This window comes from Mastigoproctus giganteus, chromosome 1, assembly GCF_048544385.1.
Source record: "Mastigoproctus giganteus isolate SK-2022 chromosome 1, ASM4854438v1, whole genome shotgun sequence".
In the NCBI taxonomy this organism is placed as follows: domain Eukaryota; kingdom Metazoa; phylum Arthropoda; class Arachnida; order Uropygi; family Thelyphonidae; genus Mastigoproctus; species Mastigoproctus giganteus.
Window position 1 is genome coordinate 35,517,934 of NC_143575.1, and position 144,179 is coordinate 35,662,112.

Below are 144,179 nucleotides of genomic sequence, written 5' to 3' on the forward strand. Positions count from 1 at the left end.
AATTTCAAATTTTTAATCATTAATTAACTGTTAATGTGGGATTGTTATTTTGGAAAGGCACCTGCCAAGAATGAGAATACACTGCACTTATTGTGTAGTGTATTTTCATCAGTGAAACTAGTTGGAATTTGTAGCCAATGAAAGGCAGTTAATATATCATTAGAAAAGAAAAGAAAAAAAAAAAAAAAGGTAAAACAGAATGTTGAAGTTATTCCAACATATGAAGAAGCTGAAGATGATCATCCATCATGATGTTCCTAAAGTTTTCTATAATAAACCTGATTAAAATATTTGAAAAATTGGATGAGTTCTTCCAGTATTTTCCATGGAATTTGTTGATGTAGGTACCAAAAGAATCCTCTAATTTTGTGGATCTACAGTGACAGAATCCGTATTAGCAATAATTAATCAGAAGTTGGCTGTTAGATTTCTCCATGATGCTAGTAAGTGTTGTAGAATGGTGATAGAATAATAATTAAATTTCAGAATGTGTTTCCCTTTTGGAAAAGAATGGAACGTTCTATGCAACAGAGGTAACTCTGGAATACAAGGTTTTTAGGACAACCATAAAAATACCTTTGGGCCAGAAGAAATGCTGATATTATTCAAGATTCTTCTGATCATTTTCTGGAAGAAAAAAAATCAAAAAAGGGACTTTGAATGAGGTGTTTGTTAAGAGGATATTTTCCAAGATTGTCAATATTAAGAGTTTGTTTTGTTATTTGGTTTTTAAGAGCATTAGCAACTAAGGCCATATTGCTCTGGGGACGTGCGGTGGTCATTCCTTGACCTTTCCGCATCCTCCGTATTTGGTGGTCACGGGCTCGAACCCCAGTCTAATCAAGAAGCGTGTGCTACGCACTGCTGCCCCTTCCCATCTGGCTACAGAGGCGCATTAAGAGTTGGCAAAAAAAAAAAAAAAAAAAAAAGTATTATGGTAGTGGTTGACTTTTTTTCTTTAGGTGACATGGCAGTATAGTTGTTTGGATGAAAAAGAGGTGAATCAAGACTGGACAGGAGCTATAAACAGTGGCTTTAGTAAATTAGATTGAATCTTTTGAAAGCCTGAAAATTTTGTTAATAGAAGTAAAATTGAAACTTTATAGAAAGGACACCTACTAATGAGAAGAACCATTCCAAACCTCTGCCAAAATTAGCTAATTCAGTTCTGCTTGAAGATACCTCAGCAAATGCCTCTTGTTGACTTGACTCAAATTGACACTTTTCCAAATGGGTGGTAGGCGAGAAAAATCTACAGTGGTACATTTTGGTTAGGGGGGGAATGGGGGGATAGCTATTATTTCTACAATTTTATGTGTCAGCATATTTGTTTCTATTATGTTATTCCTATTTAATTATTCTTTATTCTGTCCTGTTTCTTTCTGTATTTTAAAATATTTCAGATATCCATACTCAATATATTCATTCAAATTGTATTTATTTATTTTTTTTTTTGAGTGAATACTAGTTGAAATAAGGAAAATTAAAAGAATGTTTTCTATATGCTTCTCATTAGCAAGTGTTAGTTAGCTATCAGTCTTAATAGCTACTTGTTTTAATACTGTAATATATTTAAAGTAATTATTCTCTATAAATTATGTTTTATTATATTAGCTAATTTAAGTAACTATTTTTCAGTTGGTTAAGCATCGTTTTGGACCAATGTTTGTGGTGTTTGTCCTATCTGCCATTGTTCATGAATACATCTTAACATTTGCCTTCCGATTTTTCTACCCTATTCTCTTCTTCATGTTTGGGGGTCTAGGAGGTAAGTTAAGTTGCTTTAATAATTAGTTCTTAAAATTGAGATTATATATAGCAGGGGTGGCTAACTTAATTTGTGATGCGATCTACTTTTTTTCTTCAAAATGTGCCACGATCTACCATCTCAAGAATTTCATTGCACATGGTTAAAAAAGTTAATCAACACATATTGAAAAACGTTGTCTTTAAATTTAAATACAATTCAGAATTCTTATTTTAAATCCATACGTATTTAAATTTTTAATTTATGCAAAGTTTGTCTTCACGTCATCCGCCAAGCTTTCAAAATCGGGGATATACTGTGATAAGGCCAACCGTAAAGAATCTTCTGTATGCAAGCCCATAAGAATAGAGCGTTTCTCCCTTTTTTTTTTTCTTTCAAAAACGAAAAGGCCGATTCACTTAGATATGTGGAAAAAAACAGGAATTTAAAAGTTCACTGCATTTTTTTACATTTGGGTACTTTTCTCAGCAAACATACAGTCAGGCCTCGTATAACACGATAGATGTGTTCCTAGAAACCCTCGTGCAATGCAAAATTGTGCAATATGAACAACAGGCCCTATGGGAAAAATAGGGTTAGGTGCCGACCACCCAAGATTGAACACATAAATAATCGTAATAAAATACGTATTTTTCAGTAAAATATTGCTAATGCTTTTGCTTCTATCGTAAGCAAATTTGTTCTTTGTTTGATTTTATATCCAAACAGATGACAGCCATTCCATCTCTTCCAATTCTTTGTGTCTTGATCCAATAGATTTTAATTACACTTTGAGTTGTTCCTGCTATGAAAGTTGTTTTTATTTTCTTTGCATTCTTTCTAATTCTCGGCGTTGCCTCATTTTCATTTCGCTCAAAGCGTTTCACAATTTCATATTTTTTCTCTATCAACAGAGGCGGACTGGCCATAAGCCTTACCGGGGAAGCCCCGGTGGGCCGGAGGCCAGTGTGATTTTGGCCATAAACGCTAGTATGAGGCCGCTACAAATTTTCCCGGGTAAGAATTTTTGATCCAGTCTGCCTCTGTGTATCGATATTGCTTTTCTTTTTCTCTCTGAATCTGTAGTGTCTTCACCAGGATGCTTCCTGTTCACACCTTTTAAGAATTTTACTCATTTTTAGGGAATAAAGCACAATTACAAAATGAGGAGGCACGCTTGATACACATAAACAAAGCTGCGCATGTGTAGCAACTGAATAAACAACACTGTAAAGGCAGAGACACATTATTAACAGCTCACTAGCTCACATTTTTGGGGGTCACTACCATAAAACAATAAAAACAATTTCCAGTTGCATTTCTGCTAGTGGAATCTGTTATAAACTGGTAGTAAACTCAATCTAATTGCATTTGTGATAATACCGATAGCTGGAATTGTGTGGGTTTTTACATTATTATGGTGTTTCCCCTTCACTGATACTGTATAAAAACAAATACTGTACATTTTTAGAATCTTCTCTTCATTCCTATGTTGCATTCATTTGGGGTGATTCCGCGTTCTACTGCCGTTTCTTGTAAACACAAAGGCGAATTCGGTTCGTGTTATGTACGATATCTTTCCCCTATTTATAAATCGTGTCTGATCGAATTTGTATAGTATAAACACGTGTTATACAAGGACTGACTGCATTTTCAAAAGTCTTCTTCTGCTGATCTGGCTTTTAGGAAGATATCGTTTCGCAATGTAATAATTTTGTTTTTGAGTAATATTTTCTCCATGTAAAAAAATCTCAGCGTGTTTTTTTTTTTTTTTTTTTTTTCCCTTCTTCAATTTGTTTCGTGTCTAAGTCGACATTAAATGGATAAGAAATATATTGAACAATGTCTTCAATTGTTTCAAAGTCATCCACAACTTTCTCAATTTCAGAAACATTTCTCACTATTAAATTCAAAAACAGGATATTTTTGCAAATGAACTTGCATATTCGCAATATGATAAAATTTTTTTTTCTTTGAGATCCTTCGCCATTGCCAAAAATTGATATTTATAAGCAGAAATATTACTAATCATGCCACCCACATTTTTATTTTTTCCTTGTACTGTAATTCCAAATTCAGATCACTTAATTTACTGGTAAAATCTGCCAAAAAAGCCAGACCATAATACCACTCTGTATCTTGTAGATGCTGATAATCATATCCCCTTTAACAATTTTATTTTTTTTAATTTCATTCAGCAAATTTCGAAATCTCTGTAGAAACTTACTCCGAATCAACCACCTCACATTTGTGTGTAATATCAGATCCGTTTCATTTTCATCGAGTTGCATTTTGAAAAGTCTCCTTTGAAGAGATTGTCCTCTGATGGAATTCACGATTTTGAAAGCTATGTCCATAACAGTTAGAATTTAATCTTTTGTTGGCTAACACTTGTTGGTGGATGATACAGTGGTAACTCAAAAAATCTGGGAATTCACCATCCTTTTGGCACAATGCGATGAATCCATTAAGATGCCCTGTCATTGCTTTGGCTCCATTTGTTGTTATTGATACAAGCTTAAATAGTGGTAATTTATTTTTTTCAATAAAATTTTTGAATGCGTTAAATATATCAAGACCTCTAGTTCTTTCTTTTAACGAAACCATACCCAGCATTTCTTCTCTAGTGGCAGAATCATCGAAAACCATTTGAATAAAATCGAGCTGTATCACTGACATCTGTAGATTCATCCAGTTGTAAAGAAAAGGACACACCACTAGCAATATGAGCACGCAATTTGTTCGCTCACATCTTCAGTAATTTTTTCGATGCTTCGCATCACAGTATTTCGAGATAATTGCAGATCTTGAAGAGCACTTTTAATTTCATTTTTGTTCTTAAAATTTTCAAAAAGAGAATCTGTTATTTTTAAAAATGCGTCTTTGATGAATTGACCATCAGAAAATAGTTTGCATTTTTTTGCAAGGAGATGACTCACTTTAAATGATGCTACAGTTACTTTAGATTTAGATTGTACTACAGTTGCTTTAGATTGTAAATTAGGTGTCATGAAGAAATTTTGTTGCACAAGTAATCTGGATTTAAGTTCTTTTAATTTATTTTTTCTAGGGTCACTATTAGGCGGAAAATCCGATTGGTATTTACCACAAAGATATTAATATCGTTAATAAATATTGAAAGCGGTAAGGGAGCCCAACATGGAGTGTGTCGAAGTGCCTTTCTAAATTTCCTTTTTGAGTCTAGCCACGGAAGCATTGCAAATCAAACAACATTTTTCTTTTATCATTACAAAAAAGTGTTCTAGTTCCCACTCTTGATGAAAACAATACGTTTTACTCTTTTTCGTAGTATTCATTTTAAATCAAGGGATATTAAATTAATGTATAAGTACTGTCCAGTTATTAATATTAAGTAAGCTAAATAAGAATTCGACACATATACTATGCTCTCCACAACATAACTGCGTGAATTTTCACTGGACCACAGAGTAGTACTCTGCACTAGAAGAGCCTAGCTGCTGTGCGGCGATAAGAGTAGTCATGTGGTTCAACGGATTTGTAATAAGCGTATGCAATGAGGTGCATAATAATAATAACATATAGATTTTGACTAATCTATTTTTTATATATATTTAAAATTTATCGTGATCGACCGAAATTAAAGCCGCGATCGACTTGTTGGGCACCCCTGATGTATAGTATGTAAATATAGACGAAAAATTAAGATTTATTAATATAAGAAAGCTTTTCTTTTTTTTTTTAAATTAAACAGTAAAAAAGTTTTTTTTTTAATCTGTTTTCCAATGTTTGCCATGAGAACAAGTTTTGCATATACAGTGCAATTTCAATCCAGTAGACTGTCGAAATAACGCCACATTCAGATCAGATGTTTTTAAAATACAGACAGATGTCTTGCAGTGCCAAAAAAAGAAAACACGTCACATGATTACTGTATTTGTTTACGTTTGCCATTTTGAAAGTGAATTCTGCACCGATATCAGAGATCTATTTTTTTTTTTTTTTTTTTTTTTTTTTTAATGAAAACCCCAAACACGAGAGGTATTAGTACTTAGTACTGTGCTTGGGTTGGAGGTTGAGAAGATGAAAGAAGATATACCGCTGTTTTACATTTATTTTAAATTAAAAACCCCTCACTGTTGGCTTCTAAAGTCAATAAACCTCATACAGAGAAGAAAAACATTAAAGCTTAGTGACAAACTTAATATGATCCAAACTATTACATTAGGGTCACCTGGAAAGTTAATTCATCTACCCATGTGTATCGTGTCTGTAAACTGCGTGTGTTCTTTGGTCGATTTGTCTGTTTTGCTGGACGAAAAACCCCAGTTTTTGGGGGGGAAAATTGCTATCTATGCCTCAGACCGACTAACTCAGCCACCAAGTGAAAAAGGCCCATTAGAGTTCTTTGCGTCATCAATGGGATTCGAACCCAGGCCTTTTCCACCCTTTGTGGGGAGGACGGTGATGATACCACTGTGCTACCGCACAGACTAAACTTGATCTAATAAAGAAAATAGAACTGGGCATAAGCAGGAGTGTATTAGTGGCAGAATATAACATTGGATCGTCAACATGTATGTTTTTTGTTTGCAGTTAATAAAATTGCATTCTTAGTCTCTCTATTACTTATTTAGCCTCGTTATTTCTGCATTAAATATATTAAAAACAAAACTTTCTAGATAATGGAAAAATCGAAATAACGGCACCTTGAATCCCTGAAGGTACTGTTATTCTGAAAGTCCACACCTCTTCATATCTCAATTTCAGATATATCATGGGTATCATCATGTCCCCCAAAATGAATTATGTAAAAAAAGTAGTGTGTTCAAAGAACTAACAGTTTCATACTGAGAACCAGAAAAAGTGAATAGAGTAGAGCCTCAGTAATCCGAACTAATTGGGACCGGAGGGAGTTCAGACTTCCGATTTGTTTTACTTACGTATTTTTATTCATAGGTAACAAAATAAATGGAATTTTCAGCCACAATAACACATATGTATAGGCCTTTAACAAAAATAATTACTTATTTTTTGCTCACCATTTTCGAACTTGTTTCATTATTGCCAGCTCTCTCACTCTTTTCAGTTTTGAATTGGACAGCATTCAGTTTGTTGTTTTGATTCATCATTCAGTTTATTTGTAGATTTTCACGTATCATTTAATTTTGTTAATTGGTAAGGTAATAAAAATATAAATTGGTGCTTTATATCTTCATTTTTATAGTCTGTGTTTAATATTTCTCCAATTTTCGCTTATTAGAATTGCTGTTTCATAAAATTAAATTCGCAAACGTGATCACAATAACTGGCGCTTACTGTAATTATCTTTGGCACCAGCATAAAAGAAAATAAATGCTGGCTCGTTCAGATTTTTGATACTCTACTGCACTGTATATACTTGTATTTACTGTACATCCTACCAGTGTTGCCAATTTAGCGGAATTGCTTCAGGTTTTGTGGATTAAAATATGTAATAGCGGTTTTTTTAGCGGAATGAGTTTAAATGTAAAAATTTAAAATATGTTTAGCATTTTATATATTTTGGCAATGTAACATTTAAATTAAGAAATATTTATTTAACAATATAAATATTTCATAATTGAAATGTTTTATTGATATACATCGTAAACATAGTAAGGATATCTTATTTAATAGTTTTTTTTATAAAGCGAAGAATCGGTTTTATATTATTCAGGGATCCCCTGAGGGGAACCACAACAATTTCAATACGTAGTTACACTCGCGGTCAAACGATATGACTGTTGGTTCATAGCTTTAAATTGTTGAATCAAATCTAAAAATGTGGAAAAAATTCTAACGAATTAGCCCCACCTTTTTTTTGAAACCGCGAAGGAATGCCATTGGATTATTTTTCTTCGTCGTAATTGAATCATTGGAGAAACAAAAATAGCAATGAATAACCTCATCATGGGTATAATTAATGTCTCGATAGAGATCTTTACATGCAGGCCATCCATCACTGATGATTCTTGTACCTGACAATATTCTCTTTTTTATAATTGATAATAGAGTTGTTTTATCTCTATTTTCTACCAGAACTAAAAAAACATAGTTTGGTAATTCTTTCGAATGCACCAAAAACCCATTTGCGTTCCTATTAGTCGTCCTCTATTATTTTATTATTAGCTATATAGTGCAAGGAAGCCTGAAGCTTATGCTGCACCAGCTGAAAAAAAAAAAAATATATATCTGAATTATTGAGAGAGAAGTAGAAGGGAATCACCAAGAAAGAGAAGAACGATGATGATATCCAGCTCAGGACCCTGGGTATCTCAAGCCCATACTCACCAGATGTGAGTCCCTGGGGTTATTATATATTTTCTTTTGAAAAATGCTGATTCGTCGATTTCAACTTTGATAGGTATTCCATTTTCTGAAATCCCCCTAGTTTACTATCTTAATCAATTATTGATATCGTGCAGATCTCCCTCAGATCTTTGCATTTTCCAATAACAGTGGTTTTTTTTTTTTTTTTTTCTATTGATATTTAAATGAAAAGCAATGCAATCTTGAGACCAATCTGAGGACCAGAAGTATAGAAATAATAAATTTTGAGATAACACTAATGTACTATCATCAAAAAATGATTTATATCTAATACGCTTGGTTTTACGGCAAGGTTTCTTACAACCCCATCTAAACATATCAGTTTTACATTTACTTTTTGTTAGCCGCATTTCAAGTTTGCAAACTTCACCAAAAAGCTGTACTTTGCAAAATGTGATTTTTTGCCAACCAAGAAATCAAGTGATTAATATTGCCACTGCATAAATTCATCAATTCCGTTAAACAGTAGTTGTTATTTTTGACTTCTTCCTCAGAATAAACTGCATTTGATATGCAATTTGGAGGTTTTTTCTGGACATAATGTAAGGTCTTAAAATTTTTTATGGCACCCATTAATAGGATTTAACCCAAATGAAAATTTAAAAAGTTGGCGGGTTAAGTGTTAAAAATAGCGGATTTTGAGCATGCGGCTAATGGGAAGTATTATCAAGAGTTGGCAACACTGCATCCTACTACCATATTTCGAAGAGGGGAAATAAGCTAAAAACTGGCTTTATATTCACTTCGATGTATTCAGTTGCAGAGTAATTTTTGTAGACAACAGGACTTGTCAGAGACTGATTACTATAAACACCCAGTTTCTCCCTTCAGCTAGAAATGCAATAAAAGAGTATATCCGTGGAATGCTAATTACAAATGACTACCTTTTGCAGGGGAATATGGCTATTGTTCATCAAGTGTGTTACATTAGTTACAAAGTAAATTTTTGTAAACAACAGCAGATGACATCGTTTCTTTGACTAGAATTTACACTTACACGAACCGGCAAGTGATTTATGGAGAAATCACATGATTTCGCTTTGGTACTGTGATAGGATGGACAGTTTTTTTGTTTATTTAGTTTTCTCAAAACGCAGTAAGTCAAAGAAATAAATACATGGCAAAATTAGAAAATCAGGACTGAGTTAATGGCAACCAAAAGAAAAAATTATACATTTGAAAAAAGTTAAAGATTATTGAGAGTTAAGATTGGCAAAACAAATTACAGTATATATTTCACAAGTTTGGAACTTCAGAAGGAATGATCCATGGTTGGATGAAACAGAAAGAAAAATTGCATTCATTCATAACTTTGTTAAAGATGAAGTAGGCCTCCGATGAAAGAAAACTAGACTTTGAAAACGATGTGGACCAATGCTTATACAAGTGGTTTCTATGGAAGCGTAGTGCAGGAATACAACTGAATGGGGTAATTTTGAAAGCACAGGCACTTAATTTCATAAGCTGCTTGGTAGAGATGATAACACATCGAAAGCTTCTGAAGGGTGGCTTTGGAGATAGAAGACTTGTTACAGGATATCCTAGGTTAGTCTTGTAGGCGAATCAGCATTTAGTGACATTACACCAGCAAAAGCATTTCCTGAATTTCTGCGTAATGTGATTCAAGATGGCGAATTCACAGATGAACAGCACTGTACTATAAACTTCTTCCCAACAAGTCACCAGATATTAAAAAGGCACCCAACCAAGCAGGCATGAAAACTAACAAAGAGAGAATTACTATGTTACTATGCACAAACAAGACTGGAAATCACAAGCTAAAGCTGTTGTGCATCAGTAAAAGTCGAAGTCCCCCAGTGTTTTAAGCACGCCAACATAAAATCTTTACCTGTAATTTATAAAAATAGCTCTAACGCTTGTTGGAGTGATATTTTTGCTTCATAGTTTGAAAGCAAGTTTGTACCATCAGTGAGATGCCACTTGCTTTCCAAAAAACTTGAAGCAAAGGCTCTGTTACTGTTGGATCACTGCCCAGCTCATCCTTTGGCTGATGTTTTTTTTTTTTTTTTTTTTTTTTTTATATATGTAAACCCCAAACACGAGAGGTATTAGAACCTATAGTACTTAGTACCATGCTTGGGTTGGAGGTTGAGAAGACGAAAGAAGATATTTGTGGACATTGGACTTGAACTTCTGTATGAAGTTGGACAGTAAATGGATGTTGGCTGGTGGCGGCATGTGTTCGGACTGTTTTGAAAGAGAGAGCGGGAATTACAGAAGCCAATTCAGAAGAACAGTGCCCATGGAAGTATCTGTAGAAGCGGTTCTGATATCAAGAGATGACAAGATCAGAGTCGCATTTCTTCCAAAGAACACAACTGCACCTAATTCAGCCCATGGATCAGGGCATTATTTTAGCCTTCAAAGCTTACTATCATGGTGAGCTACTTGCTGGTGTTGTTAACTCAGAAATTTAAGTTCTAGAATTTCTGAAAACATTAATACTAAAAGATGTTGCATACAATATTGGATTAGTGTGGGAAAAAGTAAATTGAACAGCCATTGAAAACTGCTGGAAAAAAGTATCGGTAAAGATGAGATCACTAATGAATTAGTGATCTCACCTTGAATTAGCAGCATTTCAGAACAAGAAGCAAGGCTGCTTGTAATGTACTTGGTGCCAGTCTTGGAGCAAATGACTTGGCTGCTTGGTTTGAGGTGGATGCGGAAGCTCCAGTTTCACATTACCTGAGTGAGGAAGAAATTGCAGCTTCTGTGAAGGGAAGAAAATCGACAAACAGAAGGCCAGTGACATAGGCACTCAGAAGAAAATAATGTGGATGACTCGTGCAAGGAAAAAGCACCAGAAATTAACAGTGCTTGAAAACATTAATGAGGTGATGGCATGGTTAGAATGCCAGAATGATAGTGAACATCATCATTTATTGCATCTGACCACTATTAAGAATCATGTACTGAAAAACCACTGATCAGTTTCAGCAAACTTACATGACTATTTCAGAATGGATCCATAAAATGTAAGTCCATAACAGCATTGTGTATTAGTATAATGATATAACTTTTAATACTTTGTCTTTTAGTCTGTATACTCATAAAACATTAGTAAATAAAGTGTTTATGTTTAAAAAAAATGGCAAATTTTTGGCTATAATGCAGGTATTAAAGTTGTTGTGTGACACCTGCATTATATTAAGGTTGCACTGTATTTGAAACTTGTAACAGTATATCATTGCTCAAAAATTGACTGTTCATTATCATAGCAACTTTTGGAAACTTTTTTTTGTGTGCAGCAGCAGCATGGAAAGCTTTCCTGAAATCCAAGTATATGATTATCAGAATTATTTTTTGCATCCAGTTCCTTTGTAACCACATTGTTAGTATCCAATCAAATTGGTCAAACGATATATCCCCTTAAGAAACCCATGCTGTGTCTGAAGTATAATTGTGGCCTTGTTTAGATAATCCCGTATTACTTCTTTTAGTAGTGACTCAATTATTTTCTCTGGAAGAGAAGTTAACTAAGTTTAACAGGTCTGTGATTACTTGTGTCACCCTTTGTGAATATACTTGCACAGTCCACAGGGACCTTCCCTGAATCCAAGGATGCTCTCATAATTATGGCTCATAGCTTGCTTGCTTCCTTTGCTGCCTCCTTAATATAATTGGATAGATTCCATTCACCCCAGGTGCCTTTCTTATGTTTAACTTCAACAATTTCTCTTTCACTTTCCTCTCAGTTATTACAAAATAATTTAGCTCCCTGTTCGAGTTTGATAGACTTGTGGTATCCCTTTCCCTAAAGAATTTCTCATGTGTGAATGTAATGCTTGCTTGACACTTTAGAGGAAGATCTTGGTCTTTCTCTAAGTCAGACCTTCCTCTATGTTTATTACCATTTAATTCTGCTTGGAATATCTGTGTAGCATATCTCTCTTCTCCCATGTCCATACCATTGGAAGTGATGCAAACTTGCCTGTAATTTAATATTTATCAGTTTCCCAAACTTTTCTTTCTTCCCATTTCAAAATTTTGGTATTGTTTCCATCTGTTCCATTTATTTTTCTTAATACTCTCTTTTCTGGAGGTTCTAATTTTTGATAAGTCCTTTATTCTTACCCAGCTTTCAGCACCATGTTAAAACAGGCTTACAAACTCTGTCATAAACAGCTAATTTTGTCTTTTTAATTTCTCTATTGCTCCAAATCATCTCCCACACTAAACTTTTATTAACTTTCATTCTTTATTAAGTGTCCTATAAAAAGTATTGGAATAGCCCAGCTCTGCTTCAGAGGCTTAACTTTAAACCATTTTCTAATGCTTCTTTCAATTCTCACTGCCAATTTGCTATTTTTATACAAACTTTTTATTTCCCTTAAAGGATAATCCTTGTTGCCATATTTTTGTAAACTTTGAAAAATCTATAATTTATCCTAGTGCAAGATAAATTATGGGAGTATATTTTGCTCTAATTTATTTTAATGCAAGCCATTCATTGTATGGCCTGAAAATCACGACTATTCTACCTCAAGAAATTATATTCAACAACTGTAATTGCTCTTCTCTAAGATACTTGAATTAGTGAAGTTCCTCTAATTGCCACATTTAGCTTTATTGTCCCTCCAGCTTTCAGCATTTCTGGTCTAATTTCATCTGCACTTGCTACCTTTATATATTTGATACTTTTCATAAGCTTTTCTATTTTAATAATAGAGTATCAAAAATTTCCCCATTTCCATCTTTTCCTCTTCTTCAGTGATGCCCTCAGCTCCTTCATTTAGCAAATCATCAGAGTATTTACTCCATACTTATCTTCTGTTTTAACTTTAGCCTTATCATTTCTAGTTACCTTAGTTATGGCTTTTCCTCCTCCTTTCAGATTCTTAACTAAAATGATAAGAACCATTTCTGCTTTCCTGATGCTTGTTTTTGACATATTTCTCATAATCTTTCCAAGCTTTTTCTTTAGTTTCTTTTATACATATCTTAGCCCTCTTATACTTTCCTTTATTTTCTAATAAGGATTTAGTAGTTTCATTTGGCAAATTTTAAAATTAATATAAAAATTTCTTCTCTAACTACTCGAGTTCTCCATGGCATTCTTAATTTTCCTGACTTTACAAACCTTCTTCCCATGGGCGCCTCCGTAGCCAGGTGGGAAGGAGCAGCAGTGCGTAGCACACGCTTCTTGATTAGACCGGGGTTCGAGCCCATCACCACCAAATACGGAGGATGCAGAAAGGTCAGGGAATAACCACCGCATATTCCTGGAGCAATATGGCCTTAGTTGCTAATGCTCCTAAAAACCAAACAGCAACAACAGCTTCCTTCTTCCCATATACCTGTATTTACTAAAAATGTTTTCATTTGCTAAAGTTGTCTTAAACCTTTTCCATTTTTCATCTAAAGACATAGTATCATAAATGTCATAATTTTTGAACTCAACTTTTGAACAAGGTGGTTTCTATATTTAATAAGTTTCTATATAAAATTGAGGAGCTCTCAATTCTATATAGAAACACTTTTATACTCCTTACTTTTGACACATTGCCATTTTTAATTTGCTCAGTACCGAGGTGCATTCAAGTTATAAGGTCTCCAAATTTATTTCCCATAAAGTACACAAGATACAGAGGTGACACTTTTCAACATAGTCTAGAAGCTGCATACATTATTCACACCTGTTCGGCGCCTCCGTAGCCAGGTGGGAAGGAGCAGCAGTGCGTAGCACACGCTTCTTGATTAGACCGGGGTTCGAGCCCGTCACCACCAAATATGGAGAATGCGGAAAGGTCATGGAATGACCACCGTATATCCCGGAGCAATATGGCCTTAGTTGCTAATGCTCCTAAAAACCAAATAACAAACAAACATCACACCTGTTCTTCCAAGCTGCAAAGGCCATGGCAAAGCGTTCTTTGGATGTATAGGCATATTCAGCCCACTAGTAAATGGCAGAAGCAGCAGCTTGTTGCTTTTCATAAGCAACAAGCAGCTGTTGCTTATGGTTGTTGCCAAGTTGAAGGATGCCCTTCATTGTTGGCAACAACCAGAAGTCAATATGTGCAAGTTCAGGCAAGTATGGAGGATGTGGAATAACCTCAATATTGTTTTCTTTAAAAAAAAATTTTGCACTCTTTCCAGAACGATGGGATGAAGTGTTTTCCTGATGAAAACAAATGTGATTCAGTCTGTGTGGATGTTTTTTCTGAAGTGCCAAGAATTTTTTTCTTCAGAACTTCTTCATATGAGTTTCTTGTACTTGGAATAATCCTTATACATTGTGTACCCAAGGGTACACAATATATAAGGATTATTCCATCAATATCCCAGAAAACAGCAACCATCATTTTCTCTACACTTGCAGAAATACAGAACCTTTTGGACAATGGTGAATCTGTGTGCTTCCATTGGGCAGACTGACATTTCCAGATTAAAGAGTAGAATCCGTATCTCATCTATTATAAGTCGTGGAAAAGAAAGGTCCATTCACTGCAGCATCTCGAGTGAGCATTGCTTCACACAAGTTGACACAATTGTCTTTTTGTGTGTGTGCCTTCTTAATGAGTGAAGGATGCCATTTTAAGTTTTATAAACATAGTATACTGTTTAGGGTGCTGCATCAATGTGACACTGCATTGTGTGCCATCTGAAAATATTCAGAACATATACTTTGATTATTTTGTGAGAAATAAACTTGGAGACCTTATAAGTTGAATGCACCTCATACAAGATGTTGTTCATTTCCAACTTGAATCCTGTAATTTACCTCAGATCTTTACTGTTTGTTAATAATCTTTTTTTTTTTTTTTTTTTTCACTCTGATACAGTTTGTTATGCCAGGTTCTCTCTGCATAAATGTCTGTCTTTATGCTGAAGTAGTGTTTGTAATTAAGAGTGCATGATTAGCAGAAAATTTTAATAGCTTTTACCATAATTGTTATGTTTACATTTATCTCCAAATTTCCCTAAAATGTTTGTAGATGTAATCTTCATTTCTTATCCTGTCCTTTAAATCACTGACCATTAGTGATCTTTGTGATTGGTTTCTATTGCTTTTTCTAAGATATTGAGGAACTCTTATATTTAATCTGTTTTTTGAGCTAGTATACACAGGCAGATTTCTTTACTTAAATGTTCCACTTTAAAGAAATTCCTACTGGTAATGCACTTTCTTACCAGTCTGTATGCACACCACCTGTATGCAGCATGGTTTAATAACCCTGCTACACAAGCCACACTTATCCATCCATGTGGTGCAATTGGAATGCAGCTCATTGAGCCATGCCACCCACTTCTAGTTATCCACTGCCCAGTGGCTCTACTTTCATGTCTACTGTAGGTGCATTTGCATGAGCTGTCAGCTGAAGTATTCGGGAGATCCGTCAGTTGCAAAGAGTTTAACTGTGTTAATGTCCAGTGCTCTGCACATTGAAATGGGTTGTGTTATCCATGTTATTTTGTGTGGTCAGTCATCTACCACCTACTAGGTGGTAGATGACTCTCATCAACCGGTGCAATACCACCACTTTGCTTATTGGAGGCTTGAGGTGGTGGAACCCATGTTTAGTCTCCAGAGCAAAGTTCTGGTCAATCCTCCCCCATCTCTTCCATCATGCAGTATGATTGATGTCTTTTGAGGTTATGACGAACACCATGCCGAGATCCAAACTTCCTTACATTTTGAGGGTACAGCTCTAAAACGGTGTTAGCAGGCTGGCCGCTAGTTAGTACACTGGACTGAACCTATTGGTAACTTTAGGAGGCTTCCAGATCAGCTAGTGTATAATCTTGCTGCCTCTACTCTGCCAGATAGTGACTGGAGGGAGTCCGAGTAGCATGTATGCAGGGGACATTGTCGAGGCCACATTATGTCAAGGATCTAGGTATATTCTCACCATCTGTATGCCATATCCAAAAATTTCATTACTTCATACAGCATGTACCCTCCCCCCACTTTTTCTTACTATTGAATACACCATGAATTGTCAAACTAATAGAGCAAACTTATCTGTGAAAAGACTAAACCTCCCTAACACTTCCTAGTTCATTTCACAAATATATGTTGTCTCAGTAATGTCCATTTCCAGTTAGTCTGCCAAACCCCATGTACTTTTTTTGACAGGATTTCGGTTATCGGGTGATTCAACCACTGCTCATCTCAGTTGCCCAACTTATTCGCTGTAGATTCCTTTTGCCTCAAATGTGGTACTTGTGCATATGTCTGTTCCGACATTCCCTGTCAGACTTGGTAATTTGGAATCTCCTGTTTTCAGTGTTCTCTGGCTTAAAATTTCTCTACCTCATTCTGTCAAATTCATCTGTTGTCTCTACCGTTTTCTTCCAACTCCACTAATCACTCGGAACTCTTTGACTTCCTCTCTTTGCAACTTGATTTTCTCCAGTCCAACTTTCCTAACAACGAGGTAATTTTCCTTAGTGATTTTAATGTTTACAACTCCAGCTGGCTTCCGTTTTCTAGTCACGCAGACCCAGCTGGTCAAGATGCTGAGGCTTTTGCAATTACTAATGACCTTGCACAGATTGTTCATTTACCTACCAGAATACTGGACAATCCTAACCATACAGCCAACACCCTTAATCTTTTTCTCACAAACAACCCTTCTAAGTACACGGTCGAGGTAAGTGGTCCTTTAGGCACCTCAGATCACAACTTTGTGATTCTCTTCTCCAATGGAGCGGAGCCTTTATCTCATGGCTATTCCCAATGTTGTGTTGTTTGGCATTACAAGGATGCAAAATGAGATGACCTGCGAGATTTCTTTTCCTTGGTCGGAATACTGTTTAAGAACTCCTGATGCCAACATTTGCTCAGATCGTGTCAGTGAAATTATTCTTGTAGGATTGGAATCCTTTATTCCACACTACACTTTAAAATCTCGTCCTTTATCTAAACCTTTTTTTTTCCAAAAATGTGATAAGGCTGTTCAAGAAAAGAATGTTGCATATCGTATTTGGCTTGTTTCCAATTCTTCAATTTCATTTTCTGCCTACACTAGAGCTCGTAAGAATTGTAAAGCACTATTAATCAGTCCAAACTTGATCTTGAACAGGCTAAGAGTAGCAAACTTGCTTCTTGCCCTAATGGCAGCCGAGCATTCTGGTCTCTTGCCAAAGCTATTGGCCACAACTTTTGCCCATCTCTGCTCCCACCTCTGTCAAAACCAGGTGGTTCTGGTGTCACTTCAGCCAAGGATAAAGCTGACCTGCTGGCATCCCATTTTTCTTCCAACTAATGTATTAATGATCTTGGTAAAACACCTCCCACCATTCCCAACACACTCCATTCAATGCCTCCTATGGTATTCCGTCAAAAGTATGTCAGAAGGATTTTGGTGAATCTTAATGCTCAGAAAGCTCCAGGTCCTGATGGTATTTCTCCACTTGTTCTCAAAACCTGTGATCCTGAACTTACTCCTGTTCTTTGCCACCTTTTTTCACTTTCTTATTCCAAAGGTGTTTTTCCTTCTGCTTGGAAATTTGCTCGTATCCAGCCAGTTCCTAAAAAGGGTAACTAATCACTTCCATCCAATTATCGTCCCATTGCAATTACTTCTACTCATTCTAAAGTAATGGAGAAATTGATTAAGCGCCAACTCTTAAAACTATCTAGGAACCTTCCTTCTGATCAACGATCGCAAATATGAATTCCATCAGTGTCGATGCACTGGTGATATTCTGGCTTATGTTACCCATCTATAGACAAATTCAATGGAAAAGTTCGATAAAACACAATCAGTTGCTCTTGACATCTCAAAGGCTTTCAATTGTGTTTGGCATAAAGGTCTTTTAATCAAGCTTCCATCTTATAATTTGCCAACTGTTTTTTGCAATTGGTTATCCAGTTTTCTCTCTGATTGCTCACTGAGGGTGATGGTACACAGTTCTATCTTCTAACTTCTCCACTAATGCTGCTGTCCCCCAAGGTTCAGTTCTTTCCTCCACTCTTTTCCTCTTGTATATTAATGACTTTCTTTTTCCATTGACCGGAAATCCTGTGCATATTTTTGCTGATGATAGCATATTGCATTCCCTACTCAATCAGCATCAACTTCTCCAATATTATCATCTACCAATTTCTTAAATGCTGATCTCCAGTTGGGCAAAGACAACCTAGTTGATTTCAATCCTTCTAAAACTCTTCTGCTCCTGTGCTTATCTTTGGTGACACTCCGATTTCTAGGCAAGATGATATATCTCTTTTGAGATTACCTTGACTTTTAATCTCTCTTGGCACAAGCACATTTCAAATATTGCTTCCTCTGCATCTAATAAACTTGGTTTTCTCTTTCGCTGTTGGTGTTACTTTTCTTCCAAACAGCTGTTCACTTTGTACAAATCGCAAATTCACCCTGCCGTGGAATATTGTTCCAACATTTGGGGTGATGCCCCCAAAATCTCTCAGGCTTCTAGATTCCATTCAGAAGAGGGCAGACAGGTTAATTAATGACTCATCTCTAACGGAGTCTCTCCATTCTCTGTCTCATAGACGTTCTGTTTCTGCTGCATGCATTTTCTTCAGATACTTCCATGGGCACTGTTCTTCTGAATTGGCTTCTATAATTCCTGCTCTCTCTTTCAAAACAGTCCAAACACGTGCCAACACCCATTTACTGTCCAACTTCAAACTCACAGAAACAACTTTTCTTCTTCCTCGTTTATTCATTTAACTGTCGTTTTCTGGAACAATCTTCCTTCATATGTATTTCCTGAAAATTACAGTATACAGAAGTTCAAGTCTAATGTCAACAAATATCTTCTTTCATCTTCTCAACCTTCAACCCATGCACGGTACTAAGTAATATCGGTTCTAATACCTCTTGTTTGGAATTTTCAAAAAAAAAAAAAGTTGCACCACTGTGGCATACTGCTTCACTGGACATGTTGGATTCTCCTCTCGTCCCTTTATTCAGCAATGTAGTGGGCCCGTATGGTTCACTCTTTATGCATATGAGACATGTTGCTGTACAGCAACACAAGACAAAGGTGTTCATGTCAGAGATACTGACATCTGCTGATCTGACCCCAACGATCCTCTCCTGTTGAAACTTTCTTAGGTTGAATCTCTGACCTATTCTTTGCATGAAACACTGGCTGAATGTTGTGCTGAGCTCTGGTATAGAGACCATGTGGTAGTGGTAAGGGGTTTTCAAAAAAAAAAAAAAAAATGAAGCCCATGCATGAAGTTAGTGTATGGGGGGGATGTTTCTATATCTTATATCTGTCAGTGTATAATACACTGCTGTGTTGTAATTATGTATAGCGGTATAAAATAATGAACTTAGAAAAACAGTAGTTAGTTATTTAGAGGAAATCAACAACAGTATAATAATTTAAAAGTTTGTCTAAGAAAGTTAAAAATGTATAGTTTTAATTTGGAATTCTGGCAAATAAAAAATCATTTGCATTTTCACAATTGCAGTATGACCTAGAATAAAATACCTTGAGCTACTTTTCCTTTATCTTGATACCATAATTACAGTACACTATATTTCATTGGATAAGATGTATTCAAGGTTTGAATACATCTTTCAAATGGTCTCTACTAATATGCTATATAGGCCGTTTTCTCACAGATCTTGTAGAGTTCTTGGCAGATCAGAAAAATACTTCTCTTGACAAGCCCCCATAATTAAACATTTGGTGTTATTAGATCAGGTGAGTCAACTGAATACATTCAATTCATTGGTTATGAGATGCTGCCTGATGTGTTGCCACACTTAAGTCCAGGAACAACCTTCCCACATGTTGTGCTATTCTGTTGAAACCACTGCCTTTTGAAAGCTTTGTTTTTGTAATGTGACAAAATCATCTTAGGCCATTAACAATTGTAATGATATGATAATTCTCTGGTTGACAGTGACAATATTGCTGATCCTTAATCTCAATAAAGTATGGACTGGTGACCTCCATCTGGAATACAGTGAATGTTTTTTTTTTTTTTTTTTTTTTAAATCTAAACAGCTACATAGGATATTCAAAGAAAACCAAAGGTGATAGGACAGTTTTGTTTATTTCCTGTCATTTGCATAACTCAGAACCAATGTGAAAAGTGCTTAAGGTGTTGAGGACATTGTGTAATTGTTGATAATGAATTACATGTTGAATAATACTAATTAAAAATCATTTTTGCTTTATTTACTTAGGCTATAAACAGTTAGTTGAACCCAGGAGTTTACAAACCCAAGACTAAAATTTTTTGTGTGAAGAGTTGAAAACCTTAGATTAAAATTTGATATTTTTTTCTTTATTGGGTTTATTTTATTTCTTACTTTTTTTACTTAACTTACTTTTTCTTAAAAATTACTTTTCTTTTTGTAGTATTTTTTATCTTTTTGACAAGAAAGGGTACATCACAGTACTGGAATATATTTTTCTGGACAGCAATTTTTATTGGCACAGGTCTTTTAATGAGCCTTTATAGCATGGAGTGGTATGCCCGATTAAACTGTCCTCCTCTTAAAGTAAGTACAAATGCTTCTATTTTATTTTTTGATTAATTTTTCTTTTTTTTTTCACTATAATATAAGACCTTATGTTGCTAATTTTTTATTAACTCAGACTTCCTTTTTATTTTGATAAAATTTGGATAATGACATTGATTTTTGGATATGTTGGACTATTTCTATGAGAAAATCTATTAAATAGAAGGTTATTTCCAAAAGTAATGCACACTGTGCATGTGCAGGAAGTTCGGTGTGACATAAGCATTGGGAGATCAAAATTGAGAGTAGGAGTGTGCTATAGGCCTAATGACTCTGATGAGTATAATAAGAAACTGTACAGGGAAATAGAGTGGGCCAGTAAATCAGAGACTTCCTGCACATGCACAGTGTGCATCACGTTAGATCTCTGGTGAGAAAATTCTGCCACAATTTTCATTTGTTGTATGAACCATAAAGTTTTTCAACAGAATGAAAATATTTTAGCTTGAATAATGCATCAAGTTCAGTGGTCCTACTTTAAAATTGAAATGCCACATGGTTATACCTATAAAGAAAATTTCTGCAGAGCAAAGCCATAATCACATATTGGGTTCTCCTCTTCCATGAAGGTCACAGAAATATTGCAGATGATATAAGTACTGGTGTTTTACTGATTGCACACTTAACAGTATTGTGAAAACCGCTGTCTACTTTGGGATTTTCTGTGGTCCATGTTGTCCTTTCAATGCTTAAGATGGTTATCTAATTACGATATTATTTTGCAAAAGCATTGTTAGGTCATAGCTGAAGTTTGTACATTAGGATCATTATTATAACATTTCATAGTGTTAAATCCTTCACAATGAGTAGGCTTCCTCCTGTACTTCAAATGAAGTAACATATCACCATTAGAGAAGTCTATGTTACTTATTCTCAAAACATGAGTTATTGCTTTGGCTTATTTATTAATTAGCTTTTGCACTGATTGATGTCTTAGAATATCTAAATATGTTGAATGGAAAACTTTTAGGAAATAAAAATGATTACAGATTCATATGTATTTATCCATCTGTAGTGTTTACTCAGCATGTGTTCATTATTGTGCCCTGCTCTCCCTCAAACAGCACTATTCATTCCAAATGCCTTGGGAAGAGTTACCATTTAGCAGGTGTTTCGGTGCCTGAGCGATCACTGTTGAAAAATTTTTTTCTACTTTTTAATCTGATTTTCCAATCAACTAATTCACAGTTGATTGGAAATTAATGGGAAAATGGCTGATTGCCAGCAAAGCTGGAAATACTGCAAAGCATTTACAATTAATGACAGGGAGTAACTTTGAATGTCTGTCTGTTTATTGCTCCAAAAGTTAAATTTGTGATGTCAGTAATAGCATGTTACCAGTGTCCATGGCTATAAAACATTAGTCAGTAAATGTTATAAGGGGGAAAATATATTGAAGTGGGTGTACCATTTCTTGCATACAATTTAACATTGTCACTACCAAGTGTTGTGGGAAAGAGAGCACCCATTTAGTGGTTTTGATTAACTGAAGTGTTATTTACGAAATTTCTCTTTAGGAACTACTGTGGTGTGCTTGACAGGGAGTTACTTTTATTTTCCAGTCACTTCCTGGTTTACATATTTGAGTGTTTTGTATCTGCACTTGATTTTAATTTACCATGTAGATAATTTCAACTTTGCTTTGAAGCCATTAAAAAAAAAAAAAAATCAAGTGAGCAAGTGCTAATAATACAGAGGGTGAAAAACCATCAGAAAAACTTGTCATTAGTTTTCAGAGAGTGCCAGACTGACCTGTGCAGATTTTTATTTAGCAGGGTCCACTATCAGAACCATAATAAACAATAAGGGAAAAAAGCTTGGAATGTGTCAAAGTAGAAACTCTAAGTGCAACGAAATTAAATTGATCTAGACCCACCAATCATGATTGAGATGGAAGGACTGTTAAATTTTAATTATGTTTATAGAGGACAAAGAAAAATTTCCAGAAGGATCCAATTCTAGTAATTTCTGCCCATCTTCAAGTTTCCTTGTACCATATTTCGTGGTTTTGAGCAATCTGAAAATTAACAGTATTACAATTGTAAATAATATAAAGTTCCATAATTTTTAAGTAAATTTCTTAGATTTTCTTGACTATATAATTTTGTTTTATTATATATGAAGTTTATATTTAATGGTTTAGGTGTTACTGCTACATTTCATATTTTTATATAGAGAAATACTAGTTAAAATTATTTACATTATATTCTATGGACAAATCTCCCATCACTTAATGCTGATTCACTTAGCACTCTGTTTTTATGGCCCCGGTTAAGAACATTAAGTGGGGATGCCTGTATTGGAAAATGAACTTAGAAGGTAATCAGATGTTTCTGTTTCATGGGAATAAGTATTAAAAAACAAAAACATTCATATTAACTGAAAACATAATCGCATTTCAGAGTCAGATTTGAAGAAATAATAAAGTAGTAGTAGTGGCATATGATGCAAGAAAGCAGTGTATGAGCTTATGCAGCATCAGCCAAAAAAAAAAAAATCACAGCATTCCCTCCAAATGCTTGTCCAGTTCCTCCTTAAATTTATTTAACCTATCAACTTCCACAACGACAGATGGAAGTTTGTTCCAGCAATTAACCACCGGCTGGCTAAAGGCAAATTTCCACACATCTCTTCTGCATCTGTCTTTTCTTAATTTGAATTTATGCCCCCTGAACAAATCTGAACAAATGGAAGGATCCCATTCAAGGCCTTATACACCTCAATCAGATCACCGTGCAGGTACCTAGTCTCCAGCCACTGCAATTTGCAGAACTTAAGCCTCTCTTGGTAAGAGGATCCCTTCATTCCCCTCACCAATCTTGTTGCCCTTCTCTATACATGCTCAAGCAAGTCTACATCCTTCCTAAAATGAGGTCTCCAGACCTGTACGCAGTACTCAAGGCGTGGCCTGACCAGAAGGGACAATCACCTCCTTTTCCCTGCTAGCAAATTCCTATATATCATTGACAAAACCCATGACATGCCCTGGCAGCCTGTCTGCATTGCTCAGAAAACTTCATATCTGACTCCACAATTACTCCGAGGTCTATTTCATTTTCTACCACCTTAAGTGTAGTACCATACAGTTGGTATGTTTCTCTGGGGTTACTTCTACCCATATGCAGTACTTTGCATTTGTCAAGGTTAAACTTCAGTTCCTACTTCTTAGCCCATCTCCCTAAATTTTCTAGATCCTGTTGCAGTAGCACACCGCCATTACTGTCATTAACAACCCTGCCAACCTTTGTATCATCTGCAAACTTCGACACTAAGCCTGATATACCTTCATCAATATCATTGATAAATATACAAAACAACAGTGGACCCAACACCAAACCCTGTGGGACTCCCTAATAACATGGAGGCACTGGTTAAAGAAGCACTGCAGGATCATCTAGACAAGACTTCAGTTATAGCTCAGATACAGCATGGTTTTGTTAAGGGGAAGTCTTGCCTGACCAATTTGATTGGATACTATGATGCAGTCACAAAAGAACTGGATGCAGGGAATAACTGATATTATATACTTAAATCTTAGAAAGGCTTTTGATACTGTTGCACATGGAAGACTGCTGCACAAATTGGAGCAGTGTGGCATTGGATGCAAATTGCTGCTATGGATAAAGGGGTGGTTGAGGGGGAGAAGACAGAGAGTGGTAATCAAGTGACACTGCTCATCGTGGACTAATGTTATTAGTGGAGTCCCTCAGGGTTCAGTATTGGGTCCATTATTGTTTTCTGTATTTATAAATGATATTGATAATGGTAGATCAAGCTTAATGTCCAAGTTTGCAGACGATACGAAGGTTGGCAGGATTGTCAAGGACACTACTGACACTATGCTACTGCAACAGGATCTTGGAAGGGTTGAGCAGATGGGCTGAGAGATGGCAAATGAAGTTTAACATTGACAAATGTAGTGTACTACATACGGGAAACAGCAACCCCAGAGCAACGTATCAACTCTGTGGTACTACACTGACAGTGGTAGAGAATGAAAGGGACCTGGCGGTGGTTGTGCAGGCAGATATGAAGTTTTCTGACCAGTGCAGACAGGCTGCAAGAGTAGCTCATGGTGTATTGTCGATGATATATAGGAATTTTTCTAGCAGGGATAAGGAGGTGATTATTCCCTTGTATAAGGCAATGTTCAGGCCACACCTAGAGTACTGTATACAGGTCTGGAGGCCTCATTTCAAGAAGGATGTAGAGATGCTGGAACGAGTACAGAGAAGGACAACAAGATTAGTGAATGGAACAAAGGGGTGCTCTTACGAAGAAAGGCTTAAGTTTTGTAAATTACGGTGCCTGGAGACTAGGCACCAGCGAGGTGATCTGATAGAGGTGTATAAAGCCTTGAATGGTTTGAGCATGCATCAATGCTGATGGGATTCTTCCTCTTGCTCAGAATAATCACCTAAGAGGGCATAAATTCAAATTGAGGAAAGATAAACGTGAGTAAATTTGCCTTTAGCCAGCGGGTGGTTGGTTGATGGAACAGGTATTTCGAACGAACAGAGGGGTGAAGTGGAAGTGGTTATTTTTTATTTATTTATTTATTTATTTATTTTTTTTTTTTGGCTGATGCTGCATAAGCTTGCTTTCTTGCATCAAATGCCTCTACTAATGCTAATGCTAATTATTCCACGAACAGCAGCACCCATTGATTATCACCCTCTGTCTTCTCCCACTCAACCATCCTTTTATCCATTGCAGCAACTTACCCTTAATACCATTCTGCTCCAATTTGTACAATAGTCTTCCATGCGAAACAGTGTCAGAAAGCTTTCCTGAAATCCAAATATATATCAAAATAATTTTTTGCATCCAGTTCCTTTGTAACCACATCATAATATCCTATTAAATTTGTCAGACAAGACTTTCCGTTAACAAACCCATGCTGTGTCTGAATTATTGCTGCAGTCTTGTCTAGATGATCCTGCAATGCATCTTTAACCAGTGACTCCATTAATTTACCTGGAACAGAAGTTAAACTGACTGGTCTGTAATTACTCATGTCACCCTTTGATCCCCCTTTGTGAATTGGGGGATCGAAGGGTTTGCACACCTCCAGTCTGTGGGGACTTCCATTGAGTCCAAGGATGCTCTCACAATTATGGCTAAGGGTTTCCTTACTTCATTTGCTGCCTCTAACATAACTGGATAGATTCCATCCACTCAAGGTGCCTTTCTTATGTTTAACTTCAACAATTTCTCCTCCACTTTGTTCTCAGTTATTACAAAATCATTAAGCACCCTGCTACAATTTGATAACCTTCTGGCATTTTCAAACCTTAATAACTCCTCATGTGAATGTAGATGCAAAATACTCATTTAGTTTGTTTGCTATCTGAGCAGGATCATCAACAGTCGAACCATTCAGATTCATCCCCTTCCTTTTAGAGTTTATATAAGTAAAGAAATCCTTGCTGTTTTTCTTAGCATCTTTTGCCAAAGATTTCTTGTAATCTGCCTTCGCCTGCCTAACCTCCTTTGTGACCTGATTACAGACTAGCTTATATCTGCCATAGGCTTCTGAGTCGCTTGATAATTTATATGCATCCCATGCATTTTTCTTCTTTGCCACGAGTCTCATTAGTTTGACAACCATTCAGGCCTAAACCTTGAACAATATTTCTTAATAGGTATGAATCTTTTAGTAGCTTCCATGATTAATTCTTTGAATGCTTCCCACTTAGAATTTGTTGTTGGTAACATCATCAGTTGATCCCACTGTACAGAATTTAAAAACTGTCTGAGACCACTGTACTTACCTTTACAGAAGCAAAAACCCTTTCCTTTACCCTGATGGTAATTATATCTTTAAGTAAATCCCACATCAGTACACTGTGATCACTGCCACCTAGTGGTTCCTTTATCTGCAAATTCTTAATACACGAATGATCACTGCTGATAACCAGATCAAGAGTATTACCCTCTCTGGTTGCCTCTCGAACATGCTGCTGCAGAAAACAATCATCCAATAAACCCACAAAAATCTTACTAGTGTGCAAGTGACCAATCCACAAGTTCCAGTCAATATCTGGGAAGTTAAAATCCCCCATTATAAGACATTCTGATTTACTAGCCCACTATTTCTCTGTACAATTGTTCATTGTACTCATTAGGCCTATAACACACTCCTACTCTTATTTTTGCTTTCGCAGTGCTTATGTCACAACAAACTGACTCAACAGTGCACTGTTCATCTATATCAACTGGATGCACTTCTTTTGATTTTGTTTTTCTTAATTAACAGCATGACACCTCCCTTCCTATCCTGTCTATCCTTTCTGTACACATTGTAATCCCCAAATTCCAATTCTGCATTCCTAATATCAGTGTGACACCACATCTTTGATATACCAACAATATCCGCCTTTGATGTCTTGACCAACACGTCAAATTCACCAAATTTATTTACTATACTTCTAGCATTGGTATATATGCAAGCATACATGCACCTATTCCTAGTTACCCTGACACATCCCATATACCTACCTGTTTCATGATGACTGCCATCAGTCCCTGAAACCCCAAACACCCCTTGCTTCAGGTCGCTACTTATTCTAATAGAAGTTGTGCAAGAATCACCTTCACCTCTGCCTGCAGCTACGTTTAACCTTTTAGTCTGTGAATCCCCCCTCCCAAGCTAGCAGTTTTCCAACCCACCTAACACTGCCTCGATAGCATCAGCAAATATTCTTGCACCCTTTCTATTTAAGTGTATCCCATCCCTGTAGAAGCAGTCTCTCCTGTTAACAAACACAGACCATGCTGAAAAAAATTCTACCCCTTGAGCCTTGCACATTCCTTCCAGGGCCGAATTAATTGGCAAGGCTCTCATCATGTACTCCCTCCTATCGTGTCTGGGCAGAATTGCAGACACTTTCAAATTTAACAACAAGGTAATAGAAATTTGTTGCCATTTGCTATTAGTGCAAGCATTACCAGCACAATTGGAGCTGGTAATTTACAGTGCATTGCCAAATTAAAATTAACTGCTGAGAAAACAAACACCTGATGTCAGAAAACCTGTCCCACCCTAAAAGTGTAGACTGATTTATCTGCGCTTGGTGTACAAAAAGGTAGGGGTAAAAGCAAAAATCAAAACAAAAGATCTTTACTTAATGCTGCTATGTCTTGATATAGAGGAAGAAAGGTACCTGATATCACCTTGAAAAATATCCCTTTTAATTACTTTAAAAATTAACCATTTTATTTGTTTTAGCATTAGCAAGGGCACATGATGCAAGAAAGCAAGCTTATATAGCATCAGCCAAAAAAAAAAAAAAAAAACACACACACATCCACTTGCTCCAAATGTTTGTCTAGTTCCGCCTTGAATTTGTTTAAGCTATCAACTTCTACAACGACAGATGGAAGTTAGTTCCCACAATCAACTACCCACTGGCTAAAGGCAAACTTCTGCACATCTATCCTACAACTGTCTTTCCTCAATTTGAATTTATGCCCTCTCAGGTGATTATTCTGAGCAAGAGGAAGAATCCCATCAGCACTGAGCATGCTCAAACCATTCAAGGTTTTATGCACCTCAATCAGATCACCTTGCAGGTGTCTAGTCTCTAGACACTGTAATCTGCAAAATTTAAGCCTTTCTTCATAAGAGCAACCCTTTGTTCCATTCACTAATCTTTTTGCCCTTCTCTGCTCATTCTAACAGATCTACATCCTTCTTAAAATGAGGCCTGCAGACCTCTATACAGTACCAGTAAAGCAATGGCTAGGCCCAAGGTTTGGCCTTATACAAGGGGATAATCATCTCCTTATCCCTGCTAGAAAAATTCCTGTATATTATTGAGAAGACACCATGAGCTACTCTTGCAGACCATTTGCACTGCTGAGAAAACTTTACATCTGACTGCACAATTAGCTCCAGGTCCTTTTCATTCTCTATCACCTTGAGTGTAAACCACTCAATTGATATGTTACTCTGGGGTTACTGCTTGCTATATGCAGTACTGTACATTTATCAATGTAAAATCTGTTGCCACCTTTCTGCTCAACTTTTCTAGATCCTGTTGCAGCGGCGTACTGTCATTAGTGTCCTTAACAACCCTGCCAACCTTCGTATCATCTGCAAACTTGGACATTAAGCCTGACATACCATCATCAATATCATTAATGAATACAGAAAACAACAATGGACCCAACAATGAACCCTGGGGGACTCCACTAATAACATTAGTCCATGAAGAGCTGTGCCCATTGATTACCACTGTCTTCTCCCACTCAACCATCCCTTTATCCATAGCAGCAATTTGCCTCCAATGCCACACTGCTCCAATTTGTGCAGCAGTCTTCCATGTGCAACAGTATCAAAAGCCTTTCTAAGCTCCAAATATATGATATCAAAATTAAAAGCCTTGAATGGTTTGAGCATGCTCAATGCCGATGGGATTCTTCCTATTGCTCAGAATAATCACCTGAGAGGGCATAAATTCAAATTGAGGAAAGACAGATGTAGGATAGATGTGCAGAAATTTGCCTTTAGCCAGCGGGTAGTTGGTTGGTGGAACAGACTTCCATCCCTTGTTGCGGAAGTTGAAAGCCTAAATAAATTTAAGGCTCAGCTGGACAGGTATTTCAAACGAATGGAGGGGTGAGATGGGAGGTTTTTTTTTTTTTTTTTTGGCTGATGCTGCATAAGCTTGCATTATATGCTAATGCTATTCTTTGCATCCAGTTCCTTTGTGACTACATCATAGTATCCAATCAGATTGGTCAGACAAGACTTCCCCTGAACAAACCCATGCTGTGTCCGAGCTATAACTGAAGTCTTGTCTAGATGATCCTGTAATTACCTGTCTCCCCCTTTGATCCTCCTTTGTGAATTGGGACATTTGCACATTTCCAGTCCATGGGTACCTCCCCTGAGTCCAAAGAAGCTCTCATAATTATGGCTAAGGATTTGCTTACTTTCTTTGCTGCCTCCTTTAATATAACTGGATAGATTTCATCCACCCCCAGGTGCATTTCTTATGTTTATCTTCAACAATTTCTCCTCCACTTTACTCTGTTATTAAAAGATTCTCTAGCTTACTGCCAGAGTTTAATACACCTCTGGCATTCCCCTCCCTGAATAAATCATGTGTGAATGTAGATGCAAAATATTCATTTAGTTTGTTAGCTACCTGAGCAGGATCATCAACAGTTGAACCATCGATATCCAGTGGACCAATCTGATTCATCTCCTTCCTTTACATAAGTAAAGAGAACTCTTTGTTGTTTTTCTTTACATCCTTTGCCAAAGATTTCTCATAGTCTGCCTAACCTCCTTTGTGACTTGGTTACAGACCAGCTTATATCTATCATAGGCTTCTGTGTCAACCTGTTAATTTATGTATCCAATGCGTTTTTATTCTCTGCCACATGTCCAATTAGTTCATCTGACATCCACTTAGTCCTAAATCTTGAACAATATTTCTTATTTGGTATGAAAAGCCTATAGCTTCCAAGATGATTTCTTTGAATGCTTCCCATTTTGAATTTGGTGTTGGTAACATCAGTTGGTCCCACCGTATAGATAATTTAAATACTGTCTCAGACCACCATAGTCACCTTTACGAAAGCAAAAACTCTTCCCTTTACCCCTGATGATGATTAGCTTTGAGTAAATCCCACTTCAGCACACTGTGATCACTGCCACCTAGTGGTTCCTTTATCTGCAGATTCTTAATGCATGAAGAATCACTACTTGATAACCTTTATACAAGTAAAACCTACTTGTTTTTTGTGCAAATTTTTTTTACATGGAAATGCTTTTTATCCTCCTCCAAAAAAAATGTTAAAATAAAATGATGCAAAATGTCACACATCTGAATAATGATTTTATAACATTTTAGCCTGTGTAATAAATGCAATAATTTATTTTGATAATCTTTATAACACAATTTATTTATTTATTTTTTTTTTTGCAGCACCATCCTTATTTAGATTATGTTGTTCCCAGGTCCTGGACTTGTGGTGCTTTTACCAAAACTAAGTGTTGAGATTACCAAAGATAAAAATATCTTTAACTTGCCATATCTGAAAATTATAAAGGTTGAATGATAAAACCTTCCTGTTTTCTACAAAACAATGTACCCCAAAGAACTCTTAAACTTAATCTGAAATACAGCACAGGTTAACCAAAGAGATTCCATCCAAATGCAGATTAACATTTTTATATTGAAGGGATGAGTAAATGCAATAATCAAAGGATATTTTTTTTCCTACGTACTTAATGCCAATTGACTTGACATTAATTCTAAGATAGCATTAATAATTTACTGCCAGTTAAAATATTGTGCCAAAAGAATGATAAAAGGTGATTTTTATATCCAAAGAAAATATCAGTAATGAATATTTTTATACATATTTCTTATTTTAAATGATATTTATAGAATATTTACAATTGTATAGTATTTACTGTTGTAACTAGTCAGTGCCGATGTTGTAAATGTCCTCTGCATTGCCATACTGAGGAAACATCCTCTTCTATACCCAAGCTTAGTTTATTTTTCACTAAGCAAGCGATTTCTACATCTTTATTTATTTAATAATTTTGTCAAATAGCAAAAATAGTTTTTGATAAAATTATTTTATAGAGTAATATATGGAATTTGGAAACATGGAATTTGTACAGCCTTTTAGTTTATAGCACATGATAGGAAGTTTCAATTCAACTTTAATCATCAAAATAATTTTAAACTATTGTATCAACTATTAATAATAATTATCCATCATATACATAATTAGATTCTTAATAGTTTTCAATTAATATCCCCTTTCTGTTTCTGTCATTTATTGATCCAAAAGAATACCTTTATTTGATATATATATATATATATATATATGTATATGTTTCTACTCATTTTTCTCTTTAGGTATAGTCTATGTAATGATCCATATTTAAAATAGACCATTTAAACATGATGAAATGAACTTTTCATTTTATATGATAAAAGGGAACGTGTTGTTATAAATTAAAATATTAATATATCATTTTACTTTCAAAATTGTTACTTTTTAGAAAAAAAAAAAGGTTTTTTGCATGGTTTCCAATATATTTCTGTTTGATATGCATATTAAATAGTTAACTGCAAGGAGCTGTGCATCTCTTGTTCCTTTTCCCCAACCAATTTTTGCATTATTTATGCCTAATGTGATATTTCTGTTTTGTGCTATGAGCCCAAAGGGTACTTATTTGTAAAAAAAAAAGAAAAGAGTGGATTTGAATATGTTCCCTAACGCGGTACATGTGTTCCTAAAAGTCTCTGCGTTATGGTATTTTGCACATTAAAAACAACAGGGCTTATGGGGAAAATAGGGATAGGGGCAGAGCACTCAAAAAAAAAAAACTTCAGTCTGGTAAGTAAAACACTAAAAAAAGTTATAAACCCAATAAAATTGCTAACACAGGTTTAAACATCTTAAATTTCTAATAAATAAATAAATATTACAGTAAATATAGCACTTTTACCTTGCCAAGATATGTTTTGCATAATTGATATTTCTGTTCACTGACTTTTTTTTTTTTATTGTAAAATTTAAAACAGTAAAAAAGATAAGCAATCAATAACGACGAACATGGGATGCACAAGTGAGACAAGTTTACAAAGCAAAGACTGAAAATTTATGTTTTTTGTACGATTGAAGATTTCATGAAAGGAGAAACACATTTCACCATAATATCTTAAAACCCCACACAATTCCAGCTTAATAAATAAAACTATCTTATTGCATTGCAAATGCAGTAAGATAGTTTACTACCCTTTTATAATTAGATTGCAGTAACTGAAAAGCCCAATACACCAGGTACTGCAAATCGTTTTTGTTTTATTGGTAGTGACCTCCAGAAATGCGATCCTCCACTCACACTATCTCGTCTCAAGAAATTTCTGTTTGAACAGAAAAATGTGAGCTCCTGAAAACATGAGTCTGCCTACAAAATCGCCTGTTATCTTGTGAATACAGCAAATGACAACAGTGTGTCTCCAACCAATACAACTACAGTAAATGGGAAATATAGCTCTCACACATTTGCCATTTTTAAGCTTTGTAAACTTATGTATTGCACTTAGGTCCCTACTTTCAGCTTTCACCTGGTGGTACTCACAAACGAAATTGCACATAAGCCAATGCAGGCGCCTCCGTAGCCAGGTGGGAAGGAGCAGCAGTGCGTAGCACACGCTTCTTGATTAGACCGGGGTTCAAACCCATCACCACCAAATACGGAGGATGCGGAAAGGTCAGGGAATGACCACCGCATATTCCGGAGCAATATGGCCTTAGTTGCTAATGCTCCTAAAAAAAAAAAAAAAAAACATAAGCCAATGCAAAAATCGCGTTATAGCAGAACTGACTGTATTAATTAAGTGACTTCTATAAGTATTTTCCATTCCTTTTGTTTTTTTGTTTTAGTATTTTCCATTCCTATTTAACAAAAGAGATTACTATTTAAGTTAGTAGCATTTGATATTTTTGATGTTTTGGTTAAATTTTGTTGATAAATATAAATAAAAAATCTTTGCAACAATAATAATAGTTTGAAAGCTTTAGCAGGCTATACACAAAGTTTAAACTTGTTTCTTTAATCATCTCATACTGAGCAAGTAAATCTCACTACATTGAAGATTCATCTTGAATAGAGTGAAATTTAGTGCTATATTATGCTTATAGAGCAAAAAGAAATAATCGGTGCTTTAATTTATAAGCAGTTTACGTAATTACCCATTTTTTTTTTTTTTTTTTTTTTTGTATAAAATTTTCACCAAAGTGTAAATATTCTTATTCAATTTCAGTCTAAGTTGTTTAATTAAAAAAAAAAAAAAAAATCATCATAAAAAATAGTCCAAAAAAATGTTATAGTGTGGAATAATTTTGGCAGACATAAATGTGACGTATAAGGAAACATTACAAGTGTGAAAAATTTTCTTCCTGTCTTCATTCAATGACTGATTTAAGTAGGTGTCAAAATTATCCCATACTAGAAATTCAGATCCCTGACTGCAGAGCTCTGTTATGTAATAATAAAAAAAAAAAAAAGTCTGTACAGCCATTTCATGTTATTTTTGAAGGGATGTAGCAACAAATTTTCCTGGTATAATAAAGCAAAATTTTATAAAAAAAAATTTGGTGTATTTGAAAAATCTTCAGGATTCCTTGTCTGAAAGGAGAAGCTCATTACATATATTTCATGAAATGGATAACTACACACTAAATGTAAGAAAATGTGCTTTTAATAATAGAGGAATTAGCTGCTGGAAAACTCCTTTCTAATCTGGTGTAGTTGGAAAGCTTATGTAAATTTAATGACATTGGATAAATAGTTATATAGAATAATTAATAAGGGACATGTGGGTTAAAATTAGTAGAGAATTTATGGATGCTACTGCTGCAGAAAACATTGCTCCTTTACATACATCATTTTGCAGTACTAAATCCTTGTGTGAATTAGCTTATTTAAAAACAGGATATTTACATCAATATTACCATTCTGTTCTTGCTTTTGTTTGTTTACCACATTTTCTTCTAATGATTAACAATCTTGGCAAAGAAACAAAAACATAAATAAAAATGCTAAATTTTGGTGTTTTTTATATATTAAAATTAATGGTTACAAAAATTATTTTAAATTATGCATTAAATATTTAGAACTGGTTTGGTCACAGATACATAAACTTAAGTTTTTTTGCTGTTTTTGTTAATATTCTTACTATTACAACTTTTTTTGAAATAACAAATTTTATAGGTTTTTCTTTGTTTCCTAGGGCCCTATTTTATAAATCTTGCTACCAGATAATAAGCACCATAAGTAATCTGGTAGTGAGATAAAATCCTATTTGCATATTTATTTATAATTTTATGTTACATGTTGATTAAACTAATGATTCCTTTGTGAACTGATATTAAAAGTTGGTACATTCTGGGTGGGACTGAATCACTTCCTCGGTGATTCAATCCCACTCAGAATGCACCAGTTTTTAAGTGATTATATTCAGTGATTGAATGATGTCATCGAGAAAAGGAAACATCAAGGTTTCAATATCTGTAGGCTGCTCAGTGATGCATTTTTGATTCAAGCCTCAGGAGAAAACAAAAATGCAAATTTCTGTGGTTTAAAAGGATGTCATTTCATTGGAGGACCTTATTATAAGGGAAATGGGTTAACAACAAATGTAAAGATCAGATATAATAAAAATAAAATATATATAATGTAATAAAAATGTAAAGACTATAATACAGAGGTGGTGCAAGGATATTTGCTGATGTTATTGAAGGGACATTAAAGGTTCAGGGAAACTGCTAGTGAGATGGGGGAAAAGGTGCCCAAGTAAAACAAAAAAAAAAAAGTTAAATGCACATACAGATATATGTTCTGCTGATGATGGACATGATGTGCGATGCTACATAAGCTCAAGAAGCTTCTGATATTGGAAGGATAGTAACAATACAAGAATAATTAGTCTTTCTGGCAATGTTAAGAGTGTTACTAATAAAATGGAGTTTGGACTTTTGGAAAGATAACTAATGCTAACAGAAAGTTGGTGTTTTCAGAACTAGGGAATGTTGAATTTCTTTATGGCATGCACAACATATTAAGGAAAGACAAGGGAGAGAAATGGGGAAGGTGAATCATGCTACTTGCCAAAAGTAGCATATGTGCGACATCATTCTCGTGTGGTATTGGGATAGTAGGAAGCAAAAGAAAAATGAGTTTGGTATGGTATAGATCAGAAGATGGTGAAGAGTACGAATGGGTAGGTAAGTGGGATATTTAAATCTGCAGATAATGCATTCACACTGCACTTACTGATTACAGCAATTGGGAGGAAAATTGATTTCAAACTAGAAGATTGTTATCTATATTAGGAAAAGTACTAGGGGCAAGAATATTCTGGACCTGATCAACACCTTTGATCCAGATGGTACCATAGGGTTTGAAGTACAAGGTACCCTTAGCAAGAAGTGATCACATTATGCAAAAGTCAATAATGATTTAACAATTTAGAATAAATGGCCGGCATGCATAGTTGAAGCTAATGCCTGAAAAATTGAAAGGCAAGCTTTAGCAGGAAGAGAAGAAACAGTTAATCTTTATCATCAAACATATATCTTTGGTATAAAGTTGTATTTACCTATGTCTAAATTCTAAGACAAGCAGAAGGAAATGGATGCTTAAAGCACACTTAAATTTGTTTTAATTTTCTGTAAATCAAAAAACATCAATCAAAAAAGAATATTTCTTGATTTACAGAAACTTGAAACTGCTGTTGGTGTACTGTTACTTATAGTAAACAAGCATCTAATTTCAAAGAACAGTGTTAGTATTAGCTATGTAGTGCAAGTAAGCTTTTGCTGCACTGCCCTCTAAAAAATAAATAACCTATTTGTTTCCTTCTCCTTCTCACATAGGCAACTATCCAACTAACCTTTCAGGAGGTCTTTCTGTACAAGATTTCTCAGTGCACCTTAAAAAACACCGGTTGGCATTGTGTAATAATACTATTCCACAAAATATTTTGGTATACCAGAAAGTTCATACAAAGCGGAGTAATAAATCCTGTACTGTTGCGGCAAAAAGAACACAAAGTGAAGGAGCTCAAAAATGGTTTTATTTTTATTCAAAGTAATCATCACTACCTGATCGAATGCAATTATTACATCACTCTAAAAGTTTCTGAAAAGAGTCAGTGAAGGCATCGAAAGATATGTTCAGTTTGGCAGTTATGTTTTTTTTTTTGTCTTTAACATCCTGAAATCTTTCCTTTGAGGGCAGTTTTCACCTTGTGAAAGAGAACTCTGCTGGTGGTAGATTGGGAGATTAGGATGGAGGGTTTATCTGTTCAATGCTGTGTTTCATCAGAAATGTCTTCACAACAAGTGCAGAATGGGTGGGGACATTGTCATGCAACATAAACCAGCTGAATTTTTCTGGAAATTGTGGCTTTATGTGGGAAATGCACTTAAGTAGTTTTTGAAGCACCTGTATGCAGAACACAACATTGACTCTTCCCCCCCCCCCATCCCTTCAGGTACAAATTCCCTGTGAATCATAGTCTTCAAAAAGCATGATCAGCATAGTCTTGATCCTGCATGTCTGTAAATGAAACTTTTTTGGCCTTGGTGATGATTTGAAAGTCCATTTTTGGGTCTTAGTGAAACACTCAAAACATCTCCAGTGACAATACAGTCGAGGAAATTAGGATTATCTTGACAAGTCTAGATGAAGTCTTTGCATGATGATACTCTTTATTGCTTCTGCTCATCCATGAGGCTGTGCAGCATAAATTTTGCACAGACCTTCCTTTTCACTAAATCTTCAAATCTAACTCATCTGCCTTCATTCTGAGGGTCAAACAACAATCTCTTGCCACAGTTTCCCAAACTTTTGCAGCTCTGTCCTCATTTTGAGAAGTTGACAGATGCCCACCTCTTGGGTAATTGTGGACATCCTCACATCCATCTGAACCATTGATACCATTCAAATACAATGGTACAACTTAACTTTCATCACTATTAATAGTTTTTAACATTTCATACGTTTCTGTTAGTTTTTTCCAGTAACTAAGTTTAAGGACTCCTTATGTGCTGTATTATAATGACTAAGTATTTTAAAGTATATTAAATTAAGCGGTGCTACTTTAATATACAGTCAGTCCTCGTATAGCACGATAGTTGCGTTCCTAGAAACCCTCGTGCAATGCAAAATCTTGCAATATAAACTCATGTAACAGGCCCTATGGGAAAAATGGGGTTAGGTGTCGACCACCCAAGATTGAACACACATTTGTAACCAAAACATTACCAAACACAATAAATAATTGTAATAAAATACTTACGCATTTTATTACGACTATTACGTAATAAAATATTGCTAATGCTTTTGCTTATATCGTAAGCAAACTTGTTTTTTGTTTTATTTTCTATCCAAACAGATGACAGGCGTTCCATCTCTTCCAATTCTTTGTGTCTTAATCAAATGGATTTTAATTACACTTTGAGTTGTTCTTGCTATGAAAGTTGTTTTTGTTTTCTCTGCATTCTTTCTAATTCTCGGCGTTGCCTCATTTAGGTCTGTAGCACGTGAAATATCACATGGTCTTTCATTTCGCTCAAAGCGTTTCACAATTTCATATTTTTTCTCAATCGACAGAGGCGGACGGCCATAAGCCTTACCGGGGAAACCCCGGTGGGCTGGAGGCCCGTGTGATTTTGGCCATAAACCAGAGTATGAGGCCACTATAAATTTTCCCGGGTAAGAATTTTTGACCCAGTCCGCCTCTGTTTATCGATATCGCTTTTCTTTTTCTCTCCGAATCTGTAGTGTCATCACCAGGACGCTTCCTTTTCACACCTTTTAAGTATTTTACTCATTTTTAGGGAATAAAGCACAATTACAAAATGAGGAGGCATGCTTGATACACGTAAACAAAGCTGCGCGCGTATAGCAACTGAATAAACTACACCGTAAAGGCAGAGACACTCTATTAACACCTCACTGGCTCACATTTTACTAAAGCACATTTCTGGGGGTTACTACTATAAAGCAATAAAAACAATTTCCAGTTGCGCTCCCGCCAGTGGAATCTATTATAAACTGGTAGTAAACTCGATCTAATTGAATTTGCGATTATACCGATAGCTGGAGTTGTGTTGGTTTTTACGTTATTATGGTGAAATGTGTTTCCCCTTCACTGATATAAAAAACATAAATACATTTTCAGAATCTTCTCTTCATTGCTATCGTGTTGCGTTCGGTTGGGGTGATTGCCATTTCTTGTAAACAAAGGCGAATCGTGTATAAGCGAATTCAGTTCATGTTATATAAGATATTGTTCCCCTATTTATAAATCGTGTATGATCGAATTTGTGTAGTGTAAACACGTGTTATACGAGGACTGACTGTACTTAGATTTTCAGTTTAATGCAAAATTTGATATTTGTTCATTGCTCCATAGCAAAATCATGACATAGAATATTAATACTACTAATGAAACTAATTGTTACTTGCAACCTGTCAACCTACTGGACAATCTCTATACTGCTATCTGCTGAAGGAAATCTGAACTACAACATACCATGTCCGTTTATTTTCAAGCTCATCAAACATTACCAGAACAATGTCAGTATGGGAACTTTATACATACAGGGTTGTTAAAAATTAAAGTATCCCTATGTAGAGGGCTCTGGAGTGAGTTCTAAGGCTCGTACTGAAGAGAAATTTGGACAACAGGTACAATAAAGAATGCATTTGCCATTTATTGGAGGAAAAAACATTAGTTATAAAATTTGTCACTGTATGACACTGTGACAATACAAATCACTTGAACAGCACTACAATTGTTCAAAGTGTCCTCCATTTTGATCAACAACAGTTTCTATTCAAAGAACAGAATTTTCTACAGCAGAACGTAACATGTCAACTGGAATAGCCAGCACATGACGTCCAATGCTGTCTTTCACATCTGTCAATTTGACATCCTTCCCAATACACCTGGTTCTTCAAAAAACCCCCACAACCAGAAGTCACATGGGGTGAGGTCCAGTGATCAGGGTGGCCAAGATGTCTGGAAACAGTGGCTGATGACCCGTTAGTTTATAAAGTGTTTGCCTTAGCAATCTTTGGACACAACGGTGGATGTGGGGTGGCACACCATCTTGCATGAATATGGTTGTTGTTATTATTTATTTTTTAGGAGCATTAGCAACTTAGGTCATATTGCTTCGGGGATATGTGGTGGTCATTCCCTGGCCTTTCTGCATCCTCCATATTTGGTGGTCATGGGCTCGAATCCCGGTCTAATAAAGAAGCGCGTGCTATGCACTGCTGCTCCTACCCATGGAGGTGCCCATGAATATGGTATCCTGGAAACACCCACATTGTTGCAGCTCTGGTATTGCAAAATTTGTCAACATTTCATAATATCACTGTACAGTGATGGAACAGGTGTGGAGTCCAGTCGGTGTTACCTGTTCAAAAAAAAAAAAAAAAAAAGGCCTAATCATGAACGTGGCCATACATCCACACTGTCATTTTTGAAGAATGCAATGGGACCTCTTGGATAACTCAAAGGTTTTCTGTTGCCCAAATGCCACAGTTGTGCATATTCACTTGTCCATTTGAGCAGAAGTAGGTTTCATCACTCCAAAGGATGTTCCATGGCCAAGTGATATCCACTGTCATTTGCGCCAGAAACTGAAGTGTGTATGTGAAACGAATACTGTATCTGCATCACTATGCTTTAGCTGCTGTAGCATGTGCATCTTGTAAGAATAGTACCGCAACACCTGACGCATTACTAGCCTTACAGGGGAATACGGCATGTCCACTTCACGAGAAACAGCTGACACACTTGCGCTACCACATGGAGATTGACTTGATAAATCCACAACAGCCATAGCCACATCTTCAACCTCTACCTGGTTGAACACCAAGATGTCCTATCGCTTCAAATTTTGCAATCATTTTGCAGGCAGCACAAACAGTCATAGGTCCACGTCTTATGCACTTCTGATGCCGGAATTCTCTGATAGCCGTAGCTGCATTGTTGCTGTTCTGATAGTACAGCTTCACTAATAGCACCTTTTCCTGCAACATTGTTGGCATTGCTGCTGTAGTGCAAGCAAACGTCTACTGTATGATTTTGAAGAGACTGCTTTGCTTTTATACAGTACAGCAGAGCTGAGTAGTGGTGCTGTGGCAATAACTTACATTATTTGCATAATCGTAACTAAGATAGTTACATGCCATACAGTGACAAATTTTTTAACTAATTTTTTTCCCCCAATAAATGGTGGGCGTATTTTTTTGTACCTGTTGTCCAAATTTCTCTTCAATACGAGACTTAGAACTTGCTCCAGAGCTCTCTACATAGGGATACTTTAATTTTAACAACCCTGTAGATCAGAGGTGGGCAACAGCCGGCCCGCAACGATGTTGAATCTGACCCCCTCTGTAAATGCATAAATATAGAAAATCTATACCTGACAACACTCGCTGTAAACCGTAAATGTTCGGCTTAATTAGGTTCAATCGGGAATCACGGCCAGTGCAGTGTACAGCAGTAAACAGTGTGCAGTTAACCAGGTGATTCTACACAACGTCCGAGAGTATTATTGTAGCATCGATCAAACGAAGTTCCTTTGGGTTTGACTTCTTATTGAAAAAAATAATATTGGTGCAAGATATTTTACAAGTCAGTTTATGCCTTTTCTAATTATTACAATTTTTCATTTAATATAATTTATAGCCCATAAAATGAACCAATTAAAAAAAAGAAAAATTGATGCCGAATGCCACATTTTCAATGATAATTGGACATTCAAATATTTAATTGCAAATATAGACAATAAAGCTGTTTGTTTGGTTTGTAACGAAACTATTTCCGTTTTTAAAGAATATAATCTAAAAAGGCATTTTTCAACAAAACATTTCGTAAAATATAAGCTATTTTCACTGGAACAAATGAAAATTGAAGCAGAAAATTTTAAATGTGGTTTGCGTAAGCAACAAAATACTTGAAAATTTTGTCAAATACAGATAGAGCTCTGACAAAAGCTAGTTACATTGTTGCACAACAATGTAAATCATTTTCTGACAGGGAATTTGTGAAGGAATGTTGGATAGATATTGCTGATTTATTATGCCCTGATAAAAAAAAACTTGACGTTTGAAAAAATTTCTCTGTCACGAAGAACTCTTGTGAGACTAATTGATAATATTTCAAGTAATTTATGTGATAAATTAAAATTGGAAGACTGTACTTACCATGCACTGGCTTTAGATGAGTCATGTGACATTACCGATATGAGTCAACTTTTAATCTTTATTCGAGGTATAAATCATAGATTTGAAATTACGGAGGAATTACTTTCTGCATATCCTATGAAAGACACAACGACTGGCGAAGATTTTTTTATAGCTCTTCAAGAAGCTTTGCAAAAACATAATATAAAGTGGGACAAAATTGTCAACATCACAACCGATGGGTGTCCTAGTTTGACAGGAAAAAACATTGGATTATTAAAAAGAATAAGCGACGAAATAAAGCATATTCCAGGAAAAGAAATAATTTTCTTACATTGTATAATTCATCAAGAAACCCTTTGCAAAAGAGTTCTAAAACTGAAGCATGTTATATCGGTTGTAACAAAAGTAGTTAATTTTCTTCGTGGAAGAGCTTTAAACCACCAGCAATTCATAACATTTTTGAAAGAAATTGAATGTGATTTTACTGATATTCCTTACCATATGGACAAAAGATGGCTTAGTCTTGCAAAAGTGTTAAAACGATTTCATGATTTGTTGGATGAAATTGTAAACTTCTTAAATGCTAAGGACAAGCTGAATGAATTTTGTGAATTAAAAGATGAACAATGGCTGAATGACTTTTTCTTCTCCATTGATATGTTTTCGAATCAAAATGAATTAAATTTATTATTACAAGGGAAAGGACTATTTATTTTTGATATGTATATAAATGTCATCATTTACGAGAAAACTCAAGTTATTTTCGAAACAATTCCAAAATAAACAGTTAACTCACTTTCCAATCTTACAAAAAAGAGAGAAAAACTTGAAATGTGCTGATTTTAAGAAATATGAGGCTATAATAGGTGACTTATTTAATGAATTTACAAAAAAAATTTGATGATTTTCAGAAAATTTCTAAAGATCTATCTTAGTAAGCCTACCATTTAATTTTAATGTCAATGATGCACCACCTTGTATCCAGTTAGAACTGATAAATTTACAATCAAATTTAATATTAAAGAATCAATTTCCTGAAAAAACAATAACGGATTTTTATGCCTTGTTAAATCCAGAAATGTTTAAAAATATTCTGGATAATGCACAGAAATATTTGGCATTCTTTGGATCGACATACCTATGTGAAACTACATTTTCTTTAATGAAAAATACAAAGAGCAAAATTAGATCAAGAATAATGGATGAAAATTTAGGAGCAGTTCTACGAATTGAATTGAATCCCAATTTTGATGAAATCATAAATCAGGAGCATTCCAAATGTAATCCCTCACATTAAAGTTTTTGTTTTCTGCATTTACTTTGTTATCATAACAATAAAAATGTTTATTCCAAATTGTAGTTCTTATCTGTACCTATCTATAATCGACTCCTATTTAAATATTGTATTTACTTTTTTTTTTTAAAATACATTAATAATTTGGTAATTCAAGTAATATAACATTTTTTAGGTTCTGTTTTTGTTAAATCGTTCAATCTATTCCGGCCCACATCATGATACAAAAATTTCATTCAGCCCACTGACAAAAAAAGTTGCCCACCCCTGCTGTAGATGTATGCTTTCTAATTGGGGGGGGGGGGGGAATCTTATCTTTAACAAACCATATAGATAATCTAATATAGACTAGAACCTTTAAAAAATGTAATTCCCTATTACTAATGTTTACAAAAGTAAAACTCTTGTGGAGATAAACTTCTACTATTAAATTGCAATAAATTTATGATTGATATAAAATTTACTTTAAGAAACTCAAATCATGTTGAATACTTCATATGTAGAAATAAACAAGAAGCCTATTCCATTAGTTTTGCTTAATTTATTCAATATCAGAATATTAATAAGTAAAAATCGTATCGCATTCATATCGCACAGTAAACTCTATAAAATCCATCATTAATAACAATGAGCACATTTTTCATTAAAAGGAAAATGGTGATATTCCTTTAGAAGTTTAAGACTATTTTGGCCTTTTGTATGTTTTTTCAGACAGGATTTAAACTACATAGATAATGTACTCATCTTTATTTTCAGCAGAACAAACTGTCCTTTGAAATAAATTGTCCTAGTAATTGCACTACTTTCAAACAGATGAGCTTGCCAAAAGGTTAACATTTGTTTAAAAGATAACTGTTTTAATGGCCTGTTTCACGACTAGCTGATCCCTCATCTAATAAAAGGTGATCTCTAGTTGCAATACACAGGAAAAACTGTTGTTCAATGTGAGCCACAATGCAGTATACAAAATCAGTGTTGTCACTAGAGATCACCTGATATGTTATGAGCGATGAATTAGCACTGAAACAGGCTGTCGTAGTAGTGTCCCTTCTTTTAAAGAAATGGCTGTTTATTTTATTTTAAGGCTATCTGTTTAAATGTTGTGCAGTGCTAGGGAAACTCATTAAAAAGGCAAGTTTGTTCTGCTGTAGAATTAACCATTACATTATCCATGCAGTTTAAATCCTGCTGGCTGAAAAAAATATATGAAAGAGGCCATATACTTTTAGTTGCATTATAAATTAAAATTTCTCTCTTTTAATGCGCTATCTCTTATTTAGTAAGTTTGCAGAGCAGTTCATGCTATAACTTAGCATGAACTGCTCTGCAAATTACAGCTATGTGGCTGGCCATACAGTGCTTAGTGACAAGTCTGATGTCACTTGAGAACACACAGAGAGGGAGAGAGTACAGTTTTAAAAAAAGGTATGCATAAACAGTTAATTTCATTCCACACAAGAAGATTTTTTGCTACCATTATAAATAACATCAGTCATTCATCTGACAGCTTATCAAATAAACCAGTTAAAGTAGAGAGAAAAACAAGACGTCTCGAGGTCACTCATTTGACTTTCCACTCCGTGCTAACACTACAGAAAAGAAATCCTAATGAGTGACCTTCAACCGTGGAACTAATGCAATAAATTAGGTTATAAGTGGCAAGGTGCCATTCTACTACCTGCATTCCAAGATACCCAAACAATAAAACTGTAAAAAAAAAAAAAATCTTTTAATTTGATTGTTAGGGTATCTTGGAATTCACGTAGCAAAACTACACCATGTAAAGTATAACCTTAATTGTATTAATTTTCTGCATTTAGTTCTGCAGTATAATTAGTGTTCTTATTTCTATAATAGCCACTTTAATTTCTTGTGTATTCAATCTGTGCTTACTTTTTAACTAAACCATTTTCTAATTTATTTTACTGTATTCAATGAGAATGTAAGAGTAAATAAAATAGAACAATTTGTGTGTAACTAATGCCTCGTGTCAGAAAATGTCCCCAAGGTTAGCTTACTAACCTACTACATTGTTAGACAATGTCTACATCTGTCGCTATTTGCCAGCAGTCAGTCTGTTTTATAGCCAAGGTATAATCATGTCAGCTCTGTTTTTCTGGTGCACCATTAGTGAACAATGTGCCACAATCAGAAGGGGGCCAGGTCCTCTCAGATTTACAGAAGAATGCTAGCAAAATATGTAGAAAAATGTATTAATCAAAAAAAAGGTGAACAAATGAGTGGAAAGGTTTAGAATAAGGGTCATTCAGGCTGTCTGACAATTTCAACAATGCTGATCAAGTTAATGCTGTCATTCAAGAAAGAGACAGATGTCTATTTCTGTTGTTGCCAGGTTTGTGCAAATTCATAGACACTGGCTATGGGTTTGAATTTTTGACCATACATGATACCCTCAAATATTGCAGTGTACAGGGAAAGTTGCCAAACTTTTCATGGATTGGCATAAGTGGAAGTCTCTTCAGATTTTCACAAATTTTGCAGAAGTATTGCAATGATGAAGAGGCATTTCTACAACAAATTCTTATGGCTTGTAATAATGCACTCATTCTTACGAGTGCATTATTACAAACCTGAGAGCCAGCAGCAAAGCAGTGACTGAAAACACATATCATCCCAAACAAATTCAAGTGAGCGTTCTCTAGCAAAGTCATTGACACCATTTTGAGATTTTAAAATGCCTATTCTGGAATAATGACAGCCTCTTCATATTCCTGATAATGGTGCAAAACAGGCTATGTTGGAAGAAAAACTAAACCTGCTCTTTGTAGCAAATGCAGAGGTTTATGTCAATAACTGCAACCACTGAAATGATTCAAAACTTCATTTTGAACTTCTCCCTCATCCCATTACCTTTTTTTTTTGCCCTTTGCAATGCAAAAAAAAAAAAAAAAAATTGTGCAAGTTGATTTTCAAATGACAGTGAAGTCAAAGACTTGGTGCACTAACACCTGAAACTCATCAAGTATAACCTTTAGATGTGGAAAGAATGTGAAAAAGTAATAAAATTTTTTAATATTTTCTTTTTCTTGATTTAATAAAAAAAAATTGCTTTTGGTTTTTTAATTATCCCCAGTATCTCTCAAAATATGCTTTCCTGATTTCTGGAGGGTCGAAAAGAAAAATACTTTAAAAAATTTAGCTTTTCTAGTAGGAAAAAGTAATTAAATATGATGTAACATAAGGACTAGACCCCACTTGAACCGATTCTAATATGTGCCAATGTATTTTAGAAATACAACTAAAAGTATAAACAAATATAAACCATTTAATACTGGAAATATGAGTACCTGAAAATCAAGTTCAAGTTTTTATTTGTTCAATTAATATTCATATCTATGTATTACAATCATGTATTATTACTTCTGTAAAAACAATATACACATTTTATAATTATAGAAATTCAGTAACATACACACGTGCAATAGATGTTTTTATAGGCAACCAATAGTTTAGTGTCAAACCTGTTCCTGTCCTGATTTCACTTCTGTCTTCAAAGATGCTAGTTTTTCTAGAATAAAGGCAGTAAACAAATGTATATTACTTATGTTAAGAACTACCTTTTAAAAATCAGTTGTGTTAAATCTAGTGACAAGAGTTAATATGAAAATGAAAGTTTATTATTAAGCAAATAATTAACCAGCATAAAATTCCAAATTGAGCACTGGCATGATGTTAAAAAAAACATCTTAAATTTCTGTTTTGAATATTTTTCATTGAAACTTTTTTTCCTAGTCAATGCAGTGTTTTGCTCTGTAACATGAAAATATTATAATAAAAAAAAAATGGTACCAGTCTTTTTTATTTTGAAATCTAAGCACTGATTTCAAGTGAGGCACCATCCTCAGAAGTTTATGATGCTGTATGTAAATATTTCTGAATGAAATCCTCCCCTACTCAAAGTTGTTAAAATTAAGATTACTTTAAAAATAAATTGTCTTGTTCAAACAGAGTTAAGATATGTGACAAAAATGAGTTAGTTGATAACATCTATTCATTTGCACATTTTGTTCTTCCTTGCATACTACTGGTTTCTGAAGTTTGTTATTGATATTCTTTTGGTGATGCTTAAACTGTGACAAAAATAAAACTAAAACATAAAAATATGAGTACAAGTCTAAAATGCTGATAAAGCTAACATATAAAGCAATGCAAATTTCAGCAAAGTCCAATCATTGCACCTTCACATGGGGCTGTTAGTAACTCTGGATATATAACCCCCATTTCAGAGGTCCAAAAATACTAAATTACTTTAAATACTACTTTTGACCCAGTCCCACATGAACATCTTTTGCATAGGTTGGTAAGTGTGACACCTAGCTTGGTCTACACTGTTTGCTTTGCATTAGCAAAACCTGCTTAATGCATTGTGGGGCCACCTGTTGCCAATAATAAAGCCTGTATATGTCTTGGTGTTGCAGGGTGTCCTGCTGTAGTGCTATCCATGCACTGCATGTGTCCAGTAATACCCACACATTGTCAAGTGGATAGTCATAGCATCAAATGTCCTTTTTTCCAGCAGATCCCACACATGCTCAAATGGGTTGAGGTCATGAGTTAGTTGACCATGGGAGGATAGAGAATTCATTGTCACTTTCCTGAAACCAGTTTGGCATGTCTCATTGATAGATGCTGGAGTTGTCTGGATACACTGTCATCATGAAGGGGTGTACTTGGTCAGCAAAGAGAGAAAAGTAGACATTCCCATGGAGCCATAGGTTAATGATGGTGAGGACCCCAAGACATGCCACGAAAGCAGTCCCAAAATCATAACATCATTGTCTTGAACCTGCTGAATACCAACAGTGCATCCATGTGCCATGGCCTCATGATGCTTTCTCCAAATGCAGATACACCTATCAGCACAATAGAGTTGGAAATAGGATTCATCAAATCAGGCTGACATGCCCATGCAAGGTGCAGTTTCTTTTGTCTTACAGTGAGCATGGTACCTGTGATGGCTGTTGACTGCCACAGTCTATACAAGCTAATGTACATTGCATGATCCATGTGGATACTGGTCTTTCTATTTGTGTGCTGCATTGCTGCTATGTTACAAGATGAGGCATATGATGCTCACCATGGACATCAACTACATGTATCTATCCCACACGTGACCTTTGGTTGTTCAATTGCTGTTGAGCTAGTCAGGGTAGAAGTGTGACACCACGGAATGGGAGTGTTTAACCATGTAGGCTGTTGTTGAAATACTGTACATCTTGATACCAAAATCATTCCACATTTGAAGTCTTAAAGATCCAAACACTGACCCATTCTGAGCCTACACAAGGGAGTGTTGCTAATGCAAAGCCAACTCATTGCTCTGTAATAGAAGAGAAAATTTAACATAATGAAATATGAGTTGAAAATGAAATGCTCAGAATTTTCAGGAGACAAATTCTGAGCATTTTAGTGCTGGGAAGAGACTTTATGACCCAACTAACTGTAATGGATGCAACCATAGTTCATCTATCTTCTTATCGTGATTAGGTTTACTTTTGCTGTCATTTGCAGCATATCTTCAAAAGCAAGAAAGGCATGTTATGAAGCAATCGCATTCAAAGAAATATTGATATATATCCAAATATTTTTGTGTACAGCATTTGATACATTTCCCTGATATGGGCAAGAATCACGCATTATGCAACCAGTCCTTGGACAGTGAGATGACAATATAACAAATGCTTGCATAGAGATTTTTCCAATTAATATGCACAAAGCCAATGAACATTTCCAGTAACTTTTCCTGAACATTTTTTCATGTGCAGATTAATCATTTGGGTGTTTCAGTTTGGTATGGCAACATTGCATAACAATCATTTGTACCTCTGAAAACTATGCGCATTTTGATGGGATTTACCTCAAAAAATTTCCAAGTTCTACAATTCACTGGGAAGGATTTTTATATGTATGGCAGATTTGCCAGATTTTTTTTTTTGGCTAGGGGCCTTTAGTCAATAAATGAAGGGAAAAAAAATCCACTGGTTGAAAAAAAATCCACTGGGTAGGATTGCACTACCTCCAGTGGGTGTGGGATTTTGTGCGAACAAGCACGTATAGGATAGTAGACCCAGTCTGGGCTCATTGAGCCTGGGATGGGTGCCAGGTACCCAGGTGTTGACTGCTCCCTGGTGGCAAAGTGGCCTAAAGTTTCTGCACCATCACAGAAAACAAAGGTGGAGATGGGCTATTGCCTTGGAGCCATCACAATACAGGTACACACACACACGCGCGCCCTGGATGATGAGAATGAAAATGTACAGTGGCAGACAAAAAAACTGCATCACTTGTGAATTTTGCAAATAATGTGTTTTGCGCTGCACTGTGGGTTGCAGAAATGTTCAAAATGCATTTGTTAGATGGGATATATATTTCTGCAAATAAAATCCAATAAAGACTCCACCTGACATACCTAATTGTCAAATATCTTGTTTAGGGTAAAATACGTAATTAATGGAAATGACAAATCACGACAACCAAACATACATTTTATTGCATTTATGTGTACAAACTGAAATGACAAGTTAATGTAATAGTATTATGTACTGTAAATCAGCAAATTAACTCCTCAATATTTTATTGTTCCTCCTCAAGCTGCAATTACAGCCTTGCAACGATCTGGCATAGAGTTAATCAAATGCTGGATATACGGTTGCCCAATTTCGTGGTACCATACCCTTACAAATATCATACAAAGGGTACTAGGAAAGTTTTGCAATACAGCTTTGTTTATTTAATTTTTTCAAAGTAATTTCCTCTACATTCAATACACCTCTCCATCCTCCGAAACCAATCTTTAAACCAGTTCTGCCAAGTTTCACTAGGGAGTAAAGCACACTCGTTGTCCCAAGCCCGTAGAAGGTCCTCATCACTGGAAAACCGCCTCCCTTTTAGCTTCATTTTCACATGCGGGAACAGTGCAAAGTCGCAGGGAGCAAGGTCTAGACTGTAGGGAGGGTGCTCGAGAAGTTTCAGTCCTGTCGTGGTCAAATATTCGGTGCAGGCTTTGGCGCAGTGAGCTGGAGCATTTCCGTGATGGAGGTACCAGGTGTCCATTCTTGACTTTGGCCGCAGGTTCTTCATAGATCCAATTACTTTAGGCAGGCATTGTTCAGTATACCACTTAGCTGTGACTGTCTTCTGCGTATCCAAAATGACACGTTCCACAATTTCACTCGATTTGAAAAATACAGCTATCATTTTCTTCTTTACAGATCGGGATTTTCTGACAATTACGGGTGTGTCGTCATCATCAAAGACCCAAACTTTGTTTTGAGCCTTGGTCGGCAGATCGTAATAGTACAGCCAAGTCTCGTCACCTGTCACGATGTTGTTCACATACCGAGATTGTCCCTTATCAAACTTTTTTAACATCTCCCGGCACCAAGTCACACGTCGTGTCATCTGCTCTTCAGTCAGTTGATGCGGCACCCAGAGAGAACAAAGTTTCTTCACGTGCAAATGATCTTGCAGAATCGAACGAATTGCTGGAGCATTTAGGCCCAAAGTATCCTCTATCTGTTGGTAGGTCACTCGCCTGTTTTCGTCAAGTATTTTCCTCACAGCAGTAACGTTTTCCTCCGTAACTGACGTTCGTGGCCTTCCCGGCCTCTCAGAATCCTCCAGAGTGAAATTTCCCCTTTGGAATTCTCTATACCAAGTGAATATCGTTGTACGATGTGGACAATCATCATCTAGTGCAAGAGTCATTTCTTCTAAGCACTGGTCTATGGTTAAACCACGCACGAAATTATACCGCAAAACTGTCCTTATCTCATTTCGTGACCACGATGCCATCGCAAGCACTTTACACTCTCACTACTAATGAATAACTGAGCCCATCGACTTGGCGCGGCGGCTACTATGCACGTATGAACATGTCTCAACATGCAGCAACAAGCAGCTTCCTGTGATTCATTGTTGCGTCATATTGCAAAACTTTCCTAGTACCCTTTGTACCTCTCCTGCAGCTATTTTTACTTGTTGGCTTCTTCTGAGCAATTTTAGATGACATTATGCCAGCAATTTTCAATAGGGTTCAAATCTGTACTGTTGCCAGGCCAGTCCAACACTGTAATGCCAGCATTTTTTCTGAGGTATGACTGTACCTTAAGGGAGAAAAACAAGGGAAAACATTGGTGTAAGTATGTTTTAAGCCTTGTGAGACAAGAAGACAAACTCATCATTAAATCTAAATAGCATAAAACTTACCAATTTTGCTGTGCGGCAAGGTGCTAGTCCTGTTGAAAAATGCAGTTTTCGAAGTCTGTGTGGTGATCTCTAATAACGGGTTTCAGGCACTCCTCCAAGATAGCAGTGTAGGCTTCTGCATTCACCATTCCATTAATAAACTTAATTCGCCCCACGCCATTGCTTATTATGTATCCCCAGACCATCTGACCAGTGGGGAACTTTACAGTCAGTGTGCAGTCAGGATGGTATGCCTCTGATTTTCATATTCTGAAATTATCGCTTCCCATCCAAGCCGTGCAGGTTGAATTTTGATTCGTCAGAAAAGATGGTGTCCCACTGCCCTTTTGTCCATGAAACATGCGTTTTAGCCCAAGCAAGTCACTTGTTCCTCATTTGTTGGGTCACAAAGGTTTCTTCTTAGGCCGATAGGCATGCAGACCACATTCCGAAAGCAGTCTTTGGATAGTTCGTGCACTTGTTTCAACACCAGAGGCCATCTCAAAGTCCAGTTTTAGATTAGGAGCACTAGCATGGCGATTACGAAGGCACAGCCATTTCAAATATCAATCTTGAGAAGGCGTAGTCACTCTCTTATGGTCTGATCCAGGTCTTCTCTTCACATCACAGGCTTCACACTTTAATTTCAGCACCCAGGATACTGTTGAATGGTGGCAGCCTATTTTATCAGTGATAGCACGCGTAGAATGCCCTTCCTGGGACAGAGCACAGAGCAACAGCTACACTTTTTTTTTCTTGGTGTCAAGTGAATATATGGAGCCATGCTTACACCTCTGCAAAACAGGATACTAATGAGTGTGTATACCCTTCCAACGCCGTATTTATAGAAACGGCTGATGCAACACCTTGCAATTACTGTCTGATGGAATACCTTTGCTTTGAGACAAACAAAATGACTGTAATCAAACATCTTATACGTTTCACTACAAATGTTACTTATTTTTAAGGTGATGCAGTTTTTTTGTCTGCCACTGTATATAAATTGTATATAAATCTAAGTTTTGTATATATATGAATGTATTTAAATTGTGTGTACTAATAAATGGGAAAATCCACTGGAAAAAATGTTATGGAATTTATTAAATCATAAATGTAATAATGATTTTATTGTATTCATAGCACAGAAACTGCCCTGCCTAGTAATGTTATTAGATCATCTTGAGCGATGTGTACAGAAAGACTATATAAAATCAACAAAGAAAATGGTAAAATGAGGAAAAAAGACAAGAAAGGGTCACCTGCATAAAATTCAGTTCTCTGGAATCTTCATATTCTCAATTCTTCCTTGTTTCAACATTTTAAAGCACATGAAGTGCTATTATCAAATGGATTGCAGGCTAAACTTCAATGAATTTGATCCAGTTTAAATTACAATAAAAAAAATTTTTACAAGTTTGGAAGTAATCAGACATAAACCAATCTACTTATAATAATTCCCTTAGGAATACGACCTTCCTGAAAGAAATTTGTGCAGTGTTCAAAAGTTCAACTTTTACATTTTCATCCTTCAGTTAGTTTCTACAGTAACCGAAGGACAAACATATAATAAATAATTAAAAATAACACTTACTTTTTACTTCACTTTTAACTGAAGTAATATCATCTAAAAAGCATAGCTGACTGTTTCCCTCTTGCTTATAAATTCTCTAAAATAAAAAATAACAACATATTTATAACTCGAAAGTACATTTTCAGTAAAATTCATGAACACAGAAGACAACATTTACAAGATTTTAACCAGCATGACACATTAATATCAGTATCTGTTTCCTTGAAATCATTTCAAAATTGCATCAAAATCAATTTTTTTTTTTTTTTTTGGTGATAGCTAATCATTAAGCTTGCTAATGAGGCAATAATGCAAAGAACAATTTATTGCAAGCCTCACACATGCAAAAAACAGTGGTAGCATTTCGGTCCAGATCCAAAAATATAAGTATTTGTGATACAGTAATATGAACCATAATACCATTTAATGGACCATTCTGCATATTATTATTGCAGCTAAAAGTAAACAAGACTCTTGGTGCTGATGAAATTTATCCAATTATGTTAACAGCAGCTGATGAAATTTATCCAATTATGTTAACAGCAACAGAAAAAGAAATAAGCAAACTTTCAGCGATAGTTAATGACAGCACTCTTGGATTCAGGATAGGTCCCTACAAACTGGAGATGTTCAAATATCTATCTCTTTACTCTTATTTGCAAAGGAAGGGGGATGAGAGAATCAAAGGGTGAAGTGACCATTTAGATCTATTGGAACAGGTGCAGAGGGGAGCAACAAGATTGCTCAGGGGACAAAAGGGTGTTCTTACCAAGAAAGAGTTCTGTACACTACAGTATCTAGAAACCAGGCATCTGTGAGGAGACTAGACTGAACAGTTTAAGGCTTTAAAATGAGTTGATTAAACTAAATGCAGATGGCTTTGCATTCTTTCCCATATGACACATACATAAGTGGACAAACTGGAAAATGATGGTTTTGGGACAGATGTGAAAAAATTTGCTTTCAGTCAGAGTGTGATGGATGTCATCTGGAGTGGTGAAAATTAGTAGTCTGAATAAATCTAAAGGATTGGACAAATTATTAGAAGTGATGGGTAAATGTAGTATATTTTTTTTTTTTTCTTTTTGTTGATGCTGTATAAACTTGATTCAGGATTGTGTTAATTTGGCGCATGACAGTTCAGCATATGAGACAATTTTTGTGCAAGACATTTTGTTGTATGTGATAATTTTGTCCGTAAAAGGTTTGGGAAACCAAGAGAAATTTTGGTCAGTTAGAAAGAATACAAAAATTTTGAAAATAAAAGAAAAATTTTTTTTTTCTAACAATTTATTTTGTATAAACGTGTTCAACAAGATTCTACTTATAGACAGGTTGGAAAGTAGGTATGTGCCTATTATCTTCAGCATTACATTGTAAATTTTTACAATATAGGTTGAGTATGAAATAATAATAGGCACATAATCAACCAGTGCATATCCCAGCCATATGTAAAAACAATTGGCGAGGGGCAGGTGCATGATGGTTTTGGGAGGTTAGTACATATAGAAGGACAAAGAAATAATAATTGCTAATGGTCTGATTTTAATGAAATTTGGGAGGGGCCAACAAATCTTTCTGAAAGAACCAAACATAATTTTATGAAAATCCAATAGGAATCAAGTTATCATATGCAGATGGATAAGTTAAGACAATAGGCATTTTAAGCATATGTGTTAATGCACCTGAAAACGAAGGTGGTTAGTGCACTCTGTCAAAAATATAAACCATACTGTGATTGCTACATGCCGTGTTAAGAGTCTGCATTTTCAGCCTTGTCTTGTTGTAGCCAACAATAGTCTTTCACAAAATTGCCGCATGCAGCAAAATTTTATGCACAAAACTCATACAGTGAACTGTTTCATACAGAGAATGTTGCTGCACTGAATTGACAAGAATCCGCTTGCTACCTTGCATCATTTTGTCACTACTAATACTAATTATATGCTGAATATATAACTGCTATGTTTATGCACAACTATCAGAATGCATGCTTAGCAATTTGTCCAGAAAATCCTAATTGGAAGAAAGCCATGCCCACACAAATCATATCTCATGGCTACCCACTAGGTGAACATCACATGAAGTTTTCATAAACATTTCTTTAGTATGGTATAGAACTTTTCGGTTCTGCTTCTCTGATACAGGTCTGGAGGCCTCATTTTAGGAACGATGTAGAGCTGCTGGAACGAGTACAGAGAAGGGCAACGAGATTGGTGAGAGGAACAAAGGGTTGGTGTTACTTAAGTTCTGCAAATTGCAGCTTCTGGAGACTAGGCACCTGCGAGATGATCTAATTGAGGTGTATAAGGTTTTGAATGGATTGAACAAGCTCAATGCTAATGGGATTCTTCCTCTTGCTCAAATTATGCACCTGAGGGAGCATAAATTCAAATTGAGGAAAGACAATTGTAGAACAGATGTGCGGAAATTTTCCTTTAGCCAGCAGCTGGTTGATAGTGGGAACAAACTTCCATCTGTTGTAGTGGAGGTAAGGAACTTAAATAAGTTCAAGGTAGAACTAAACAAACATTTAGAATGAATGGATTTTTTTTTTTTTTTTGGCTGATCTATATAAACTCGCTTTCTTGCACCATATGCCCTACTAATGCTAATGCTAAGTTCTTTACAGAAAATTTAATTCTGACCGTTATCATGGTGCCGACTAAGAGAATAAGTGACAGCGCGGTACTAGTAAATCTACCAAGAAAAGTAAAGCGACCGATTTGGATCAGAAAATAAAAATAATAAGGATATATGAAAATGGTCAAACATTAACAAGTATCGCACGAAATTTAGATTTGTCAGTCAACAGTGAACACAATAATAAATGACAAAGACAGAATATGAGAAGAAGTGAAGAGATCAGCATCAACAATGTCAACTATAATAACTAAGGCTATGAAATACATTATCAGTTTTTACAGTACAACACGCATGTTTTCTTTTCTTATGTGCCACTCCAATTACTTTACTGCTGTCCCCAGATAAAGTTTTTAATTGAACTAATTAAAAATATATATAACTAATTGAAAAATATATAACTATTTTTCTTCATTCTTCCAAGGATATGCAGTTTTTGTAATTTTGGTATATCATGGATATAGTATAAATATTTTTTTAGTCATTCCCAAGTTACATAAAACTCAACTTACGTAAGAAGTTCTAGAACGTATCTCTTATGTATGTCGCAGACTTATTGTATTTTTGGATTAACCAGAAATCGATTATCTGGGATTTTTTTTTTTTGCCATCTATCCCGGAAAATTGAGTCAACTGTAAACTTAAAATTGAAAGCAGAACAGATAATAGGCATCATAGAGGATTCTGATTCCAATTTTTAAAAATTCATTTTTAAAATGAATTTTTCAAACAGGATTAGTTTAGGTATGTTTAGTAATTGTATTTATTCATATTCATTTTTAAAAAAATCAAGTTAACCATCAGTCTTAAGGAACATAATTTCATATGAGTTTATAGCTGAATTTAATGTTCAGTTAATGTATCATTTCCAAGAACACACTGGGTATGTTAATCAAGCATTAGGTGTATACAGTAAAACCTGCTCATACATATTAATGGCATATAGTGCCGTTTACTTAGTGCATAACAAATCTCAAAAAAAAAATAATAATAAAATAAATAAATAATAATAATGATTAAAAGAATTTAAAATAATCTAAGGTCATAAAACCGGGACCAGACTGTCAGTGTGCTTAAATAGACCCAGTACTGTGTGATGGAAAATTACTATGGAAAGTCTCCATTGTATCCAAAAAAAGGCATTTCATTACTGCATGATTCTCTTTTGCAAAATTATTGGATTCGGTGGACATAACTTGTTTTAAACATGAAAAAATAAATGTAATATTTAAGATATTACTCTAAAAAACTGAATTACATAAATTTACATTTAATATTATTTTATAATAATGAAATATATGGTAACCCAGAAACTTTTAAAATAACCCTTATATATGTGATATGTTACTGAATTTAATATAATACACTGATAAAAGATGTCGCAGTCTATTATGTACTTACTGCAGTCTTGGATACATTGTCAAGCTCACTTCTTAAAACTTCTAGTTCATGAATCTGAAATACAGAAGCATTATTTTAATTTCAATGAAGGTGCTAATGATACCAAAAAAAATCTGTATTAAAATTTCCTATTTAAATATACAAAAGTTAGAGGTCACATAGAAAACTTTAAAAAAAAAAAAAACAGGTTAAGTATTGTTCTTTTTATGGCTAAGCTTACATATCATAAATTTATCTCATTAAAATTTAGTATGCAATCTTGAAGTTAAAACTAATACTATAATTTAGAACAGCTTATTTTTATTTTAATTACGTGTAAGTATAGGGTCAAAACGGCCTCTGTAGCTGAGTTGTCAGGAGTGGGAGTGCAGTAGCACATGCTCTAGTAGACCAGGGTTCAAGCCACTGACTGCTGAATACAGTCAATCTGTCAACCTGCACTGGACCATCGTGGCAGGTTATGGTCCATTTTCCTCTGCGTGAATTGTTGAGGAGGCTTCCATCCTGCATGGGTTGATAATGGCTGCAGTTTACCTTTTTTTTTTTTTTTTTTTTTTTCAGAGGATTCTATACCTACATTCTTCTAAGAATTTTATGGTTACCAAGCATAACTTTATATATATCAACTTTTGTTATCAGTATTAAAACTGGCAAGTAATGCAAGAAGCAAAACTTATGCTATATTAGCTGTTTAGAAAAACACTGTTAATTTGTAATTTGTATCCCTTATTTATTTCATCTAAGTATTTATTTAACCGTTTTAAGCTTATGTAAGCTTTCCAGATCCACAAGAGAAGATAGGCATTTTGGCTAATTGCACTTTTGCTAGAAGCAAATATTTTTATATATATCTATCTAGCCTACAGTCATTATTTAGTAGTTTGTACCTCTTTGTCTGTATTAAGAAAAATAGAGCAAGAGATACCTTAGTGTTCTGTCGCTAAAATCTTGAGCATATCAATCATTTCATCATACAGATGCTTTATTTACAGGCATTACATCTTACAGAACTGGAATTCCTTCTTGTAAGAAGAATCTTTTGTGCCAATTACTAAAATCTTCCCTTCTCTTCATGATCTCCTGAAAATGTAGCTTCTAATAAAAAAAGGAAATGTTTCTAAAAAAAACCTGGATGTCTTCACTGCCTAAATTCCTCTTTAACAGTGTTTCTCAACCTGTGTGCCACGGCACATTGGTGTGCTGCAGAAAATGCAAATTAATAAATCCAAGTTTTATAATAAAAATTAATTAAAACAAAAAATTCATTTATTTACACTGCACCGATCTGAGTGCCTTCCAGCAGTCAATGACGCCACGTTTTGATTCCTAGTACTGTACTATATTTGTTCATCTATACTACACAAATAATAAGTATATTATTAAATATACCCAACAGAAATAACTTCCCATTTATGAATATATGAGTATAGTGGTGATTGTAGTGTGCCGCAAAATTTTAGCATCTTTAAAAATGTGCCACAGCAACGAAAATGTTTGAGAAACACTGCTCTATAATAACTCCCCCCTGTGGCCTGCCCTAACATTTTGTCTGCATTGAAGAGAAACTTCATATCAAATTGTATCCTTACTCCTAAATCTCTTTTGCACCTTCAATTATATTGAGTATTTTGCTTCCAAAGTAATAATAATATAACCTTGTAAAATTTATGATGCAGTAAGTGTCTCCATAAATTTAAGAAAAACTGTAGTGTATGTGGAAATGAATTTATTTTAAATTTTGTAACTTATTTTAGCATAAAAGATTTTTTTCAATATGTCAGAAATAATCCAAAAGTTATTTCCTTCTAACATTTACAGAGCTGTAGATACTTTTTTCCTCTCTAACTCAATATGTTCCTTCCACACATCAAGACTGACCATCACTTACTGAACATTGCAATAAACTGATGTGGAAAGCATTGAGCAAAATGCAGCCCTTCAGTATGACAATGATACAAAACAACTTCAGATATATACACATTTGCTGTTTTTAATATTCTTTGTAAATAAAATTATTTATTCCCAAAAAGTTTTTTTTTTTTTTTGGGCGAGTCAAATTTTACATGCAGTGTTTTTAGGGTTAATTAAAGGGATACTGTATTTCCAATATACAGGAGAACTTGATGGGTTCGGGGTAACTCCCATTTTTAAAGATTTAATGGCCTTTTCTGTGGCTTCTCTTAATATAACTGGATAGATCCAATCACTTCTATTGTCTTATTCAATTTTATACAATTTCTTTTCAAGTGCCTTTTCAGCAATCAGAAATTGCTCAATTCCTAGTAAATATTTCCTCAACCCTTGAAGTTAAAAAGTTGCTTACAGGTTAGAATATTGAGTCAGAGGAAAAAAATAAAAAAAAAAAAGCATTGAGCAAAAAAAAGCTATCTATTTAGGATCGTCAATAATACCAGCATTATTCAGCCATTCTTTTTTAAGGTCCACATATGCTGAAACTTGGACTCTATTACTTGTGATCAGTTTATTTATAATTTTTTGTCTAAAATAAAAGAGAAAAGGAAAATTTAGCATAATGCTAAATTGCATAAAATTATTAGTAGTAGCTTCAGTGGCAAATTATGCAAGAAAACAAACTTATATAGCATCAGCCAAAAAGCCAACACCTTCCCATTTCACCTGTCCATACCCTATAAGAATTTATCTAGTTCTTCATTGAATTTATTCAAATTGCCCACCTCTACAACAGCAGATGGGAGTTTGTGCCAACAATCAACCAAAGTCGATTTTGGAACAAAATTCCTGCATATTCTGACCTGCAATCATCCTTCTCCAACTTGAATTTATGTCCCTTCATGTAATCCTTCCTCTTGCTCAGTCGGTGCAAAAGAAAGGATTACTCAATCCTTAAATGCCCCAATCAGATCTCCTCACAGGTGCCTAACTTCCGGACGTTGCAATTTGCAAACCTAAAGCCTTTTCTGGTAAGAGCACCCTTTTGCTCCTCTCAATAAGCTTGTTGCTCTTCTCTGAACCCATTCCAACATCCTTCTAAAATAAGGCTTCCAGACCTGTACGCAGTACTCAAGATGTGGCCTAATCATTTCCTTATAAATAATGGGATAATCACCTCCTTATCCTTGATAGAAAAATTCCTGTATATCATTGACAAAACTCTATGAGCTGTTCTAGAAGCCTGTCTGCACTACTGAGAGAACTTCATATCTGACTGCACAATTATCTCCACTGCTCCAAGTGTAGTACCACACAGCTGGTACACTAATCTGGGATTACTGCTCCCTGTATGAAGTAACTTGCATTTATCGATATTAAACTTCAACTGCCGCTTCTCAGTCTATCTGCCTAATTTGTTTATATATTGCTGCAGCATACCCTGATTACTGTGATTAGCTACCCTGCCAACCTTCATATGATGAAGGCATATCATTAAGCCTGATATGCCTTCATCAATATCATTAATAAATAGAGAAAACAGAAATGGGGTCTCCTCTAATAACATTAATAGAAAAAGAGCATGCCCAATGATAACTACACTCTCTTCTCCCACTCAACCATCCCTTTATCCATAGCAGTAACCTGCCCTTAATGGCACTGCTCCAATTTGTAGACCAGTCTTTTTTGTGCAACAGCATCAAAAGCTTTTCCGAAATCTAAAATATATGATGTAAAAATTATTTTTTTTTGCATCCAGTTCCTTTGCTACTGTGTCATAGAATTCAATCAGACTGGTCAGACAACATTGCCCCTTAACAAATGCATGCTGTGACTCCAGTATAACTGCATTCCTGTCTGGATGGTCCAACATTACTCTTTTAACCAGTTGTTTTCTCAGGAACAGAATTGACTTCTGTTCCTGTTCCAAAAAGAGACATGATTTACTCATGTCTCTTTTTGGACCCTCTCTGTGAATGTTTTATTTATTAAATATTGGATTTTTGAAAATATAAAATAATCATTATTGTTATTATGTAAAGACTAACTGCTTATAATGCATTCTAGAAATTATGGTTAAGATTATACAATTTTTATTCTTTTTTTACAATCTCGGGGAAATTTGCTTTCCTAAATCTGGACAGGTGAATTAGCAACATTCAGATATTTACCCTCTTTCATGTTGGTAAAAACAATAGGGATATTTGGACAATATCCCTTTAACCAATCCTGACCTTTTACTACACTGATTAAAAGATGACAATATTAATACCATACTGAAGCAACTCATTATGAAAAATATACATGTCATTCTGTTTAGTATTAGTAGTGTCAAATGATGAAAGAAAGTAAGCTTATGCAGCATTAGCCAAAAAAAAAAAAATAATCTCATTTCACTTATCCATTACCTCCAATTGTTTGTCTAGTTCTTCCTTGAGTTTATTTACCCAATTAATGCACATAAAATGATGGCCCTATCTTACACACTAATCAAGTAACACAAATTTGGAAATAAAGAGTGACTTTCCAATCATCCTGTTGTTTCTCTTAAAATGGCTACATAAAGTCAGGTTATCTTGCTGTTAATAACCTTAAGTAATGTAATCTAACTAGAAATATAATTATGGTTTGCAGAAAGCAGTTTTAGACAATATCCCTTTAAGATGAAGATTAACATCTTAAAGGGATATTGAGTAATCTTCATCTATTGAGATAATCTTCATCTTAAATTAAGATGAAGATTAACATAACCCAATCTCTTTTGTCATTATAGGGTGTTTCAAAATTGTACAGAACAAATGTTGGAGCTTATTCTGTTTTATATGAACTACCTGCTGCTTAAAAAAAAAAAAAAAAAAAAAAGGTAAAGTGCAGCCATTATCAACCCACTGCAGGATGGAAGCCTCCTCAACAATTCATGCTGAGGGAAATGGACCATAATCTGCCACGCTGGTCCAGTGTGGGTTGGCAGATCGACCATATTCAGCAGTCAGGGACTTGAACCCCTGTCTACTCAAAGAGCGTGTGCTAGTGCACTCCCGCTCCTGACCACTCGGCTACAGAGACCTGCTGCTTACCTAACTTTAATTACTGATATTCATAACAGTGGCAAATACTAAGATTGATTTTGTCTGTCGTTCAACATGAAATTCTGTAAATTCTGCTAACTGAGTGTTGGGAATGGTGGTGGTAAAAATCCATCCCATCATTATAGGCAGATTGAATATTTTAAATTTTGTTTTCCTGATGAATACGGTACTTTACTGTGCAATATTGAAATATTTCTGTCATAATAATAGTTTTTTTTTTTTGGTTTTTTTTGTAACCTTAAGTGATGATTTTCAATGACATCCAAATTTTAACATGATGTAATTCAGAAGATTAAGATTAAAACACTATCATATGAATATTTTTTAATTTTTTTTGGTAACTAACATAACTACTTTAAATATAAAAAAGCTACCATGTTAACAGTTCAACAGTTATATTTTTAAAAACAGTTGTTTGTAACCACTGTCATTTTTACTTCTCTAATCACTTTTTTAAGTAGCTTTCAAAAAAAAAAAAAAAAAATTTTTCTAACAAAAGTCAAAAGAAAATTAAACTGCATTAGTTGCAAAGTTTTGGTTCAATGCTGCAATAAATCAGAAACCTCCATGGTTTTATGTCTTTTCATCCCTAAAGGTGACCCCTGTTGCTGCAAGAATTTTAGCATTCTGAGTGAACTTGATAACAGAATCCCAAAATAAGTTTAGTAGCTATTTCTCAATAAGCATGCTTGCTTTCAAAACAAGGAGAAATGTTACTCATGTAAGTTAAAATTTTTCATGTGATTAAAATGTATATTTTTCATTTGCTACTGCCTTGTAATATACTTAAATTTTTGTTCTGATTTTTTTTTATTTTTACCGAATTTGTATCAATCATTTGATCAACTATGCAATAAATTTTATATTAAAAAAATGTTGCAAAAAAAAAAAAAAAGTTACTGTTTTCCTTTCTCATTTATACATTCTGGTTTTTGCTAATTCAAATCTAGTTTTCATTCCTGTGCTGTTCTCATAAATTCAAATCTTGACACCTATACCTAGTAGTACTTTTCACATAATTTTTACTCACCAAGCTATTTTGTAATCATTTAAAAATAATTGTAATGAATAAATTAATTACAGTCAGTTAGGATAAGTGAGAATGTATTTCTACAAAGTCAGCTATAAATCCATTTAATTTGAAACTGGTATAAATAAACAAATCTTGAACTTGTTACATCCTTTCGGATATACGAGCATAAATACCATAATTTATAAGGACCTCACCAACAATTTGAGGTTTTCAGGATAATTGTGAATGTTTCTTGAAAAACCTCTGAAACTCTATTTACAAAAACTAGTCAAATATGAATGTAACATGGATCAAGTTCCATGTTACATTCAGTTTATTGTGTAACAAGAGTTTTTGCAAGTGTTCTGCTTTCTTCAATGATAAATCTGGATTCCTTTTCATAAATCCATAACACCAATCATGTCCAGAATGCCCATCTTTAAAGAGGTCTTATCTTCAACAGATGTTATTATCCTTAACATAGTATTTTACCAAATTTAAAAATTCTTCCTTATCTCAGGGATTGACCATCTCTGACCTTGTAACTAAGTGTTTAGACACCTTGGCCTTAATACTGCTAAGAATAGCAGTTGACCAGCCAGTTCTAAGTGTATTTCTTTTCACAACCTGACAACTCTCATATAGAAAACAAATTGGAACACCATATTTTCCTGATGCTTGTTTGTATGCAAGTCTTATTTTTAACATCGTCACAGCACTTTGCATGTCTTCTACACTGTATTTAGGCACTCTCTTTTTTACATAAGCTTGTGGCATGGTCTTTAAGAATCTAAACAATTTATTTAATCACTATTCTTCACTTCACTGTAAAGTTTTGCCTGAAACATACAGTAACAATACAATTAATAGTTTTAAAAAATGTTAGAAAAACATTAAAAAAAAACATATGAATAAAACATGAAAAATTTATAGTAGCCACACATTTAGGGAAATTGTGAATACCACTTACAAGTTCACAATTACTTAAAATGCCAAAATTTTCTAAGATAATTGTGAATTTGTTTTGTTTTATCCATCATTTAACATAAACTTAAGCAAGAAAAAAATTATTGTTCAAATTCGTCTCAATTCATATCTAGTTTTCATTCATGTGCTGTTCTCATAAATTCAGATCTTCACACCTATACCTATTGCAGTCACTCAAATGAACCCTTAAAAATAATTGGATATGGATTTCAAAAAGAAAACTAAATTTTTTTTTAAAAAAAATTAGGCATTTCCCCGGAATTTACCGCTTTAATATACCAAAAATATTTAAGTACAATTTTAAAGTAGTCCAAAAAGTATTAAAAAATCTGGTAAATAACTTCAAACTTTGTTTCAACATTGTACATGAGTTGCACTACCATCTGTATCCTTCAAAAATTTTCGATTTACCTTCTTCATCTATTATCAAAAATGCATTCACAATTACTCTAACCAAACCTAACGGAGTACATTTGATACCTGCTTCTCAATTTCCTTAATATTAGTTCTAAATTCTTCTGCCATATTCGTATTATTTCACAGAAATTCTGAAGACGATTTTAACTGTTATTTGATATTACTCGTTTCTTTTCATTACGAAACAATAATTCCATTTACATTACAATCGTACAAATGTTCTCTTGACCAACGATAATCTTTGCAAAATTAATCACCAGGCAAAAGATGAAGAAAATAACAGTACAGTAACTGTTTTTTATCTTTTAGTTCAGTATTCCCAAATCGAAATGCCTAAAGCCTACGGATATCTAAATTCGCCAGACCCTTGTTAACAGATGGCCTTAAAAGTCTGCATTCTGTCAATACCTCCCCACCACTAAACACCTTTCAGAGAAGCACAGATGTTACTTCTCTGAAACCCCGAGTAGATTCAACAAATAATACAAGTCACAGAAACCTTATACTGAGAGTGAAAGATTTAGAATAATGGAGAATTCAGCACCCCCACCCTGAAGTTGTGTCAACACAGAGTAGTAAGATCTTATTATAAGTGTTGCCAACTCTTAATAATACTTCCCGCTAGCCGCATGCTCAAAATCCACTATTTTTAACACTTAACCCGCCAAGTTTTTAAAATTTCATTTGGGTTAAATCCTATTAATGGGCACCATAAAAAATTTTAAGACCCTACATTATGTCCAGACAAAAACCTCCAAATTGCATATCAAATGCAGTTTATTCTGAGAAAGAAGTCAAAAATAATAACTACCGTTTAACGGAGTTGATAAATTTATGCAGTGATTAATATGGCAATATTAATAAATTAATTTATTAATATTTATTAATTTATTATTATTAATAAATTAATTTATTAATATTGTCATATTAATCACTGCATGGGTTTTTGGTGCATTCGAAAATGCACCAAAAACCTATGCAACAAATGGGTTTTTGGTGCATTCGAAAGAATTACCAAACGATGTTTTTTTAGTTCCGCTGGAAAATAGAGATAAAACAACTCTATTATCAATTATAAGAAAGAGAATATTGTCAGGTACAAGAATCATCAGTCTGCATATAAAGATCTCTACCGAGACATTAATTATACCCATGATGAGGTTATTCGTCGCTATAATTTTTGTTTCTCCAGATGATTCAATTACGACGAAGAAAAATAATCCAATGGCGTTCCTTCGCGGTTTCAAAAAAGGTGGGGCTATTTCATTAGAATTTTTTCCACATTTTTAGATTTGATTCAACAATTTAAGGCTATGAACCAACATATCGTTTTACCGCGAGTGTAACTACATGTTGAAATTGTTGTGGTTCCCCTCAGGGGATCCCTGAATAATATAAAACCGATTCTTCGCTTTATAAAAAAAACTATTAAATAAGATATCCTTACTATGTTTACGATGTATATCAATAAAACATTTCAATTATGAAATATTCATATTGTTAAATAAATATTTCTTAATTTTAATGTTGCATTGCCAAAATATGTAAATTGCTAAACATATTTTAAATTTTTACATTTAAACTCATTCCGCTAAAAAAACCGCTATCCACTATTACATATTTTAATCCGCCAAATCTGAAGCAATTTCGCTAAATCTAGCGGGAAAACCGCTAGTGAACAGAGGCCTAAATATAACTGAACTTAAAATTGTTATTATTAAATAATTATTATCAAAATCAATTACTATAAAATCTCCTTTATATCAAAGTACCATCCTATGCATGATAATTTAATAATTATTTGTATAATTAAATTAATATAATTCAAAAATATTATTTGTTATATATAATTATAATTTAATTTAATTTATGAAACAAATTAAATTAAATTAACAAAAAAACATTTTTGTTTGTTGTTATTACTGAAGGTTTGGTACAAGGCCTGCAACGGCCATATTATGCCTTCCGAATTAAAATAAGTTTCAAAAAAAGTTTAGAGGTGAGAGAGCATTCTTATCTTCTCTTTTTTTTTTTTTTTTTTTTTTTTGGGCATAAACGTCAAAATTCCTATTCACGTTTCTGAGAAAATTAAATTACACAGTCGAACCTCAAAAATTTGACAATCACGAGACAAGTTATTATTATTATTAGCTATATGGCGCAAGGAAGCCGGAGGCTCATGCTGCAGCAGCCAAAAAAAAAAAAAAAATCTTTAATACCCTGAGAGAGAGAGAGAGAGAGAGAGAGAGAGAGAGAGAGAGAGAGAGAGAGAGAGAGAGGAATCGCCAAGAAAGAGAAGAATGATGATATCCAGCTGAGGACCCTAGGTGTGCCAAGCCCATACTCACCAGATGTGAGCCCCTGGGGTTAAATTGATATGGATCTTAGTGCAATGGATGCTGATTCCCCTGTACTGTGGTTTCGTATTGATCCAGAGATGCAGTTGCTAAGACAAGTCATAATAGAACAGCCTGACTTTCAGTTGCAGTATGAAAGAGATGTAACTGCTCAGGTTGAAGCTGTTGATGCACTCGAAAAATACCCCATTCCTGATACCATAGAAAATGAACACTGCTTTTATCAAGTTCGTTGTGCTGCAGCAAACTGCTTAAGGAAAGTAGCCAACGCTATGGTAGCCACATGGGCGGGTCCACCTGCAATGTTGACTATATTCCTGAAAATGTTTGGCTCTTATTCTTGCCTTCATATAATAAGGCAAAATAATTTTTCCAATTTTTAGCATTATTTTTTACAGAAGACTGTTCCAGTAGCAGTGGCAGGATTAAAGACAGTTCATGGCATATGTCCTCCAGATGTCCTTAAATTTTTCTTAGATCTGTTCAAATACAATGATAATAGTAAGAATAAATTTTCAGATAATTATTATAGAGCAGCCCTGGTAGAAGCAATAGGAGAAACAGTGACTCCTGTGGTGTCTGTTGTTATTCAGACAGGGCAACCGATTACAACAGATTCTATATCGGAAGATACCGAATTAATACCGGAAGAGATAACTAGATGTCTAAACATGCCACATCATGGTTCCACAATATGATAGATGCAAAATGGTGTACACTACCAAGGTAAATGAAATGGCATCATTTTTTTTTATATCTCATATTGTGAATACCTTCAGAACGCGTTGCCATGATATTTCACTAACTCGAATAAGTAACGCTTCACCAATGAAGAAGACTATTGTTACTTATTCTCGGCGGATACTACCACCCAGACGGCACCTTTTCAAGGCTTATTGGCCTTTCATCGGTGGGTGGGCAGGTACCACCCACCAAAAAAAAAAAAAAAACCTATTATATTTAGGTCACCCGAATAATTAAATTCATCTACCGTGCTGTGTCTTATGTCTGTTAATTGCGTGTGTTCTATGGTCGATTTGTCTGTTTGCTGGACTTCGAAAAACCCCAGTTTCTGGGGAATAAACCTTGCTATCTACACCTGAGACCGACTAACTCAGCCACGTAGTGAAAAAAGCCCATTACAGTTCCTCGCATCATCGACGGGATTAGAACCTGAGCCTTTTCCACCCGGTGTGTGGGGGAGGGTCGGTGATGATACCACTGTGCTACATGCGCAGACTAGGTACCACCCACCGATGAAAGGTCAATTCATAAATCCATAAATATTAAAGCCGACCGGGCTAGCCGGGTGGGTAAAGTGCCTGCCTGGCAACCCAAAAGTCGCGGGTTCGGATCCCGCTTCGGGCTTGGATCAAAGTACTGCAAAAACCTTGGGAGGTGCATTATGGCCACAGAAACCGATGCGCCAACAACTACCAAAAAAAAAAATAATAAAAAATAAATATTAAAAATGGATTATTATTTTTTTCAATGTGCGAACCAGAATTTAAACCGCATGGTGGCATCGTAGTAGTTTGTTGCATTTGATACCATGGTAGAATTGTTTTGCGGAAGCTCTGTGTGTTTATGTTTTAATCATGAATTGTGGTACCGTAACCATTGATCGCCAATGTTGATGTGTGTGCCAAAAGTTTGTAAAGGTCGTGTTTATGTAAATCTGATGAAGAGGATAGCTGAATTTGTCTTAAATCATGAAGAAAGGGGAAAAATCAACAGATGCCCAGATCCGTCCATTTAAATTGTCTCATCAAGTTTTGTGCATTACTAATGTAAATTTTCAGCGGCAATCTCTAATTGGGTTTGTAGAATTAACAGTGATATGTTTAAAAAATGAGTTGCGAAGAATAAAATTAAACTGTAAGCAATGTCGCATATATCGCGCATCAGTGAATGACACTTATGAAGCGTCTTTTACTTATAATGATCCTACGATAGAGATATGTCAAGGGGAAACTAAACAACGGAATTTAGATTTCTTTAGTTCATGTCATTTATCTGCTGTTAATTCTGTGGATTCGGATCATGGGAATGGAGAAATAAACATACGTATACCCAATGAAGCTTTGCATTTAGTAGCTGAAGGGAAACAGCTTCGTATTGGTTTGGAGTTTTCTTTGGAAAAGCCTCAAGGGGGTATTCATTTTGTTGTCCCCGACACAGAAGGAACCCTCGCAGAAAGAGGTGCTCATATGTTTACATATGGTTATGAAAATTCTTCAAGAATGTGGTTTCCTTGTATTGATTCTTATTCAGAACCATGCACATGGAAGATGGAATTCACTGTTGATGCAACAATGACAGCAGTGTCCTGTGGTGATCTCCTAGAAACAGTTTATACACCAGATATGAGGAAAAAAACATTTCATTACCAACTTTCAGCCCCAACTTGTGCTCCCAATATTGCTTTAGTTGTTGGACCATTTGAAATTTTAGTAGATCCCTATATGCATGAAATAACACATTTCTGTTTACCACAACTTTTGCCTTTGTTAAAGCATTCAACTAATTTTTTACATGAAGCATTTGAATTTTATGAAGAACTATTATCCAGTCAGTATCCATTTTCATGCTACAAACAAGTATTTGTTGATGAAGCGTATGAGGATGCAACACCATATGCAACAATGACTATACTTAGCACAAATCTCCTTCATACTCGTCAAATTATTGACCAAACATACTTCTCAAGAAAAATAATGGCTCATGCTGTTGCCGAGCAGTTTTTTGGTTGTTTTATAAGCATGTATTCGTGGTCCGATGTATGGTTACCAAAAGGCATATCCACATATTTGGGAGGACTTTATTATAAAAAGGCATGTGGAAATAATGAATACCGTTTCTGGATTCACAAAGATCTTCATTCAATAACTGATTATGAACAAAAATATGGGAGTCTTATTCTTGATTGCAGTGCAACCACAGTAAATAGCATGAATACTATACAAGGGAAAGATGGAAATTTTTATTTCCCTACTAAACATCTTCATACAACATCACCGATTTATAACAAGGTTCTTCGGAAAAAATCTCACTTAGTAATACGGATGCTAGAAGACAGGATTGGAAGGGTTCTGCTGCTTCAGGTTTTTAATAAATTATTGTCATTGGCAAGTTCAGCAGCTCAGCAAAAGGTAACAAGTAATGTTTGGTTTAATATGCTATTATCAACCAGTAGCTTTCAGAAGGCTATTTTTACTGTGACAGGCAAGGATATCAAAACATTTTTGGAACAGTGGGTTCGCCAGGGCGGCCATCCAAAATTTTTTGGTACCTTTGTATTTAATCGAAAGAGAAATACAGTAGAACTTGAAATTAAGCAGACAGATACACAAGCAAGAGGCATACGAAGATATGTTGGTCCACTAACTGTAACTGTCCAAGAACTAGATGGTACTTTCAAGCATAACCTCCAAATAGAAGAAAATGCTACAAAGCATGATATTACTTGTCATTCTAAGAGTCGGAGAAATAAAAAAAAGAAAATCCCTTTATGTACTGGAGAAGAAGTTGATATGGATCTTAGTGCAATGGATGCTGATTCTCCTGTATTGTGGATTCGTATTGATCCAGAGATGCAGTTGCTAAGGCAAGTTATTATAGAACAGCCTGACTATCAGTGGCAATATCAGTTGCGGTATGAAAGAGATGTAACTGCTCAGGTTGAAGCTATTAATGCACTGGAAAAATATCCCACACCTGCATCTAGATTGGCTTTAACTGATACTATAGAAAATGAACACTGCTTTTATCAAGTTCGTTGTGCTGCAGCAAACTGCTTAAGGAAAGTAGCAAACGCCATGGTAGCCACATGGGCGGGTCCACCTGCAATGTTGACTATATTCCTGAAAATGTTTGGCTCTCATTCTTGCCTTCATATAATAAGGCAAAATAATTTTTCCAATTTTCAGCATTATTTTTTACAGAAGACTATTCCAGTAGCAATGGCAGGATTAAGGACAGTTCATGGCATATGTCCTCCAGATGTGCTTAAATTTCTCTTAGATCTGTTCAAATACAATGATAATAGTAAGAATAAATTTTCAGATAATTATTATAGAGCAGCCCTGGTAGAAGCATTAGGAGAAACAGTGACTCCTGTGGTGTCTGTTGTTACTCAGACAGGGCAACCGATTACAACAGATTCTATATCAGAAGATACCAAATTAATATTGGAAGAGATAACTAGATGTCTTAACATGGAAAAACTCTTACCTTGTTATAAATTTAGCATTACTGTTAGCTGTTTAAAAACTATCAGAAAACTTCAAAAAATGGGCCATCTTCCAAGTAATCCTTCATTATTTCAAGAGTATGCAGCCTATGGTTTATTTATAGATGTTCGGCTTGCTGCTATAGAAGCACTGGTCGATTATACCAAGGCTGATGGAAAGATAGAAGATTTAAACTTTCTTTTAAATATTGCTGAAAATGATCCAGTTCCCTTAGTGCGGTACTACGTATTGAAGATGCTAACTGAAAATCCACCATTTACTAGGACAGATCAAAGTCCAATGAATACTGAAGACCTTGTTGAAAGGCTCTGGAAGATAATGAGCACACAGTTTTGTGATTCTCGTTTACGTTGTGCTGCTGTAGATTTTTATTACACATTGTATGGTCGTAATAGGCCATCTTGTCTTCCAGTGCCTGAATTGGCAGTTGTTTTAAACTTAAAAGAGAAAAAGGCACGTCTAAATACAAATCTTGTAGATGATGTGAAACTGGAAATTAAAACTGAACCTGTTGTTAAAGATGAACATATGGCATCCATAATAGTAGAAGAAATTCCAGTAGGAGAACAGGTTATTATAGAAGAAAAGGAAGATATTATAATTACTTGTGGGGAGAAAAGAAAGGCAAGTCCTCTAAGTCTGGTAGATGAACCATTGTCATCTGCAGATGTGAAAATAGAGTTTGTTTCAGAAAAAGAAGGAACTAGTAAAGTCAGAGTTAAAGAAGTTCCATCATCACAAATAGCTCCTTTGTGTCCATCTGCATTACCACCCACAGCATCCACAGCTACTACACTGGAAGGGACAAGTAGCAGCCTTGACTCTTTATCAGCACCTGCATCAACATGCCCACTGTTCCGTTCATTTGATGTATTTTCTGATGATTCTTTGTCTAAATCTTTACCTGGAATTCAAGGTTCCTCTGCACATCAGCCTACTGGATTTGATTCCAGTATGTTCAAGAAATTATCTCCTGACACCCCTGATACAAGAACTATGCCATCAGATGAAATAGATTTGAACCAGTTAATTAGGCTGCACAAAGATAAAAAGAAGAAGAAGAAGAAGAATAAGCATAAACATAAGCATAAACATTAGCACTGTCCGAACATAATTTTCCACATTAACTTTCATTTGGTATTAAGGACAATTTTGTATATATGTAATATATTGTTAAATATTATGTTGTTAAAATGTTTTGTACATTTCATTGTGGACATTGATCATATGTAAATATATATATATATATTGCATTATATATATACAATTGTGTTGAAATTTAAAAAAAGGTAAATCCTGTAAATAGTTTTAAATATAATGAGTTTACGAGTAAACTTTATAACTGAATAAATATCTAAGGAGATATATAGAAAATGAGGTTGTTTTTTTGTTATTTTTTTATTAATAATGCAGCAGGTAATTTTACAAGTCCGGTTCAAAGTTGAATAGAGAAATTCCTGATAAGTTAAAGCACTGGTGTGCTTGGGAGGTGTTCCCAAAGTGAAAAACTGTTTTTATTTTTAATTGTGAAACAAAACGATAGTACTGGATGGATCCCAATGTAATTGAGCTATTTGCACGAACATAAACAATATGACATGGCCCACATGTTTGCAGGAATTTGGGAGACAGATGTGATTGCATTGTGGGTGTCAACCGTATATGACAGTTGAGCTTGAGAGAGTTGATATTTGTTTAAGGTCAAACTAATAGGATTAGTGCATTGAAATAGGGCAGAATCAGGTACTTGAATGCTATTGTGTATAAGTAAAGGTTGTGTGTGTGTGTGTGAGATCATGCCTATCCAAATTCTCACTGCATGTTTATTGCTCATTTATACTTAAATAAAATATCAATTTTTTTTTTTTTTTTTTTTTTTATGTGAACCCCAAACACGACAGGTATTAGAACCTATAGTACTTAGTACTGTGCTTGGGTTGGAGGTTGAGAAGACGAAAGATATTTGTTGACATTGAACTTGAACTTCTGTAGATTATAATTTTCAGGAAATACGTATGAAGGAAGGTTGTTCCAGAAAATGGCAGTTGAATGAATAAATGAGGAAGATGAAAAGTTGGTTCTGTGGGTTTGAAGTTGAAGAGTAAATGGATGCTGGCTGGTGGCGGCACGTGTTCGGATTGTTTTAAAAGAGAGAGTGGGAATTATAGAAGCCAATTCAGAAGAATAGTGCCCATGGAAGTATCTGGAGAAGAGGCATGCAGCAGAAACAGTACGTCTATGAGAAAGCGAGTGGAGAGATAAATCATTAATTAACCTAACTGCCCTCTTCTGAATGGAATCAAGAAGCCTGAGAGAGGTTTTGGGGGCACCACCCCAGATGTGGGAACAATATTCCATGGCAGGGCGGATTTGCAACTTATAAGCAGCTGTTTGGAAGAAAAGTAATGCCGAGAGCGAAAGAGAAAACCAAGTTTTTTAGATGCAGAGGAAGCAATATTTGTAATGTGCTTGTGCCAAGAGAGATTAGAAGTCAGGGTGATCCCCAAAAGAGATATATCATTTTGCCTAGAAATCGGAGTGTCACTAAAGATAAGCATAGGAGCAGAAGAATCCTTTTTGCGAGATATAAGACAAGACTGAGTTTTAGAAGGGTTGAAATCAACTAAGTTGTCTTTGCCCACTGGAGAATTACCTGAAGATCAGCATTTAAGGAATTGGTAGCAGATTTTTGAGAAGTTGAAGCTGATTGAGCAGGACAAGGTTTCTCCAAATGGAAAGTGGAATGCAATGTGCTATCATCGGCAAAACTATGGATAGGATTTCCAGTCAATGGAAGAAGGTCATTAATATACAAGAGGAAAAGAGTGGGGGAAAGAACTGAACCTTGGGGGACACCGGCATCCATCTACCATCACCCTCAGTGAGCGATCAGAGAGAAAACTGGATAACCAATTACTAAAAACAATTGGCAAACCATAAGATTGTTTAGAAGACCTTTATGCCAAACACGATCAAAATCCTTTGAGATGTCAAGAGCAACTCAACTACTTGTGTTTCGCCGAACCTTTCCATTGAATTAGTCTACAAATGGGTAACATAAGCCAGAATATCACCAGTGGATCGACACTGACGGAATCCATACTGGCGATCGTTGATCAGACAGAAGGTTTCTAGGTAGTTTAAGAGTTGGCGGTTAGAAAGAGTAGAAGTAATTGCAATGGGACGATAATTGGATGGGAGGGATTTGTCAGCCTTTTTAGGAAATGGCTGGATATGAGCAAATTTCCAAGCAGAAGGAAAAACACCTTTGGAATAAAAAAGTGAAAAAAGGCGGCAAAGAATAGGAGTAAGTTCAGGAGCACAGGTTTTGAGAACAAGTGGAGAAATACCATCAGGACCTGGAGCTTTCTTAGCATCAAGATTCATCAAAATCCTTCTGATATCCTTTTGATGGAAGACCACAGGAGGCATTGAATGGAGTGTGTTGGAAATGGTGGGAGATGTTTTACCAAGATCAATAATACATGAGCTGGAAGGGAAAAGGGATGCTAGCAGGTCAGCTTTATCCTTGGCTGAAGTGACAACAGAACCATCTGGTTTGGACAGAGGTTGGGAGCAGAGATGGGCAAAAGTTGCGGCCAATAGCTTTGGCAAGAGACCAGAATGCTTGGCTACCATTAGGGCAAGTTTTCTACTCTTAGCCTGTTCAAACTCTAGTTTGGACTGATTAATAACTGCTTTACAATTGTTGCGAGCTTTGGTGTAGGCTGAAAATGAAACTGAAGAATTAGCAAGAAGCCAATTACGATATGTAACATTCTTCTCTTGGACAGCCTTAGCACATTTATTGGAAAACCAAGGTTTAGATAAAGGACGAGATTTTAAAGTGGAGTGTGGGATAAAGGATTCCATTCCTGCAAGAATAATTTCACTGACACGATCTGAGCAAACGTTGACATCAGAAGTTTTGAAACAGTAATCCGACCAAGGAAAAGAAGTCTCGCAGGTCATCCCATTTTGCATTCTTGTAATGCCAAACAACACGAGGTTGGGAATAGCCATGAGATAAAGGTTCCATTGGAGAAGAGACAATCACCAAGTTGTAATCTGAAGTGCCTAAAGGACCTCTCACTTCGACCGTGTACTTAGAAGGGTTGTTTGTGAGAAAAATTCAAGCGTATTGGCTGTATGATTAGGATTGTCCCGTATTTTTGTAGGTAAATGAACAATCTGTGCTAGGTCATTAGTAATTGCAAAAGCCTCAGCATCTCGACCTGCTGGGTCAGTGTGACTAGAAAAACAGAAGCCAGCTGGAGTTGTGAACATTAAAATCACCAAGGAAAATTACCTCATTGTTAGGAAAGTTGGACTGGAGAAAATCAAGTTGCAAAGAGAGGAAGTCAAAGAGCTCCAAGTGATTAGTGGAGTTGGGAGAACGATAGAGACAACAGATGAATTTGAAACAATGAGGTAGAGAGATTTTGAGCCAGATAAGATCAAAGAGAGGAGATTCCAAATTGCCAAGTCTCTGACAGGGAATATCAGAACAGACATATGCACAAGTACCACCTTTGAGGTGAACGGAATCATACAGCGAATAATTTGGGCATCTGAGATGAGTAGTAGTTGAATCAACCGATAACTGAGATTCTGTCAGAAAAAGTACATGGGGTTTGGCAGACTGCAAGTGGAAATGGACGTCGCTGAGATTAGAATTGAGACCACGTATATTTGTGAAATGAATTAGGAAGTGCTTGGGAGGTTTAGATCTTTTCGCAGAAAAGCTTGCTCTATTAGTTTGACAATTCATGGTGTATTCAATAGTAAGAAAGAGTGGGTGGTGCATGCTGTATGAAGTAATAAAATTTTTGGATATGGCGTACACGTGGTAAGAATATACCCAGATCCTTGACTTAACATGGCCTCGACAATGCTCCCCGCATACACACTACTCGGACTCTCTCCAGTCACTATCTGGCAGAGTATAGGTAGCAAGATTATACACTAGCTGATCTGGAAGCCTCCTAGAGAGTTACCAATAGGTTCGGTCCGGTGTATTAACTAGTGGCTGGCCTGCGAATACCGTTTTAGAGCTGTACCCGCAAAATGTAAGGAATATTGGATCTCACCAAGATGTTCATCATAACCTCAAAAGTCATCAATCATACTGCATGATGAAAGAGATGGGGAAGGGTTGACCGGAACTTAGCTCTAGAGACTAAACATGGGTTTCACCACTTCAAGCCTCCAATAAGCAAAGTGGTGGTATTTCATCGGTTGATGAGAGTCATCTACCACCTAGTACTGCCTGGTAACATAGAGGGGTGCCGTTCCTCCACGTGGTGTGGGTGCCACACCTTGACTCCCTGCTTTCGTTGGTTCACACCTGGGTTGTCACCCACCATGTACTTGTGCATGGAAGTTATACCCAGGATTACTAACAGTCCCACCATCGTGAAGTTGCAAGCAGAAGATTTGGCTGTCACAGACCGTCCGGACTTCGGCGAAATTGGGTCCACTTGACTTGAGTGTCACCCAAATATCAAAATTCTCAAGGCATAATATGTTATGAGTTTTAAATACACTATAAAATATCGGTGTAAATACACCATAATGAACTCCTAATGAAAAACTACATAAGTAGTGTAAAGTGCATTGATTTAATTGTATCTCATATTATGACTACCTTCACAACGATTTACCATGTATTGCACTACTTCGAATTACATTATTAACTCACCTTGATACATTTTTGACAACTGAGGAACACTAAAATCTTAATTTCCTCTATAGAAAATGGCTACTAACAACCATTAATTTAAGCACAACATATAAAATCATATATTCTTATAACTTCCATTACTCAACAAATGTTTACCTTTCAAATGCATTTCTCTCACCTGATAGCAGCTCTCTCGCTCTCTGTGTGAGTCATGAGATTTATCTTCTGATTTCAGAAGCAGCACTGAGAAAAAATATAGATGACCTGTGTATAACATGGGTAAAATTTATCCATTGACAACATAATATGATTGAGGTTTGGCAAACCTTTCTTTACAAGAGAAATATGAAGGGCTCAGTGTTGGGTCCATTATTGTTTTCTGTATTCATAAATGATATTGATGATGGTATATCAAGCTTAATGTCGAAGTTTGCAGACGATACAAAGGTAGGCAGGGTTGTCAAGGACACTACTGACACTATGCTGCTGCAACAGGATCTGGAAAGGTTGAGCAGATGGACTGAGAGGTGGCAAATGAAGTTTAACGTTGACAAATGTAAAGTACTACACATGGGAAACAGCAACCCCAGAGCAACGTATCAACTCTGTGGTACTACACTGACAGTGGTAGAGAATGAAAGGGACCTGGGGGTGGTTGTGCAGGCAGATATGAAGTTCTCTGAGCAGTGCAGACGGGCTGCAAGAGTAGCTCATGGTGTATTGTCGATGATATATAGGAATTTTTCTAGCAGGGATAAGGAGGTGATTATTCCCTTGTATGAGGCAATGGTCAGGCCACACCTAGAGTACTGTATACAGGTCTGGAGGCCTCATTTCAAGAAGGATGTAGAGCTGCTGGAACGAGTACAGAGAAGGGCAACAAGATTAGTGAATAGAACAAAGGGGTGCTCTTACGAAGAAAGGCTTAAGTTTTGCAAATTACAGTGTCTGGAGACTAGGCACCAGCGAGGTGGTCTGATAGAGGTGTATAAAGCCTTGAATGGTTTGAGCATGCTCAATGCTGATGGGATTCTTCTTCTCGCTCAGAATAATCACCTGAGAGGGCATAAATTCAAATTGAGGAAAGACAGATGTAGGATAGACGTGCGGAAATTTGCCTTTAGCCAGCGGGTGGTTGGTTGGTGGAACAGACTTCCATCCCTTGTCGTGGAAGTTGATAGCCTAAATAAGTTTAAGGCTCAGCTGGACAGGTATTTTGAACGAACAAAGGGGTGAAGTGGAAGTGGTTTTTTTTTTTTTTTTTTTTTTTTTTGCTGATGCTGCATAAGCTTGCTTTCTTGCATCAAATGCCTCTACTAATGCTAATGAAAGGAACATCCTCTAAATAAAAGCGAGTACAATTTTATTATTGACCAAGCTGCTTTGCTAGTTTTCCTTAAAAGACAGTAATTTCTACTGTTCAGCAAAACTGAACTTGACTTATTTTATAATATATATATATATACACACACTAGTAGTTTGTATATATATCAATTTTATCTCTGCTTGTTGCAAGCTACAAGCAGAGAAAAAATTAATTCTTGTGCTGTGAATGTGCAGCAACCTGGAAAACAAGGTGTGAGCAGGTTATGGGGCCTACTGGGAGCTCTCATTGAACAAAGAAATATATGGGCTGTGTTGGGATTACAAAGAACAAAGTCATGCACAACATACACCAATAAGCCAAAACATTATGACCAGCGAGTCGATATGCAAATCGAAGCAACTGCAGGTGAACTACGACGCGTGCGTGGGGTCAGGACATAGTATAAAAAACATCTGATACTGAGCTCCATTAATCAGTGTTACCCTTGTTCTTCAGATGGGAAAGGCCTTAAGCGAGTTTGACAAAGGCCAAATTATAATGGCCAGACGACTGTGTCAAAGCATATCCGAAACTGCACAGCTGGTGGGGTTCTCATGGTCAGCTGTGATTAGTATCTACCAAAAGTGGTCTGAGGAGGGGGAACCCACAAACCGCTGGCAAGGTGTTGGACAACCACGGCTCATCGATGCTCGAGGTGAGCAAAGGCTTTCTCGGATGGTACGTGGCAACAGAAGGGCGACTGTTGTGCAACTCACTGGTAATTGGAATGCTGGTGATGGGAGTAATGTGTCACAACACACAGTACATTGAACCCTGCTGAAAATGGGGCTGCATAGCTGCAGGCCACTCCAAGTGCCCATGCTAACCACCGTTCACCGGCGGCAGCGCCCACAATGGGCATGCGAGCATCGAAACTGGACCTTGAGTCATTGGAAGAAGGTTGTCTGGTCCGATGAATCACGTTCCTGTTGCACCATTCGGATGGCCGGGTACATGTGCATTGCTTGCCTGGGGAAGTGATGGCACCTTGATGCACCGTGGGATGAAAACAAGCTGGTGTCGTGCTGTGGGCAATGTTCTGCCAACAGTTGGTAGGGTAGTTAGGCTGTTATACCCTTGGTCCAGTCATCCATGTGCCAGGCACTCTGATGTCTACCACCTACCTAAACATCATTGCTGACCGGTAGACCCTTTCGTGGCAATGGTCTTCCCCTCTGGTGATGCCGTCTTTCAGCAGGATAATGCACCATGCCACAGCCCCGGATTGTTCGAGACTGGTTCGCAGAACATGAGGAAGACTTCCAGGTCTTCCTCATGATGTCTGCTGAATTTGGAGGCCAGGGCCTCCAAATTTGCCAGACATCAATCCCATCGAACGTCTGTGTTTTGTGTTGGAACAGCAACTCCGATCTGCGGTGTCTCAACCATGGACCTTACAGGAGTTAAAGGATCTGCTGGTTACGTGTTGGCACCAGATACCACAAGACACATATAGAAATCTTGTAGCATCTATTCCTTGCCGGATACAGGCTGTTTTGGCTGCACAGGGAAGACCAACATCATATTAGGTAGGTAGTCATAATGTTTTGGCTCATCGGTGTATATATGCATTATACACTAATCCTAAGAGTATAATAAAGAAATTTGATAAATGTGAGGTATTCGATAAGTCATCAAATGCAGACATTGTAGGGATATTGAGAAACATGATGCCACTCCACCATAGGAGATGCAAAATTTCAATACGTATACAAGGCAGTTCACCCAAGTGATGTGAGCAAACCCAGAGATGTCTTTTGGTGTTTACAGGTGCCAGGTACTTTTTGTTTTGAGGCTTCACTACATCATATCAACATATCAAAATGCCTTAAATTAAATCTAATTTTTTATCTTTAAAGAAATTCCAGTGTTTCTATAAATTTGAAGTTATTCTGTCACTAACTTCCTCACAATACAATCTTTGACGATGTTAATGATTTTGCTAACAGAAAAAAGTTGAAGAAAGAATTTATCTTAGATCTGTGTTTAATAATTTATAGAATTTTTTTGTTGAATTACAATCATTGAATATATATTTTTTTTTGAGTCCTTGTTTTAGAAATTTTGTAGGTCCTGTGCACAGGTATGACATAAGCACTAGAAAACAAAAATGAGAGTAGGAGTGTGTTATAGGCCAAATGACTGTGATGAATATAATGAACAACTATACAAACAGAATAGGCCAGTAAATCAAAATGTCCTATAATTTGGGATTTTAACTTTCCAATTATTGACTAGAACTTGAGGGTTGGACACACACACACACACAGTAGCAAAGCTTCTTGGGATGTATTGGATGATTGTTTTCCGCACTGTTAGAGAGATGATGAGAGAAAGCAATCTTCTGGATCTAATTATTTATCAGCAGTGACTCCTGCATGCATTAAGAATTTTCAGATAAAGGAATCTAAGGTATTGAAGTGGAATTTACTTAAGAATAAAACTACTGTTAATATGAATTATATAATTTCAGGGCCCTATTTTTTCTTCTTAGGCCCTAGGCACAGTACCTAATGAGAAAAAACAGTCCTCAGCCCTGTGGTGGCTAATGCAATATTGAGTAAATCTGATGTGACATAAATACTGGGAAAACAGATATGAAGGTAGGACTATGTTATAGGCCAAATGCTGTGATGAGTATAGGGAACAGCTATACAAAGGGAGAGGATTTTGCTTTTGTAAAAGTGATGATGTTACCAACTTCAAATTCTAAATGGGAAGAATTTTGGGAAGTAACCATAGAAACTACTAAGCTTTTTATACCAACTAAGAGATATTGTTGAAAGTTCAGACCCAAATGGATGTCAGGTGAACTAATGAGACCAGTGGAAGTGAAAAAAAATGCTTGAGATGCTTATAAATTATCAGGGGACACAGAAACTATAGTAAGTAAAAACTAGTCTGCAATCAAGTTACAAATGGAGCTAGAGAAACTAAGGCTGTTTATAAGGAGTATTTGGCTAAGAATGCAAAGAATTATTTTCTTATGTCAACAGTAGAAGGAAAGGGATGAACCACATTGGCACTGTGGATGTGAATGGCATAATTATTGATGATCCTGTTCCAGTTGCTGGTGGCTCACATCTGGTGAGTATGGGCTTGGCAAACCCAGGGTCCTGAGCTGGATATCATCATTCTTCTCTTTCTTGGTGGTTCCTTTTTACTTCTCTCTCTCTCTCTCTCTCTCTCTCAGGGTAACTCAGGAATTTTTTTTTTTTTGGCTGGTGCAGCATAAGCCTCAGGCTTCCTTGTACCATGTGGCTAATAATAATAATAATAATAACTCAATAAATATTTTGCATATACATTCATGCATAAAGTCTTTGGAGATGGGAATTCATTTAGCTCCCAGTTATACCAAATTATAACTGGGAGTTAAATGATTTTGTGATAACTGAGAAGTTAGTGGAAGAAAAATTATTAAAGCTAAAATTAAATAAGGCACTGACAAAATCTTTCCAATAATATTTTTAATTTATTAAAAGAAACAGAAGAACTGTAAGCAAACCTTTGGCCATAATTATGAGAACATCCTTGGATTCATGGGAGGTTCTTATTAATTGGAGGTATGCAATTGTGTCTCCTATTTGATACCTGAAGCTTGAATGCTATTCCAGGGAAAATATTCAAGTTATGCAGTAACCAAAGAAATGGATGTGAAAAATTATTTTGCCATCATATACTTAGATTTCAATAATGTTTTTGACACTGTTCTACATGAAAGGCTGCTCTGTGAATTGGTGAAGTGTGCCATTAGGGGTAAGTTACTATCAATGCTAAAGGGATGATGGAGCAGTAGAAGACAATACAGGCACTGCTCTTCTTGGATTAATGTTATTAGTGGAATCCGTCGGGGGTTCAGTGCTGTGATCCCCTTACTGTTTTCAATATTTAATAATGATATTGAAGAAGATATATCAAGCTTATTGTCTAAGTTTATAGATGATAGAACAGTTGGTAGGGTAGTTAATGACAAGAATCAGGGTAAGATACTGAATGAAGGTACTGTAACAAGACTGAATAAAATTTGGTAGATAGTCTGAGATTGGCATTTGATGTAAGGTACTGCATATGGGTAACATTAATCCCAGAATAACATCCATTCAGGGGGTTACTGTACAGCCAGACATGAAGTTCAATGAGCAATGCAGACAGGCTGCTAGGACAGCTCACAGCGCTCTCTCAATGATATACAATTGGGTCTTCATATTTGCAGATTCGTGTTTTTGCGTTAAGGGTCGCAAAATTTATTGTACTAAAAATTTCACTGCTGCTCACTGCATTCACTCAGTGAGTGACATCGGAGTAGGATGGCTTGTGGCCTTTGTGTATGTCTGTGTTAGGCTACTTGTGCTTAAAATATTACTGTGATTATGTGAATATCCATGGGTTCTAAATGAAGTGTATCTAGTGACAGACAAAAGCCTAAAAGGGCCAAGAAAATGATGACTCCGAATGAGAAAGTGCAGTTTCTACATAAATGTCGAGAAGGGCTCACATATGTGGCCATAGGCCACAGGTTTGGTATCAACGAAAATACCGTACAATCATAAGGAAACAAGAAAATGAGATCAGAGAGGCAGTGCAAAGTGATGGAATTCTTACTGCTAAATACACAGTTATATGTGTGATAAAGTGATGTTAAAAATGGAGAATGCACTGTTCATTTGGATCGAAGACCAGCACAAGAAAAACAATTTGCCTGTGAACATTGGTATGATTTCCGTTAAGGCTCTAGTTCTTTACAACAGACTTAAATCGCTGTACCAGCAGCACCACGGAAACCACTTTCTTTGCCAGCAAAGGCTGGTTCCAGAAATTCAAGAAGCGTTATTCATTCCGTAATGTTAAAGACTGCGGGCGAGTCTGCTTCAGCTGATCACAAGGTTGCCAATGCCTACCCTGCACAACTCAAGAAGCTAACTGAGGAGAAGGGATGTAAACCTGAGCAGTTTTTCAATGCCAATGAGACAGAATTATCCTGGAAGAAGATGCCTCAGCACACCTATATAGTCATTGAAGAGAAGAAGGCCCAGGATTCAAGACAGAAGTCTCAACATCTACCAACCCTGCTTCTTCTCCAGCCTCTGAGACCCCTACTACTGAGGAATACTGAATCCTATGGTGAATACTGTGGTACATGCCTTGTTCTTAAATATGTAATAAAGTTTTGATACAGTATTTTCGAAACATGGGTCTAAAATGTTATTTGTTATTGTAAAACATTTTTTTATTAAACATTTTTCTGTTAATTGTAAATGGTTGCATAAGTGTTTAGGCATACATAGAAAACATCTGGGGCTATTTGGGTGCAAGTACAGATTTTCACGTTTTCGTGGTAAGTGTTGACATGTAACCCTGCAAATATGGAGACCCGATTGTATAGCAATTTTTCCAGTGGGGAGAAGAGGTGGTTATTTCATTGTATTAGATAATGGTTACTCCACATCTTAAAACTAAATGCAGGTCTGGAAGCCCCATTTTAGGAAAGATGTATATATTTTAGAATGGGTACAGAGAAGAGCAACAAGATTAGTGAGGGACACAGAAAAGTACTCTTACAAAAAAAAGGCTGCACCTTTGAAAATTGCAGTGCTTGGAAAGTTGGCACCTGCAAACAGAAGACATGATTGAAGTGCTTAAGCTTTCAAATGGATTGAGTAACTAAACACCAATGGCATCTTTACTCCTTCTCAAACAATGCACATAAGGGAACATAAATTTAAATTGAAAAATGATGGTTGAAGGATAGATGTGAGAAAAATTTATTTGAGCAAGTGAGTAATTCATTATTGGAACAAATTTACGAGGGGTTTCCGAAAAGTAAATTAACGCAATTTTTCTCTTGATGATGTTTAATAATATGAAGTTGAAATTACACACTAAGAAATAAGTGAACATGCACTACTTCTCCACAAAGTCTCCAGTTTTATTGATGCACATGTCCCAACGATGGATCAGTTTATCAATACCAGTACTGAAGAAGTCTGTGCCCACATGCAGTAACCAACATCGCACCGCCTGATGAACTTCCTCATCCGTGGTGAAATGCTTTCCTGAAAGGTGTTTTTTCAGAGGGCCGAACAAATGGAAGTCTGAAGGCGCTAAGTCTGGGCTGTAGGGGGGGGGAGAGTCACAGAGTTTCCCAATGATTATGGCGCAACCACTCACAAGTGGTGTGCAACAAAATCACGCTGCTTGTCAGGAGGCCTGGTCATTTGTGTGTGTCAAATGTTGGCTTTCAGTTTTTCCAATGTTGCACAGTAAAGCTGTGCATTGATTGTTCCTTCCTTCGGCAAGAAATCCACCAACAGAATGCCTTGGCGATCCCAGAACACTGTAGCCAACACTTTTCAGACACTGGGAACAGTTTTGAATTTTTTGCCGCACTGGAGATTGTGGATGTTTCTAGGTCATGGAATCTTGTTTGCTCTCCGGGGTAAATTGATGAACCCACATTTTGTCTGCTGTGACTATGCGAATGAGAAAATCCTCTCCTTCGTTGCTGTATCGCAACAGGTTTTCTAGACACATCCCCATGTGTTTTGCTTTGTCCGGGCATTGTCAGGGCACCCAGCAGCAGCACACCTTTTGAAAGCCAAGGACATTGTTAACAGTTGACTTACTCATGTTCACTATTTGTGCAATTTCACGCAGTTTCACTTGCCTGTTTTCAAGAACGATGCCCTTAATGTGCGAAATGTTCTTTTGTCTTGCTTGATGAAGGCCCGCCCAATGTCAATCTTCAATGTCAACATAGCCCGCTTTAAATTCATCGCACCAAAAACACAACTGCTTTTTTGTCACCGCCTTTTCGCCATACACAGCAACCAGTTCACAGTGAATGTCGCTTGGTGAAGACCTTTTGCTTGTAAAAAGCGAATAACTTCACAAACACCTGTTTTGGACCACACTCGCATGGTAGCCGCCATTTTGCAACTGGAATCTGCTGTGAAGCCACAGTACCGCAACACTACACTGGCGGTCTTTTTTGAACGTTATTAACGGGTCTATCTGTCCACTGCATTTCATCTCATTCCCTTTCACCATTATTAAGAAAAAAAAATGTGTTACCTTACTTTTTGGAAACTTCTCGTATATCTGATGTAATGGAAGTGGATAACTTGATTAAATATAAGGAAGAATTAGACTATTTGTTGGGGGGGGGGGGTTTGCTAATACTAAGTACCCTACAATCAATCGTTGGATCTACCTGGACAAACATTTGTTTGTCCAGGTAGATCCTTATATACTGACTCAGACCAGTATATAAGAATAGCATATGAGCCACACAAATTAATTAGTCTCACCGAGGCTCATAGAACAAAGTTGGCTGATTTGGTTGGAGTGTTGATTTACAATGTCACATTGCTGGCTTTTAAATTCATGCAGTCACTTACAGCCGACATCAGTGGTTTTCAACCTTTTTTTAATAACGGCACCCCTAAGTAATTTATTTTATTTTGTGGCACCCCTACTCAATTTTCTCTCTCTCTCTCTCTCTACATATCTATATATATAATATTAAAATATATATATGTTATATGATATTTATATTATAATAATATAATTATAAAAATTACATTTCTTACATATACTGATATAATAATAATATTCTTTATATAGAGGTACTAAGTAAACATCAATTATAGATCACCACAAAATTAAAAAGATACCATATACCTTTTTATAATGAAATAAACGTATAAATCAAAAAATAATAATAAGTTTAAGTAACTTAAACCCAAATTACGTGGCACCTCTGGAATGTTGTGGTGGCACCCCAGTTGAAAACCACTGGCTTACACCATCCAAAATCTATTGTCAGTAATGTCATCAGGAAATGGAAGTGCGATTGAACCACTATTGTCCCCAATGCACATGAAGGTTTCAAGCTCACTCCATGAGCACAGGAGATACTCAAAAGGGTAATATTAGCCAAAATCCACTGCTTGACCATCCAAAAAAAAAAAAACAATAATATATAAAAATAAAAAACTAAAAACTGCCTAAGTACTTTCTCATGTAGATAACTATCTAGCTGACCTTTGTGTTTATTACCAAGCCCCAACAACCCACAGAGGTAACTAATTCCAAAAATTAACAACTTGCTACTGAAAAGAAAACTTCCTACAATCCTGTCTAAATCTCTTTCCTTGTAATTTGAATCTATGGCTCCTAGTTCTGGAATCTTTTATAACAGCAAAAATTAACTTTCCACTGCTAGCATGGGCATCTGACAGAATGTACACGTTATTTTTTTTTAGATGAAATCAAATCCTCCCATGTACCTCTACCCACCAATATTCTCTGATTGGTTTTATAACATTTTTTGCTTTCATTTTGATGTACTATGGATTATGAGACATAACTTTTGTTTGGTGTTTAACAAACACCAAGTGATCAAAACAAAAACATCTTTCTTCTAGTTATCCCATTCTCAAGTGGCATCTGTGAGATGCCACCAACAAGTATCTATCCTTGCCATAGAACTTTGGTTTTCCTGACTAAATATTAACAGTTGACAAAATTACAGATCATGTTGCATCTGTCAGACTCCATGTAAGTATTGTGTTTCAATCTAGAAGATAAATGACCTTAAATTCTAAAAAATATGATAAAATTTTATTATTATTATTATTAGTTTCTCTTGTTTATTTTTATTCAATAGTTTTTAATTGGGTGAAGTAGATCATAATTAATAGATAATCATTTTCAGTTCAGTAAAAAAGCATAAAATTATATTTTATAATCAAAACAAAAAAGTGTCTCTCACAGATTCCACATGAGGGCCTTTGTTAAATTGAGGGCACAAGTCACAGAAAGTTAATCATAGCCATCTGCTTCCTTCGCTGTAATTCATCTTAGACTCTTACTTACGATTTCAACATGTTCTAGCTTATACAGTAACTTCTAATGAGGGACTGAGTTGAAAATTTTGCTAAAATCCAAATAACATTGAAATTAATCCAATATCCAGCTGATGAGTATGTCAAAATAGCTAACCAGGTGAGTTAAACATGATTTTTCCTTAACAAACCATGGTGTATATTCTTCATAATTCCATTTCTGTCTAAATGTCCTGCCTAAAGATATACATACCATAGTGCCTATTTCTTATTTCATATTATTGTCCCTATTTCTGGGATAACAGAAAATGTGGTGACACCACATTTCTGTTATCCAAAGTTGTCCAAAGCTAGCATTAGTTGTCTAAAGCAGGAGTTGAAATTAAGTAATGTTATTAACATTGCTCCTGATATTACTACAGAAACAGTTAAGACTAAGTGTTTTTGTATAGTTTACTGCCTGGACGTATCCCTCAAAGTTATTAGACTTATTTTCCCTAGCATTAGCTTCTGTTTGTTTGAAGCAACACTATCCTTGGCACATCTTGCCAACATTGGTTTTTGCAGCCACAAACAAGAAATCTTGAGTTGTGCAAGAGTGTTACTTTGACCCATATAAGTTAAATGCATGTCTGTATAACCTCCCATCCCTCAAACAGCAGTTTTCCCCTCACAGATATTGACAAAGGCTCTTGCACTACCCTTTTTCAAATGTATTCCATCTCCACAAAGCAGATTCATTCTACCTACTAGGGCAGGCCATTCTGATAAAAATTTCCCCCAAAAGCCTAACAGATTCCCTAAGATCTTGAGTTACTTGGAGAATAACAACTACAAAATAACTTTTATACACTTGGTGAAGTTGAATTAAAAACAATAGAGGAAGAAAGGGATCAGGGAGATAAGATATGGCCAGGAAGTTTTCTAAGCATTGTAAGGAGGCAGCCAGAAAAGCCAATGGTGTACTATCAATGATTTATTGAACAGTATCTTGTAGAGGTAGGGAGGTTATAATCCCACTGCATAAGGCAATTGTGAGACTGCATCTGGAATACTGTGTCCAAGTATGGAGACCTCATCTGAAAAAAGACACTGATCTTGAAAGGGTCCAAAGGCAGACAACTTGCAAGGTGAGATCGGCAAAAGGATGACTGTATGAGGACTGATTATGTGGGTTACACAGCTTGGCAACCAGGCACCTTAAAGGGGCCTCTGATTGAGGGTTATAAGACTCTGAGAGGGGTTAGTAAAATGAATGAAGTTAGAATTTTCACTGTCATAACGAATTCCAGCACTAGAGGCCATAAATTCAAATTACAAGGGAAGAGGTTTAGATTAATTGTAAGAAGTTTTCTTTTAGCCAGTGAGTTGTTGTGTTACTGAAACAATTTCCTTCCATGGGTAGTTGAAGTTAACAGTTTGAAGAAATCGAAGGCCAACTGGATAGTTAAATATGTGGGGAGGGAAGTGCATAATTTGTATTTTTTATCTGTTTCCCCCCCCAGTACAGCAAAAGCCTGTGGCTTCCTTGCACTACATGGCTAATACTAATACATTTATATATAATCCCTCCTATCAAGCCTATGCATAATTGCAGACATATACATTTTGAGCTAAGCTCTGGAATTGTTTCTGTGTGATCCTATATTTATCCAACAAATTGTTAGTTTGTGTGCCTTTTAATGAATAATCTTCATGAATACTAATGCTGTTCCCTTCATCTCCCCCCCTCCCAAATCATCTCATAATCTCTTGGTAAGATCATCAATTAATGCTTCTGGCAGACTCACCCTGGTTCTAGTCCACCTGTCTTTATTACATCAAATGTCACCCATTTCCCTGATAATCGAGTTTCATTAAAACTATTTTCTGCTTGAACCAGCATAACATGTAATTGTCTATTCTGTTCAGCAGCCTGAATCAGGAGAGTTCGGCAGATCACTGCTAATAAAAATTCTGGGGCTCTTTCTGAATAAAAATAAACCTGGAGACAGCAGGAATTTGAGTTCCTGAATAAACCTCAGGTTTATTTGTCCCAAGAGCAATCACTTATTTTTTCAGTGATTCAAATTCACATGGTAATGCACCAAGATTTAATTTGAGGTTGGTGGACTCCTTACATTTGAACAGAAAAGAATCATCAGTTCAGCTAGGCTTGTCTGCTAGACCAGTCTTTGAACGTGTGCCACAGGCCACACAAGTAAACTTATAACATATAGGAATTGTCTATGGCAATTTCCATTTATTATGATATTCTTAGATGAATTATTTAAAGTGAATCTTTTACAACTATTATTAAGGTAAGAATTAAACTGAAAAAATATTACAGAATTCAAATTTAAAAAATATTAAGCAATTACCAAAACTTTCTCTCCTACTGATCTTAAAAATTTAAGCTTCCAAGATACTGAAAACAATGTGACAGCAGAATTTGCTTTAGAAAATGCTAAGAATGAAATTTACCAAATAATATACAAAATATCTTCACAAAATTACCAAAATTAAATTTATAAAATTACAGAAATGAAATTTACAAGATATTTAAACAAATTAAGAGAGAACAAAATTTTCCCAATCTTCCTTCCATTCCTCTTGACCAGGGGTGGTCCCAGATAGGGGCTATAGCTCTCCCCCTTATGTTCAAAGTAATGTGGATTTTTGAATTGCTGCATGATAACTAAAGCTTAATGATTCCCTGGAACACTGCTTTAGCCCCCCCCAACTGTTGATTATAATCTAACAGCTAACTCATGCATGTCTGTTCTGTGCCTGCATTTCTTAAAAGGATGTCTGATGAGGTGATATGACAGTCTTATCAAACATTCCTGCAAAACATCAACCAGGTGTTAAGACACCAACAGTGGACAAGGTATGAAACACTATATATGGAGCTCCACAGCCTTGGTTTTCATGGGAGAGAGTAGTGGCACATAAGCCATATATCACAACTGCAACCAGTGTATGCCTTAGTGGAGCCACACATTAGTGTAAATTAGTTCCATGGAAGGAAGAATCTCACTACACCCTTTTCTGATCAGTGGTGGGTATGGATGATGTGTGGAGAATGCCTACTGCCAGAGTATGTTGTGCCAACAATAAAGTTCAGAGGAAGTAGGATTACGGTGTGGTGCTGCTCATAGTATCAAGTAGAACCTTTGGTGGTTGTGTAGGGTACTATGATCACCATCCTTAACATTTTTGACAATTCCATGCCCCTTATGATTTAGTATTGCTTTGGTACAAACCTGTTTGTTTCAACAGAATAGCACCTCATTAGCACAGTATTACTGTTCAAGTTCATGAATATATACCCCCTTATGTTCACTTTGAACATAAGGGGGAAAGCTATAGCCCCTACCTGGGACCACCCCTGGTCAAGAGGAACAGAAGAAAGATTGGGAAAATTTTTGTTCTCTCTTAATTTGTTTAAATATCTTGTAAATTTCATTTCTGTAATTTTATAAATTAAATTTTGTTATATGCAAATGTTAGAAGGGCCAACACATGAAATGAACTGGGAATTTTTGGTGGGGGCCAGACCAATATATTCCACATCAGTAACTCAACTAGCCACTTCTGCAGGATTTTTCTTTTAATTTTTTCTGCAGTGTACTTACTCACTGCAGAAAAAATTAGAGGAAACCTACCCAGGAGGGAGTGGTGTGTCATAGGACCAAAGATACATTATTAGCAGTTAATGTGACACCTGTGTTTGGATACCTTTGGCGGTTAGTGTATATACAGTAAATCCTCAACAAATCATGCTGACAGTAATTCCTCCCAACTAAGATAATGCAGTTTTATATTTCTATACTAAAGTTTTACAATCTGCTTTTTTTTTTAATGTACACATGGTTTAGCCTGGTCATCATCATCATCCATTTTCAATCCACTGCAGGATGAAGGCCTTTCCAGCAACTTTCCGGTTCCTTCTGTTTTGAGCACTGGCCATCCATTTACTACCGACAAACTCATGAATTTCATCTATCCATCCATCTCCGCCTTTGTCTTCCAGGTTTTCTTCTAGCTCCTCTTGGGTACCATTTTGTTATTTTCTTAGTCCATCTATCATCATGTCTTCGCGCTATGTGTCCTGCGCAAGACCATTTTAGTTCTTTAGTTTTGATAAGAATGTCCTTTACTTGAGTTTGCTGCCTAATCCATGTGTTTCTCTTCTTATCTAACAGTCTGATTCCCAATATAATTCGTTCCATTCTTCGCTGTGTAGTTCTCAGCTTCTCTTCCATTCTTTTGGTGAGTGCCCAAATTTCACTTCCATAAGTCATGGTGGGGAGTATACATTGGTTAATTATTTTATGTTTCAGACAAACTGGGATATTGCTCTTCAGTATGTGACTATATTTCCTGAATGCTATCCATCCAAAATTTATTCTTCTCTTGACTTCCAGCCATTTATCATTATTACAGCTAATAACTTGCCCCAGATAAGTATATGACTCCACCTTTTCAATTACTGCTAACTTCAATCATTATTTCCCTTTCTGTGGCATACTTGTTCATCATTACTTTTGTTTTAGCCATATTCATCTTTAGTCCAAAATCCTTACTAACTGTGCATAACTGATTTAAGATTTTCTTCTAATTCTTTGGGATCATGGCTTATGACCACAATGTCATCTGCAAATCGTAAATAGTTTAGGTACTCTCCATTTACATTGACTCCTTTCTGTAACCAGTCTATTCTTCTGGAAGCTTTCGCAAGGGCAGCAGTAAACAGCTTCAGAGATATTGTGTCTCCTTGTCGAACTCCTTTCTCGATTTTAAATTTCCTACTGTCTTTGTCTAGTCTAATAAAGGAGGTAGCATTCTCATATATTATCTTCAAAATCATATGTTGGGTGTCTATGCCTTGTCTTTCCAGTGCCCGAAACATTGCCTTATGCTGTAGGGAGTCAAATGCCTTTTCATAATCCACAAATGCCAGGCATAATGGTGTTTTATATTCATTTGCTTTCTCCATTATCTGTGATATTACGTGAAGGTGATCCATAGTTGAGCATCCTGTCCTAAAGCCAGCTTGCTCTTTCGGTTGATTCTCATCAAGTATTCTTTCTAATCTGTTAGTAATGACCCTTGTGAACAACTTGTAGATGTGGGATAACAAGCTAATTGGTCTATAATTTGCAATTTCTGATTTATCTCCTTTCTTATGCAGCAAAACTATGATTGCATTATTCCACTGCTTAGGTGTAACACCTTTTCTAATGCACTTTGTGAAGAGCCTTGCCAGTTTTTGTGTTATGTCTCTTCCTCCCAATTTTAAAAACTCTACAATAACTTCATCTTCCCCCGGGGCTTTCTGATTCTTCATTTTCTTCAATGCATGTTCTACCTCATCAGGAAGAATATTGGGTATGTTGCATGTGTTGCTAATTTGCAATCCATCTTACCCACTGCCGGCATCATTCTCTCGCTCCTTGTATAATTCTCTATAGTAGTCTTCTGCTATTTGAATTATGCCTTCTCTGCTGTTTGTAAGTACACCATCGCTATTCTTCAGTTTCAGTATCATTTGTCTTTCTGTATTACTGCTCATGACTGTTGATTTAAATCCTTTGTTTTCCCTTAATGCTTGTTCTACTTTTCTTGTGTTAAATCTTCTTATGTCCTCTCTGAGTCTCTTTCTAATGGCTTTGCATAACTCAGTATACACAATTTTCTCCTTGCAATGTTTATCTTTCTCTTCATTTTTTGCCTTCAGTTCATCATAACAAGTGTTTCTTGACTAATTTTTTCTTCTTTGGATTTCTATTTCCCTATTAGGTTTCTTGGGCTTTATCACTTTTAGAAACTTGTAATATCCCTCGTCGATATCTTGGTCCTGAGCAGTCTGCAGAAGCTCAAACTTGTTCTTAAGTTCCAGTACATACTGCTTTTTCTCCTCTTATGTTATCTCAAAGACCTTTGTATTATTTACTCGAGTCAGTTTTTTCCTTTCCTTTTCTACATCTATATCAAGTGTACATCTTACCATTCTGTAATCACTTCCAACATTTACCTTATTCAGGATGGTAACATCATTCACAATATATCTTCAGTTAGTGAGGACGAAGTTGATTTCATTAGTTGTTAATCCATTTGGACTCTTCCATGTCCACTTTCTGTTCACCCTTTTCTTGAAAAAATGTTCATTACTGACAATCCTTGAGATTCTGCAAATTCCACAAGTCTTTCGCCTCTTTCATTTCTTTCACTAATTCCAAAATTTCCTATAGTTCCCCTTTCTGCACTGTTTTGTCTTTTTCTAACCTTAGCATTGAAGTCCCCCATAATAATAGTGTAGTGGGTTTTCTGCTCATCTAGAAGACTCTCAATTTCGGTGTACATTTCTTCAACCTCTTCTTCATCATGGCTCGATGTTGGTGCATAAATCATTATAACCTTTAACTTGTATCTCTTAGAAATCTTGAGTATTAGTCTTGACACCCTTGGTGATGTGCTTTATAATTCCAAAATGTTGTTTTTAAAATCTTTATGGACCAGAAAGCCAACTCCACCTTCACTCCTTTCACTGTTTCCATTGGTGCACAGCAGATTTCCACTTGATAAACTTATAAGTGATTCATTTTCAGGTGGTAGATGACTTTCATCAACCGGTGAAATACCACCACTTTGCTTATTGGAGGCTTGAAGTGGTGAAACCCATGTTTAGTCTCTAGAGCAAAGTTTCTGGCATTCCCCTCCCCCCGTACTTCTCCTTCAACCCATGCACGGTACTAAGTACTATAGGTTTTGATACCTTTCGTGTTTGGGGTTTTCATGAAAAAAAAAAAAAATTTTCTTCTTGTTTCAGCCAAACCGATGATATTCCAATTCACATTTTCTAATTCCATTTCCAGCTCTAATATCCTGTCTTCACCGATGAGTGATCTTACGTTGTAACAGGCCAAGTTCAGTTTCTGTGCATTGCAGCCTGGTCATATCCAGAGATTCTTAGCATCCTCTGCTTCCACTCTGAGCCTCTCGCTGCCATAAGAGGGAGAGTGAAAGCCCCTGGGGACTGAGGGCCATTTGTTTTGTCGTGCTGTCATATGCTGGAGGGTTTGGTCTTTTCCTCTTCATGCTGACCAGGTGTCTTGAAGAGAACCACTCTACACGTTCGTTGCCACCTAAGTGACGTAACAGGGCTTACCATCGAGAAGGTGTGCATGAGTGGATTTTAGGGAGGTAGGCCAACCGGACTTCTCCTAAATCTTTTGTAATAGAAAGATATTGGATCCATCAGTGTTTTAGACTGAGTGTCTGATAACACACAGGATACCTGTTCCCCTCTAAGCCTCTTAGCCTAGTAATTCATAACAATAATAATGTCCTCAGGGAACAAAAACACAATTATTGCTTCTGCCCTATGTAGATTATGGGAGGGGGAGCAGATTTAGCAAGTAGTGCAAGGGACATAATTTGTTTACAGTATATCCTAATGGATTTTTGCTAAGTTACACTCGGATTTCAAAAGACTATACAGGAGTACCTTGCATAGAGCAGTTAATTTGTGCCAAAAAAGTAGGCGCTGATCGAGGTATTATTAGTATGTATTTTAATGTAATGCGTTCCGACAATTTGATTATATGGGTCGAGTTGCAAAAATATATGTTTGTTTACTATAAATTGATGCACATTAAGTTCTTGCAAAAAAAGAAACTAAAATGATAAAAATGAAAAATACTAGTAAGTACAGTACAAATGATTTTTATTGCAGTATGTACATACCAAGAGAAGATAAGTATGTACTGTATTTTTATTTTGAAAAATAACTGATCAGCTTAATTTGATGTCTGACCAATTTGATTGGATACTATGATGTAGTCACAAAAGAACTGGATGCAGGGAATAACTTTGATATTATATATTTGGATCTTAGAAAGGCTTTTGATACTGTTGCGCATGGAAGACTGCTGCACAAATTGGAGAAGTGTGGCATTCGAGGCAAATTGCTGCTATGGATAAAGGGATGGTTGAGTGGCAGAAGACAGAGAGTGGTAATCAATGGACACTGCTCAACGTGGACTAATGTTATTAGTGGAGTTCCTCAGGGTTCAGTGTTGGGTCCATTGTTGTTTTCTGTATTTATAAATGATATTGATGATGGTGTATCAGGCTTAATGTCCAAGTTTGCAGACGATACAAAGGTTGGCAGGGTTGTTAAGGACACTACTGATACTATGCTGCTGCAACAGGATCTGGAAAGGTTGAGCAGATGGGCTGAGAGGTGGCAAATGAAGTTTAACATTGACAAATGTAAAGTACTACATATGGGAAACAGTAACCCCAGATCAACGTATCAACTCTGTGGTACTACGCTGACAGTGGTAGAGAATGAAAAGGACCTGGGGGTAATTGTGCAGGCAGATATGAAGTTCTCTGAGCAGTGCAGACGAGCTGCAAGAGTAGCTCATGGTGTCTTGTCAATGATATACAGGAATTTTTCTAGCAGGGACAGGGATGTGATTATTCCCTTGTATAAGGCATTGGTCAGGCCACACCTTGAGTACTGTATACTGGTCTGGAGGCCTCATTTCAAGAAGGATGTAGAGCTGCTGGAACGAGTACAGAGAAGGGCAACAAGATTAGTGAATGGAACAAAGGGTTGCTCTTACGAAGAAAGGCTTAAGTTTTGCAAATTACAGAGCCTGGAGACTAGGCATCGCCGAGGTGATCTGATAGAGGTGTACAAGGCTTTGAATGGCTTGAGCATGCTCAATGCCGATGGAATTCTTCCTCTTGCTCAGAATAATCACCTGAGAGGGCATAAATTCAAATTGAGGAAGGACGGATGTCGGATAGATGTGCGGAAATTCGCCTTTAGCCAGCGGGCAGTTGGTTTGTGGAATAGACTTCCATCGCTTGTTGTTGAAGTTGATAGCCTAAACAAATTTAAGGCTCAGCTGGACAGGTATTTCGAACAAATTGAGGGGTGAAATGGGAGTAGTGGTTGTTTTTTTTTTTTTTTTTCTCTTTTTTTGGCTGATGCTGAATAAGCTTGCTTTCTTGCATCATATGCCTCTACTAATGCTAATGCTAATGCTAATTTGCACAGTTTTTCCTTCTTTTTATCTGCATACATCTCTTTATAACATCGAATGTCATTTTTCAACGCCTGCCTTACTTTCATACCTCGTTCGATGTTTGGATCTGCTGTCATCAATTCGCAAATTTCATCTACTTTAGCAATCAACATTTACAATTCATCAATTGTAAATTCTTTCGTGGGTGTAACATTTTCTTCTTCATATAAGCGTTGCTGCTCCATTTCCACAAGTGTTTCATCAGCAAGGTTATCGGAATGAGAGTCAATGCATTGACGCACACTGTCACAATCCAAGGTTTCAAATTCAAGATGATCTTTCCCAAGCTGCACAATGTTTTCAGAAACTGTTTTGATTTGAGATTCGAAACTGGTACAATTAATATTGGCGCAATTCAGTAAAAGATTTTTCCAAATAGCTCTCGTGTTGATTGCAGTTACTTCAAGTCACGATTCACGTTTTCAATGGCATTTCGGATATTGTAACGTTTCCAATATTCACATAAAGATATGGCATTTTCTCCCATTGTTACATTAATGGCTTGTCCAAATGTACATAAAATAAAAAGCCTTAAATGTGGCAATGACGCCCTGATCCACTGGTTGTAACAAAGAAGTTGTATTTGGTGGCATAAAAATAACATTGAAGTTTCTGTTCGGATCCATAAGATAAGTAGGATGACCTAGCAAATTGTCTAATAGTAACAGAATTTTCAAGTCCATATTATTATTTTTGCAATAACGTTTAACTGCATGGCAATTTACAAACCAATCTTCAAAGAGCTGTTTCATTCCCAGGCTTTCCTATTTGAGTGCCACGTAATAGGAAGAGTATTTTTGAAAAGGTTTTTAGAGTCCTTGGATTTCTGATTTATATACCAGCATAGGCTTTAATTTAAAGTCACCAGATGCATTTCCATCCAGTAAAAGGGTTAATCGATCATTGGCGGCTTTATATCCTTTTGAGTTGATTCTTTTTCTGCCAAATAAGTGCGTGACTGCATCTTCCTCCAAAATAATCCCATTTCGTCCACGTTGAAAATTTGTTCATCCTTGTAACCATTATCTTCAATCAGTTTTTTTTGATCACGAAATCTTGCAGCTGATTCATTGTCAGCACTGGCATCCTCACCAGTGGCGGATTACCCATTAAGGGAATGAGGCACGTGCCTAAGGGCCCCCAAGCCAAGACATTTTCCTATAGTGTTCTAAAATAGATTACTGTTTTCAGTAAACATCATAAAAATCTTGATTAATTTAAGTGAAAATTTAAGCAAAAAATTCAAAAGTACAAAATTTCATTTATTTGCCACCTAACTTTTATTTATTTTTTATTCTTTATTATTATTATTGGGGGGGCCGCACCCATATATAATGTGCCTAGGGGCCCCAACTATCCTTATTCCGCCACTGATTCTCACCACTAAGTCGAACATTGTGGAGCCCCATACGTTTTTCAAACCTGTAAAACCAACCACGGCTTGCACAAAAACTTTCCTCTTCCTTACCATTTTCTTTTGTTAGTAGGGAATAGAGACTGCTTGCTTTAGTAGTAGTAGTGGCATGTGATGCAAGAAAGCAAGTGTATGAGCTTATGCAGCATCAGCCAAAAAAAAAAAAAAAAAAATCACACCATTCCCTCCAAATGCCTGTCCAGTTCCTCCTTAAATTTTTCAGCCTATCAACTTCCACAACGACAGATGGAAGTTTGTTCCAGCAATTAACCACCCGCTGGCTAAAGGCAAATTTCCGCACATCTATTCTACATCTGTCTTTTCTTAATTTGAATTTATGCCCCCTTAGGTTCGTAATCTGAACAAGTGGAAGGATCCCATCAGAATTCAGCGTGCTTAACCCATTCAGGAGTTTTTTTTTTTTTTCACCTCAATCAGATAACCGCGCAGGTGCCTAGTCTCCAGCCACTGCAATTGGCAGAACTTAAACCTCTCTTAGTAAGAGGATCCCTTCATTCCCATCACCAATCTTGTTGCCCTTCTCTGTACACGCTCAAGTAAATCTACATCCTTCCTAAAATGAGGCCTCCAGACTTGTTCTCAGTACTCAAGGCGTGGCCTGACCATTGCCTTATACAGAGGGACAATCACCTCCTTTTCCCTGCTAGCAAAATTCCTATATATCATTGACAAAACCCCATGACCTGCCCTGGCAGCCTGTCTGCATTGCTCAGAAAACTTCATATCTGACTGCACAATTACTCCCAGGTCTTTTTCATTTTCTACCACCTTAAGCGTAGTACCACACAGTTGGTACGTTTCTCTGGGGTTACTTCTACCCATATGCAGTACTTTGCATTTGTCAAGGTTAAACTTCAGTTGCCACTTCTTAGCCCATCTGCCCAAATTATCTAGATCCTGTTGCAGTAGCACACTGCCATTACTGTCATTAACAACCCTGCCAACCTTTGTATCATCTGCAAACTCGACATTAAGCCTGATATACCTTCATCAATATCATTGATAAATATACAAAACAACAGTGGACCCAACACCGAACCCTGTGGGACTCCACTAATAACATTAGTCCACGAAGAGCAGCACCCATTGATTACCACCCTCTGTCTTCTTCCACTTAACCATCCTTTTATCCATTGTAGCAACTTACCCTTAATACTATTCTGCTCCAATTTGTACAATAGTCTTTTATGCGCAACAGTGTCAAAAGCTTTCCTGAAATCCAAATATATGATATCAAAATTATTTTTTGCATCCAGTTCCTTTGTAACCACATCATAATATCCTATCAAATTTGTCAGACAAGACTTTCCCTTAACAAACCCATGCTGTGTCTGAATTATTGCTGCAGTCTTGTCTAGATGATCCTGCAATGCATCTGTAACCAGTGACTCCCTTATTTTACCCGGAACAGAAGTTAAACTAACTGGTCTGTAATTACTCGTGTCACCCTTCGATCCCCCCCTTGTGAATTGGGGATACATTTGCACATCTCCAGTCCGTGGGAACCTTCCCTGAGTCCAAGGATGCTCTCATAATTATGGCCAAGGGTTTGCTTAGTTGCTTTGCTGCCTCCTTTAATATAACTGGATAGATCTCATCCACCCCAGGTGCTTTTCTTATGTTTAACTTCAACAATTTCTCCTCCACTTTGCTCTCAGTTATTTCAAAAGTCCTTGAGTAAATGCTTCATATTCGTTTTACTTGGCTTATTTCTCTTCAAAGATCCATGTTATTATCTGTTTTAAATTCCCCTAGAACTGTATGAAACAACGCATTACAAGCCTTAGCAGGAACCTTTCTCCTGGATCTGTATATCGTATTCAAGGGGATCACAGGTCGGCTTAGCAAACGTTTGGCTTCGGAACTAATGGGAATAACATCTGATACAGTGAACGAGGTCAAATAAGAGAAGAAAAGACTGTGGGAACATCTGACATCTGTGTGGCAGGATCGGTGGAATGCTACGAACATGGAAGAGTTACGAGGCAATTTATAACCGAAGTGGACTTTACTGCCGCCAAGGAAATAAATCCTTGGTTTGCTCCTTCGATGAATACAACTTACTGTTTAACGGGATATGGCTCCCTTAGAGCCAAGTTACATGAACGTGGACTTGAGCCAGACCCTTACTGCACTGGTGGGTGTGTGGAAATGGTCTCATGTTTTATTCCACTGCCAACAGTATCTTTAGGCACGTCTAGAGTTGTTTAGCAGTGTACCGGATCGGACAGAGGATAACGTAAGGCGCTTGGTCGAAAGCTGTAGGAAATTTAATACTTTACAGACATTTTCAGTGACTGGTTTTAAAAGAAGACTGGAAATACGATCCCTTCACCCTCGAGGAAATTAGATGTGGGATGTACAGAAGAATTATTAAAGAAACATATACTAAGTTTATTTGATTAATTTCTCAGCTTATTGGAAGTCGCAGATCGGATGCTTGGATAGAACTGTAATGGGAGGATATACAGAAACCCTCAGGTGTTAACAGGATTCTCTGAATAATGTTGATTGGTTCTGAGCGTGATACCTGAAATTAAAAACTAAGGAACTTGATGGAAACATAGTTTACAAACATAACTTCTTCTGAAACTTATGCAGTTATACCTTGTGTGGTCTTAAGTGACATCTAGATTTGTGACCATATAGATATGAACTACCACATACATACACTTGAAAACTACATGAACTGAATGAAACGTGTTTTTCACAACGAGGACTTTTGTAAGTGAAAATACTCCATTTGCTTACCTATGGACTGTCATTGGAATTCCAAATCATACACAAGTTAGGATTCTCGGGAAAAAGAGAATAATTAGAAGTCTTCAGCAACTAGAAGAGAACCACCTAAAGAAGAGTTTTTTAAGACTTATGCTGGCACAGAACGGAGAAGACAACTGGGACTGACTTCTTTCTTGAATGAAATCAAACTGAGCAGTTCAACTTGTGACTTCATTTGAAAATAAGAAAATGGACTGAGAACAATTGGACTGGGGTGAAAAAGACTAAGACCTTAGGCAATCATGTATATATGTTAATATAATTGTTATAATTTTTTTGCCAGAACAACCCCCTAGCCTTGGGGTGGTGGGTCCTGGTGACTCGGGACATAAATTACATATCTCCTAAGAACAGGAGTGTTTGATCGAGATACTGAGACCATAAATGTTTTTTTTTTTTTTTTTTGCTGGCTCTCAGGTATGGGCCACCTGGGAGCAGGATCGCAGGCACCCACCAGTATTGCGCTACTTCTGATGGGTGCGAGATTTTCGGTGGTAATTACACCGGTACAGGATGACTGTAGACCCAGGCCCGGTTCTAGGGATGGACAACAGGTAGCAGCTGCCATGCGTTGGCTGCAGCCTGGTGGCATAGTAGACTGACTCAAACAAAACAATACAGATTAATATTTACACACATACACTTACACTTTTTCCGGCCCATTATGCAGAGGTTCTGCACCATAACAAAGTACAAAGGTGGAGATGGGCTAACGCCTAGGGGCCACCACGATATAAGAACACACAACACAGTACCTTGATAACCATTATACAGAATGGATATATATATATATATATGATAATGTCTATAAAACTGTATATAATCCTGTATATAAATTGTTTATATCATGAGAATGTACATAAAATTGTGTGTGTGTGTAAATAAAGGGGAAAATGGAATGTCCACATGAAGGGTCTGTGCGTCTAGCACAGTGGCATCGTCACAGTTCTCCCCACATAAGGTGGAAAAGATCCGGGTTCGAATCCTATCAATGACGCGAGGAACTTTAGTGGGACTTTTTTAATCCATGGCTGAGTTAGTCGGTCTCAGGCGTAGATAGCAAGGTTTTCACCCCCAGAAACGGGTTTTTTTCGTCCAACATAACAGGCAAATCGACCAGAGAACACACGCAATTTACAGTCATAATACATATATAGGTATATGTAAGAGATTACGGGTGGCCCTAAAATAATAATTTTTTGAATTTGTCGACATGAAGGAGACATATGATAATATGAAATTAATTCTGGAAGCAATGAAGTAGAAAACCACAAATGGTAGATCTGTGGAGACCTGAAGGTGATTGCACTACTGGGCATGCAGTTGGGATAAATGAAGTACTGCTGTTTCCTGTGTGAATGAGACAGCCGGGCTAGGTCCTACTCACTACAAGAGAAAAGTTTGGCGTTTAAGGAAAAATCAGAGCCCTGGGAAAAAATGCTCAGCACAATCCTCTGGTTGATCGAAGCACAATTTTACTGCCCCCTTTACACATCAAACTGGGATTCGTGAAGAACTTTGTTAAGGGGATGAACCAGGATGGAGAAGCTTTCAAATACGTGAGAGGACAATTTCCACTGTTGAGTGTTGCTAAGGTTAAGGAAGGTATCTTTCTTGGTTCGCAAATTCGTGAACTTTTAAAGAATGAAAACTTTGAGCGAGTCCTCCAGGATAATGAGAATGCGGCTTGCGAAGCCTTTAAAAGTGTTGTGCATGACTTCCTTGGAAACTGAAGAGCTAGAAACTATCTTAAGACTGAACAACCTTCTAGAAAAGTATCATCAATTAGGGTGCAACATATCACAGAAAATCCACTTTCTCGACTCTCATCTGAACTTCTTCCCTAACAACTGTGGTGCAGTGAGTGACGAGCACGGTGAGCGATTCCACCAAGACATTTCAGCAATGGAAAGAAGGTATCAGGGTAAGTAAAATGCGTAATTAATGGAAATATTGGAAATATGAGAAATCATGCAAATGGCAATCATGACAACCAAACGTATATTTTATTGCATTTACGTGTACAAACTGAAATGATAAGTTACCGTAATTGTATTATGTACTGTAAATCAGCAAAATAAGTCCTCAATATTTTGTTATTCCTCCTCGAGCTGCAATTACAGCCTTGCAACAATCTGGCATAGAGTTAATCAACTTTTGGATATACGGTTGCCCAATTTCGTGGTGCTACACCCTTATAATGCTCTCCTATAGCTGAATATTACTTATTGGCTTCTCCTGAGCAATTTTAGACTATATTATGTACCAGCAATTTTTAATAGGGCTCAAATCTGTACTGTTGCCAGGCCATTCCAACACTGTAATGCCAGCATTTCTGAGGTATGACTGCACCTTAAGGAAGAAAAACGAGGGTAACCATTGCTGTAAGCATGTTTTAACCCTGTGAACTCATCATTTAAATTCATCATTAAATCTAAATAGCATAAACTTACCAATTTTGCTGTGTGGCGAGGTGCTGAGTCCTGTTGAAAAATACAGTTTTCGAAGTCTGTGTGGGGATCTCAAATAACGGGATTCAGGCACTCCTCCAAGATAGCAGTGTAGGTTTCTGCATTCACCGTTCCGTTAATAAATTTAATTCGCCCCACCCCATTGCTTATTATGTATCCTCCAGGATACATAATAAGCAATGGGGTGGGGCGAATTTCTCCAGACCATCACCAGCGGGGAACTTTACAGTCAGTGTTATGCAGTCAGGATGGTAAGCCTCCGATTTTCGTCTTCTGACATTATCGCTTCCCATTCAAGCCGTGCAGGTTGAATTTCGATTGTCAGAAAAGATGACGGTGTCCCACTGCTCTTTCGTCCATGAAACATGCGTTTTATCCCAAGCAAGTCGCTTCTTCCTCATTTGTTGGGTCGACAAAGGCTTCTCTTGGGCCGATAGGCATGCAAACCACATTCCGAAAGTCGTATTTGGACAGTTCGTGCACTTGTTTCATCACCGAGGCCATCTCGAAGTCCAGTTTTAGATCAGGAGCATTAGCATGGCGATTACAAAGGCACAGCCGTTTCAAATACCAATCTTAGGAAGACGTAGTCACTCTCATACGGCCTGATCCATCTCTTCCTCTTCACATCACCAGTTTCACACTTTAATTTCAGACTCCTCCGTAACCAGGTGGGTAGGAACAGCAGTGCGTAGCACACGCTTCTTGATTTGACCGCAGTTCGAGCGCGTGATCACCAAATACGGAGGATGCGGAAAGGTCAGAGAATGACCTTTCCTGAAGCACTATGGCCTTAGTTGCTAATGCTGCTAAAAAAAAACAAAAAAATAATAATTATAACTTTAATTTCAGCACCCGGGATACTGTTGACGATGGCAGCCTATTTCATCAGCGATAGCACGCGTAGAAAGTCCTTCCTGGGACAGAGTAACAGCCACACTTTTTTTTTCTTGGTGTCAACTGAACATGCGGAGCCATGCTTAAAGCTCCACAAAACAGGACAGTAATGCACATGTATACCCTTCCAACACCGTATTTATAGAAACAGTTGATGCAATACCTTGCAGTTATTGTCTAATGCAATAGAAACGTTATCTGACGCAATACCTTTGCTTTGCGACAAACAAAATGACTGTAATCAAACAATATCTTATCCGTTTCACTACAAATATTCCTTTTTTTAAGGTGATGCAGTTTTTTGTTTTCCACTGTAGAAACCTTCCTTTATCAGTTAAAAACTTCTTGCAAAACCAGTCATTCCAGGTCTGTTAACAAATTTTTTTTTTCATTTTGTCCAGGAAGAAGGTGTATTACAAAATTCCAAGTGCCACATTATTCTCTTAAGAGTGTATCCACTGTCTTAATATAAACAATATGAAAAAGCACTCTTAGGGTATGATTTATTCTAAGACTGGATAAATCTCTATACAGATGATTTATTTCTTATCCTTTGAACGACTTGGGTGCCATAAAGAGACAACTTTAAAAGTCATTAAATCAACTATTTTCATGACTGAGCTTCATGGTTATCAACGGCCTTAACCAAAACAATGACTACACTTCTGAAGAAAATAATCTTTATATCCAGATTCTGAACTTCATTTCTTCAATTGCACCAACCAATTTACCAACAATATTCGTTACCTAGGATTTAAACTGTCATATAAGGGCCACAGGGGGATTACCTTATCCGCCAGTGTGTATTATGTTTGTAAATTGCATATATTCTCTGGTAGATTTGCATGTATTGCTGGAAAAAAAACATTCCACGTTTCCGCGGGGATGAAAGTTGCTGTTCTTGTCTGGGCCCGACTAATTCAACCACAAAGTGAAATAAGACCCTAAAAGTGCCTCGCGTCATTGACGGGATTCGAAATTGGGCCTTTCATATGTGGTGTGGGCAGGACAGTGATTATAGACCCTCGTGAGTAGCACAGTTGATAGAATTGCCGTCCTCCCCACACTGACCGAAAAGAGTTGAGTTTGAGTCCCATCGATGACGACAGGAACTTTTATGGCCTTTTTCACCAACTGGCTGAGTTAGGTGGTCTCAATTGAGGGTGGCATTGTCTTTTCTTCCGGAAACTTGGGTTTTTCGTGAAACAGAAAATCGAGCCCAGGACACACAATTACAGACAATATACACAGAGCAACATGGCTGTGGTGCTGATGCTTCTAAAATCCAACTATTACAACACTACATGGTTTTCAATATTTGTAAACTAAAAACTGTCTTTAACTCAGTATATTGCACTGATTTGAGAAATGTTATTTTATTTTTATGTACCTTTTTTGACAATTTACTTAAGTTGTCACGAGTTTTATTGTTGAATGTATTTAGTTAAGAGTAAATGCTGGGAATTCGTAAAGTCAATTTTCTCATGTTGGCAACACTGCCTTCATTCGTTGTTTCTCCATACAACAGTGAAAGCTAAGTTTATTTTGGAGGTTATTATGGCACAATTATGCTGAAAAGTGAGTGAAACGTCATCACGCAAGTGTTTGAACAATCTGAACTTATTTTGTTATATTTGTGGAAGTTATGTAGTCCTCAAGCAAAAACAAGCATTATAGAATTTTTAAAAAATGAGTATTGTGCTTATTTTGGACTGAAACTAGGATACTAAGATAAACAATGAGTTCCATATAAAGTTTGCCAAACCTGTGTTGAAGCATTGAGATTGTGGAAAAATGGTAAAAAGAAGACTATGCCATTTGCAATTCACACGATTTGGCTGGAGCTTACAAACCACTGTGAAGACTTACTTTTGTTTAGTGAATGTAGAGAGAGAGAGAGAGAGAGAGAGAGAGAGAGAGAGAGAGAGAGAGAGAGAGAGAGAGAGAGAATGCAAAGAGTAAGAAGGGCATAGTATTTCCTAATATTCCATCCTCTAATAGGCCAGTTCCACATGGAGATAACCTCTCGGTTCATGCCTTCCAATTAAATTGGGGTATGTAGTAGCAGAAAATGCTGAAAGTAAAGCTTCTGAAGAGGAAACTGAAGTCTGGATTCAATGGGGACATCGAGTCCAGCCCTCAACTGTTTTAATAGCATGAACTTAATGATCTGAAAGATTAAATTTTCCAAAAGGAACTACACAACTCTGTTTCTGGACTGATGTCAAAAGGTCTAGTACACAGGAGGTTTTTCTCAGAGAAGACACAGTACGAGAACTAGTCCCCCTACTTTTTGAGGATGATTCTAGTGTTTTGAAGTAATATAAATGAATTAATGAACTGTTTAGGAATTAGACCAACTATACACAGTGGAGACTTAATTGACTCATCAAAAAGAAGTTTACTTTTGTTTAGTGAATGTAGAGAGAGAGAGAGAGAGAGAGAGAGAGAGAGAGAGAGAGAGAGAGAGAGAGAGAGAGAGAGAGAGAGAGAGAGAATGCAAAGAGTAAGAAGGGCATAGTATTTCCTAATATTCCATCCTCTAATAGGCCAGTTCCACATGGAGATAACCTCTCGGTTCATGCCTTCCAATTAAATTGGGGTATGTAGTAGCAGAAAATGCTGAAAGTAAAGCTTCTGAAGAGGAAACTGAAGTCTGGATTCAATGGGGACATCGAGTCCAGCCCTCAACTGTTTTAATAGCATGAACTTAATGATCTGAAAGATTAAATTTTCCAAAAGGAACTACACAACTCTGTTTCTGGACTGATGTCAAAAGGTCTAGTACACAGGAGGTTTTTCTCAGAGAAGACACAGTACGAGAACTAGTCCCCCTACTTTTTGAGGATGATTCTAGTGTTTTGAAGTAATATAAATGAATTAATGAACTGTTTAGGAATTAGACCAACTATACACAGTGGAGACTTAATTGACTCATCAAAAAGAAGTTTCAAGGTGTGTTGTTCCACAGTGGAAATAAATATGGGTCAATTCTAGTAGCCCTCTCCACGCATTCGAAAGAAACATGAGAACTTGTTGACAAGTATGAAGAACGTGGTTGGTCTGTGCTGATTTTAAAGTGATAAGCAGTTACTGGGACAGCAATCTGGCTAAACAAAAATGGCTTGCTTTTTGTGAGTGGGACAGTCGGGCAAGGAGTGAGCATTTACTTGGTACTTGATCTGCCGATCTTTGGCCAGAGCAAGTAGCAAGCTCTGGTCGAAGAGGGGCAATTTGTTTCCTGAATCAAATATTCCTCAACCAGAGCGCCCTCTGGTCTCAGAAGAGGTTTATTTACTCTGGCAGGTCCTGCTACCTAGTTTCCTGAGATTTCAGTGGCTATAATAATAAATAAATAAAATAAAAAAAATTTTGGCTGCTGTAAAGGATAAGTACTGTACATTAGTGTTCCAAATCTTAAGGCCCAACACTATTTCTAAAGGGCACACCACAAAATGAAGGTATTCTTTACTAATGAGTAAAACGATATAGCGATTACTAATGAAGCAAAACGATATAGCGTAATACGAAGCACTGTATTATCAATCTGTCAACTTATTATAGTAATCAATTAATCAAAAATTAATCTTATTAAATTTCATTGTTAATTGAATTGTATTTAAACGGAAATCATGAACCAGACTAGAGCTGCGAAGCAAAGACCACAGACTAGCGATAGTGCTGCTGTGAGTCGGGGTAGAAACGAAGCGGGCGATTCTTCAACGCATTACAGTCTCAAAAACTGTGCGAAATGGGAAATGTTTGCCGACCTTTCTAAAACAGGACATGATCTAGCCAAGGAGGATGCCTTTGTGTGTGTGTGTGTGTGTGTGTGTGTGTGTGTGTGTGTGTGTGTGTGTGTGTGTGTGTGTGTGTGTGTGTGCTAGGTGTCTAGTGTCAAGAAATTAGATGCCGACTCAGCATTCTGATGGGCGTCTATGAGAGCTTGAGGTGTAGAGTAAATGCCTTCGAAGAAATTAATATGGGGCCAATCAAGCTCTCAGCTGCCCAGCTCAATGGTAGAGCTCATACCTATGCATCAGGCAACACAGAGGAAATCTCCAAGGCAGAATGCTCTGGTCCCAAAGGAACTAGTTATTTTTGGTGACTCTATTGTCAGGGAGACGGGGAATATACTATACAAGAAGGATAGGTGGAACAGGACTAGGGTATGTCTGCCAGGGGAAAACTTGATGACGTTGTAGAGCAGATAACATCTTTTCAGGGCACAAAAGGTGATATAGAGTGTGCTTAGTGTCAAACGGCACCTAGGGTTTTCCCTATCTCCGCATAGTATACATTGTGGGTGTGAAGCAGAATACTGTCAATGCCAGAGGTTTAAAAGTGTATGGATTATGTGTATGTGTAGTGTCGTGTACCGTTGTTCCTCTGGTCATTTAGCCGCTGGGCCCCTAATGGGACCCAACGTTGTCCACACTCTGCCACGTGGAGGCAGACCAGGTACCCAGTAGTTTAGATATTATTTACTCTGGCAGGTCCTGCTACCTAATTACCTGAGATTTCAGTGGCTATAATAATAAATAAATAAAATAAAATAATAATAATAAAATAAAAAATACATATATATAATAAAATAAAAATGGGGGAAGGCTAGAATTGGTAGCCAAAAGTCGTGCGAGGTTCAATTTTGATGTTTAGGGCGTACTCTGATGCATAGGTAGAGTGGGGGAGGGAGACTGAAGACTGGGGGGGGAAGACAGAAGAATGGGGACGATAGAGAAGACGTCCCCAGTGGTCAGTGGGGCTTTCCCAGGCCTCACCAGAGGAAAGGAGGGGAGGAGACGGAGAACCGTTACCCCCTCTCCGGGAAGGAGGGTATAAAGTAAATCGAGAGGGAGGGAGCTAGATTTAAATCGCGAATAAGGCGCTTTGCAGCAGAGCTACACTGTCAAATCCAGTGGTATCCGTCTAGCCTCCACAGAGGTCGGTCTGATCAGGTAGTTGTCGTTCATGAGATTCAGGTCCTGTCCATTCTGTTTTGATTGTAGTCTTTGTAAGTGGTAGTCAATTCCAGTGTTTTCGCGTTTTCATCACTCTTGTCCGGGAAGTGGAGTTAACTGGCCGGATCTGTTGGTCATTCAGTAGTCATGTTTCAGTTAGTCACATTTCATGATGATTTATCGGGGAAGCTGAGATCTCTCCAGGCTTCGTTGCTTTCTGTAGTCAGTCTCCTCCGAATTTGAATCACATCCGGGGATGGGTGTCTTAATCTGGTTTGCTCTGATTTTCGTGAGGGCGTCATCCTATCCTATTTTGATCAAGTGCCTCTGTTCAGGCAACAAGTCATTGCTGCTTGGGTTGGTTACACTGTAGTTTTCATGGTAGTGAGTTGCTGTCTAGTCAAGAGGGTTTGGTGGTTGCGGCAGGGTCGTCCTTCTTGTGAAGAGACTTTGGGCATATTTGGAGAATGCTGTGTAGGTGATGTCACTCTCTAGGATGTGGTGCTCTCTGTCTTTAGGGATAAACGGAGCTCAGTGATGAATAGACCCCGGAGGTCCTGGTGGAGTCGGCAGTCATATATCAGGTGGTCCCAGGTCTCCTGTGATCCACATGCACAAAATGGATTGTTGGCTATTCCCAGTGTTGTTAGCTTGCTACGTATAGCACCGTGTCCAGTTAATAGGTAAGTGCAATAGAGTCCAGGGAGAACCACGAAGGCGATTTTGGACACGTTGTTTGTACGTCTGGAATGAACTTGCGAGTTATCCCCCCTTTTGTGGACTCCATCCAACATTGTTGCCATACGGATTGGAGGTAGTTTTGTAGTCGTTTCTTTTCTGTAGATCGATTCCCAGTGGGGTCCGTAATGTGGTCCCTGTATGTCGTGCTCTTTCCTCGTCCAAGCTGGTACAGCATGCCTGTGCGTATCACCTCCAGGTCAAGAGGCAAGCCCCCGTGATCACCTGCAGGGCTTGGGTGGAGACGGTGTTACAGGCACACGTCATGGTAAAAAGAACTGGTCGGTGAATAATATTGAGTTTCCTATTATTTGCCGCTTTTGTATCCTTGTTAAACTACACACTTGAGGCGCCTGTAGCTGCTGGAATGAAGACTGTTTTGTAGAGGAAGGCGAGTGTGCGCCTCTTTAGGTCCCAGTCCCTGCGGACGATCCTTGCCACAATTGCTGCGTATTTCTTCATATTTGTTTGGACGTAGTTCAGATGTGGTAGGAAAGATAGTTTACTGTCGAGAATGATTCCCAGGTGCTTTAGTTCCATGACCAATTTTATGGTTTTGTTGTTAATTTTAATTTGTGCAGGCCTTGTGGGTATTAGGTATCCTTTGAGGAGAATGGATTGAGTCTTGGTTTGAGATATTTGCAAGTGGTGCTTTCTGGTTCATTCCTGAAGGACGGATAGGACTCCATTTACTGTTGTTTCCATCTCAGCCCTTGAGTCAACTTCCAAGATCAGGGTTATGTCGTCCGCAAAAGCCAGCGCCCGGACGTCCCCAAGGTCAATGGACAGGAATTCATCCAATACATAGTTCCAAAGGAGCGGTCCAAGCACAGAGCCCTGCGGGCATCCACTGTAGATCTGTCTTTCAGCTCTAGTGTAAGGTGCCTGGATCACCACTCTTCTCTCCGTGAGATAACTCTGCAGGCAGTTGTACAGGTTCATGGGAAGTTTTGAGCACCTCAGTCGCGCAAGGACGCTTGGCCACCAGAGGATGTCGAACGTCCCCGCAAAATCGACTGAGATGACTAAGAGCTATTTTCTTTGGCAGTTTTCAGCTGCAGTGATGATTCTTTCAAGTGCGTCAGTGGTGGATCGGTCTCTCCTAAATCCAAATTGGTTCTGTGCAGGAAGCTGTGCTGAGTTGTAGTAGGTTTCTACCCTTTGACGTAGGAGCTGCTCAAAGACTTTGCTTAGTACAGAGAGAGGAGCGATTGGGCGGTAGGAATCAGGCATGTATTGGAGCTTGGTTGGGCTTTTCAAGATCAGTTTAATGTTGGCAGTTTTCCAGTGTGTGGGAAAGTGGCCGCTTTGGAGACAGTGGTTGCATAGGTCCAGGAGAAGATTTGGGGCAGGTTCTGCCACCTTTGTGACTATTTCAGGTTCTATCATATCCATTCCTGGAGATTTCTTGTTTCTTAGTTTACCGACTGCGTATATTAGGTCCAGCTGCGTGAAGGGTGCCTCTGTGAGGATGGTCTGATATGTGTCATTCTCCTGCAAGATTTGCTCTTGCTCAGGGGAGTTTTGGCTGTCCAGTGTTTTGAATTTGGTGTTTAGGATGTTGTTAACCGATTCATTCCAATTTATCGTCATGCTTACTTGGGGCTTCCTGGTACAGGGTGTCAACTCACCTCTGGGCAGTTTGTTCATTGTGATTTTATAGACTATGCCTGGGGGGTCTGAGTTTTCCACCATGGAGACCAGGCACTCCCAGGACAGCTTTTTCCGTTGCCTGATCATTGCAGTGTAAGCATTTCTGGTATTGTTGCCTGAGGGCCTCCACGGCTGGGGGGCAGGAACGCCTGGCTCTTTGGAATGCTCGTCTCTTTTGGTTGAGTTCTCTGCGCAGGGCATATCCAGTTCCCTAGACTACCAGGGAACGCCCCCTGGTCGTGTAGATTTTCTTTTGATGGCCTGTTTGCTGCGTCTACAATTGCGTTGGTAACTGCACGCTGGTGGAGGTCTGGGGTTTGGGTATGGTAGTGCTCAGTCGACAGTCTTTGTGCGTTTTTAATGATCGCTTTCCCAAACAAATTCCACTCTGCCTTTTCTACCGCGTATCTTTAAAGGTTATAGCTGGTAATGGGATCTTGATGTATTGTTCTGTGCATGTTGAAAGTGATGGCACGATGGTCGAATGTGGTCCAACCCTCCTGGACCTTCCTGTCCGTTATATAGCGGGCGAGAGATCTTGTTGATAGGGTAACATCCAGAGTTGCCTCCCAGAGTGTAGAAGCAAAAGTTGGAAGGTTGTTTGAACAGTTTAGTACGACAATGCCACTGTGTGCCAAGAATTCCTCCATTTTTTGTCCATTCCTGGATCCTCTGTGCACTGGGGTGACACTGTGCTAGAGGGGCGAGAGACAGTTAACATCAGCGGAGATTAGAATTCTGGAGCCTGGGAGCTCTGCAAGAACTTGATCAGGTACTGTGTTGCCGGGAGAATGTCCCCGCCCGGTCGACAGTAGAGATGTGACATAGAAATCTCCAAGGGCAGATATGATGTGCGCGCAGGAGGCCCACGCCGAACATAACTGTGAGATCCTTGTGACCATTAGGTTCGGGTTCCTAACCAGAATGGCTGCCCAGGGTGTTTCGCCGTCCACCTGCACGGTTTTATAGGATGTCGGGTATTCCAGTACTTCGTTAGCTACTGCATAGGGTTCTTGTACAAGTATATATCACAGTTTTCTTCATCTGTCTTTTTTCGTATCTGGCCTGCCACAGCTTTGGCCCGCTGCACATTGATCTGCATGAACCTGACGCACTCGTGGTTGTATTGTTTAGGCAGAGTCCCCATATTCAATTCTCTGCTGGTGGATACTCTTGGCTTTAAGGTATACTGGGCATTTACTGTCACGAATGGAATGGGCGTGTGTGAGTTTCAGGCTTTTGCAGTTTGCGAACGTTGGTTCTTGTTCCTTGTTGGGGCAGTTTGCAAACTGCCCCAACAAGGAACCCACTGCCCCACTTCTCTGCACAATGGCTGCAGGTCAAAATTTGGACACACGTGTGGGCTGTGTCCCCGAAGCGGATCTTGAAGAGGGACTGTAAATTAGAAGGATCTCCAAGCAAATCAAAGAAACGAAAATTTGACCCATTAGTGGACTTTTTACCCAGCTGCCCTGTTTAATAGAATTTACACATGTATTTAAATATAGAAGTCTGGTAAAAGTAGCATTTTGTGATAATGTCAGTGTAAAAATTCTGCCACAATTATTAAAAATTTGTGAAAAATCAAAGATCCTTTCATGATTGTTGATGAAACCTGACGTGATGGAAACTAGCGGAAGTCGTTTTTGAATTCAACTGATTCGGAAACAACCTTTTCTGAGAAAACATGTGGAATTTTTTTCAAAATGCAGAGTAGTGTTACCTACGAAGTGTCTATGACAGGGGTCGGCAACCTGCAGCTCGCGAGCCGCATGCGGCTCTTTAACTTTTAGCCCATATGAAGCACAATTTGAAATGCAGTTAGAGGACTTAAAAATCAAGTCCATGTGGAGTGCAAGACTAAAATGCCTTAAAACTGAAATTAAGGATTTGGAGAGGCAAAAGGCTACCCCTGCAGTTCAACACAAATGGACGGCAAAAGATGAGTTGAAGAAAGCAAGACCAAATTGTGTTCGATGCGTGGAGTAGCTTACCAGACACGTATATAAATTTAAAAATATTTGCGTTTCGACTTCTCTCAGTTTTTGGTTCGATGTACTTTTGCGGCAAAGTTTAGAACATGAACTATATTAAAAATAAATCAAGAAACCATCTGAACAATGCGAGTCTCTCAGCATGTTTAAAGATGAATATTATAACATACTCTCCTGATGTTTAGAGACTCGCTCAAGAAGTTCAGCAGCAAAAGTCACATTAATTTGTACCTAGTTGGATATTTGTTACATTTTTTAATATTAATAAATAATATTTCAAACAATATATATTTTTTAATAAAACACCTTCCCATTCTATTCTGGATCTACGGCTGGTGCATTAATCTGGGATATGTAGTACTTTGAATTTGTCGATGTTAAATTCCTATTGCCATTTCTCAGCCAAACTGCCTAATATCAGAGAAAGAGCTGAATTATAAATATTCGAAAAATTTTTCAGTCACTGGAGATGAATTATCGTCTCTATAGAGTCAATATTGATGAATTCTTAGCCTTACTGAAAAGAATTATTTTTTCATTTTGAATGACATAGGGTCTTTGCTGCCTTTTATTATTAGCCATATAGTGCAAGGAAGCCCGAGGCCTATGCTGCACCAGCCAAAAAAAATTTCTGAGTTCCAAAAAATGAGAGAGAGAGAGATAAAAGGGAATCACCAAAAAAAGAGAAGAATGATGATATCCAGCTCAGGACCCTGGGTGTGCCAAGCCCATACTCACCAGATATGAGCCCCTGGGGTTGTTTTGTACCGTAAATCCAGTAATAACGACAGCTTTACAAAATCCATAATTTGTTAAGTTTTTATGTTTATATATTTCTTAATTTAATGCTGAACTACTTTCTACACCACGAATTATCGTTGTTGAGTTCCTAGAAATTAGGCTTCTGTTTGGGACAATGCACAACGTACAAGTAGGACTAAACTTTATATAATTCCACAAAGGGTTTGTCTAAATACTCGCACAGATGGATTTGCACTGGTAGGAAAAGAGTTGAACTATAAATTTCTCTCTCTTTTTTTTTTTTTTAAGGTGGCGTTAGGACAGTAACGAGCTATGACAAAATCACGCTGCACTTAATAAATAATAAAATTTCTGTTTATACTGCGGGACGACCACAGTCAGAGGAGTTCAAAATGTAGCGATAATACAAGAAACAGCACCGTATTCAGAAGTCACGTGCTTGAACCCGGGTCACTCAAGGCACGTGTACTTATGCGGGCGCGAGTTTGACCACTCGGCTATGGCGACCTATTTTTCTTTCAACTGACTGCATTCTATTTCTATCGAAGATTTTCACCCCCCCTCTGAAAATAAGAGATCGGTGGCCATGCGCTTCCTCTAAAATAGCCGGAAACATGGCATAAAAGACGGGTTGATCACAATGACTGTGCTGCTTGTTATAGCTATTAACAACCAGGGGCTCAAATCTGGTATGAGCTTGGCACACCCAGGGTCCTGAGCTGGATATCATCATTCTTTTCTTTTTTTGGCTATTTCCCATTTACTTCTGACTCTTGTTCTCTCTCTCTCTTTCATAGGGTAACCTAGAATTTGGCTGGTGCAGCAAAAGCCTCAGGCTCCCTTGCACCATATGGATAATAATAATAATAATAATAATAAAATACGACAGAAGTGGCGATGTTGTCATAATACTTCATGAGAGCTATCACATAACTAGATGTCAAGCAAGCCAATCTGAGAATTTTGAAGTAACATGTACAATCTTAGGAAACATTCTTTTAAATTTCAAATCTAAATAGATTTGAGAATTACTTCATGCTTCAAAAAAAAAAAAAAAAAAAAAGAGGGGGTACGGATGGCAACCCCTGTGCCCAACTTAAAATTGAAGAGCTGAAAATAAATCATCTGGTCGAATTTAAAGATGTTAGGCAGGAAATCCAAAAACTCTTTTTTCTAAAACAGTCTTGGACTCGAAAGTGAAGATGCTTTTTTTTCCCCCCTTTAAAATTTTGACAGATCTCGACAACGAAAATACGGAACTCAGTATATAACCAATCATAATAATTCTACATGAAATATCTCTTGAATAAAAATCAATATTTTTGGTGATAACAGATTAAGATTATTGGCACTGTCGGCCCAAGTAGAAAAAATTTTTAGTGCTGCGGAAGCATTATTCCCAGACAGATGATGAAAGTTATCATATGGAAAATTTTAAAACAAATAGTTTAGATAATTAAGTCATCTGGTACAAAAATAATAAACACATTTTTTCACCAACTATATTAAACACATTTTTAATTTCAAACTTCTCTAGCAGTTTTAGTATTTCTTACTTCCAGATGAAAAAAACTAAAAAAAAAAAAAAAAACTATATAAAGGGGACAGAATATTTAAAGAGAGAAAAATGCAATATTGTATACAATATACATGAAGGTATGACACATTAATATACAATCCCATTAAGGCTGCTAACCTTAAAAAGTAAACTTACCATTTTAGACGGATTGAAGTAAACGAAGTTTTCTTCTCTTCTTTGGAGAGCTACCCGGGAGATCTGGAAGTGGTGATGAACTTTCGTGTTGTTGGTCTACGGACAGCAGAGTTTTTCAAAATGGTAGGCGAAATAAAAGTATAAAGTATCATCAGCAAAACTAATCTTGTTGTCAGTGGAAAGTCATAATAATATATACTTTTCCGGATTTTCCTTTATTTATCAACTGACTTAATGTCGTATTTCTGGGTTTTAGTTGCGCTATATATATATATACTGTATACAGTATATATATATATTTTTTTTATTTATTAATTAAAGCGGTCCCAGCCAACCAATAGTTGAGCTAAAGTGACCAGACTTCCCGTGTTATGCGGACAGTCCCGGATGTAAGTTTTACTCTGCGGAAAAATATATTTAATTTCTGTTGTTTTATTGTTAAAAGAAGTATGCATTATTATTATTATTACTACTACTATTTCACAGAAATACCTATATAATATAGGCATTTCTGTGAAATAAAACAAATATATGTGAAAAAAAAAAAAATGTAAAACTGATGTCCCTTATTTGGAATTCTAAAGATCTGGTCATTTTTTTCGAGCAGACTTATTTGGTGATATTAATATATCCTCCAATAGTATTCTGACCTTTTTAAAAGTACAGCATAATTAAAAAAAAAAAAAACCTACTTAAAACATATGCAACAAAAGTGAAATCTTATTTATCATTTCATGCCAAGAAACACTTTCCTGGTCTACATTCAGTCCAGGGGCTCACATCTTTTATTATTATTATTAGCCAGATGGTGCAAGGAAGTCTGAGGCTTATACTGCAAAGAAAAAAAATTCCCGAGTTACCCTGAGAGAGATTGTCAGAAGTAGAAAGGAATCACCAAGAAAGAGAAGAATGATATCCAGCTCAGGACCTTGGGTGTGCCAAGCCCATACTCACCAGATGTGAGCCCATCTGGTGAGTATGGGATTGGCATACCCGGGGGTCCTGAGCTGTATTTATCATTATTCTTCTCTTTCTTCGTGATTTCTCTCTCTCTCTCTCTCTCTCTCAGGGAACTTTGGAATTTTTTTGGCTGGTGCAGCATAAGCCTCAGGCTTCCTTGCACCATATGGCTAATAATAATAATAGTAAATGCAGTGGCTAACCAACAGCCATGCTAAGAGGTCTGCCCCTGCAGGGGACGGGGTAGAATTTGTAGCTTTGCTACTGCCTAACACTCTTATTCTTTTAGTAGTAACATTTAATAACAAGCACATTAACAATATGATTGTACTTGATTCTTTCATTTCTTTATGTAATAACTGCTTTTTATGGGATAATTTCCTATTAATGGAAACAAAAGTAGGCTAAGACCAAGGCTTGCATTGGATAGAACAGAGGTTCCCAAAGCATGGGGGTTCCGCTTGATTTGGGTGGGGGATTAGGGGTGTTTGTTGTTTTCAAGAAACACTTTTTTAACAAAATATGGACAAACTATCCCACTAATTCAGATACAAAGCATTTTCTATTTATTTCTATTATTCGTATTTTATTTATTAAAGAGACATTTAAACACTATTAAAGAGATTAATAGTGTTTAAATGCATTGAAATACTTATTAATTTAGGTATATTAGTAGGAATATTCATAGCTAAATTTTAATTTAATTTTGTTTATTTGCACTTGTTCTGGAACGTAGGGGCATTTGAAATTTGAAAAATTTAAAACCCCTCTAAGTCCAGAAGTTTAGGAACTTCTTAGTTCCATAAATGTTTTAAGTTAAAACATTTAAATTAACATTTATTTTTAATTAATTATTAATGTAGCCCAGAAGTTTAGGAACTTTTGGACTACAGGGATTTTAAGTTAATGGAACTTCATTCTGGTTCATCACACAGATCAGTAATGCCATGTACATATTTTTAGCATTAGTAGAGGCATATGATGCAAGAAAGCAAGCTTATTCAGCATCAGCCAAAAAAAAAAACAAAAAAAAAAAAACAACCACTACTCCCATTTCACCCCTCCGTTCGTTCGAAATACCTGTCCAGCTGAGCCTTAAATTTATTTAGGCTATCAACTTCAACAACAAGCGATGGGAGTCTATTCCACAAACCAACTGCCCGCTGGCTAAAGGCAAATTTCCGCACATCTATCCGACATCCGTCCTTCCTCAATTTGAATTTATGCCCTCTCAGGTGATTATTCTGAGCAAGAGGAAGAATCCCATCGGCATTGAGCATGCTCAAGCCATTCAAAGCCTTATACACCTCTATCAGATCACCCCGCCGATGCCTAGTCTCCAGGCTCTGTAATTTGCAAAACTTAAGCCTTTCTTCGTAAGAGCAACACTTTATTCCATTCACTAATCTTGTTGCCCTTCTCTGTACTCGTTCGAGCAGCTCTACATCCTTCTTGAAATGAGGCCTCCAGACCTGTATACAGTACTCAAGGTGTGGCCTGACCAATGCCTTATACAAGGGAATAATGACATCCTTATCCCTGCTAGAAAAATTCCTGTATATCATTGACAAGACACCATGAGCTACTCTTGCAGCTCGTCTGCACTGCTCAGAGAACTTCATATCTGCCTGCACAATTACCCCCAGGTCCTTTTCATTCTCTACCACTGTCAGCGTAGTACCACAGAGTTGATACGTTGATCTGGGGTTACTGTTTCCCATATTTAGTACTTTACATTTGTCAATGTTAAACTTCATTTGCCACCTCTCAGCCCATCTGCTCAACCTTTCCAGATCCTGTTGCAGCAGCATAGTATCAGTAGTGTCCTTAACAACCCTGCCAAGGTATCGTCTGCAAACTTGGACATTAAGCCTGATACACCATCATCAATATCATTTATAAATACAGAAAACAACAATGGACCCAACACTGAACCCTGAGGAACTCCACTAATAACATTAGTCCACGTTGAGCAGTGTCCATTGATTACTCTGTCTTCTGCCACTCAACCATCCCTTTATCCATAGCAGCAATTTGCCTCGAATGCCACACTTCTCCAATTTGTGCAGCAGTCTTCCATGCGCAACAGTATCAAAAGCCTTTCTAAGATCTAAATATATAATATCAAAGTTATTCCCTGCATCCAGTTCTTTTGTGACTACATCATAGTATCCAATCAAATTGGTCAGACAAGACCTGCCCTTAACAAAACCATGCTGTGTCTGAGCTATAACTGAATTCTTGTCCAGATGATCCTGCAGTGCTTCTTTAACCAGTGCCTCCATTAATTTTCCTGGAACCGAAGTTAAACTAACAGGTCTATAATTACTTGTGTCAGCCTTTGATCCTCCTTTGTGAATTGGGGTTACATTTGCACATCTCCAGTCCATGGGTACCTCCCCTGAGTCCAAAGAAGCTCTCATAATTATGGCTAGGGGTTTGCTTACTTCCTTTGCTGCCTCCTTTAATATAACTGGATAGATCCCATCCACCCCTGGTGCCTTTTTTATGTTTATCCTCAGCAATTTCTCCTCCACTTTCCTCTCAGTTATTAGAAAATAATCTAGATCACTGCCAATGTTTACTTCACCTACGACATTCCCCTTCCTGAATAACTCCTCATGTGTGAATGTAGATGCAAAATACTCATTTAGATTGTTAGCCACCTGAGCAGGATCCTCAACTGTTGAACCATCAACATCCAGTGGACCAATCTGATTCATCCCTTTCCTTCTTGAGTTTAAATAGGTAAAGAACTCTTTTCTGTTTTTCTTTGCATCCTTTGCCAAGGATTTCTCATAATCTGCCTTTGCCTGCCTAATCTCCTTTGTGACTTGGTTACAGACCAACTTATATCTATCATAGGCTTCCATGTCACCCATTAATTTGTATGTATCCCATGCATTTTTCTTCTCTGCCATATGTCTCATTAGTTCATCTGACAACCATTTAGGCCTGAACCTTGAACAATATTTCTTGGTTGGTATGTAAAACCTGGTAGCTTCCAAGATTAGGTCCTTGAATGCTTCCCATTTTGAATTTGCTGTTGGTAACATCATCAGTTGGTCCCACTGTATAGAATTTAAATACTGTCTCAGCCCATCATAGTCTCCTTTATGAAAGCAAAAACCCTTCCCTTTGCCTCTGATGGTAGTTACCTCCTTGAGTAAATCCCACTTCAGCACACTGTGATCACTGCCACCCAGTGGTTCCTTTATCTGCAGATTCCTAATGCATGAAGAATCACTACTGATAATCAGATCAAGAGTATTACTCCCTCTAGTTGCCTCCCGAACATGCTGGTGTAGAAAACAATCATCCAATAAATCCACAAAAGCCCTGCTAGTGTGTGAGTGACCAACCCACAAATTCCAGTCAATATCTTTGAAATTAAAATCCCCCATTATAAGACTCTCTGATTTACTGGCCCATTCTATTTCCCTGTACAGTATCTTATTATACTCATCAGAGTCATTAGGCCTATAGCACACTCCTACTCTCAATTTTGATTTACCTATGCTTATGTCACACCAAACTGACTCGACACTGCCCTGTCCATCAATGTCGACTGGCTTCACTTCCTTGGATTTTATGTGTTTTTTAACTAATAGCATAACCCCTCCTCCCCTCCTGTCCTGTCTATCCTTTCTATACACATTGTGCTCCCCAAATTCCAGTTCTGCATTCCTTATATCTGTGTGACACCACGTCTCTGATATCCCAACAATATCTGCCTTTGATGTTTTGAGCAATACCTCAAATTCATCAAATTTATTTACTAAACTCCTAGCATTGGTGTACACGCAAGTATACCTGCACTTGTTTCTATTCTTAGCTACCCTAACACAACCCATGTGTTTACTTGTATCACAATGACTTCCAGCAGTCTCTGAAATATCCTGCATCTTGTTTTTCAGGCTTCTGCTCATTCCAATAGAAGCAGTGCAAGAATCTCTTTCACCTCTGCCAGTGGCTACTGTTAATCCATTAGTCTTTGTCTCCCCCCAAGCTAGCAGTTTTCCGACCCACCTAACACTGCCTCGATAGCATCAGCAAATATTCTTGCACCCTTTCTATTTAAGTGTATCCCATCCCTGTAGAAGCAATCTCTCCTGTTAACAAGTACATTCCAGGCTGAAAAAAATTCTACCCCTTGAGCCTTGCACAATCTTTCCAGGGCCGAATTGATCGACAAGGCTCTCATCATATACTCCCTCCTATCGTGTCTGGGCAGAATTGCAGACACTTTCAAATTTAACCCTACTTCACGGCTTTTTTTCAACAGTGACCTGTACTTGTTAGGTAATTCCGCTGGTCTCCTACTCTTAATGTCATTAGTGCCAACGTGTACAACTAACCTTTTGTGCCCTTAAAAGATGATATCTGCTCTACAACGTCATCAACCCTTGCCCCTGGCAGACATACCCTGGTCCTGTTCCACCTATCCTTTTTACAAAGCATGTTCCCCGTTTCCCTGACAATAGAGTCACCAACAACTACTAGTTCCTGTGGGACCAGCGCATTCTGCCTTGGGGGCTGCCTCTGTGTTGCAAGATGACCAAGTGCAAGCTCTGGCGTTGATGTGGGCAGCTGAGAGCTTGATGGGCCCCTCAATTTATTTCCTTCGAGGGCATCCACCCTGTCCTTCAAGGTCTCATATAGGCCCATAACAACGCCGAGTTGTCGCTTAATTTCCTTGCACTCCTTGCATTGTGCACACACAAAGACATCCCCCATGGCAGTATCATGTCCCGTACCCGATTGCTCCGCAAACATCAAGCAAACAGTGCATCTTAAAAGGCTGTGATTCAGAGGGCAACTGCCCCCCTCACTTCTCCCATGAGTCACAGCACTCCCATTAGCTTGAGCCTTTTGCTTTGCTGCTCTGGTCAGAGTCATGATCTCGATTTAAATGTCAGTAAAATTACAATTTCAGAACAAAATTAAAACCTTAAACTTGTATCTTAACACAGTTATAACGCTATATTTATTTTTCAGTATCGAGTGTTTTATTATTAAAAATTCTTGTTCATAATATTTTCTATTTCAACCCCTGACTAAAACGTGTTACAAAAGGACTTCTCAGGTAGTGTACTCTCTGGTCTCCTTTTACTGCGACCTTGAAACCTTTTTTTTTAAGGAATATTCCAATATAGCATTATTATTTATGCTAATAATATGAAAATGACACTACATTAAAAATAAAGCAAGGCTTTATTTAACTATAAGTAACTACTTCTAATATTGTAATTGTTTTGTAACATTCGAATTCTTTTTATACTTTAATACATTTTCAAGGTGGCACGAGGGGTTTGTTGTTGTAGGTTGCATTTTAGCAGCTAGTATGCTGGTACTATAGTTAACAATGTACTGTGCATTTTTTGTGGCAATGTACAAACTTTATCTCTTGGCAAGCATTTTGGTGGGCACATTAAACCATAATCACAGCCACTTAAAGCAATTGCCAGTTATTGTATCACTTATTGTCTTATGTTTCTGTTGTCTAGATGAGTAATATCTTTATTAAAATATATGAATGTCATTTTATTGTAAGTAAATGCCTCGAATACAAGAAGTATTTAGAACATTTAAACTTACATATCTTGAATGTAATGCAAGCAGAAGCCTTACATCTCAGTCTGTTTACAAACAGAATGGACATGTAAGACCTAACAAGATATGATCCACTGGTGATATTCTGGTTTATGTTTACCCATCTATGGGCAAATTCAATGGAAAAATTTGATGATACTCAAGCAGTTGCTCTTGACATTTCAAAGGCTTTTGATTGTGTTTGGCATAAAGATCTAAATAAGCTTCCATCTTATGTTTTCCAACTGATTTTTGTAACTGGGTATCCAGTTTTCTCTTTGACCGCTCACTGCAGGTGATGGTAGATGTCTCTCTGTCTTCTAACTTCTCCACTAATGCTGGTGTTCCCCAAGGTTCAGTTCTTTCTCCTACTCTTTTCCTCTTGTATATTAATGACCTTCTCCCACTGACCAGAAATCCTATCCATAGTTTTGGTGATAGTACATTGCATTCCACCTTCCAGTTTGAGAAACCTTTCTCTAACAGAATATCCACTACTAGTTCCTTAAATGCTGATCTCCAGGTAATTCTCCAGTGGGACAAAGATAACTTAGTTGATTTTAATCCTTCTAAAACTCAAAAGTCCTCTTATATCTTGCAAAAAGGATTCTTCTGCTCCTATGCTTATCTTCTATGATACTCTGATTTCTAGGCAAGATCATATATCCCTATTACTTTAACTTCTAATATTTCTTGGCATAAGCACATTACGAATATCGCTTTCCCTGTATCTAAAAAACTGGGTCTTCTCTTTCACACTCGGCATTACTTTTCTTCCAAACAGCTGTTCACTCTGTACAAATCCAACTCCGAACTCCCAGAACCAACTTTTCTTCTTCCTCATTTATTCATTCAACTAGTTTTCTGGAACAACCTTCCTTCATATGTATTTCCTGAAAATTACAATCTACAGAAATTCAAGTCTAATGTCAACAAGTATTTTTTTATCAATTTTTCATCAGTTTTCAATAATTCTACCTGAAATTGTTGAAAACTGAAGATTATTAGACATCTTCTTTTAAGACATTGAGTAAGGAAACCTGGTTTTTAATTTGCCTATTTCAATGTGCAGCTGTTGATTTGTCTCAGAAAAATATTGAATGAAAGAGAATAGTGAGGACATGTACTTCCTTATTAACTCAACATTAAATACACAGAGACTGAATTTTGTTTTAGAAGCCATAATTTGAAAATGGACAGAATTGTCTTTTTTTAGTGATAAATGAAAAGCCATTTTTGGTTGATGGTAAGTCTAAGATCTCTGTGGGTAGATACTTTGGGAATAATCGTAAGATCAAGAATAGTGGAAAATGGATAGTTTTTTTTTGTAATGGAAATATGTGCTGACTTCTCACATGTTAACCTCTTCTCACATTTAATTTGAGGCAAAATTTGAAGAAATAATTCTTTAAAAGATAAATAGCCATGTTTACTGAATTGTTTTTAATGACTTCAACAGGGTTTCTTGAAAGAGATAAAGAGATCAGGTCTTGAAGTAATTAGCATGTATGAGAAGGTATTTTTGAAACAAAAAGTGAGGGAATAATAGCAGAAAATATCAGGAAATATACCATTCCAAGATATCTTTCCTACAATAATAACAATAAATTGCTAAACTCCCTCCAAAATAGATGCATGAAATCCAGGATTAAATTAACTTCATATTTAACATCAATGAAAGAATTAAGTTCTTGTTTATATTTCAACACAACCACCAGGTCAGACGAGTGATTATTTTGACATTGAATATAATCTCTCCTGAAAATTATAATTTACAAACATTCATGTCTAATGTTAAGTTAACCTCTTAGCCACCACCTCTATCCTCTCTATGTTTGAATTTCAAGCAGTGCTTGCAGTCATATATATATAGACCTCGAAGCAGTTTTCAACACTATAAACATGCCTACAATGCTGAAGCTACTTTCAGACCATTATCATAGGGTGACACCCTACAGTTCCTAATGTCACTCCTTCAAAACAGAATAATCTGGTTACTGTCCACTGGCAATTATCTCATCAGGCGTGCCACAGGGTAGTGTCTTATCTGGGCTCTTGTTTGCAGCACTTATCACCCCACTTGTTAACAAGAGTCTAGACATGATATTTTATGTTGTGTAGATGATATAAAGCTCCTCACACTAATTTCTTCACACAATGATCTTGTGATAACAGCATCAATTAATAATACACTCCTGGAATTTGCAAACTACCTCAACCAGTTTGGATTAAAAATAAACCAGGAAAAGTCTGAAATTATGATATTCTCCTAAGAAAACATCTTCATATATTCAGCCAACACAGTGTAATTTTCCTATCCCCATTGTCAATAAGTAAACTGATCTCGGGATTGTTTTTGATCCTAAGCAGTGCTTTGCAGATCAATTCTGATGGATTGCCAAAGAGCATTTACGTTATATTAATGAAGTCACAACTACCAGAACATACAAAAAAACCTCGGTATTCCTTCCGCTTTTATATGCTGCAGAGGTATGGGCACCTGCTGCCTCTAGAACAGTTAGGCCACTTTTTTCTGCTAGGTTTTGGCTCTCAAAATGGGCCATAAACAAAGAAACTTCCTCCACAGTTAAGGACAATCGAAATGGCCAGTTTCATACAAATTCACAGGCTCTCCATGCTGATTATGGTGAAACACCTCACCACAACTCTCAAAATGATCATTGGCAAGATTTTGTAAACATCATTCTGCGACTTGTGCCCTTGCAGAGTCACTCAGCTTTCCCTCAGAGCGACTCCAACTGTGCCTACATCTCAGCCATCTCCACCCATCTGATAGGTTTCTGCCTTTTCAGCTACTCTCAAGTGCCCAGTCTTTGGATGCTGACCTTAATAAGTTTGCTTGTGACAGGGAATATACACCAATGAGACCAAACTTTATGACCATCTACCTAATATGATGTTGATCCTCCATGTGTAGCCAAAACAGCTTGTACCCAGCAAGTCATGGACGCTACAAGATTTCTAAATGTGTCTTGTGATATCTGGCATCAACACGTAACCTGCAGATTCTTTAACTCCTGTAAGGTCCGTGGTTGAGATGCCGCAGATCCGAGTTGCTGTTCCTACATAAACCACAGATGCTTGATGGGATTGATGGCTGGGGAATTTGGAGGCCAGCACAATACCTGGAAGTCTTCCTCATGTTCCGCGAACCAGTCTCGAACAATCTGGGCGGTGTGTTTGTTGTTTGTTTGTTATTTGGTTTTTAGGAGCATTAGCAACTAAGGCCATATTGCTCCTGGATATGCGGTGGTCATTCCCTGACCTTTCCGCATCCTCCGTATTTGGTGGTGACGGGCTCGAACCCCGGTCTAATCAAGAAGCGTGTGCTACGCACTGCTGCTCCTTCCCACCTGGCTACGGAGACGCCTGGGCGGTGTGGCATGATGCATTATCCTGCTGAAAGACGGCACAGCCAGAGGGAAAGACCGTGCCATGAAAGGGTGTACATGGTCAGCAATTATGTTTAGGTAGGTGGTAGAGATTAGAGAGCCTGGCACATGGATGACTAGACCCAGGGTATCCCAGCAGAACATTGCCCAAAGCACGATACTGCTGCCACCAGCTTGTTTTCATCCCACGGTGAATCCAGGTGCCATAATTTCCCCAGGTAAATGATGCACATGTACCTGGATTCCCACATGGTGCAACAGGAAATGTGATTCATCGAACCAGACGACCTTCTTCCAATCACTCAAGATCCAGTTTCGATGCTTGCATGCCCACTGTAGGCACTGTCGCCAGTGAACCGTGGTTAGCATGGGCACTTGGAGTGGCTGTGCAACCTCATTTTCAGCAGGGTTTGATGTACTGTGAGTTGTGATACATTACTCCAGCCACCAGCATTCCAATTACCAGTGAGTTGTGCCACAGTCACCCTTCTGTTGCCACATACCATCCAGGAGAGCCTTTGCTCACCTCGAACATTGATGAGCCATGGTCATCCAACACCTCGTCGGCAGTTCATGGGTTCCCCCTCCTTGGACCACTTCTCTCTTATTTGGTTTTTAGGAGCATTAGCAACTAAGGCCATATTGCTCCGGGAATATGCGGTGGTCATTCCCTTGACCTTTCGCATCCTCCGTATTTGGTGGTGACGGGCTCGAACCCCGGTCTAATCAAGAAGCGTGTACTACGCACTGCTGCTCCTTCTTGGACCACTTTCAGTAGATACTAACCACAGCTGGCCGTGAGCATCCCACCAGCAGTGCCATTTCGGATATGCTCTGACCCAGTCATTTGGCCATTACAATTTGGCCTTTGTCAAACTCGCTTAAGTCCTCTGCTTTTCCCATCTGAAGAAGAAGAGTAACATGATTAAAGCCCAGTATGTGTTTTTTATACCGTGTCCCAACCTGCGCCGTAGTTCACCTGCAGTTGCTTTGATTTGCATAAAGACTCGCTGGTCATAATGTTTTGGCTGATTGGTGTAGATGCCGCATCCTTGAATTGTACTTCCCTGTTCCCTCTCCTCAAAGCTCATCTTAATGCTACAAGCCAACAATACCATCTGATGCGAAGATGGTTTACTAAGTTTATAGTATTACAATGAGTAATAATGTACTAAATAATACTTCTCTCAGTGCAAAAAAACATTTCCTGTTTTATATTACTATATAAAATTATTTTTTCCCACCTACATCTTCTATGTATATTGTGGTGTATATAACTGTATTATACTTTGAGTTTTGAGCTGTACTTCCTTTTCTGTGTCCACATCTGTATTTCCTTATGTTTTATTTATCAATGTTCTCTGTTTATAATTATTATTCATCCATTTCTCTTACATATTGTATCATCACTGTTAACCGCCTAGCCTGGTGGCCACGAAGGGCAATATTGCATTGTATCAATTTTTATTATTGAAAAAGTTTTCTAAGTATCTTCTATCTTCTCTGCCTTCAATCTGTGCACAATACTAACTACTACAGATACAGATTCAATTTCATTTTTGGGGTATTCATAAAAAAAAAAAAAAAAAAAAAAAAAAAAATAGCTTCTGCTTTTTTAAGTGCAGATTGTTAAATTTGGTATGTTCTTAATAATAAAAAAACTAATACCTGTGTGTTTGTAAAAATTAACAGATTGACTTAAAACTTTTTTTTTTTTTTTTTATGTAAACCCCAAACAGGAGAAATATTAGAACCTATACACCTATAGTTGGAGGTTGAGAAGATGAAAGAAGATATTCGTTGACATTGGACTTGAACTTCTGTAGACTGTAATTTTCAGGAAATACGTATGAAGGAAGGGTGTTCCAGAAAACGGCAGTTGAATGAATAAACGAGGAAGATGAAAAGTTGGTTCTGTGAGTTTGAAGTTGGACAGTAAATGGATGTTGGCCGCACGTGTTCGGACTGTTTTGAAAGAGAGAGTGGGCATTACAGAAGCCAATTCAGAAGAACAGTACCCATGGAAGTATCTGTAGAAGAGGCATGCAGCAGAAACAGTACATCTATGAGACAGTGGGTGGAGAGACTCTGTTAGACATGAATCATTAATTAAACCTAACTGCCCTCTTCTGAATGGAATCAAGAAGCCTGAGAGAGGTTTTGGGGGCACCACCCCAGATGTGGGAACAATATTCCATGGTAAGGCGGATTTGCAAAAAAAGTAACGCCGAGAGTGAAAGAGAAAACCAAGTTTTTTAGATGCAGGGGAAGCAATATTTGTAATGTGCTTGTGCCAAGAGAGATTAGAAATCAGGGTAATCCCCAAAAGAGATATATCATTTTGCCTAGAAATCGGAGTGTCACCAAAGATAAGCATAGGAGACTGAGCTTTAGAAGGGTTGAAATCAACTAAGTTGTCTTTGCCCCACTGGAGAATTACCCGAAGATGGGCATTTAAGGAATTGGTAGCAGATATTTGAGTAGCTGAAGCTGATTGAGCAGGGCAGGGTTTCTCAAAATGGAAAGTGGAATGTACTTTGCTATCCTCGGCAAAACTATGGATTGGATTTTCAGTCAATGGAAGAAGGTCATTAATATACAAGAGGAAAAGAGTGGGGGAAAGAACTGAACCTTGGGGGGTCACCAGCATTAGTGGAGAAGTTAGAAGACAGAGAGCCATCTACCCTCAGTGAACGTTCAGAGAGAAAACTTGATAACCAATTACAAAAAACAGTTGGCAAACCATAAGATGGAAGCTTGTTTAGAAGACCTTTATGCCAAACATAATCGAAAGCCTTTGAGATGTCTAGAGCAACTGCGTGTGGTTCACTGAACTTTTCAATTGTGTTTGTCCATAAATGGGTAACATAAGCCAGATTATCGCCAGTGGATCGACACTGACAGAATCCATACTGGCGATTGTTGATCAGACGGAATGTTTCTAGTAAGAAGTAATGAAATTTTTGGATATGGCATACACAAGGTAAGAATAGATCCTTGACATAATGTTGTCTCGACAATGCCCCCCGCATACACACTACTCGGACTCCCTCCAGTCACTATCTGGCAGAGTAGAGGTAACAAGATTATACACTAGCTGGTCCGGGAGCCTCCTAGAGAGTTACCAATAGGTTCTGTCCGGGTACTAACTAGCGGTGGGCCTGCGAACACCGTTTTAGAGCTGTATCCTCGAAATGTAAGGAATACTGGATCTCACTAAGATGTTCATCATAACCTCAAAAGTCATCAATCATATATTGCATGATGGAAGAGTTGGGGAAGGGTTGACCGGAACTTAGCTCTAGAGACTAAACATGGGTTCCACCACCTCAAGCCTCCAATAAGCAAAGTGGTGGTATTGCACCGGTTGATGAGAGTCATCTACCACCTAGTACTGCCTGGTAACATAGAGGGGCGGCATTCCTCCATGTGGTGTGGGTGCCACACCTCACCCCCTGCTTACATTGGTTCACACCTGGGTGGTTATCCACCGTGTACTTGTGCATGGAGGTTATACCCAGGATTACTAACAGTCCCACCATCGTGAAGGTGGAAGCAGAGGATATGGCTGTCACAGACCGTCCGGACTTCGCCGAAATTGGGTCCACTTGACTTGAGTGTCACCCGAATATCAGTTCCATCAGCATTTTAGACTCCCATGTAGCAAGTACAGTTTTTCTGGCATATCTGAGAGAATGAGACGACCTCTAGGACCAAATAACTGTAAAAGTTATTGCGAAATCTGACTAAATCAGAAGAGTTGAGAGGTATGTAATTATACTTGCTATTTTTGAAACAGTAATAATGATTTAGTTATATTTAATTTCTTGATTAAGAAGAATCAGTTGTATATAACAAATGGCATATCAGTGTATCAATACTGGTAACAAATATAAAAGATGCTCTGATGCACATTTATGTTGGAGTGAATAACCCTACAAGCTTTAGGTACCCATGGCTGGACTACACACACACTGAAACTTTTGTAGTCTTTTCTCATATGAGGACAGACTAGAAAGACTAGATAGATTACAGAACCTGGACACTAGGCATTGGAAAGAGGGAGGGAGGGGTGGGTGGGGAGGAAGTTTAAATTGAATGATAGTAGAATTTTTACATTGAAATGGAACACAAAAACCACTGGACACAGCTATAATATTGGAGAAACTAATAGACTTCTAGACCTGGTCAGTATATTTTTGACTTCTGGAATGAATTGTAAGGTTGCTGGAAGAATATGATAAGAGCAGTATGAGGCTGTATAATTTTTTTTTTTTTTTTTTGCTGATTCAATAAAAGCATAACTTATTTGTATCTTTTGGCTTTTACTGATAATTGTTACAGACCAAAAGTGATAACAAGATGCCAGAATTGTCTAATACAAATCAGTCTTCCAGCAATCTCATCAAATCATTAATCCTCATTTCAAATTTAACTGACCTTAAAACTTTGCACGGCTTTATTTTGGCAAACAGGGATCTGATGCAATCAGCAAACTGTGGCTTGTAAGTTGCACTACAATAATTCAAAATATTAGCAGGATATGAAAAACCAATACTAGCAGCTGAATGTCTGATCATCTCTTTGCAAGAAACCTGCATGCACTACTTTTCCCTTTTATTTATACTAACACAAATTGATGGATATACTTTTTTTTTTAGAAGAAACTCAAACATTATGCTCCTCAGAAACAGTCTTTACTTCTAGCTATAATTGGCTTTATAAGAATAGGCTAGTTTTGTTTTTTCCCTACTTATTGTTAATAAAAGTTAAAATATCAATTTTTAAAAAATAATATTTAACTTTTTTTGTAATATAATCACTTATTTATTGCTGAATATAATGAAATACAACTAAATGATCAAAACAACTGGTTTTGAAAATTAATTTTCATAGTACACATTCATTTTATTTATCAGAAAATAAAATGCATGTTAGCTTTCACACTTTTTTGAATGTCACCTTGTGTAGTTTCAGGTTTACAAGTTTGGACTATATTTTTTATCCATTACCATTTCCCCTCCCCCCTCATTGTTATCAACAGATTACAATTTGATTATTACTATTATAATTTATGAAATGCAAAAACTCACGAGTAAGAGACCACAAGTGCACATGTTTAAAAGTCAAGCAAACTAATTTCACAAAAATAACTTTATTTGGCAAATGCTACAACATTTTCGCATAGTACAGGAAAGTCCTCCAATTTCAGAGGAAAATGGCAAGTGTTTTCAGTGCAACCCAGACCTTTGCTGCTATATTCATTACAGTATTCATAATACTAAATTATAGGGAATTTAATATTTAATACTGAACAAGATACTATTTATATAAATCACACGAATCTAAACACTCTTTAAATTTCATATATGCTTACATCAAGCTGTGATGTAATAAAGTATTTATCAATCGTTAGAGAAGTTCTTTATTTGCTTTTATTTAACAGATAAGAGAATCAACTTTTCATATTAATATTATAATGAAGTCAGAAGAAAAATGTACAAAAGTAAGTTTTAGATATTTAGAAATCTGTTTAATGAGTTTAAAGATTCTAGAAATATTTCTAGTTTTAATGAAGGAAACAGCCATTCTATTAAAAGCAGTCCATTTTTTATAGCATTCTGGGAGGAAAAAAACACTGAATAGCAAAATTTCTATAGTTAACAGACTAAAAGATCATGTTTATTCTATTATAAACAAGGAATTCTATCATTCAAAATATGTCAAAACGGGGAAAAAAAAAAAAAAAAAGGCAATACATAGAAATAATATAAATCCAAAACAATTTCATATTTACATAAAAATCAACATATTCCACATTATTTTTCAATTTAAGGAAATTAATACAAATTAATTTCCAATTCATCACAGAAATTTAAGCATATATACAGAGTCCTAATACCACTTAGAAAATAACACAGGAGATGAAAAAAAAAAAAAAAAAAAATATATATATATATATATATATATCACTGCATAATCCAGAAGTAAATTTGTTAAATATACATTAATAAATACAACAGTGCATGGCATATATTAAAAACTGAATGTGAAATGCTATGCAAAAATTAAGCAGTTCAGTTATGTTAATAATTATATGTAACTCATGGCTTAAGTGCAAATAAACATACATATCTTATATTCCTTACAACCCCCACCTGAAATTCACATGTACCTGTAGAACAGGAAAACTGTTAAAAATGCAGAATTATTGCTTAGTATATAAACTGTTGTATTAGTAGTGGCAAGGAAATAAACTTATACACCATCAGCCAAGGGAGAGGAAAAAAAAAAAAAACCTACAAGCTGAATGTGAAATGCTCTGCAAAGATTAGACAGTTCAGTTATATTTATTAATAATATGTTTGTTTAATAAATTAGTAGAAATAAAAGTATAATGGAGTCAAACGTGAGTGATATTCTAATTTTTTTTTCTGAAACAGTAGTTAAACTAATTCAAGAATTTCACATTCATTTTGATAATTTCAAAATGAGTGTGTTACACAATACTCAAAGAAATAAACTATAGTCAGCAGTGGATCTTAAGGGCAAGTATTACTCTTAAGAGTGAGTATTTTTATGGAGTGGTGATTTTCAACCTGTTTCACAGAACCCTCAGAAATATTTTATTGCCAATTTCTTAAATTTGCGCACATATATATTACAATTTTTAAAAATATCAGGGTTCCTTGAAAAGCATTGCTATACCAGAATCTAAACAGTGGTAAGTAATTAGATTATGAGAGACATAAAAGGTCATGTTCATAAATAACACCATAACAAAATACTTATTATGCAAAAGAACTGAGATGAGGAAATGATTATGAAATGGAAAGCAGAAGGTGTAATAAATGTATAGGTGGTGGGGGGAGACAATGACTAAAGCTTAAAATGTAAATAAATATGATGATATAGCTAATATTAAAAAAGCAGAAATAGGAATGGTAAATAACACTGAAAAATAATCAAAATCAATATAGAAAGCAGCAAATTTGTTAGAAATCAAAACTTGAAGGGCAAAGCAGTAGCATCTTACCAAGACTTAATTATGTAAATTATCCATATATAACCAAACAAAAATGTAACTAATTAAAAGAAGAGTACTGTTGCTTAGCAAGCTGTATAGGTAAAGAATATCTAACATGCCAGAAATCATCTGGATGAGTCATATTGCTACAATAATTCTTGCCAACAATATGAAGTCATATTTTCTTCAATACAAATTTTGAGGGCAGAGTTAACTTAATAACAGATGGTATCGAGTCTCCATACTATCAAAGCTACACACATAAACCAATGTCTAAAGGATCACTGAAACATTTCTCAATTTATAATATTTTCGTTTACTCTGAAATATTTGAGAATTTTCAAATAGTTATAAGATATTCTGACACTATTCCATTAAATTCATACTACTTTCACTGTCTATCAATCATCACCAATACATAACATTAGAGAAGTAATCAAACTGGAGAAAAAAAAATGGCATAAAAAAAAGAAAAACCCCGAAACAACAGTGATGTTTATTTTTAAATTTGTATTTAGAAGTAAATTTTGAGTGGAACCCAAATTTTCAGTTTATACTATGGAACAATAGGGAAGGCCCAAGGGTATACATCTGATAATTACTAGAGAAATTGGTTACAAATCACTATAACAGTATCAAATAATGTGCAGTAGGGAATGTTAAGAATGTCAGTTAAACGACCTTCCTGCCTTTCATTATATATAAAAAACTAAATTTAATTAGATGTATATTCTTAACATGCAAGGTGTGACTATGGTAACAAAAATATACATTAACACTGATATCTAACTTTGTGCAAAAAATGAAGGTACATTTATTAGGTTTAATGATAATATATTTTTTGAAATCAATTGCAAAAGAATAAGAGATGTTTACCTCAATATGATACATAGAACACTTTCGTATGATACTCTTCAGAAATTAAAACGAATATAACATTAATTTTTAATGTAAATTAAAAAATCAAAAATATTACATTAGAGTAAAAAATAAATTGAAAACAATTAAAAAACAATTGAACACAATTAAAAATAAGTAAAAAATTAATTAAAAGAATTTAACGAAAATATTGCAAAACGATTTTCCTTTCTGAAGCTTCATGCTGTTAATGAAAAACACATTTTTATTCAACGAGGAGCTTCAGGAAGGAAAATCGTTTTGCAATATTTTTTATTAAATTCTTTTAATTAATTTACTTATTTTTAATTGCGTTCAATTGATTTTTAACCGATATTTCATACGGAAGTATTCTACATATCATACTGAGGTAAACTTCACTTATTCTTTTACAAATTTTGAAATCATTACAGGGGATACATATTGAGCAACACAGCTCTGGTTTATACTATCAAATTCATTTTAAAATCATATAAATATACAAAATCTGTATTGAATGAATCTGTGTACTTGCTATAAATAAAAATAAATTTTCTGTTTATAATCCAGGATGCCACAGAGGAGTTTACAAGATAGAGTCAGTACAAGAATATTACTATATTCTTGTGGATTCAAACAAATAGCATGCATAAATAACTCTGTATCTGCACTTAACCATTTGGCTAAGTTCATGTCTTATGGAAGAGTCTTGTACTTGTGTTGGGCCAGTAAGTTATGTATGTAAAAAGTTGTCTGTTACACAGTCTATAAACTAGGTCAAACTTTGACTGTACCTCAATAAATAAATATTCAGATATGGGAGTCACAAATGGTCAAGTTGATACCAACAAGTGGCCTGTCAACAACATGAATCTTTGACTCTCACTACTGCTTTGAACGAAAATTTAAGAAAATTTCTAGTAGTGCTAAGTTAGCTGGTTTCAGGCTGTAGTCAAAGGGTTATTCACTGGGAACATAAGGGTAACATGGATCCCACTTTTACTTCTGATAATGTTTTTTTTTTCTTTCCTTACTTCAACACCAGAAAAAAAAAAAAAAAACTAACACAGACAATTGACAGGTTAGGGGCATTTCCATGTGGTATCAAAAAAGGCATCTGGCCATAAAACTGACCCCAGTCATCTCTACTACCATCAGAGTGGTCTGAGAAACCATAAATAAACCAATGAAAGAAAGAAAAAAAAAAAGCCCCATAATAGTGGCAATTTTATGTATATTAACAGAAATGATAAAATCAGACAACATTTTGTTGATAAATATTAATAATGCACAAACACAATAGTTGGGCTACGCCTTACCAAATTTTAACTTGTGTAGTTCCTGTACTCATCTTAAGAGATTTTAGACATTATTATGCCAAGGAGTTTGAAAATTGAGTTACTGTTCAAATAAATAAATATTACAGCCACTATATGATGGAAGAAGATGGTTGGAGAAAAAACATTTGCTGTGAGGGGCAACCCGAGTAAACCATGAATCCACTTTTAAGTTAAATTGGAATTTTTTGCTTCAAGTTGTTAAACAATTGTCAAATATATTTTTCAGTTACAAATTCAAAACACTGGTAAAATAAAATCAGCTGTGAAAGCAAATGTGCAAAGAAAAGTAAAAAAAAAAAAAAAAAAAAAAAAGAAAAAAAAAAGTAATATAGCATTAAAATATCTTTAATTAAGTATGGTATACTGTGGGGAGTTAAACATACAATACGCAAAATTCTGCTATTTGCATATTAACCACTATGCAATGCCTGATACAAATGCAGAATGTATATATTATATAATCTAATCACTTTCTTTAACTTGATAATGATATCAAGTAATATAGAACAAACAATGAAAGATTTAAGAATGTCAGTTAAACAACTTAATTTTTCTTTCTAAATTTACTTTCAAATTCAGCAGTCTGAAGTATCTATATATATATATAAAACGCTTAGGTATGCCCAAATTTTTCAAGCTAGCACCCGCTCATGCAGTTCACCTCGCATGACCACCACATACTGTACATTCTTTATTAATTTTTGTATTAAAGTTCTTCGACTGAAGAAAGGCAACCTATGCCTGAGAGCTATCGATGTATGTTTTTTTTTATTATTATTTTTTTTTATCTCTCTTCAGTTTTAATAAACCATTCTAAGTTTTAAGAAGTGTAAAAGTGACTGAACAATACGTAGAAGAAATGCTAATGAAACATTAGAAGAAAGATCTAATAGACCGAAACTAAACTACGACTACAAATACGGACAGAAAACGTTGAAGAAAGAGAAGCAAGACTGGAAATGACAAAATGCCATAGGAGTAATCAAATAGAAGTACCGGATGCGAAAAATCAACAAGCTGTAATTAATGTGGAAGAGCATGACATAGGAAATATGTGTTACAACTGTGAGTATTGCAATGCAAGATATTGGGGACACAAGTTAAACACATCGAATAAATACACTTGACCCACTGTCTGAGACACATACTCAATTACGAGAGCTGCTTACAGGGGATACATGTGAAGCAAATAACTACAGAGAACATATATGAGAGTACAACTCAGCAATGGCATTTGCATCAGTGGGCACAGAGATTAAATCACCACCTGGAAGTGGTCCATACTGTTTTAGAAGACATGGCCAGATTTACCATTTGGTTTCACTGCTATATCCAAATAAGCCAGGATATGGACAACTTTATATTTTTGATTCTGCTGAAGCAACAACAAAACAGCTTGAAAAACAATCAAACCAAGAGTGTATGGGCTGAAGTAATGCAACAATTGGATGAGATGCTGTGACAAGTTAACTTATTTGCTGAGTCATAAACAAATGTATCAAATAACCCAGGCCAATCCAACAATGAATGTGCACATGGCATTTATAGAAGATCCGGACTTAGATAAGAGACAATATAATGCACCTACATCCAAAAAGGAGGCTGCTGCAATATTTGTTGGAGAAGACAGGGAACTACCTGCAAATAGACATATGCATATATCTCACAGGTGACTGCTGTAGAATTATATCACCGCTAAACAAGAATGGTGAAGACCGAAGGATCTAGATTAAACTATTTATGCCATAATCACAGAAGGATGGCTTATGTTATGGCGGGTACAACTAGTAATTAGATAATTTAATGAATACTGTAATTATTAATATAAAAAGTATAACTACTATTAAGAAAAATATGTAATATATGTGTGTATATAGCATACAAACATATCAAATCTATTTCTATAATATATTATAAAAAAAGTTGGAGAAACACTTGCTTGATGATATTTTTCATGGTAACTAAAAAAAAAAAAAAAAAACAATGGTGAATAAAGATATGAAACCAAACTAAGATATGAAACCAAACTATTTCCATGATGCATAAAAAATTCCACAAACACAAAAGATTATTCAGTAAATTTCATGTATACAGTATATGTGCACAGATGAATGTTGAGACAAGTCTTATTTTTGTATTGTAGCTAACAACTGAAGAAGTTTTAAAAAGCAGTGATGTTATATTGTAAGTATATCTGGTTTCAGAAAATGGTTCATTAACTATTCTTTCCTGAGAGAGAAAATTTCACTTCACTCTGGACTCTCCTAGCACTTTATTTTAGCATTTGTCAGTGCCTCTTCTGGAAGTGGGTAGGAAGACATCCTGACTTCTTACTGTTTCCTACCTAATCTTCATGTGTAGTGAAGATAACAGCGATGATAGCTCTGCTGGATGGTACACAAAATAAAACAAATTATGGACTAGCAAATTCTTCATGCTGGGAATTAATGTAATGTTTAACTCAAAGTTGTGCCACAGGACAAAAGAAGAAGAAAAACATCAGCACTGTTAATTAGTGTGGTGTATTTTGTTTGCTAAAGGCTGCATTCTTGATGTTTGACATATGCATGACATTCAGCTTATCATGAGTCATTTGCTGTTCTGTGGAGTGTTTTTCTGTTTGGGAATTATGTAAAACACCAAGGTTGGTATAGTATTTACGAATTCTTTCTACGGTTAGCTCTGTATAAATGTTTTTCTGTATGTGTTGTATCATTTTGGGTGGGAATTATGTAAAACACCAAGGTTGGTATAGTATTTACGAATTCTTTCTACAGTTAGCTCTGTATAAATATGACATAGTATCCACAGCTCACTCAGATTTCTGGCTTATTACGAGTATCTGGAGCTGGTACAAGAACATGAAATTCTGAGCAAATTTACTTATGGGAGCTTGTAATTAATATCAACAACTTCACAGAGGTCCAGGATGGAGAAAATTCAGAATTACACCAAAGAGAAATAAACGTGATGTCAACAGTGCCTATAGGTAATATGCAATATCTTTTTGCCACAATATTCAATAATTACTGCTAGTCTCAATGATACTGTGTATCAGGCATAAGATTTGAAAAATAAGCTTGGAATAGGTTCTGTTAGGGTATATAATATTCTCAGAAATGAGAATATTCTCAAGAATTAAGCTGGAACTCAAACACTTCCAAAAATTCTACCAAGTGTTTTAAAATCAATGTAGTTATATACATTTTTTAATGCTTCAATTTCAAAATAGAATATTCTAACACAGCATATGTCATTTTCTCATCACCAACAAATTCTGTAAAACAAAAATCTTTTTACATGCCGAGCAACCAAACAACTGCTAATGAAATTTAGTTGCAGATTTTTAATTGGCATATGTTAATAGCAGAAACAAATTTTTTAAATTATTCAATATGTTTAAATAATTATTATATGTAAGTTCAGGTATACAGCATTTCTATTTATACAGTAATAATGTGTGGGGGGGGGATGTGTTACATTGCAGAAATTTTGTAACACTGTTGATTGATTGGATTACTGAAGCATGGCTAGGTTTTACAAATATGCTTAAAATTCACTTTCTACACTTTTGATTTATTTTACTATAACAATGAGCATGTGCTGCAATATTTGTTACTCATGTCTCAATAACTATGGATATGTTACTGATTATGTATTAAGAGTTTAATGGTTATCTGCTGAAATTTTTGTTTTGGGAACTAAGGCAACAAGAACAACCCTATAAAATCTCTACAAGTGGAAATGACATAGGCATGTTACAGTATCAAGGCTGGGTAATATACTCTTGTAGTTTTATTTTGTGACCTGTGATAAAGGTCACATGCTTTGCTTTGCAACATTGTGAAAAGTCTTCTATTTATATAAAAAATAAGCAGCAAGAAAAAGGACACTTTTACTCTTACCGCTACTAAATGCTAGTTAGAAGGGTGCCATCACTTTGTTAATGTACTTTATTCACCTTGATGGTTGTCATTGGCCAAGGTTACCATCTGGTATGGGGGTAGGTAAGAAATCAATCCCAGTCCCCAGGTGGAATACCAAGGCGTAACATCAACTTATAGCCACAGAAATGGATGAACAATATATATCAGGGTTTCCCAAAGTGTGGCTTGCAGACAGGTACCGGGCCGCGAACACCTTATTTGAAATATACTTACGTGCCATTATTTCCTGAAACCATGAGTATAATTATTGAAAATACATTAATTTATAGCTATAGGTGGGCCGCAAAAAAAAAAAAAATCTGCAAACACAGGTCTGCGCTCGAAAAACCCTGATATATATCATGTAGTAATCTCCAGATAATAGCATTTTTGAAGGGATTGGCCCCAAAGAGCTATAAGCAGAAGTGTTATAAATGGGATCCTACTTTTACAGGATTAACCATGGAACCGGAAGAAAGGAGTACAAAACGTTGAGTGTTATAATGGGAGTTTACTATAAACTAATTAAAATATATATTAGATATTAGTTACACATCATCACTATACAGAAACCTTAACCCTTTCTTGAGTATATCTGTAGATCTATGTTTTGAAGGTAATTTCAAACAATGTGTCCATTACTGTACAAATTTCCTTGAAAGGTTTACAGTACATGCTGCCATCTTATATCTGTGCTTCTAACTAATTGTAGACAGTTCATAATAGATGGTAGATGAAAACAGCTTTGAACATCAGAGGAGATTGTATTTGTTGATCTCAGTTATCAATCTGAACTTATAAAAGCCTGAAAATGAAGAATTTCCATAGAATTCAGGTCCAGAAATTGATAAAATAAAATCAAGTGAAATATAAATAGATGTAGAGGATATTATTGCATAAAAAAAAAAAAAAAAAGTAACAGAGTTTACAATGATTTTTATATATCTTATATTAAGTCACTGGCTCCGCCATCAAATCTGCTGATCACTTTTTCAGTCACTTCTAATAGAGATAGAAGGCTGAAATTTTGTACATATTTCTAATTCGCATGACAATGCATTCTATCAAAATTTGAACTAAATCTATCAAGTGGTGTACCATGCAGCCACTGCATGTCATATATTGGCTACCGGGATTTACACCGCATTTGGATTTCAGACCTTTTCCCCACTTCTTATATTATTAGAAGGGTGTAATAATTTTGTAAACAATCTCTTTTGATGGAATCATACTTTATTTATAAAAAATGTATGAAAATTTCTATTCATAAAAAATAATATAAAAAACAAATTTTTCAAAAATATACCTTAATTCTGATAAAATATAAGGTGTGGCCTTTACCCCTGCAACATAAAATGCCTCATTTAAAAAAAAATGGTAAAGGCCTTATATTTTATTGGAATTAAGGTATATTTTTGAAAAACTTGTTTTTTATATTATTATTTTTTCTTTTCTTAAATTCTGATTTCATTTTTGACAATGCTTTTATTTTAGTGTTCGGCAGTAAAGTCAAAATAATAACTAATTAATATTTTAAAGCATTTATGTACAAATGCTTTCATTTTTAAGGATTTTGTAAATTCCATGAAATCCTCACTCCACAGAGCCTGCTATCAGAAATTCACTATCTACGGCCCACCCATAATTAGAAAATTCACTCATGAAAGAGGTAGGCAGTAACATCAATACCAAACAAAAATGTTTGGTACTGATGTTACAGTCTACCTCAAACATGATGAAAGATTGCTGTGCTAGAAAAACTTTTCTAGCACAGCAATCTTTCTAGTTTTGGTACAGTAATTCTGAGGTCTGACAGTGTGATCAACACCTAAATTAAAGGAAAATAATAGTGGACATCACAGTTCAAACAAAATATAAAATTAGATTTAAATTTCAGTATACAAAAATCTGCCCTATACTTTTTAGTAGCACATCTATTATTATTATTCAATACTATATCAGCTCTTTTATTTTCTTATATCTTGCAACCTTTTTAAAATGAACATTCAGACAAATAATGTATGTACAGAACATTAAACTGTATTGCTTATATCCAGCTCAAAGAACATGCTATAAAAATTCAGCACTCTAAATGGAACACTTAAGTTGTTTGTACATCTAAGGAAATTTATCTGCATACTCCCTAGGGATGCAGACAGAAACTCGGTGTTAGATCAAAATTACCATAGCAAATCGAAACGCCTATTGGTTTCTTAATTAACTTCACACATATCCCATCCATTAATGAACAAGTGATTCTGTCTGTAAAATTCCAAAAATCTAGTAACTGTTGTTCACAAAAATTTGACAACACAAGGGCTACTAAGCTAAGATGTGCCTGTCAGAGTTATAATTTATAATCCATTTCAGTTAATGTGGGTTAAACCACGAAAGAGAATCTATTATTCAAAGATATTTACAATACATAGAGTTCACACACAAGTATATGAGGGGATCAGAGAAATATGCATATCTGCCAATGATTGGAAGAAGATAGTTTAGATGGTCGAAAAGTTGGACAAAAGTTGATCATAACGTGCCAAACTTTTAGTTGTATATGACATACAGAGCAAAGTGGGGGATCTTCTCCTAGGATCAGGTGTTTGTGCATAAAAAGATGTGCCCAATGTGCAATATTGTCAGTATGACTACTTCTCACGTATTCATCCGTAAAAAACCGGAATTCCATAAACAAAGATCATTTTTTATTGTATGGAGTTTATTGCACATTTGATCTCTCCAAAATGCAACTAACAGAAGAGCACTTGGTATGAAAGACATTTCTATAGTCTGCATAAGGCACAAACTGAAAGTTATCACATGTATCTTGATCTGGATATTTGCAGCTCAATCAATTCTTGATATTCCAATGTGGCTAGGAATCATTGATTTCTAAAATGCTATCAAATGATTGAGAGGAAAGCTTATTATTCTTTTTTTTATTAGTTGTTGGCACATCGGCTTCTGTGGCCATAATGCACCTCCCAAAGTTTTTGCATTTTTACTCTGATCCAAGCCAGAGGTAGGATTTGAACCTGCGACCTTTGGGTTGCCAGGCAGGCACTTTACCCACCTGGCTAGCCTGGTCGGCTTATTATTATTCTGCAGAGCTACTACTGCATTAAGGGAGTTCAAACACATGAGGGCAAGAAAAAAGTTGACGATCATCAATATCATCTAATGCTATGAAAACATACAGTTCTGCTATAAGATAACTAAAAACAGACGGTGGGGAAATAGATACCACAGACTGAAAAACCAATGCTGTGCCTTTTGAGTTGTTTGATTTTGATCCGACCATACATATCTGAGGCCTGTTTTTAAAACTGTGCAATGCATCAGATGGTATATTATTTTACTCCCATTCCGCAAGGTTGTAGAAGATAAAGGCAGTTGACAGACCAAGAAGGTTCTGAATTTGTTTAGAGTCGAAATGCAGTTGAGACTTATTTCCCAATTTTGAACTAGGTGTCTGCTTGAGATGCAGTCCTATTGGTTTGTTTTCATTTGGCTTATGATCATAATCAATCACCCATCAAGGTTCATGGATAACGGACCAGTTTGAGTGTGTTAACTACATATTTTCACTGTATGTATGCAGAGCAGAAATTCTAAAGGATCCTAGGGCTATGCGAAGGGCATTATGGTGAACGGTATCTAATCACTGCAACATTCTGTCTAAATGAATCATATACATGAGATCCATAATCTAACTATTTAATCAGTTCTGTATAGCTGTGACAATTATATGCATTGGCTCCCTAGGCCATTGAAGATACTGTACACAAGTTGTGAGCATCTAGTATGAAGTCTTAGTATATGTCATGAAAGTTCAGTTTACTGTCTCAGATTAAGCCTAAAAAGGAAAAATTTTGAATAGGTAGAACAAAATTATATAAATATAGCAGTAGTTCAAGATGAAAGGCACAAATTTTATGGAAGAGTATAATTGTTCATTTTTCCTCAGCTTTAATATATATCCATTATTTCTTCTCCACATTTCTATTTTATTGATGGTTAGCTGCTCAATGTTATTCAAGCTTTGTGATTGATATGAGATGGACAGGTCATCTGCATACATATTTTTTCAATGAAGGTGGTAAAATCGCTGTAATGTATATGACTCATTCTAAGGACAAACAGAACTGCACATAATACAGAGCCTTGGAGAACTCCTTTCTACAATACAAGGACTCTATATCCATGTATTGTAGACCAAGTTCTTGTACTGAAAGAAAAGAAGTTCTCTATGAAATGGGGAAGTTTCCCTCCATATCTTAACTCAAATAAATCTCAGAGGATTCCAAATCCTTATCTCTAATGCTTTAAAGTCTAGAGATCTTTGGAGTGAAGTATGAAAAACTATTCTTTGCAAAACAGACTAAAATACAAATACTGAAACAAAGCAATTTGGCTTCATAATCAAAATTAATCCATGTTAGGGACAGGAAAACCAATTAAAAATTATTTTCACATTCAAAGTATATGTGACATTTTATTTTTACAGTTTACAAGGGTTGTTTGAAAAATTTGTAGCCTGAGTATGAAATGGTAGTGGTACAGTCTTAAAAAATTCTGTACTTAATGAATAACACTTCAAGTAATAACTCACCAAAGTTTCATGCAGTTTTAATAATGTCTTTTTCTTAATTACAGGTCCTGAAGTCAACAAAGTTATGTGAATGAGGAAAGGTAGAAAAACCAGTCATCCAATATTTTTGGGGAAAAAAAAGAAAAAACGGGGACTAATGCTAAAGGCAATTCACGAGGACATGGTTACAACGTGGAGTGGGGCGAATGCCCCTTCCTGTTACATGGTTAAGAGTGGGCAGCAGAATTTAAATGAGGTAGGCAGAGCCAGTCTGGAAGATGATCCAAGATGTGAAAGGCCTGCAACATCCATTGCTCCAGTAGTTGTTAACAGTGTGCATGATCAATGAGTGATAGTTCGGTACATTGTCAGCATCTTGGGCATCTTATCTGAATGAGTGTACCACATAATAACAGAGGTTTTCACTATTGTGCCTTTCAATATTCACTATAGATCAAAAATGGACAAGAGTTGTAAAGTCAAGTGAACATATGCAAAATTTTCAAGCAGATCCAGCAAATTTCCCTGCAAGGTTTGGGACCATGGATGAGACGAGGATTCATCACTTTCACCAGAGATAAAGGAACAGTCGAAACAGTGGAATCACAACTCTTCTTCCCTCCAAAGAAATCCAAGTCAAGGTGATGGTTTTTTGAGATGCTTATGGACTACTTAAGCATCTAGTGTATTATCTTCAGAAAGGCCAGACAGTCACAGGGACATATTATGTAGACCTTGTGAGGAGGCATTTTTCCTCAGAATTTGTTTTCAAAAACATCAAAGACAAATGCCAAGGAAAACTTAGTAAAGAAGTCTTGTTCTACGAAGACAATGTGCCTGCTCACAAGTCTGTCATTGTCATGGCTGTACTGCATGAGTGCAGCCATGCAGTACAGCCGTGACATCACTTAGGGCATCTGACCATCCTCCATATTCACCAAATCTAGCACCATTGGACTTTCACCTATTTCCTAATTTGAAAAAATATCTGGTTGGCCTCCATTTTCCTACTGATAGTGGTGTCATCTGCAGTGGATACATTCCTGGAGGTCCAAGAGAAAACTTTCTTTACAGCTGGAATCAATGCATTGTAACATCCATGGTAAAAGTGTATTGATTCCAAAGGGGACTATGCTGAAAAGTAACATGTTACCAGACCCCTCAATAAACCCTTCACACTTAGGCCACGAACTTTGCAAATGCTCCTTGTATTGTAACTCATGTGGCTCCAATTAGAGTGGTTCAGTCACAGATTTCTGCTGTTGAATATTGGATTTTAAGATGGGTTAATGTTAAAGAAGAGTTCTCTTTCACTGAATCCAAAACAGAAATTGATTTATTGTTGAATTTATTTTATTGTACAATCCTAAATCTAAAAACATTTGCCAATATATAATCATACAACTGATTCACTTGAGCCCTTCAACTTAAATTATACACGTATCTATATAGATGCATAGACAAAAATTCACAGTTAGATTGATCAAAAAAATTGCTTAATGACAACAGACCAACACTCATGGAATTCTATATAATAAGTGCCATTCAGTCCAAACTAAAAATATGTAAAAGAAATAAAATCTAACAATGTTACCAAGTGAT

General features: G+C 36.4%; 2 protein-coding genes and 1 long non-coding RNA gene across 4 annotated transcripts; 2 read left to right on the forward strand and 1 right to left on the reverse strand.

The window, feature by feature from the left end:
* Positions 1–22,536: 22,536 nt before the first annotated feature.
* On the reverse strand, positions 22,537–65,051 carry LOC150090701 (uncharacterized). Of its 2 annotated transcripts, none has more exons than XR_016547283.1 (5): positions 64,986–65,051; positions 56,437–56,490; positions 52,414–52,489; positions 46,048–46,143; positions 22,537–22,579 (listed from the first exon to the last, which is right to left on the reverse strand). It is a non-coding gene; the product is annotated as an uncharacterized LOC150090701 (long non-coding RNA). The 2 variants fall into 2 exon arrangements; XR_016547282.1 differs by lacking the exon at positions 64,986–65,051 and adding an exon at positions 63,916–64,387.
* LOC150090702 (general transcription factor II-I repeat domain-containing protein 2-like) lies at positions 41,378–45,441 on the forward strand. The gene is made up of 2 exons (XM_090369804.1): positions 41,378–41,887; positions 45,334–45,441. Exons 1-2 carry the CDS (start codon positions 41,378–41,380, stop codon positions 45,439–45,441), a joined length of 618 nt encoding a protein of 205 aa, XP_090225930.1.
* Positions 65,052–67,770: 2,719 nt separating the features above from the next.
* Positions 67,771–71,560, forward strand: Taf2 (TATA-box binding protein associated factor 2). Its single transcript, XM_090379486.1, has one exon. The coding sequence runs from the start codon at positions 67,922–67,924 to the stop codon at positions 71,558–71,560; it is 3,639 nt and encodes a 1,212-aa protein (XP_090235612.1). The 5' UTR covers positions 67,771–67,921.
* Positions 71,561–144,179: the final 72,619 nt, after the last annotated feature.

Excerpts from the sequence above, each read along its gene's own strand:
- LOC150090702 (XM_090369804.1), top strand. The coding sequence starts at position 41,378 with ATGAGTCAACTTTTAATCTTTATTCGAGGTATAAATCATAGATTTGAA. Across the intron at positions 41,888-45,333 it reads ATGATTTGTTGGATGAAATT|CCTCTTCATATTCCTGATAA; the intron begins GTAAACTTCTTA and ends GAATAATGACAG.
- Taf2 (XM_090379486.1), top strand. The coding sequence starts at position 67,922 with ATGAAGAAAGGGGAAAAATCAACAGATGCCCAGATCCGTCCATTTAAA.